The 105,283-nt window shown below is 29.1% G+C and overlaps 1 protein-coding gene across 1 annotated transcript; it reads left to right on the forward strand.

Moving 5' to 3' along the window:
• Nucleotides 1-3,378: 3,378 nt before the first annotated feature.
• Nucleotides 3,379-61,605, forward strand: LOC107453489 (glycine receptor subunit alpha-2-like). The gene is made up of 9 exons (XM_016070349.3): nucleotides 3,379-3,659; nucleotides 34,142-34,284; nucleotides 36,715-36,812; nucleotides 38,397-38,464; nucleotides 45,864-46,090; nucleotides 50,646-50,728; nucleotides 53,160-53,294; nucleotides 58,663-59,054; nucleotides 61,264-61,605. Exons 2-9 carry the CDS (start codon nucleotides 34,199-34,201, stop codon nucleotides 61,432-61,434), a joined length of 1,260 nt encoding a protein of 419 aa, XP_015925835.1. The 5' UTR covers nucleotides 3,379-3,659; nucleotides 34,142-34,198; the 3' UTR covers nucleotides 61,435-61,605.
• Nucleotides 61,606-105,283: the final 43,678 nt, after the last annotated feature.

Here is a 105,283-nt window from a genome sequence, read left to right on the forward strand (position 1 = left end):
TCATATTGTTTTACAACACATGGCTTTAGCCCTCTGGTGGGAAAGACTTTAAAACAAAACTTACAACAGTTACTTTTCTCAACAACTGAAATTTAGAATAGTGTGATTAAGAAAAACATGTGAACTGTTTGTAATTTCAAATTAATATTGAAATGTACATGTTTAGAATTTTCTACAGTGAAAAGTTTTCGGAACTTCAGTATTCAAAAAAGTATACAAAAACTAGACGTTAAGAACGTATCCAATGAGCGAGCAAAGCGAGCATTGGATTGCGAAGCAAATCCGAAATGAACTGTGAAAGCAGTTCCGGGGGTTGGTGAGCGCCAGCGAGCAGGGGGCGAAGCCTCCTAGTATATATATATTATATTATATTATATTTAACATTAATGTCTTTTTTAAAGTAAAAAATAGTTGTCTGAAATATATATATATTTTTTCTGATTATAAACTATAACAATTAGTTCAAGAATCATGTACTGAAATTGCGTAAATATATTTTTGAAATCAATCAATCAATTCAGTGATTTGAAAATAATAATTGAGCTATAGTATTTATTTTTATAAAATTCAAAATTTTAACAAGTGCTTTGCTAGAGTTTTTTTTTATATATATAACAGTCATTAAACAGCTGACTCTATTTTGAGTTTACGACAACTAATGTTCAACTTTGCCTTGTAATTTTGAACCAATCCAGAAAACAAGGAAAGGAGAACAAGGAGTTATGAGTATTTAAGCTATTTCTTTTATACTAAACACTCACTGAAAAATTTTAAAAAGCTTTCTTTTTAATATTTTGTAGTAAATCGTATATTTCAAGTTATAAAAAAATTTGATTTGAGTATCTCAGAAATTTAAAAATGTTTCAAGTAATTTTCAAAGTAGTTTCTGTACTTTTCCAATGAAAGCTCAAAACGATCAGGATTTTTTCACAATTTTATTTTGCATCGTAAGGCCGAATTTAATAACAAATGATAATACTTTATAAAAATCGTCCGGTAACTGAACTTTGATTGTATAGAGAAATAAAATATGCAAAACGAGACATACTTTTAATGGGGAGGGAGGGTATTCTGCAATGCCCTGACATAACTGGTTTCATTTTTAATAAATCTTGTTTAATAGTACAATATGAAACTTGTGGATAAAACTTTATCGGTTTTAGCTTTCCTTTAAAAAGTACAAAAACTACTTAGAAAAGTGCTTGAAACTTTTTTAAATTTCTAACATGCTCAAATAAAGTTTTTATCATTACTCGCCAAATAGGATTCCCTACAAAATTATGAAAAGCTTTTTTTTTAAATTTTGTCTGCGCCTGCGGAATATAGAAGAACTGGCTAAAATACTCTTCTCTACGAAATTTTTAACGATTTTTTTTTTAAATTTTTAATCAATGATTTTGTAATTAATCTTAAATTTTCCCAAACATTTTGTTAAATCCCATTGAATGTTTATGAAATTATAACAAGGAAACGAGAGACAAAAAATTATTTTTTTTTATAAAAATGTCCATATCTCCAAAAATATTAGCTCGTGGTTTACTTCATGCAGTTACTAAATATAACAACTAAAGTATTCGATACCAGTTACAAGATTTTTGCTTCATTTCTTGGCATAGGAAAAATACTTGTTTTCTTTCGTAGGTCTTTCAAACCTCTGAAAGCTTTAAAGCTCATTGCTAAGTATGAACAATCGCATGAACTAAACACCTTTCAAGTTACAAAATAATTCTTTAACTATTTTTTGAGAAATTTAAGAAATAAAGTCAAAATATCAAAGTGTTTCCTCCATTATTGCTGTGGCTATATTTTGCTTTGGCTAAACTAATGCAATATTTGAAAGCACTCTTTATATCGTGTGGATATTAACGTGTGAAGTTATGACGTGATTATATCTTTTCCTTATTTTGTTTTCCGACTTTTAATTTTTAATTTATTTTTATTTTTAAACAATTGTTTTAAAAAATATATTTTTGTTAATATTTTTTCTTCCTCTCTTTTAAAAATTTATACACATTTTTTACATGTTTTCTTTGTATTTTTATCTCATTTTATGGTTGTATGTTCTTGCAGTTTATGCGCATTAAATGAAACTGAGTAATCGCAAGTGCAACTCTTAAATATTTAAAAATAATAATAAACAAAACTTAACTTTATAATATTTTAAATAATATCTATTTTACTAATATTTTAAAATTGATTATTAATTTTTTTTTATATTTAATTATAATAGTAAGTTTACTAAGCATCTAAAACTTTTAAATACAGAGTTTTTTTCTATGATAATTTGAAAATAAACATGATATTCTTAATTAAAATATCTTAAATACTGATTATAGTTCTATTTAAGTGTTTAATTATGTCTTTAGCTTCGAAATATTGAAAAAAGTGTTTTTTGAACTTAAAAGAATTCCTAATTATGAGTAATCTGAATGATGTTTTGTACAAAAAAAATAAAGGAAGAAATAATCCTAAAATCCTCCTACATTAAAAGAAGAAGAAAAAAAATTATGATCAAAAGAGTAATTGCATTCTACTAATACGTAAATTAAATTACTCATATTTGATCTCTCTAGTTTTTTTAATGTACTATTCCATACAAATTCTAAATGAATTATTTGACTGTAATCTATATCTTAACACCAAACCCATTTCCCTATATATTTCCAGTTACACAAAATTCCAATGCTCTAACATTCATATTATCAATTTTTAAGCAAATAAAATATTCAAAACATTATAAAACCACTTTTTTCTTCTAATCAAAAAAATTTCAAACAAATATCAAATAATTTACGTCGCAAAATTAATTTCATTCTTAAAAGCCAAAAATAAAGTTCAATTGAAACGTAAATAATCAATAGTTATTGAATTTCAAATTTAAGTTACGTCGTAAAATTTTTGCAAAGATCATCTTTTCTTTATGAAAATTTATGATTTTTTTCTATTTATTTAATGAAACAACTAATATTGATTCTTCATGTGTAGAGTGAGTATGGTAATAAGTGAGACAGTAAATAAGAGTTTATTTCACTGTAAAAATATTTCAAATTCTAGGGTCGTGAACTTATAATTTTTTTCATTATTATTATAATTTAATTTTGAAAATATGATAATAAAACTTTTGTATCAACGATTTGTTAGCAGCAGTATTTATTCAATAAAACAGAAAAAAAATTGTGAATTATTTTTATTTCTAGTTTTTCAAGTCAAAACTTTAAATATTGCGGATGACTGTGATGGAATGCCATTGGATACAACACGGAAATAACACCAAAACAAGCAATAGCTGAGGTTCAGATTAATCTTTAAAACACGTGACTTTTGAAAGAGTTCTTCCATTCAGCTACATTAGCGCCATCTGCGTGAAAGTCGAACGAAGACTCTCATAGCAGACGATTCTACAATAAACTAGAAATGTGATTCTCTTCTCTTTGCTTTTTCTTATCCTAATAAACTGGAAAGACAAACGCAAGCGATTTTTGTTGCGATTTATTGGTTAAGACAAATTGAGACATATACTGAATATCGTCTACAGCAAGGAGATGTTACTGATCGAGTTCGACGTGTTTTTCCTAATCGAGACAAATGGAATACTTGAAAGACGTTGAAATAAAACCGAGAAAATTGTCTTAAAACTCAAGAGCAAATTATTCTTTTAAGTAAGTGTTCTATTGTTTGTTCTCACTTTTGTACGCATTGTAATGAAATAATTACATAATTTATGCATTTTATAAAACACATTAAATTGGCCTATTTGTTTTGCATGCATGCGTCAGTATTTATAATTTTCTTAAAATTTCTAATAAGTTTTTAATATTTCCGTTTAACAAACCTATTATAAACATATTATTAAAATTCCGAGAAACAAAACTTGTAATTTAACTACTTTACCTATTTCTAAATTTAAATGTGCTATTTTTTTACGTTCAAAATCTTTTGGTAAACGTGTTTAAAAAATTTTTAACATTTCATCTCAAAAATAATTTGTTATAGTGAAATATATATATATATATATATATATATATATCTCACAGTGCAGAAATGAGAANATATATATATTAAATATTTATTATCTGTTTAATGCTCACTTGATATTTAAAATAACAAAAAAATTCAACTTTCCCGAGAAAAAAAAGAAATTACTAAAAATATATCTTAAAAAAAGTAGATTAAAAGAATTTTAAATTTAAAATGAGTAACCAATGTTTAGTAAAATTTATTTATTACGTAATTAGTATTCAATTTAAAGGTATGAACTTTTAACTTACTCTTTGTAGACTTAGATGTCAACAAAGATCTCAATTAATGTTTTGAATTTTAAATATTTAGATGATTGAAGATGATAAAATTGACAGAATTGAAATTGTCTTTTTTATTAACACAAAATTCAGTTTACCTAAAGCTTGCAATGTCTTTGTTAATCAATATTTAAATAAATCTATTATTTCTGTATGGGAACTCGAAATGAAATGATAAAAAATTGGTCAATATTTAAAATAAAAATATTCGGAGAAAAATTAGGTATTTGAAACGTTTATTTGAATGGAGTTCTCGTCTAAACTTTCTATAGAAGTGCTATCAAAACTAATAAATGATATCATCTTATATATACCTTAGTGTAATTATAAACAGTTGCGTTTAAATTTAGATTAATTTGGATGTCAAATTTCAATCTATCAAATTGAGATCAAAATGAAGGTCAAAATGAATATGTAGTTGATCAAAATGAATATGTAGTAGAATGAATATGTCGATGATCAAAATGAATATGTAGTTGAAAAAAAATTTTCTCAGCATGTTAAATATACAGATTTTTTAACTACACTGGAAAATTATTGCACGAACAGTAATAATAAAGCCTGAAATTTTAAACATTTTAATTTCAACTAATATGTTATCGAAAAGCGTGATATTGTTTTAAACATACTTCGATGTAATTAAAAATATAATTTTCTTACAGTACTACTTATTCAGAAATAACAATTTATTTCATCTAATTTTCATAAAAAAATGGGAAAAAATAGTTCAAATTAGAAATAAATAGTATATAGTTGATGAGGAAAATGGTATCTTCTTCTTTCTAAACATTTTTATTATTAAAAGCAAAATTTATCTGTAAAATATACAATAGAGGATAAAGATGACGTTTTACATGAGTTTGGATGCTTACAGAGATAGAGAACATATTGATCTTCTCTCTGAGTTTGCAAGAATTGTTGCATAATGCAAGAATGAATATTTCAAAAAGAATTTTTCCTTATTATTATTTTCTAAAAATGTGTTTTTGGTTCTGTTTTCCTTAAATTTTGATAAAATCAACTATGTTTAAATTCATTTAAACATCTTTCAGTCATCCGATTGTGATAAACTAATTACATCTCAATGAAACAACGCAGCACGAAAAATTGTAAAATTTGAAAATAATACTTCTCATTCAAGCGAAAAATACGGAATATTTTATCTTAAAAGATAATCAGTAAAATATGCCGGTAAAATGAATATAATTGAGAAATAATGACATTTTAAATATGTTTCGATGTTTACCTTGTTTAGAAAATAATAATATTTAATCTGAATTTGTAATAATTGCGAGAAAATAAAACGACAGATTAAAAAGGCTTGATCAGACATATTATCTAAGAATATGACAATTTTCCTTCCGCGTTCAAATTTGTTAAACAATTATTAATGATAATTATATTTATTATTATTAACTTTATATAAACATTTTGTTTAATCCAATTCGAGTAAATATATGCAAATTACTAAAGAAATAGAAATCTTATTATGCGTATAGAGTTTAAAATTGTTCTATATATTTTTTTTAAAAATAAAACTAACAAAAAAATTTATTAAATATATAAGTTAGTATTTAAACAAATCCAAAGTTTAAACAAGACTATTATAATATTTAGAACATCGATTCCTAATATTATTTACGGGAAAAAAATACAAAATAGTTGCAGAAAAATTTATCTACATTCATGTTTTGAATTCTACTGAGTGATTAGAAGCTCATTGAAAAAAATTCAATTGAACATTTAAAAATTAGAATGATCATCAATTTAACTTAAAATAAGAGGATTGAAATTTAAAATCTAAACGATTTTTCAATTTCACCTCACGTTTTCTTTACATCATCATTGCAACCCTATCAAATAAATATTGGCCGTAATTTACAATCTATAAGAAACCTACCACAGAGAAATTTGAATATTCATCAGATACGCTTGCTTAACTTATATTTCTCGAAGCTAGTTTTGTTCATTGTACGAGATTTATCCTAATTATTTTTTTGAACTTGAAAATATGATAAAACATGAGAAACTAATCTGAGACATATTACGACTTTGTTTACTGGTCGTAAAATAGGGGAGAACGTAATTCTGTTGATAATTTAAATGTTACATAGAAGCAACAAAATTAGAGGAAAATTAATTTATATTATTTACAAACATTTTTTGTTAGATATTTCTNTTACTGGTCGTAAAATAGGGGAGAACGTAATTCTGTTGATAATTTAAATGTTACATAGAAGCAACAAAATTAGAGGAAAATTAATTTATATTATTTACAAATATTTTTAGTTAGATATTTCTAGAAACTGTTGATTTTTTGGCTATTTATGAAATTCATTGTCTGAAATACTTCGCATTTTCAATTAGTATGATTATGATTTATTAGTATTAGTTGAAAATTAGTTCTTGATGCAATTTCATATTTTACGTCCTTTTCTTTAAATCAGTTTTCGCAATGATCGCAATGTATTATCAAACGAGACGATAGTTTTACCTCCAACCTTAAAAGTTAGAAAATGCAAGAAGTATACACATACTCTGTACAACTTCCAATATTAAAATCGAAATTGATTTTATTTTCTATTTGGGGAACTAAACTTCGTAGAATAATAATAAAAAAATAACCACAAGATAATGTTGAATACGTCTTTAAACAAAAATCAAAACATTGTTTGTCTAGGATTAAAACCAACGGAATTAAAATTTATTAAAAATTTTGAAGAACAAAGTCTGTAGAAGCATTTCAATAAGTTTAGATGTTAGATAAGTTTAGACAGATTTTTAGACCCAACTAAACAATGAATCGAGAAGCGAATTAAAGTGTCTAATTCCGAATGTTCCAAATTAAAATATTTTCTTAATCTTAACTTCAATAGATCACTCTGTCTATTTTTTAATTCTTTGAAATAATTTCTATATTATCATAGTTTGGTGATAAAAAAAGATTTGATTGATTGATTGATTGTTTTGGCGATAAAAATTTGGCGATCTAAGGTAACTTGCCATTGCGATTCAGAAACATGCATCAAACAGGTTTGCTCTAATTTTTTCTTCCTAAGTGTGCCTTTCCTCAGACATGTTAAGCTTAACAGAGGCCAGTGGTAATGTAAAAGTGGAAGATGAATAATCCCCTGCTGGAATCGGCATACAACGTCTTTCAACTCATGGTAGTTAATTTTTCGGACCGTTATAATTAAAGTAAAATACTTTTCCGATAACCACAATATGTTCTTTAAACGTTTAATTAAATAGCAATCAATAATTCTTCTTCTAAAAAGACTTGCGTTCATGGTTTCATTTACGAATGTGAGTATAAAAATACTATGTATAGTAAACTTTTCTTTTAGTAACGTGAGTTTTTTCTCTCTCTGCACCAGAATTTAAAATACATAGATTTCCGTTAATTCAAAACAAGTTGAAATAAGCAATAATCAGACGATTTGAGCATTCATTATTCTTTGCCATATATGTGCCACGGAAATTATTGCTCAGGATTCTGCCCAAAAGTTAAACAAAAAGAATCTTTTTAGAAATACCAATTTTAATGCACCTCTGTTCTCAAACTTGATACATATAAAGAAGATCGAGTTTAAAAAAGCACATTTTCCTGCAGCTAAGCGTACGAAATTTGTAGAAAAAACTCGCAAAGCGAATACAAAAGCATTATGATTGAAATTGCATTCTGACTATTAGTGGATGAGGGATTAGTTGTCTACGTTTTTATGTAATAATTTTTAAAAAAAAATTAGGATTTCGCCCCATAAACTTTTAAAAAGCAGAAGTCTCAAACTTCAAAGGCACTGAAACATTATTCACTGACGAAAATCGTACAAGTTCAATTCCTTTAATAATTTCCCGGTTTGAGTTTTGTTCTCGTCATAATTCTTCATACGAAACAGCAATATGGTGCCTACAGTAAAGTAATTATTACTTAAGTTAGGTGCATTAAGTACTACATGTTGTTTTTTCATTTCCTTTTTTGGCAAAAAAATGGAATGCCTAAATATTTCTTTATTATTAACAAAATTTGTTTCCTCGAAGAAGTAACGATATTTATTTCACCACTTTGACGAAATGTTCTTTCGGAGCATTTACCATTCATTAAAAACGAAGAACGTCTTGCGAAATTTGAGTATCCTTTTTTTTACAGTGCAATTACAAACATCCATGAGTAGGTCATGCTCAAAGCGTTCGAAGTCCTTCTTTAATCTGAATTTTTATGTCAACTCTATTCAAAAAAAAGTTTTTATATAAAATAACACGAATTTAACTAAAATTATTGTTTTATGTAAATCTCCCAATTAATCAAATTTGTTCTCATACAAATCATCTTTGTTAAAAAAATAGTTAGAAAACTAAATCTTCAATAATATAAAATGAAACTCAGTGTTCTTCTCAGTGTGTCCAACCATTTTAATGAAATCAGCCTTTCCTCCATTACTCATAAAAGTACCAACAAATTAATTTAAAATTATATTGCAAATCCTTAACCGGACATCAACCTTATACTGCAAAATTATTAGTGGAATTTAAATTTAACATTAAAACCAAGGTATTTTAAACGGTATGATTCACAGAAAGCAATTACTTTGAGCAATCTGTTGGCCTTTAATTAAAATCCGACTTTCACATTGTAAGATATCATTGCTTCTTTTGTGTATCATCTTTTCTTTTGCTAATTCTAAAATAAATTTACTATATTTTTTCGCTACAACATGAATAATTTTCTTTTTGGCATTATAGTTTAAAGTTTTTGAGGTCTGTGGTTTATTCCACTTAAATGCTTCTGTAGGGATTCATAACAACTGCATTAGCAGGGATTATAATTACTTAAGTCACTGAACCGTTAAGGTAAAGGACAGGAGTTCGATCCCCAGTGGTGACTTAAAACTCACCCGGCTTCAGAACGATGGGAAACCATCTTGCCTGGTAAGTAAAATCGGCATGTAAGCAATGCTGCTCGTATTACCCCAATTATGTCGTTGATCGCGAAATTGTGGAGCCTAAACTTCCACGACCCCTTAACCTTAAATAAGCTATTGTGGGAATGTTTTACTGTTTTAATATTTCCTGCTCTCATGTTTTTTTTCTTTTAAGAAAAGGTTAAGAGGCTACAAACCGGTTTTCCATGCGCATATATTTTTGTCTAATTGGATATTATAATAACTACCAAACATTCCGGTTAAAGTAAAGTTTATGTTTATAAATATTTGTTTCATTGAATGATGAAAATGTTGTTTTCCATTGATGATCAATTTATTAATATTTTTGGAATCAGTGGAATATAATTTGTAATTGGTTATAATTTTTGGAATCAGTTTTTGGAATATAACAAAGCCATAGCTTTGTATGGAAGCTGTTTTTGTCACTTAGATCCGTCAATTAATGCTTATCATACTTTGCCCATAGTGCACCTATAATTGTTAAAACACTGCCTAGACAATATAAATTTTACTAGGTATGTATGCAATGCTTAAATGGCGGATATGCATTTTTTCAAATGTGTTTCTTTGCGTAAAAACATGAAGCATTGTATATGTTACTGTGAATGGTAAAAGTTCATCGAATTTTATCCATGAATGTGAACACATACCAAATACATCGGTGAAAAACCGAGACTATGGTTAATATCGATTTGTAGACATTTGCCGGCTTAATTGAAAAAAAATGATGTTAAGTAAAATTTTCGGGTATGTGATTATGTGATTGCGTGTAATTATGTGTGCCACGATTGTGTAATTGTTGACATCACAAGAGAAGGTCAGTATTCTCCTGATCTCTTAATTTCACTGTTAAACATATAATACTGAATTTTATATATATATACTTACATGAAAATATACGTCATATTATACAACAATTGATATTTTAAAATTATATTCAAGGGAATGCGCGGAAAATTATTTGCAACAAAATGTATGAAAACATCAACAAAAAACTTACATGCCGAGAAATACTTTCGATTCTCTTTATTTTACAAATCCTAAATATATTTTTAAAAAAATAAAGTTTTAAACTATAGTAGCTTCGTAATTCTTATTATCTCTTCCACAATCTGTATCATTGAACGGTAGAAACTGCGATTGAAACAATTCCCATTTCTATGGACTGTAAATGACTTCAGAACTATACACGAGATATTTGATGCAGAGAACAAGAATAGAATAATTCCCAAGTGAAAAAGAAAATTGTTTTGAAAAGTAGCAAAACTAAGAATGCAATTTAAGAGATAGTGGAAGTCAAGTTGTTAAATTTATTTCTGGAGTTCTTTTATAAATTGAATAAAAATTTAGTTTTTAAACTAAGAAGAAATGGGACAGATTAATTAGAATAGCAATATAAAGATAGTGGTTTAAAATCGTATAACTACTAAAACATTTTTTAGGATAATAAATAATTGCTTGTCTGATAAAAAAAGATCGTTTTTGAATTAGCTTTTGCTTATAACATGTAGCGATATCAGTGGTTACTTTAAGTCTCTCTTGAGATAGAAATTGAATAAAATTCTAAAGAGAAAAGAAACATGATGAATCGATGATTGATGAATCAATGCATCAAGAATTGAATGGTTTTAATATTTCACTGTATTAGTAAATCCTGGAATAAAAGTGAGGTTAATGAAAAGAAGGTTAGTGATTTAATTCAATGCAAATGAATTGTGAACATGAGAATTCGTAAATTTGTAAATAAAAGTATAAATGAAAAAGAAAATTTATAAACGTATGGTTTATGCATCGCCAATTCACGATCATGCGATTTTTAATGGGCTTGTATACTTACGTTTATGTAGGAAAGGGGACATGATCTTCTGAGTATTTATATGTATAACATATAGCTACATTGATAGTTACTTTAAGTAAATTTTTATATAGAGTATGTATAGCAAAAATCAAATGAATCAGAGAAACTGTTTATTCTGAAGACAATGGTTTTAGCGATTCGACACCTACGTGAATCAGAGAATCGGGTAATGAAAACGTCAGAGAGAGGACGGATGTGTCAATATGCAAATCAGTTAATCGGTGAATAAATTTGTGAATAAAAAATGAAGTTTATACACACATAGCTTATGGTGCGTAAATCTACAAACTATTAAGATGTTTTACTAGTTTATTTAGTTTTACCAGTTATAGTTATCATTTAACATTTCATGTACTATAATATTTTGTATAACGGGTACACTGTTAAAATTTTCCTTCTAAAATTACGGTAATATAACTGGCAGCTGTCTGTCCATCCGATTAACTGTAAAGTTTACGGAAATTTTTTTTTCTTCCTTTATGGTATTATAACCATTTACAAAAATATCGTTATAAAACCATGAATACAAAGCTATACAGTTTTTTTACCATTCACAACTAGCATTTTTTTTTTTAAAATTTTATATATTTTTAACTAGATGTAGAAGCTCGGCTTTTCGTAAGTCAATGGTCATTGGAGAGTGCCGGACATTGGGAATTCTTCACGTGTTGAACGGAATAGAGAAAATATTGTAGTGTCAACACTAGGACTCGAACTCCAGTTCTGATGGTCATGAGATTGACAGATAAACCCGCTCGGCCTTGCCATGTACGCAGTAGCGAAGAACTAAGTAGCTTCATAAGGTGGTTCTAGTTGGTGGGATAAAATTCTGGTTGTTTAACCGTATTAGGTGAAAGCAGTTAATAAACAGTTTTTCTTAAACTTAACAGTTTGATTACCATTTTATTTATGATTATTTGACTGTGTTGTTTAAATATGGTAAAATAGCCATGCAATCAATTGTTATTTAACCATTTTTTCCGAAAAATTTCTAACAGTGTAGCTATATCAATCACTATAAGCCATTCTTGATATAGAGAATGAATAAATATTCGATGGCAAAATGAATACAAATAAATAAAGCAGCGTATTCGGGGTCAATAAGTTTAGTGATTTGACGTATTGGTTAACCATTGAATCTTGGAATGAATAAGGCACGAAAAGTTATGTTTTTGAAAAGAAAATAAGAGACTTATCAACTTGGTAATTTAGTATGGAAATAAGTAAGAAATTTCATAAGCCCCAAGCTTGATTTATCAGTCTAGGAATATAATTTCAAGAAATTTTGAAAATTATCTGATAAAATAAAAGATCTGCTATTTGTGAGCGATTGTAAAAATATTACTTTTATATTGAAATGTAATAGCGGTTATTTAATTATTTTTTTAAGTATTCAACTGATTATTTAAAATGCTAAATTTGTCCAATATGAGTGTATTCGACACTTTGACAACCTCGATGTTGATACTTTTTATTATTTTATATTTATATAAATTTATTGTGTTTTCAACGCGTTTTGAATCGAATTATACTTTTATTTATTAAGTAATTGGTTTTGTCTAAAAATTAATTAATTAAAAAATTGAATTTTGATCTAGTATTATCTAATGACCCTTATGACTTATAAGGTGAAAGCAGTTGATGCTATGAAATTCTGGTTGTTAGCCGTATTAGATGAAAACAGTTGTTAAACAGTTTTTCTCATAGTTAACAGTTTAAAAACCATCTTATTTATGGTTATTTGACTGTTTTGTTTGAATATGGTATAATAACAATTAAATAAATTGTAATTTAACCGTTTTCTCTTAAAAATTGCTAACAAAATAATTCTAACAAGTTTCTAACAAAAATTAAGGCGAACATAAATTTTTTCTGTAAACTTTAATATAATGTTTATTTTTTACTGAAAAGTTTTATATTGGTAGTGTAATTAATTTGTTTTTAGAGAAGCAAAAGATATTATATCAAGCGAAATAAGTAACTGAAAATTGAAGTAGAAAAATAGATTTAAATGTTTACACCAGTTTCAACTGAACAACCACAAAAGTTTAAGCGCAGATTACTATTTCCTTAGAGATAATAATGTACAAAATTTTAGAAATTGGTTTGATAAACCATTTAATTTTAATAATTCGCCGTCTTTCATTGTGAGGACAGAATTTACTATGTTTTTTAGATAAGCACAGCGGAAGAAAAATTAGTCACCCTGAGAGAAATCATGAGAAACATCATTTAATAGCGTGTAACACCGCCTCTGAATTTGATAACCGCCTCGATTCGGCTAGGAAGTAAAACCACAAGATTGTGCAGGTACGTCAAATCCAGTTTAAGCCATTCGCTGGGGATTTGATCGCGCAAATCCGCCAAATTGCGAGGATGCTGATTTCGGCGTCTAACCGTTGTTCCAACATGTCCTCCAAATTTTCAATGGGGTTCAAGTCAGGGGATTTTGCAGGCCAATCGAGATGTAATTGAGCATCTGAGTGTTCATAAAACCAGTCACATATTCTTCCAGCCCGATGAACTTTGCTATTGTCATCTTGAAAAATAGTGATATCGATAGTATACTCTTCATGAAGATGTTGACTGAAATGAAGCATCTGATCATCCAGAATGTTCAAATAAACATGCTGGTTCATGTTAGTGGCCACCTCAGTGAGGGGGCTAAATGCATAATAAGGAAAACACCCCCAAAACATGACAGACCGGCTTGAACCACCTCCGGCTTGAATCCGACCATGCACATAGTCAGGATGAAATGCTGCACCTGGTCTTCGGTGCACTCGACGACGTGCGTCATTTGAATTGGGGCAAAAACGTGATTCGATAGACCATGCTACATTCCGCCAGTCAGCAACTGTCTACGTTTGGTAACTTCTAGCCCACTGAAGTCACACAGCTATTTATGCCCGTGTGAGCAATGGCCTCTTACGAGGTATTCAACTCCAAATGTTCATTGCTTGCAGTTCCCGTCTCAATGTTCTTTCACTAACAGGTTGGGTTGAATCTTCATTCACTAACTGAAGTAATTCCTGTCGAGTTTGGAACCGATTTTGATTGACAAGTCGTAAAACACGTCTCCGGTCAAATTCATGCCGGATCTTTTCCGACAACAATTCTGACATCGTCTTTCGTGACCACGTGTATTACACTACTGCTTGCAGTTACGTTGAACAGTCCGCATCGAAACACCAACAAATCCAACACCTTCATTCCCCGTATGACCATGGGGCCGGCCAAACACAATTGCATCTCTTTGCCACTCTGTAAAATCTTACAATTACCCATATTTACACACAATTTCCTCTTAAAACAAAAATATATCACTAATGGCTACTTGCCTTTGATCGCGTTGAGGTAGTGCGCAGGCAGCCGAGCTCGTCACTTGACCACTGCGTTATCTAACGAAACCTAACGATTCATCCGTGCTGGGGTGACTATCTTTTTGTCCGGTGAGCTTAGGCATTATTATGTTTTAATCTCTTTTTTGTAGCAGAACTGATAATCACAGCTAAACGGTTGACATATGCGGATCGTAACACGATCCCTTGAACATTATCTTTGGATTTAAACCAGGACTAAGAAGGGAGCAGTTTAAAACTCATCTGATGTACTTAGGCATTGCCTTGTTGGAAAACTTCAAATATTATACAGGGTGTTTATAAAGTCCCGGTCCCATTTTGATGTTTAATAACTCATAAAATAATAAAGATGGATTAAAATTAATAACATAAATGGTTAGATAGACTCAAAAAGTTTCATGACCCTTGTCAATGAATTTCCACATGTACCCCCTTCGTCATACGGAGAATATCAAGTCGATAGTCAATTTCACGCCAGGTAGCGGCAAGCATGTCGGCATCTACAGAGGCTATTGCGTTTGTAATTCTGGTTTTAGGTCATCAATGTTCGACACGATCCTCCTGTAAACATTGTCTTTATAAATCCCCAAAGAAAAAAGTCCAGCGGTGATACGGTACAAGCGATGATACCCACATATACCTTCATATTCGATGATACTTTCGTATTTCCACAACTAGAAGAGCTTCAGCCCAATGTCTTTTTGCAACAAGATGGTGCACCACCTCATTGGGGTATCATCTTTCGTAGTTCTTTGAATGACCATTTTCCAGGAAGATGGATTGGGCGAGGAGGTCCGATTCCTTGGCCACCCAGATCACCCGATCTAACGCCGCTGGACTTTTTTCTTTGGGGATTTATAAAGGACAATGTTTACAGGAGGATCGTGTCGAACATTGATGACCTAAAAGCCAAAATTACAACCGCAATAGCCTCTGTGGATGCCGACATCCTTGCCGCTTCCTGGCGTGAAATTGACTATCGACTTAATATTCTCCGTGCGACGAAGGGGACACACGTAGAGTTCATTGACAAGGGTCATGAAACTTTTTGAGTCTATCTAACCATTTATGTTATTAATTTTAATATATCTTTATTATTTTATGAGTTCTTAAACATCAAAATGGGTCCGGGACTTTATAAGCACCCCGTATTTCTTAAGGAGAGTAAATGGTTTCCTAGTATAATTTGATCGTCAACTGAATTTCCATGACCGCTAAAAATGCTTAACATGTTTCTCCAACAAACCATTTAATCCAATTTTCGATTTTAATTAACTATTTCTTTTACTTCGAATCTTCTCACACCTGTTACAGTAAAATGATCACCTATAGTTAGATGACTGGCGGAGAATCTGGATTATTTTGAAATATATCAAATAATTCTAAGCGTACCCAAACTTTTGTACCGCAATGCATCAATCCAACCTTTTGACCTGAATTTACAGACAAAATACATGACTTTAAGCCTTTGGTGGTGCTTGATTCTAATCATTGCTAAGGAAATATGAATAGCTTTGATCGAATGGTGGATTTCACGCTCGCGTAATACTGAACAATAGCAACTAGTATTGGCAACAACTATATTTCTTCAGGATTAAGAGATGGTCTAAGCGAAGCACCTTATTCTATTCAGCAAATAGCCAAAGTATATAGTCTGATATATAGTGTGTTTAGTATTGTTAATTAGTATATAGTCTACCAAGGGGAGTGCGTTGTGTGCCCTAGAATACTCATAAAAACTATTAAGATCTGTGCTAAATGCGATACTAGTGTTTTTAAATATGATATGAATATAATAAAAAAAGCAAGGTAGCATAAAAAAAACCATTTTATAAAATGACTGTAATAAACAAAATTATTGACTAAGTTCGATTGGAAATTTCGTAATCCTACTGTGAATTATACATTACTTTATAACTGTATTTTATCGCAAAGAAGCTCCATTGCATTTGTAATTTTTTCTACGAACGTTTGCATCTTATACATATTTCTTAAAATAATTTGAAAGCCAGAAGTGTGGTTTTGCTTAATATTGTAAGAAAATGCGTGTTTCGTAAAAAACGTCACTAAAGGACCTTATATAAAATTCCTGGCCAAACTATTGGATGCACTATAAGATTCTGTGTAAGATCTTCACTATCCGGTGATACTATACATCATTATTGTTTTTACGCGGCGGAAACCGGTTTGCACTTGCTTATGTTCGTACATCAACTAGTTAACATTGTAATGTTATACATTAAAAATAAATGCAAATAGGAAGTATATAAAAAATCCCCTGAATACAATCCATACCATGCATGTTTTAATATAAAAGCATTGCATATTAACTGGTGCAAAACATGCAATTATTAAAACACTACAGTGCTTCGAATCATTTGGTCTAATAATTATAATATATTATTGTAATACCTGGTATAATAAATATTCTATGTTTCTATAATATATCGTCTAATTCATCGAATCGTCGAATATATATTATCTATCGTCTAATTTAATTAATTGATACACAAACTTAAACAAGTTCAAAACAGTTTCCGTCACGAAAAAACAATAATGCTGTGTAGTATCCCCTGATAATTAAGATTTTTATCTAATAGAGTGTCTAATAATTTGGCCACAGACTGTAGTCACGTTTTTAAATTTGTACCTAGTTATCAGATGGTTAAAAAAATAGGAATGCATGAAATGAATATATATTTTTGAATATGCACGGACGATATAAACACCATGTAACATTGTTTATTATTAATCTGTGTAATTGTTTATTATTTATCTGTTTAATTGTTCATTATTCAAATGTTACATTATTTAATCTGATAATGACATTTAAGGAAGTGAGCACCCTAACAGTCTTGAATTCGGGAAATGCACGAAAAGATATAAATTTGTTTATTTAAAAACTGAAACTAAATTTGCGAGATACAAAAACTACTAAGATACACATAAACTACGGCACTATCTCAAAATATTAGTAAAGTCGTCTGAAAGCAAAAAAATGTGATAACCATGAAATGTCAAAATCTGAAATTTAATATCCCTTCTTCTAAAATTTAATCTAAATTAAGTTCTGAGAAAAACTCTATTCCGTTTAAGAGTTTAAAATTTTTGTTTCATTTTCATTCGCTTTTGATTAATTGCTCTTTAGTATAAATTAATTGAAACTCTAAGTTATACTGACACTGAAACAATTCTCACTTGTGTTTCCGACAAATAAATGATAAATTACTTTTCTTAATTAAGTTTGTTTAGAAAGAAAAATGGATGAAAAGAAATTTCTCAAACATGAATAAATAACTAATTAAATTTTCTAAAACATTATCAGGGTTTAAAACTGGGAAATAGATTTATTTTCTTTCCAAAAACTTTTAATGAATTTGATTAAATTTTTAGGCTTTTAAAATTAGAAAAAAAAATATGTTCTTTGGGAAAATAGCCTAAAGGATTTACCTAAGAAATATGAAGAAAAAAACTACTTTAATTTAAATTTACTGCATTATTATTTATTCAATGTTTTTTCCGAATATCTATGTCATACACTTCATTTTAAATCACTGTAAAAATAATATTTTTTAAAGCAAAATTAAAAGTACTAAAGCAATATGGAAGATACCAACTACTGGACAATGACAAAAGGAAATTTTTTTTTAAAAAATATTTGATTTATTACAATATTTTATACAATGTCCATTAACAGTCAATTATGAACAAATTAACTTTTAAAAAAAGAAAATATAGAAAAGTAAAATTAAAAAAATAAATAGCAAAATATTTACTTTTATAAACCTCTTTTTGATTGTAATTTGAAATATTATTTCATAGCATGGCGCATGAACAGTTTGTTGTCAATTATGAACAAATAAACTTTGAAAAAAAGAAAAATAATACAAAAACGAAATAACAATGTGTGGTAACAAATTTTAAAATAAAAATATTTAATTCTACAGAATTTTTTTATTGTAATTTAGAATATCTTTTCATATAGCGGTGCATGAGGTGTTGTTGTCAATTATGAAATAAATGAATTTAAAAAAAAAGAAAAGGAAAGGAATATAAAAGCAAAATTATAAAATATAACAGCAAATATTTAATTTAAAGCAAAATATTTAATTTTATTAACATTTTTGATTGCAATTTGAAATATTATTTCATAACATGGTGCATGCATGAATAGTTGTTGTCAATTATGAGCAAATAAATTTAAAAAAATGAAAGAAAAAAAATCTAAAAGCAAACTTGCAATGTTTGGTAGCAAAATTGAAAGCAAAATAGTCAGTTTCATAAACTTTTTCCATTGTAATTTAGAATATTATTTCATATAGCGATGTATGAACAGTTGTTGTCAATCATGAACAAATAAATTGAAAAGAAAGAAACGGAAAAAGAATATAAAAGCTAAATTACGAAACATAACAGCACAATTTAAAGAAAAATATTTACTTTTATAAATTTCTTCCATTGTAATTTAGAATATTATTTCATATAGCGATGTATGAACAGTTGTTGTCAATTACGAACAAATAAATTGAAAAGAAAGAAACGAAAAAAGAATATAAAATCTAAATTGCAAAATATAACAGCGCAATTTAACGAAAAATCTTTACTTTTATAAACTTTTTTGATTGTAATTTAGAATATTAATTAATGGAATATATGTTCATAGAGATGCATGAACAGTTGCTGTCAATCATAAGCAATTAAATTTTTAAAAAAAGAAAACCATATAGAAGCAAAATTATAAAATATAATAGCGAAATTTGAAGCGAAATATTTACTTTTATAAACTTTTTTGATGATAATTTCGAGTACTTATTACAGATATAAAATATGAAGGAGAAGAATTTTTCATTTTGAGAAAAGAATTCTGAGGGGGAAAATATTTTAGGTTTTACATTTCAAACAGCTTATTTTTTCAGTTCGCTTTCAACTGAATTCTTTAAAATATTAATTTTTCTTAAGTAATGTCTTATAGAAGAAAAGTTAAATTTTAGGTGGACAACCGAGTTATTAAATTAATCTTTATATAACATTTATATATATTTTTTTTCATAAATAATTCTTTATTCAGAGGGTAATGATAAATCGAGTTATTGATGATGAAGTAGGTGGAATCGTATTTGAGGAATTTGGTCGAGAGAAAAGTTTGATATGCATTGAAAAAGTTTGCGAAAGAAATTTACTTTCAATTGCTTGACAAAAAATTTCGAGTTATAATGCTAATGAAGGAAGGCATAATTTGCGCTCCAATTATCTCATGAATAAATTATGAACTTGTTTAGGTGTATATTATCGGTACAATTAGAATTCTGGAATCGAATACAAAAAGGAAAAATCGACCAATAATGTATGGAATTCTAAAGCACTTAATCTATAGTAATTTATATTTTTCTGGGAAAAGTAGTTATCGACCATGTCAACCTTCATCTATAAAAAGGTACCAACTCATTGAATCGAGTTAACATGTCTTATATACTAGTGAATTGGAATTATATTTTTGTAGTGGTAGATACACTAAAGTACCCCCCTCCCCACCAGAATTATATCTGTGATAGAAATCGATGACCTGATACCACTAGTTCATTCATTGCTGTTCTGCGAGAAGCCGGGAGAGCTGTTTTAAGATCACCGCACTTTTTGCGTGCTGATTGAGGGAGCTGTATTAAGTTCACGATCGTGGTCGCTCATGCGTTGCCTTTCTCAGTCGAGTGTATATACGTTATACGTTGTGTGTGATCGAGACTGAGAAGCAACAGCGCGAGGAGGTGAATAATGTTGCTGTCACAAGTAGCAAGTCACTTGTTCAATGTGGACTTTCCATCGAAGTAGGCGTGTTCTTATTGAAGTGGGCGTTACTGTCAAGGTAGGCATTTTCTCATCACGCCCGAAGGTCACCAATATGGAGATGATAGCTACTTAATTACCTCACAATTCATAAGATATAGCGTAAAATATTGCTCTTCACCATAAATGGTGTATCTCGCACCAGGCATGCAAGAGAAAGTTCAATTAACTGAGTTAACACTTGCAAAATTAAAGGCTATCATATAGAATAGTTAAATAGTGACGGAGAGAAATTTACGCAAACTTTTGTCCTAAGCACTAATTTTTTTTACACACATAAAATACTGATACACCATTTCTGCTGATTACCTCATGAACTCTAATCACCATCACTATTTACCTCATCATTCACTGTTATATGAGTGTCCCCTCCATTTCACTTTTTTAAACAATTTTAAGACCATGAATTTGATTTGACTAAACCTTAGACACAGAATTTTTACAAACCTTAGACACAGAATTTTTCAAAGTAAGTAAAAAATATTATAATTAGTACATAATCGTATGGCCCTGAAGAATCCGGAAAAGAATTTTTTTAAGCATTTTTTTAACTATGTCAGCCTTTATCTATGAAAATGTACTCCGTCATAGACTCGAGTTAACATGTCTTATATACTAATTACGTTTTTGTAGTGGTAGATACACTACACTTTCAATTAGCGTGATTATGTTTTGTTATTATCATTTGAAAGCCATTTTTCAGTGTAAGAAATATATTTATATTTTATATTTTTTTAAGGAAATACATACATTTAAGTAATGACTGTGCATTTTTATTAATATCCAGATTACCCAGGATATTTTTATTGTATTTTATTTTATAACCGTTGCAGAACAGCCGAACCATTTTTTCCCGGTTTACGACTAGTAATATTCAACTCCATTACCTAGTAATTTTGAAACCAATCTTGAAGACAAGGGAACTTCTGGATCAAGCAGCGGGGGAAATTTGCCTTCTTGATGAATTCTTTTTGATGGAACTCATCGGCATTTGCTTTAAACGGAGAAGAAAACCACGAAAATATCCCCCTGTTAGCCTGACAACAAGGAGACTCTAACCCATGATCCGTCTATCACTGAAGATATTCCAAATTACCACTGGTCGGTGCAACCTGGATGCGGAATTCGCATCGAACAGGCCTCGCTGAGATTCGAACCCGGTTTCCCTCTTTGATAAAATATTGCTCAGTAAAGCAAAAATATTATTTTTTAATCTCCAACTTAGTATTTATCCACCAACAAACTACATTATTATACCTCACCTAAACAGTATACTTTGCAAGTATATATATATATATATATATATATACTGTAAGAAAAGCACACTGTAAAAAAATTTAGAATATCTTAACACTCACTTATTACGTATACTCACTTATTTATTGTATCTGGAGTCTTCTGTCTTCAACTATATCTCTTCTAAAAAAAATACAATTACAATTTACCTTTCTTTCTTAAAATTTACAAAGCACTCGAAAACGACTACAACACATAATCAGGATAGTTGTCTATCATGAATGAAGCCTATCATAGCTCAGTAAAGCATAATCGGGATAGTTGCTTCTCATGAATGAAGCATTAACTTCTGAGCTTCTGTTGTAAATTTTATCACTTATTGGTGCTTAGATTCAGCTACACACTTTCAATGGTATATATTTTAGTTACAACCTGACATATTTTTAAAGATTTTCAATGCAAAATTCGGATTGGCATTTACATTGTTTACAAGGCTTAGGTAATGAATATAATAATACGCAGTTTTTACCGGGCATAAAATGTTTAGGTTAATAGTATTATCATTTTCATGCTTCCTATTTTGCCTGAAAAATGTCAGACATTTTATGTATTTCCGAATTTTCTGACATTGTTGGTGCCATGCACTAAATCAGGGATGACTTTTTTAGTCGAGGGCCAAAAATCAAGAAAAATTTTTTTTGGTGGGCCAAGTAAATTTTTTTTTAAAAAAAAGCGATATACAAGTTTTAATTTAAATATTTAATGAGATGACGGAAATTGCGATTTCATTTTTTAAAGTTCCTTATATTAAGATTCGAAGTGAGATGTGCTTATTTTAAGGAACAAGGCTTTTCTGTTAGTCTACTTCTGAAATGATTTTTTCTAAGGTTCATAGTTGAAAACTCTTGCTCACGTATATAAGATTAAGCAAACATAGCACTGATTTTCTGGGCATGAAATATTAAATTTTGGAAGCTAGTTTTTGGTAATGATTTGTAAAACTTTGGCATATTTAGAAACAACTGCTTCAGATGATTGTTAGATTGTCCACTCGTTGCAGGGTAAAATGCGCAGTCTGCCAAATGTGAAGTACAATTTACCTATATTANTATCATTTTATGCTTCCTATTTTGCCTGAAAAATGTCAGACATTTTATGTATTTCCGGAGTTTCTGACATTGTTGGTGCCATGCACTAAATCGTCCTTATAACTGATTTTAATTCATTTCCAAATTATATTGGAAAATACATATATTTTTTAAATTCAGGGAAAATTCTATAATTATACGTGGGATTGTTTGTCTTAAATTACATGCAGCTTAAAAAAAATTTAAATGAAAAATAATTTTAATTATTTTTCTAATGAAAAATGGAACACCTATCTTTGGGAGCTATATTTGAATAGAAATATATCTTCGTGCTTATTCTAGTAAAAATAAATTTCTCTAGCTAAAATGATTTTTCTTTATTCCTTCAAAAGTTTTTCGCTCTTATTTTGGATAAAATATAAGCAGCCTATTCTAAATAGGCTCCAAAATATCCGAGTTATATACTTAGCAAATTGTTTATAATTTCATAGGTTTCAAAAATATTTCACAACTGTGTAGAATGTCTGATAGCAGTAGTATGCTTCATCGTAAGTTAAGAAAAAATCGTTTCTCTTATAGGATTTAAGTAATCATGCAGTTCTGTTTAATTTCGTTATCAAATTATACAAATATGCTTGTCAAAACAAAAGCTTTTAAAAATTAAACACGGCATACAGAAATTTAATTCGTGATATCATATTATGATATATATTATAGTTATAGTTTCATATTCATACTGGAATAACAGACTTACGACATATTTCGATAAATAAGAACTTGAAAAAGAAACAACTACATGATACTGCAAGATCATAGTATTTGATTCGACCACAAAAGGAGTGTAGTATTCTGAAATGCCTTTAACAAGCCAAGTACGAGATAAATAATTTTTACTTTTGTTTCGCTGTAGAAGAAAATCGTCTGCAATGAATAATTTTTATTATTCTTTCGTCATTTTCCTTCAATAAGAGTTTATGTACGTTCGCGTTGGAAGCTTGGCATCTATTTGGCATGCATTAATAAGCAAACAGAAGCTCTCCATAGAGATATTTTTTTAACTTGCAACAGAGTATAGAATCGATTCCAACCGATCCTACTATTGTTATCAACCGTGACATAGAATGTGAAAATAGAAGTATTATTCGTTAAGCTATATTTTTAAGATCGTAAAAATATTTCAGTCAAATTTGCTATAAGAATTAGAATTTATAATGCAATTTGCTATAAGAATTAGAATTTATAATGTAATTTGCTATAAGAGTTAGAATTTATAATGCAATTTGCTATAAGAATTAGAATTTATAATGCAATTTGCTATAATAATTAGAATTTACAATAATGCATTAGAATTTATAATGTAATTATAAATTAAATATCATTTTTTTAAAAATAGTTTATTATAAGTAGAACATTCTGTCCCCTGTTCACTTCGCTTGCCAATCCCTTAAAACGGTTTTCATTCATCATTGTTTTTTTTTTTGTTGTTTTTTTTTGATTTTCATTAAACGTCAAAATTTTCAGCAAAGACGCTGAAAATCTTGTTTTTAAAATATACAATTATTGTAGCTTTGTGCAACAGCAATTTATTAATATGTTAACTATAATGAAATAAGCGATAACCTTTGAAAAACATTATGCGAATTTGAAAAAAATAGACGAAGAAATACAGTTTATTGGACTCAAAAAGAAGAATTTAGTGAAAAATAACTTCTAGACATTAGTGACACTAACAATTCAATTGGTTTTAATCACTATATTGCCCCTTTTTCGTTCCTTTTCTTTTTTCTCTTTTCTTTTCTTCTTTCTTTTTTTTCTTTTTTTTTGAAAACAAAAAACATTAATATAAATGTTAAGATTTATATAGGTCAGCATTTCATCACTCAAATTCTTTCTCTCTCTTTATTTTTTTCAACGCTCGAATGACATCCACTCGAGGGGAAGCTCTTATAAATTAAAGAAAAAAATATAACTCGAGGAAGAAAAATAAATTCTCCACAACTATTTAAAAATAGACAATACCTAAAACAAAAAAAGCTGAAATCAGTTACGAAAAAACACTTAAATTTGCTATAACTTTCGAAAAATATTGAATTTCGAAAGAAAAAATACTCATATAAAAATTCCTCTTCCGGTGCATCAAATTTTAATTACTTAATTGCAAATAATTGGGATATAGATCAACTAAACAGGGTATATCTTCCGACAAGTTTAATAACTTATAATTCTTGACTAATTGTCAAATCTAAAGTTTTCTGTATTTATTTTGCCGTATTCCCTATGCATTTTTCCACAATCATTTGTAATTTCGAATTTCTTAGTGATCTAGGTTTTGCGCAGAAAAGCATAATATAACGTAAATTGTGAGAAATTATTGTGAGAAATTATTCCCACAAAAAGCCTTTAAAATTGCTATAACTTTCGAAAAGAAGTTTATTTTCGAAAAGAAAGAAACTCTGTGTTAAGTTCAATAAGAAATATAGCCCTTTTCTTTTGTTGCTTTAAATGTTATCTACTTGAGCGTGAGCTCTTAAAATAGAGAAAAAAATATACACCGATGAGCCATTATGACCACTCTCCATCTATAACAATGGGCTCGCCCTGGTTTTCATGGTTTCTCTCCCTGGAACAATGTTTTCATGGGGCACATTAGGACCCATAATCCTCATAGAACAATCCCTGACGTCTATAAGCTACTTTCACATAGTTGCAGAGCAGGTTCACCCATTCATGGCAACAGTTTTTCCTGCGGGGTATGGTGTTTACCAACAAGATAATGCTCCATGTCATAAGGGTTGAATCGTCATGGATTGGTTCGAGGAACATTCCAGTGACTTTCAAGTCATATTCACCTGACCTTAGTCCAATAGAGAATTTTGGTCCTACTTGGAAAACCAAATTCGTGCTGCCACGCTACCCCCTCCCAATGTGAGGGAATTGCAGGACCAGTTGGTGAGCGCTTGGTACCGGATACCTCAGCACCTTGTAATCAATGCCACTGCGGGTGCTAGCAGTTCTGAGGGCTAAAGGTGGTCCTACATGTTATTAGCAGGATGGTCATAATGCAATGGCTCTTCGGTGCATATCTTGTGGGGTAAAAATAAATTTTCTACAACTATGGAGAAATAGACTTTGCTTAAAGTAAAAAAAATCTGAAAAAAATCGTGATAATGCACTGAAAGTTTCAATAACTTTCGAACTAATTTGAATATCGAGGAAGAAATTCACATATGAAATTACTTTTGCCGTCCGTCAAATTTTAACTCCGTAGTTGCAATTCATTTTGATTCAGATCGACCAAACAGTGTATTTTTTCTTACAAGTTTAATAACTTATAAGTCTTGAACTAATTGTCGAGTTTTAAATTTTTTTCATTCCGTATACATTTTCCTGCATTCTTTCATACTTTCAAGTTTCTAAATGTTCTAGATTTCTTTGTAGCAAAGCAAAATGTAACACGTAAAACAAAGCAAAAAAGTGAGAAAGTATTCGAAAAAAAAAACGTTTAAAATCTTAATAACTTTCAAGCAAATTTGAATTTTTCAAAAAAAAAAAAAAAAAAAAAANAAAAAAAAGAAAAACAACTCTGCATTAAATTATTAACAAATATGGTTCATTGAACAAACTAAATTTGAAAAATTTAGTTTACTTCATGCGGGCTGTAGAGTGCCCTGTATGGTATTTTTTCTTACAAGTTTAACAGCTAATAATTTTCGAATTAATTTTTTAATGTTAATTTTTTATAAAATTTTTCTCTCTACGCATTTATCGACACGCCTTCAAAATTTCAGGTTTCTAATTGTAATAGTTTTTGTGCACCAAAGCAAAATGTAACATTAGGTTAAGTACCCAAAACAGTGATAGTTGTATCAGCCCTTTATTATTTTTATTATATAGAACATTATAATTAATTATTATAGTTGGTTTAAATTAATTATAATAAAGAAGAAAATCGTCTGCAANACTAAATTTGAAAAATTTAGTTTACTTCATGCGGGCTGTAGAGTGCCCTGTATGGTATTTTTTCTTACAAGTTTAACAGCTAATAATTTTCGAACTAATTTTTAAATGTTAATTTTTTATAAAATTTTTCTCATAATAATAATATAATTATAATAACTAATTATAATATTATTATAATCACCACCCACTTTAAAGCAAAAGCATTTTAAACTCGATGCATCCCATAGTTTTATTTAAAAATACATTACCTTTTAAGACAAATTCAATTCAAATACTAGATATAGTTTTATTGCTTATATACTTTACATATTTTTATTTTGCGATTACAAATTACACTTTAAAATCTTTTTCCTTAAATAACTTACCCCTATAAATATAATTTAACATGATATGCACCATTAATTAAAATCTCTTCAAATTCGTAATTCATAAAACAAGCATTTTATTTTACATTTCAATCCACGTACTTAAGATTAATATATGCAGAATTTTGAAAATAATAAAACGCTTGCACTTAACGTTTTAACACCGATTTATATTCTGGAGTACCCACTGAAGATAGAAGACAAGAGTTAATGAATATTGCAAAATCTCGTAAAACTCTTTTTCCAAAGATATACTCTATTTTATAGATATTTAATAAGTTTTTGTTCGTCATTTTTTGTTGACCAATAACTCTTTAATGCTGTAAGATGACACACATTAAAATACACTCACTAATGCTTTTTAATATTTTTTCAGAAACACATTCTTTTTCGCAGATTATAGCAGTGAATAATTTATTCATACTGTTCTTAACCATATCAGATTATGTTTTAATTAGTTAATTATTATTTTCTCTATTTTAATCACGAAGAGTATTTATTTATTACTCGACAATCTAATTAACAGGTATTAACTATTAATATATATAAGTATAATGGCATTATGCCTAGTTTGATCTGCAAAGAGGGAATAAACTTTAAAAACAATGATATTAAAAACAGTAATAAGAACTTTTATTTATAAAATTTTAAAAATTTTAGCTGAGATGAAAATAAAGTTGTAAGTAAGGGACTACTCGCTTAATGTTAAATAAAATACATAAATTGTCTTCATTTCACTGCGCATAATTTATGTTAAGTGTATTGCTTTTATAAATGATTTCAATATTATCCAAATTTATTTCATTGTCAACGTTATATCATTTGAACAATTTAAATGCTTTTAATATTAAAATTTCTCACCTTCTGGTACGAATTACTTTTAGTATTAGCAGAAAAAAATACTTTTACAAAATTGATCGTGGTTTGATCATCAAAGGCAATATTTTTGTTAAATATGTCCTCTGCTAGATTTTGTGCTTTGACCGTGGAAAAGTGAAGTTTGTTTATTTTCTATATGGTGTATGTTAAATTTAATTTTCTGTATTTTCTCAACCTTATAATCATTAGTTACCTTTTTTAATTGGTATGCTACGTCTGTTGATGAATTAAACAGAGAAAAACACATACACAATTACTTAAACAACGTTTCATAAAAGAGAATAAAAAAAGGTGTAGAGGAAAAATAGCTGCAAAAATTTAACATCAGGATTCAACATTAAGTTTAGAATGCTAAATTAATGTAAAATTACACTATGATATAATGTTAGAATGCATATTAAGTAAGTGCTAAATTTGAAAGAAAACTTTTACCTATTTCATAGGGAAATTAGAAATAAAGAATATTTTTATGTTTCACATCAGAAGTGCTGCTTCCAGGAGTTTAATGGCGGGAATGCTATAATATATGTTGTTAAAATACACCATCTTAGGAAACTATTGAGCATCACTTCATAACAAAATTGCGTGATTTATGACGAAAAGCAAATTTTCAAATAACTGACGAAAATGTTTCCTACACTCGAAACTTCACCCTAGTGTATTGTAGGAGATTTTTGACTTGAACGACGAAACTACTATTTGTCTAAGATAGGTACTCTTCCAGACATTCGTCTGGAGCTGTGGCGGTGACTATGGTAACGAGGTATGATTATTTCAAGTAGGGGTGAGGGGTCCCTCTTTAGGATTGGTCTCGGCGAGAGAAAAGGAGACCTCTTCATCGAAGCTACCCTCCCTAAAATGCCCTCTTCTTGTTTCCATGGCACCAGACTGCCGCAGACTTTATGGCAGGAAGAGTACCTATTTTAGACATTTGAGTCTTGCTTCGGGTATGTGTTTAATATATCTTTCTGTTCTATCTGTCCTTGTTATGGCGAGGTGATCAGGAGATAAAAGAATTGTTTGAAAAGTTCGATACATTAAGCACTACAACCGTTTTTTTTTTCTTTCTTTTATTTTTTTTTTTAACAAAATGGCGAAATATCTCTATAATCTTACCGGAACTTGTTTTCTCGAAGAAGAGACGATAGTTATTTCGTTCTGGTAGGTAATACATGGCATTGGCTTCACTTAAAATATCTCATTCATTTGACTCATCTGATTTATTTGGTTCTTTAATTGATGATTCGTGAAGATATAGTCGGATGATTCACAGGGAGTTTCGTTTCGATGGTCGCTGAACTTTATTACGAAACGGATTATTTTCCACCGTGTTTTAAAAGAGAGGAAAAGTTGAATAAATGGATATTTCAAATCCATTTCATAAATACAACTAATTTTCAAAGGAAACAGCATATCAATATCTTCCTTTATAATTAGAATGAAACACATGACACACTATTCGAAAAATAAATCAGTAAAAATAGGTAAGTGACAATTTATTTAATTTCTATTTTACAATATCTAACAAATACAGTGAAACTACAGCAAAATAGATGATATTCGCACTGTAAGTTATGTGAAAAATTGTTAATTGGCTGACACCTAATACGGTTAACCAATCATAATTTCATCCGCATTTAATTATGTATCGAAGTACTTCTATTCTAATGCATTTTTATATATTTCTCAAACAATACTTAGAGAATCCCTTTATTACATTTAAGCTAAGTATGCGAAATTTTGTGTAATTATTGCGTTTTATAATCAAAATAATTGTTACAAGTTACTTATTTATTAATTCATTTTTTGACATAGGGTGTTCAAAAATACTTGTTTCCTTTCGTAATTTATTGACTATTTTCCGTTGACTAACACAACGAATTCGTTTACAAAAACGCTATTTTCCGTTTGTAATTTACTGTCGGTCCCTCAAACTTCTAAAAGCTTTTAACTTCATTGATATGTATGAGAAATAGCATGATCTAAACTCTTCTGTAGTTATAAAATGGGTTTTTAAGCATTTCTTGAGAAATTGGGGAAAAAAATGTGTTCGTTTGGAAGAGTTTCCATTATTTTCTACACACAATAACAGTGTACTTATCTAGAAAGTTATTTAGACGGCATTAACTGCATGTTATAAATGCTCGCCAAGTTTCAGTCTTATATTTTTCATAGTTTATAATACTCTGGCCAACACCAGAACGTAAAAATTGTTTTCTCCCTGTCAAAATATTTCACCCACCCGAAATAATAATATAACTTCTTGTATTTGCAGAAAGGTATGTCTTTTTATAGACACCGCTTTCCTTTCGCAGAAGAACATAAAACAACTTATGCGGAAGTAAAAATATGATATTACCTCAGTCTGTAAAATCAATTCTAGAAGTCTATATTTTCAAGTATTGAAGATATATGATGTCTGAAATTACTGTTATAATATTTTTATTATGGAATAAAGTAATAAAACCCTGCAATAAATAGTACTTTTGCTACGTATAAGCTTTTTTAAAATATATTTTTTAATATTTTGTTTGTTTATTTACTTTTTTTGAAAGTAAAAATCGTTGCATATAGTAAAATAATGAATTTATTTTACAGTTAGTGTGTCTGCCCATATTTCGATATTAAGGTTTTTCACTGTTTGTAGCTACATAGCTATGTCATTGTAACGTTTGCAGTATGGTGCACTTCGATGCACAAAGTTCTTTTTATCAGATCTCTGTATATGAATAATTTTATTCAAAATTGTTGCCTAACTGTTAACGTTAGCTTATACCGATACTGTAGGGAGTTGCACCCATGTTCATGAAGTCGTGAGTTCGATTCACGTCTGCTGAGGAATCCCGATATAGTAAAAGTCGACTGGTGCAATTTAAATCTGTCGGGTCACAAAGTGCTTCCCGTTCCCGTAACAAATCAATACCTCTGGGGGTACTGAATTGGAGATTAATCGTTCTCTGGTTCAGGTCACAATTACGATATGTGGATTAATGGATGTATGAATGGGTTTACCCTATAAACGGGATATGACGTGTGCGTGTGGCTGAATTCGTGTTCTTGACCAGAAAAAGGGCTACTGAAAAACAAGATACGCACCCTAAGCCTTGTTAGTATTGGCGAGTGCCATTGGAAACAACAACAACAATTATCTTGAATCTTTATGTAAGTAGTTAAATTAGTAATAAATTAAATAAATTAATAAATACAAAAAATAAATTAATTATTTTGATATTAAAATTAGCAATAAAATAATAAATTAGATAGATTATAAAGAAAGAATATATGTGTTTTCTGAATAAGTGTTTTCTGAGAAAAAAAAATAGATTAGAATATATTTGTATGATTAAAAAAGAAAATTTGATTCCACAGCTAATTGTTACTGAAAAAAAGATAACAAGGATGTTTTTACTGAGAAAAATATATTAGAGCAGCAAATTTGCACTTGAGTATCACTAAACAGGCTAGGAAATATGTGGAGCATATCAATGGCATGACAGACGCAGCGAGTTCATAAATCAATTTATAAATAAGCTGATTGTCGTGCAAGTTTTATATTTTTCTTTTTAAAAACTTCATGTGTTAAAACAATGTAAAAATTAAAAATAACAATTTTTTAACATTAATAATAAAAATAATAAATCATTTAAAAAATTAAATTTTACATGAAATTATCTTCGGATAAATGAATTTTCGTGAAAAAAATATAATCACTGAAAAAGTCCCCGATTTATAGCAAAATACGTAAAATGTAAAATTAATAAAAGGAGAACAAAACTTTCAACTACTCTCTTGTCTAAACTTTTGGTACCATAATTTTCAGACAGTGCCCCCCCTCGTCCAATATTTTGAGGGTCAAGAATCAGCATCAGTCGGAAAAAGGTATGTTTATTCAGATAAAGTACGTTTTTGCACCTGATTTCGAAACATGAAATAACGTTTCTTTTAATTAAATAACATATTCAAAGCTAGGCTCTCGCATTATTAAGATTATATTCCAGTAATTAAAGATCCAATCATTAGATCAAAAGTCGGTTAGGATGTGCAACTTCTAATTGTACGTACTTGACATAAGATACAACAATATCATAGGTTTTAAATTAAAATTATTTTGTGAATGAATATTGCATGGATGAAACTATATTGAATGGGTGTTATGATATTCGATTATCTTAATTTCGATCTTATAATTTCGATGTCAAATAGATGCCAAAGTCATCCAAAAAGCGGCGCTTCCTTTGTAAAGTTCCTGTTCCGCGTATTTCTCGTGCTTTACACTCATCAAACCTTCTCAATCCAATAGACAGATAGTTAAGTTTCTCATTTGCTGCGATGAATTTTGCAAGTTTAGGGCGATAAAATTATTCAAATACGTTCGTATAGCAGCTGATCTGGTATGCTAATAAACTCGGACTAGACAGAGAAGCTGGACTAGGTAAGGAGAAGCTGTACTGGATCTAATTAATAAATCCATGCCCTATTGGGATTAGGTTCGGTCTAAATTGCAGCTGAGACATGCCAATTCTTGCCCTTGCGCATTTATTAAACATGCCGGCACAGCAGATTAAAACGGAATTTCAAACAGACTAATCATTCTGCGAAATATGCTGTGTAAGGTTTATGATCATTTAATTCCTACGAAGGTTATCCTTGAGATGATTATGCTTCAAGAATTGACCATCTTGTTAAGTTTTCTGTCGCTCAAATCATGATACCTCTTGAATTAATAAGCTTTGAAGTAAATGTACTTAGAATGATTACTACGTGTTGATTTCTTTGAACACAGTAAGTAATTACGCATATTTTACTACACAAGAAAATAAATTACATTGGAAATATAAACCCGAGATTTATATAATGGAAAAAATTAAAATATTTACTTAGAAATAAGTAGCGTAAAGCAAAGTGAAATCATAAAGGCAATAAAATATTTTTTTATTTGAGAAAACAATTCATAAAAGTTAACTAACTGCTTACAGTTACTTTTAGTTATAACATAAAAATGATTTTGCATATCGTAATGCATTTTTCATATTGTATTTAATATTTCGACGTGAAAAAAAAAGAATCCACTGAATTCAAATAGTTATTCATTTGACATAAGGCTGTCAAAAAGTTTCTTGAGTCAAAAACACCCGACGAAAAAAGGGTAAATCTTATTAAAGTTTTAAATAGGCAATCGCTTTTTGAAGACAAGGAAACATAAAAAATAGTCTTAAGATGTTATTTAAGAGATAAAAATGTAGTAAACTTTGACAATATTTTGGGTGTTTTGTTTTAATGGATTAAATAATGTAAAACTTTTCATTGCAGCGTTATAAAGATACCAAGACACTCAAATTTGAAACGTCATGAGGTTTTTTACAGCCTAAAAAACATCGATTAATTATGTTTCGGTTTCGGATAGTAAAATAAATCATTTCAATTAGGGCGCAGATTAAGCTTACACTGCAAAGAACTCTAGATTAAATAACAGTGTATTGGCTCGTTAAAGGCATTTTCCGTAAAATCCATTATATCGTAAAATGTTATACAGTGATTTTTACAGAGATTCAGTGATTTTACGGTAATTATTACTGCAAAGTTTGAGGTAGATCAGATTGGTTGTTTTGTGTCATGTTCCGGTAAAACTAGTTTCTATGATAAAGAGTATCGGCACCCTAAGTGTCCGTGCATTTTACAATAATTAAAATCGGAATGTTTTACAGTATAGGTTTTGCTTTTCCCTACTATTTGCCACCAAATTATACAGCTACTATTTTTTTTTTCATTCTAATATTTTGCATGCTTTTTCCAACTTTAAAAAAATAGATCACTGAACCCAATAAAGAATAACGCATGAGATTTAGATTATATATTCCATTGGTTCTTATAAAATTTGTGAACCATTTTTAAATTTTATGATACATACTTTGTTATATTATCAAAGAATATGAATTTTTGATCTTAGAATTTATTTTTTACACTGACAATTAAAGAACGCAACTAAAATGCAGATACTCGCTTATTTTCTTTAAAATACTGACTAAAAATTCTAATTCTATGTCATCAGATATTTTAAACAACATTTTCTTATTAAATTATATTTTCGTATTTAAAACAAATAATTCATATTAAATGTTAAAACATTTTTATATACGTTTCTTAGAGTTCAGTAGTTTTACAAAATCTCAAAACTGCATGCATTTAAAAAAATATATATGTGTTCCAGACCTTATAAAGTAAACAGAATTAAATGTTTAATAGTTTTAACAAATCTTTTGATCCTAATATACATCCACTTGCTCATTCTAATATCCATTTAATTACTTTAGTTTCAAGATGGAGGTCGATGGAAAGTGCTAAGCCTTAAAGAGACGTAGAGAAGAACTATGCTTTTTAAAGTCTGTATAATTGGAAAAGTGCTAGATTCATCATTTGGTTTTCTCAGTGTTTTCCTTGTTCTAATATTTCACAAGTAAGTAATTGCAACACTTAAAATAAATTACTTTTCAACAATCTTTAAATTTTCGAGTTCATGTTTTCATTATTGTTTACCTGGGATTTCAAAGTAACTGTTTCGTTTACACTGAAATCTCTAACATGTTTATTTTAATTTTTGAAACATATTTCAAATAATAAGTAAAAACTATGAAACGTTATAGCCGAAGAGTAAGAACTGATAAAGTTTACTCTGCAATCCCTGAAGCGTAATTCAGATTTAGTTTAATTTTTCAAACATATTTTAAATAAATAATTAAAATTATGAAATTGGCGTTTAGTGATAGAATAGTACACTATGGTAAAAATAGGCAACCGAAGGGTAAAAGTTTAAACTGCAATCCCAGAAGCGTAATTCACTTTTATTTTAATTCTTGAAACATACTTTAAAAACATAATAATAACTTTTTATTTTACTTCCTATGAGCTGCACAATCACTCTTCCCGATGAGCAGACCTAGTGCGTTCTCCAGAAGTGGTATCCACTCTTTCAGGACCACCACAATGAGTGAGATACTGTTGTCCATGTTAATTTGGACGTCTAGTTTCTGCCACACTAGATGGCAGCACCGCAACTCTATTTGGATGCTAAAGTTCACTCGGAATTTAATTTTTCCAGAAATGCCAAGAGCCAATAAGGCATTCGAGGGATCTTTCAAATGCCGCATAATCATACGACATGGTCGCTGAGGAATTTTTGCATCCCGAAAATCCGGTGTCTGGTCGGGGGATCGAATCCGCAGATTTAAGTTCAGAAGGCCGACGACAAACCAACTGCTCCACCCAGCCACATAATTAAAACTATGAAACTGGAGTTTAGAGGTAGAATATTATACTATGATACAAATATGCAACTGAAGAGTAAAATTGATTAAAAAAATTAATGAAACACATAAAAATATCTCCGACTATTTTTTAAAATTTTAACCAATTACAATTAATTTTTCCTAACATTACGATAAGCGTTGCATTTTCATTTTTGTTTGGTTGACCGAAAAAGGTTGACAAAATAATCCTTTTTTTAGATATCGGTTTAAAATGGTTGTTTCTAAAAGCTTAATGCAAACCTCATAGCGCATAAACTAGCTTAGTTGCATTTAACATTATTTCAAGCTTGCATGGTTCATTTGCCAATCATTTGTAAGCCATGTTGGACATTGGGATAAATGTTGTTGTTGACATTAAAATTACTTTACTTTGCTATATGGGTATAATTTTTTATTTATATTTGAATATCTCTGAATCGTACTTCCTTTGGCAAATGATATATAGATATTTTAAATTTAAATATGTATAATGTTTAACATTATACATATTTAAATTAAATTTATTTGTTATATATATTATATATTATATATTTTATTATATCAACAATTTTACATATTTTTTTACATTTCTTTTAAATTTCTTCCAAGCAATTCAAAACATTTTAAAACCAAACCGACTAACGCCCAAAATATACTTTTGAAGTGATAATTGAAAGACACATCATTTGAAATAATGGATTGATGGCGAATTAAATCGCTGAAAGTTTAAGTCATCAATCATTGTAACTTAGGGGCTTATTTTATGTACGTTTCTACAAAAGGGATATCTTCATCAACGCAATGACTCTTGATATCGATTGACATCAAACATGGTTTAAGAGTTTATATAATTATATCAATTAAGTCACGTAATAAATCAAATAAGTCACGTAATAAATCAAATAAGTCAAGTTTTAAATTGAAACACTTAACAAACACTGCTACTTGAATTATTAACCCTTTGTTTACGATGCATCATCTGTACCGTAACAAGTGGTCCACATGTTAATAAGGGGTGTTATCAGTAGTTAATAAATATAATGCTATAATAGAAATACAGGTAGATTGAAACATATATCAATTTAAATCAGCACAAAGTTGAGAGCAGTGAAAGAAAAATACAAAGGAAGGTTAAACAAAATAAAAATGAATTTGTTTCTTTATAAATAATATCAAATGTGAATGTCATTGCTTGATTTCATAGGGATTTTGCTAGATTTCATATGGATCGTTATTTAGACAATATCAAACACTGACCTGCTATCTTTTGAATTGTTTCTCTATTCTCGTTTCTGATTTGCTTAGAGCTTGATTAGGTTTTTCTTATTTTTTATTCCTAGTTTGGCATTTTTTTATCCAGTTTTTAATAATATTTTAAATTTCTATGCTAAGAGCGAATAATACCCAGTATTGACAGTTCTAAATATCGAAAATCCTTAATAAGATATGCATTTAAAAAAAATAAATTAGGATAGAGCATCGGTGACACATTTTCTTTTTCCTAGTTGATTATGTACTTTTTATTTTATCAAATATCTTTGAAAGATTTTAAAGACAACCAATTTAGTTTGAATATAAATTATATTTTCTTTTTTTTTCAGAAGTTTTTCCTTAAGTGATGATAGAGTTCTTCGTTTTATTGACATTTTACCATCTGATTCTAGATCGTATGACAAGATGAGACCACCAAAGGCTGACGGTTTGTACTATAAACTTAATCAATATTTATGGAAGATATTTTATATAAGATATATTATTTAGAGCCGGTATCAGAAAATTTACTCGTTATTTGTCATAAATTATTAGCGATTTAAAAAATCCTCTATAGAAATAAAAAAAAAAAGTTAAGACTGTTGAAGGTGGGACTGAAAACTTCAAATTCTAATTAAATTGCTTAGGAGAAAGGCTTGAGGTAAGATCAATTAACTAGAACTTCTTATCACGCAATTTAGTTGGTTTTAAAATTTCCATTTCGTCTTACTCACCGGTGATTAGATAAGGTAGATTATTTCAAAAGCACATTTACTTGTTCTCCTTTAAATGTTAAGACTTTAAATATGCTGAACTTTTTATACTTCACTTTTATAAGTAGGGGAGAGTGGGGTCAATTGTAACAGGGTATGATTGTAACAGAGCAAAAATTTCGAGTGTCTGGTTCTAGATTTGGTTCCTAGGTGGAGCACAAGGCGTATTTAATAAATCTACATGTACAACCCTGCTGGCAACCATTTTTATGTACTTTTGAAAGAGTTACGTCAAAAAAGATATTTTCACGCTACGTAAGTACTTTTTTTGGTATTAGAATATTATATTGTAACAAACAAATTTTGTTTAAACAAATAAAAATTATTCACCGAGTATGTAAGTGGACACTTTAATTAACATTTAAGAAAAAAAAAGATAAGTTTTGTTAATTAACTAACATTGTTCTTAACAAATGAAGCTGAATTGGTGTCTTGGGGACGAGTGTAACAATAAGTAAAGGGACGATTGTAACAGCTGAAAATAAATAATTTTATGTTTACAAACCATTATTTAACTCTTTAAGAACTACCATTAGTTTCCTATATCACTTATATTATGTTGCATGTGCATTATTTTGTTTGTCCCCTTTCACAGCATAAATTAAAATTTTAAATCCCTTAAAGTTAAAAGTTTAACCCTTTAAGTCTCTGCTCATTATCATTTTTACTCCTAAAATATCACTACTATTTTGATCAATAAAAAAATATATCACAACTATGATAATATGTATAATTAACTATGTTTTAGTTGAATTTATGAACTGTTACAATTGACCCCGTAAGTGGGGACAATTGTAACAAGTGCACGACTGTCAAAAATTGTTAATAACTAATATAATAATATTTAAAATCAGGTATTTATTTTTTTTCTAGTAGAGGATAGTCTACTTTACTCGTCTGTCAATTAATACTAATAATATATTGGATTTTTTGTTAGTTAAAAATAGTTAAGTAAAAAATGTTACAATTGACCACACTCTCCCCTAACATTTAAAAATACATTTTAAATGCTGTCATCATGCAATTTTCCCGTATAGTTTTTTATATAGGAGGAAATTTTTGTTTTTGAATTTAAAGTTGCTAAATTAAAAATTGCGAATGGCCTGAAACAATTGAATATTTTAGATGGATTTTCCAAATTGTCAAAAATTAGCTTCTTAAAACTCACCGTTCATCAGTACAAAACATAAGATTAAGAACCACTAGAGTAAATGTATTTTCTCATCACTATCATACAATTATTTATTTTTGTTTTCCAGGTCTTCCAACTACTGTTCAATATCACGTGACTGTAATGGGATTAGATTCTATAAACGAAGAGTCCATGGTAAATATTGTCATTTATAATTATAACAGCGCTTGAAAAATCTGACATTTTTACATGTTCTTTTGGGTATGTTGAACTTCAGAATGCATGCCGAATGAAATTTTTAAGACGTTCAAGCAAAATTTTTAATGGAGGGTAACATAGGAAATTTACTATAATTAATCTGTCGAAAAAAAATCTTAACAACATTACATCAGCACTTCATAACGACAACATCAATTGTTGATGTTGTCATTATGGAGTAAGGGACTCATTATGAAGTAAGGGAAGGGGGCAGCTCAACCGCCGACTTAGAAACCCGGACCATGCCTTGGTCTTTCGATCAGAGTTAATTGCCATAAATGAGGCCTTGAGCCTAGCCACGGATTCTGGCGTACCTGACATATGGGCATTAACGGATAGCAAGAGTTCAATTCAGTATTTGAAGAACTGCCCAAGTATCTGGGAAAATTTGGCGTTTTTATTTCATAAAGCAATTTAGGAAATTAAGTACAAACTGCACATGCTGGGCAATTTCCCTCTTTATCTTCTCCATTGCAGCTTTCGTAGACTCAAAAAAATCATGTATCACTATTTAACGCAGAATTTTCCATATTTTGATACTTAGGAAATTGCAATGACATAGAACTAAATTACCAGGACTAATTTTTGTCAGAAAATCCCATATCTTTCATGTAAGGAAATTACAACTGCAATGAAATGAATTACAGAGATTCATTTCTGTCAATAACCCCCATGTATTTTGCTTTATGGAAGTACAGTAATGTAGAAAAAAATAACAAGTATTCATTCCTTTCAGTAATTCCCATGTCTTCCGAGAAATGTAATTGCATCGATACGGAAAGTGGTTAAATGGTTTCATTTTTATCAAAATTCCAGATGTACTTTGAATAAAGAAATTACAATGATACAGATGCAAATAGAAAGAGAAATAATCATTTCCATCTGAACCCCCATGACTACTAGAAAATTACAATGCTACTGAAATGAACTAAGATTCCTTCATGATAGTAATCTCTATGCATTCAGAGTAAGGTCACTGCAAAAACGGAAAGGAATTATTTAATTTAATTTTTGTCAGGAGTCCCATGTTTTCTGAGTAGGAAAATTACAACTGTACCGAAAAGAAATGTAAGGATACAGAAATGCACGGACATGAATTTGCAATATTTCCAAATTAAATTTGTGTAAAAGTGAAAATTACCGCCTAAAACATACAACCATAAATGGCTTGTTTCTGTCAATAAGGAGAGATTGAAACGAATGCGTTAAATTATCTACTTAATGACATAGTTAGCATCTAATTTTTATTTAACATCAACTGTCTTTTCATGCTGTAACCCTTAAATCTTCAATAATATCAAAGTTTTGAATTCAAACCTCTGAATGAGTGCTGTAATTATTATTTTCAGTAGTTAAAAATAAATAACTTAAAGAGGAAATTTAGCAAAATGAAAAGTAAGAAATATTTCCTATTTTCTATTACATAAGTTACCTTAACAAAAATTATTTTCCAATTCTAAAACTCTATTTGAGACTATATAAAACTAAATGCATGCATTTGTCATTTTTATGACATAAATAAGACAAACATTTCTTAACACAAGCACTTTTTTTTATATATTATCTAATACTATCTTTCCACATTGAATTATATAAAGCTTTTTACTGTTTCGTTTTCTTTGTCCGATTGAATATTTTGTGAACAGACTTTTTAAGAAAATTCTTTCGGCAAATATAAATTCCCGACAAACGCAATCTTATTTTTAAAGTAAACTTTTCCAAGTTTTCTTTTTCTTTGCGTGACTAATAAAATCTTGAAAGCTCAACATTTGTTCGTTCTTTTTAAATCTGAATATACGATAAACGTTAATAACGTCTTTTAAATCAATGCAAGTGAATAAAAATGATGTTAACTAGTCGGGAAAAATGGTATCAAGTATTATAGATTTTTTTAGTACTTCCAAAATTGCATAAAATCTAATAGGCATAGTGTGCAAAAAATAAATGAACCACCCTGAATAACTTTAAATCCAATGATCAGATCTTCACATTCTAGATCTTAATGATTCGAGGGGGTGACTTTAAATATGCTAATTAATTAGCGCAGACAATATTTTAAGTTGCAAAATCAGCCAAAAAAACGCACTTTTTCTGAATAAACATTTTTTTTTCCGAAGGATTCTGGTTTTTTACCCAGGAAATAAAGGGATTAGCCGAAATCGGGGAAATATTGTCCCAATAGTCTGACGGCGGACACCTTATTATGAATTTTACTTTTTACGTATTTCGTTATTATTTTGAAACTTTTTAAGCGAACTGAAACATTTTTACACGCAAATATAGAATTCGTCTAACCAAAGTTAATTCTAAGTAAAATAACTTTTCCTAAACATTTTTATTTTTTTTTTTTATTATTTAGTTAATAATAGTGTATAAAATTTGAAATACAACTTATGCAATTTTTTTTAATATTATTTTAAAGATTTAATTTTATCCGGCAAAATTTAAAATTTGAGTGCAATCTGTCAAATGTTTCCTGAGAGATTGAATTTTAATGACGTTGTATATTTTAAATTCGATTAACATTACGATTGAGTCCTAAAACGTGAAGCTCCAATTATTAGGATCGTTTTCCGACTCTCATTAGATCAAAAGATATTCATGTTGGTCAGTTTTATAATTTTCGCTCTGTACACAAAATAGAGAAGGAGATTGAAAATCTATCAATGCTAGTGATATAAAAATAATTGGGGATATTGTGGTGTGAACGTTGGAAATCGAATCCCCGTTCAGGCGACCACAGGATTGACAAATTATCCCTCTTAGCTAAAATATGTATACAATTGCAGGGAACTACGCGGTTTAACAAGTTGTTCATAAAACAATTATTTCATTTCACCTTTGCATTTGGCATCTGATGATGATAAATTTAAAAAAAAAATATATACATACACTCGCTTTTTTTTATGAAATCTTTTTATTATGGCTCAGTTTCCAACTTTCAAAGAATTAAGGAGCTCGACTTTTATTGGTTGTAGGCCTAGTTGAAAATTTTGCTTGCGTATCAAGTGAAAACAATCAATAAACAAATTTTTTTGAATTTGAATACTATTTGGCTGTACTAGTTGAATATTGGTTGTAGGCCTAGTTAAAAATTTTGCTTGCGTATCAAGTGAAAACAATCAATAAACAAATTTTTTTGAATTTCAATACTATTTGGCTGTACTAGTTGAATATTGGTTGTAGGCCTAGTTGAAGACTTTGCTTGCGTATCAAGTGAAAACAATCAATAAACAAATTTTTTGGAATTTGAATACTATTTGGCTGTACTAGTTGAATATTTGGCTGCTTTGCAAACAGTTTGATTACTATCTTTATTATGGTAATTTGACTGTTTTTTTAGTATGGTAGAATAAAAATTGGATAAATTGTTATTAAAAATTTTTTACCCAGAAATTTCTAATTGTGTCTCTCAGAAAAGTTGAATTCGTAAAATGAATAAGTATTATATGCCATCGTTCTGATACCAGTATGTACATAAGAGAAGGAACTCATAAGAAATTGATTAATATTCGATCCGTTATGCTCTGTTTAATAATTAATATTAATAATAGTTCTTAATTAAGTTCTTAATTAATAATAATTAAGAACTCTTCAAGAATCGCTATAATTCATACTGCAGAAAATGAGTCTAAGTAATGAATATCTTCTAAAAGTGGTCAGTGCGAGCTGAGTACATGATTCGAATCAACCAGCCATTTCTGGAATTCGATCCCGGTCCACCTCATCGACAAGCGAACGCTCTATCCCCTGAGCCACCACGGCTTATGAACACAGCATTTAAAATAGCGGCAAACTCTCTTCAGATTGCAAAAATAAACTTTCTTGAGATTTTTACTTTTAAATCATGCCGGTATTGGCACTTTTGGAAGTGAAATAATTCTTCATTGGTGAGATATCGCGAGAATTCGGTATAACTTTTTTTAAAGAGTTTAGATTTAAATTACACCCTTTAAGTCGAATATGAATGCTCGATTCCCGGAATTAAATGTTTCTTTACACAATTTTCTGGGTTTTTCAACATATTTTTGGATTCTGAGAGATATTACACCACAGTTTTTACAGTGCATAGACTTAAACCCTCCAAACGCTAAGGCTTTAGATAAAAGTGTGCAGATGTTTTCCTGTTGCACATTATTTTTGTATTTAATAACAGGGAGAAATCGAGTTTTTGACTCAAGAAAGTCTGCATCTCAATGTTCAGTAAAAGCCGGGACTAACACTCAGACAATTAAGAGATGTAGTGAAGCCTAATCTCTAATAAATGATAAGCCTTATACCATACACTCAAACTAAAAAAACTTTTACTCCATTAAGGAATTATTTTCTCAAATCTTGGCGTTAATTTTTTAAGAAGTCAAACGATCACTATATTCTGTTTATAATCGAGATGGTTCTAGTTTGATTTCGTCTGACACGATGCTCAAAATTACACAGAAGTGAATTTTTGAAATAAGTCATGTATGATTTTAGTTGTATAAAAAAGATAATTTTGCTCTAGTATGAAGATATACATAAATCTGTCAATTACATTAAATGATTTTACGATATTTAATTTCTATCCACTTTTGTTAAGTCTTGTTCGAATTCATATTAATATTCTTTTTATGCAGTGCGTATGTTTGATTAACAAACTAATTTTATTTTAAGAAATAATAAATACTTATACCCTAAATTGATAACTCTTGCTTTATATTGTAATGCAAAAATAATTTTACTGACTCTTATGTGCATCATATCTAATTGCAATTAGAAATGATAGTGTTACTGAGCAATAAAAATGGTGGATGCCACTTAGCACCAAAATGGAAGAAAAAAAACATTCTTGATGTAGTGAGACAGTTAAATACAAAAGTTACGTATGCCATTTCAGTACACTACCTTTGTTTAAAGTTGTTGGTTCCATTTTTAATGTAGAGTAACGCTATCATTTTTAACAGTGTAATAATACAAAACATCCAATTGAGCCATAGTGTCAGATGCAAAGGGGATATAGAGTTTACCTGCTAATGAGGCGTCTCAGGTTCAAATCATATCCGTGATTGGTTAATACGAACTCTGCTCCCACGGTGCTGACGTAAAATATACTCTGCGTTAGACGAATCATGAGTTTAAATCCCCTTGTCGTCGTGCTAATTACGGAAGGTTTTCGCTAGTTTTTTCTTCATGTAACGCAAATGCGGGTTAGTCTCTGATGATCCAATACTTGGGTTAGTACCACTGATTGATCAAAGAGCTCTTTTGTCTTCTGAATTGGGTTCAAAATTACTAGGTAACGGAGTTGAACATTGTCGTTTCTAACTCAAAATCGGATCAACTGCTCAACGCCGGTTATGAAATAAAACAAAACGTCCAGGTGAAAAACAACGTGAACTTCTGGCTATGCATTATAAAAATAAACAACATTATGAATTTATAAATAAACATGCTATAGTTTTGATTCGTTTATAAATATCCTTCATCAATGTATAAACGCAAAATGACAAAAATGAAGGGGAAAGGAATATTACGAACTCAATTTCGAGCAGGTGAATGATGGTTGACCAATAGGGACGTGAGAACAGTCTTGAACATTAATCATTTTTTTAACATAAAACTTATCCCGTTCGAGCTTGTTCCAAATTATCTATTAATCAGCAACCCATTTTTGTAGCATATTTGTATTATGATTTTCTTTTGCACTTTTGTGTATCTGTCATTTTAAGAACTTAGAGGGGAAAAAAAGTACAGTATGCTTGTTTCCTAGTTATTAATTATTGAGATATAATCATGTTCTTAGATTTATGCAAAAGAGCAAAACGCTTAACTTGCACCACAGATTACACCGGGGAACAAATAATTTGTCTCATATGCATACATAAATGCATAATACAATGTTACATAAATCAACTGTATATCTGTCATTCTGAGTTGGATTACCGTTACAGGTTCTTTATCCAGGAAAAAAAAAGCATAGTATATTTTGTATGAGCTATTATTTGGGATATCATCGTATTCTTAACTTTATGCAAAAGAGCAAAACGTTGAGCTTACACCTCAAAATGACACTGGAGAACCAATAATTTGCTGCATATCTAATCATGTTGCATGCATAAATGCATAATGTAATGTTGTATATATAATCTCCTTATCTGTCATTTTGAGTTGGATTACCGATGCAGGTTCTTCATCCCAGAAAAAAAAAGAGTACAGTACGTTTCAGTGTGAATTATTATTTAGGATATAATCATCGTTCTTAACTTTATGCAAAGGAGCAAAATTTTTAACTTGCAATTCAAATAGCACTGGAGAACAAATAATTTATTGAATACATAATGTTGAATGCATAAATGCATTGTTGCATAAATAATCTGTATATCTGTTATTTTGAGTTGGGTTACCGATCCAGGTTCTTCGTCCCAGAAAAAAAATTACAGTTTGTTTGTTTGTGAGTTATAACTTGAACTAAAATCACTTTCTTAACTTTCTACTAAGGATCAAGGCGCTTAACCTGCACTGGAGAACGAATAATTTGCTGTATTTGTGCAGGTGCATGATTGTGTCGATTTGATTGCATGATTGCGTCATGTTGTCGATTTCGAGTGTGGGGTTTTCAAATATGAATTCAGTTTTGCTCAGAAAGCTAAACTTTCAAATAACATATTTAGACTATATTTAAGAACGTTATAAATGACAAGGGACTGGGAGCTGTTGCGACTAACTTCTATAGTAATTAGGTCACATCATCAGGATCAAAATTGCTCAGAAACTCATCATGCCCGTAAATGTCGACGTACGCTTCCCTATTGTGACCTGTTCAGAAGCACCCGAAAAAACTGCTCATAACAGAGAAGCACCTCTAGCGGCGTATGACAACAATTCCAGGCACGGATTTCGATGCAGTTTTAACTCTATTTATGTGCCCTAACTCTTCTAGAAGTTTATCACAACATTTATGCAATTCCTTGTTATAAATAACGTTTTTAAACTATTTCATTTTGACAAAAAAAAAAGATTAAAAACGTCCTTTTAAAAACCTGTGTAGCCAAGAGGTAGAAGTCGAATACAGATTTGAAATCATTGATACAAGAGTATCTATGGTCTGTTAAAAAATCTAATACAACAGGAAACAAAAATAAAATATGCTCCAAAGTTAAATCTTATACTCTTTGAATATTTTTCTATTCTGTTCTATTTTATTCTATTCTATTCTACGTAGAATAATATTCTATTCTACGCTTTGAATAGTATTCTATTTTAACCCCCAATGAAGAGTAGGAAGGAAACTCTGCTCTACATTACTTTTAAAATTTTATTTCGGTCTCAAAAGTGTTTTTTTTTCTTTACTTTTTTTTAGACGTATGCTGCAGATATATTTTTTGCTCAATCGTGGAAAGACCCCCGCCTTCGTTTACCAGAAAACATGACTTCAGATTACAGGCTGTTAGAAGTCACCTGGTTGCACCATATATGGAAACCAGATTCTTTTTTCAAGAATGCTAAAGCAGTGAATTTTCAAACAATGACTATCCCTAACCATTATGTCTGGCTATATAAAGACAAAACTATACTCTACATGGTTAAGTAAGTAATTTTATTTGTTAAAAAGGAAAGATAATTCAATTTAAATTATGGTTATAAATGTCGAAGAGTTTTTAAATAGTTTTTATTCCTGAATTATATCAATGGAAGCATAAAGTAATAGTCTGCATGTTCAAATTGCTTTAATTTATGAAAGCAAGTAGACTATACTTTTACAGCACAAAACTGTTTATCATGAAAACAAGTCATTGATTATACCCATACTGTAAAAATAAAATAAAAATAAGAAACTGTATCAAAACACTGTAAAAATTACTGGCACTCGGGGCGCTGGTACTTTTTATCGCAAAATTAAATTTTACCTAAGCATGCTACAGAGCAAAAATGCGGATATACCGTACTTTTTACAGTAATAATTGACGTAAAATCACTGAACTACTCAAATTAAATAACGTTTAAAGTAAAATTTACGATATATTTCACGGTAAAAATGGATTTTTTTTCTGATGATGCACCCAAAAGGCCGGTACTTTAAAATGTATATTTGATCCGGAATTCTTACAGCGTGCGGTTTATATTATAATGCAAAAAAAATAATAACTTTGATAAAACTAAATATTATACGTTAAAGTGTGTTATCGATAGTTAGTGTATTCATTCAATCAGGAGCATATTTCTTGTAATTTAGATTACGTAGATTAAAATGTTCCAAAGGCTAAATTTAACAAAATAAAGAAAGAATCTTTTGAAGTATTCTAAAAAATAAATATTAAAAAAAAAATAATTTTTGACAGATTAAAAATTTATGGGAAAACCGATATCAAATTTAGTTCTTTTTTAATTAAATTTAGTGGTAGTAACATTTTTTTAATTTTTTAAGTGTTATTCCCAATGCACTCAATATACTTATCAATTAAATATTGTAAATGATCTTGTATTAAATATTTAAAATTATCTTCACAATTAATAAGAAGATACTTAAAATGATGCACAGCGTACCTGTATAAGAGAGGGGATTAGGTGCAAGTACTATCCAACATTTCATTAGAGCTTCTTAAGCATAGAATGTAATTAATCGCTGTACCTGAAATCTGGAATGTGATTTGTTAAGCATATCAAGATCGAGTTCTTAGTAGCATTCCTCAAAGACTGAGGATCAGAAACCATCTGTAATTAACTAAATTCATTTATACAAAATAACAACTAAACTATATGTTTACAGCTAATATATATTTGTATTAAAGTAAAAAAATGGCTATAAGACAATGTGGAATTAGAAAATGTAGTATATTCGATGAAAAATACTGACTTTGTATTGTGCATTTGCTACGATCTGCATTATGCATTAAATGAAAGTTTTTTACTTTGCTCAGTTTGAAATAAAAAGTATTTATAATTCGTTCGCAAATAATTTGAGAATAAATTGATCTGTATGATTTGTGAGATCTGTGTGGAGATTAAATTTCAAAAATAACCAAAGATTAAAGTAGAGAACAATGCGTACATAATTGTGCTGATTTTGAGTTATTTTTGAAAGCGAATGGGTGTCACTATGATTTAGAATTTTATACGATTTGCTCTACTGCAAAAACACTGTTCCTGGGCGAGTTTGAAATGTGGAATATATATATTTCCACATTTTAAACTTTGGTACTATACCTTCGTGTTTACTTTCTTTGTCACATTATTTTTTTTAAATAATTTTCCAACATTTATTTGATTTTCAAACATTTTACGAGTGTCCAAACACGGAAAGTAGGGAAGTAGTAGGGAAACTTATGAATGTTTTCCATGTAATATTGGAATGCATTTAAATCATTTAATGCATTTAATTTATCATATAAAGAGCTTGAATGAATTGATTATAAATCAAAGGTTTCACAGGATGTATGAACTACATATTTAAATAAATTTACTACAAAAAGAATTCCTGCTTACAACAAAACTAGATAAAAAAAAAATAATAGTCATGGAATGATCGAGTGAAATGAATTGCGAAGCAATGCGAAATAAGCAGCAAAAGCACTTTTGGAGATTGGCAAGCGCAGCGAGTAGGACGTGCTTTTCTTTTCTTCAATACAATTATTATTATTTATAATTAGAAAACGCATAGTAAAACTAATTTATAAACACACTACCATTGAACAAAGTTTCAGATAATTGTTCCGCCTTTCAAAAAGTTTTAAATGACTAGTGATGTTAGACAAATATTTCTCTCCGCTGAATAACACTTAATGGCTTTTGAAATATAGTTGGAGAAACTTCCGTTTAAATGTTCTTTTAGAATTTGCAGAAGGAGACGCTAGAATTTTTAAGATCAAATCTCTCAGTGAAATTTACTACCTCCTCTGCAGCGCACCAGTACTTACACCAGAGCGAAGAATTCTGATTTATGCCTCACCCAGATTTCAAAAGTGATATTTCATGTTCTTTAAAATAAGCGTATAAAGGTAATTTTGCTTTGTGGGATGATAGTATACTCAATTGTGGACTCGAGATAGATTTCACAGACAGGTTAGTAAAAATGATGAGTAATGCCTTTAATTTATTTATTTATCATTAGTTCTTGTTTAAGTTTATCTCTCATTTAAATTAATTATTAGGCATTAGAATGATTTAAAAATTAGACTCTGAAAATGAAAGGGCAAAATAGTTAGACAAAAGGAATAAAAAAACATGTAGTTACATGTCATCATAAACGCTATAGGAGGCCGTTATCGGAAAGAGTATCAAATTACATGGTAATAAGCATGCGATAATATTACATACAAGGACAATTAACAAATATCTTACTTTTTTGTCATCACAAGGGATATTTTCCGGCAGCATTTTCGTCGCATAAAATAAAGCTTTTCTGTAAATAATATGCTGTTTTCATAATTGATAGAAAATAGCTCTGCTGATGCTATTTTCATAATGAAGAACCTACAAGCGTAGGGCAATCGCGTAATCTTGATTATTTTGAATAGTCTATAACAGGGGTGGCCAACCTGCGGCTCGCGAGCCACATGGGGCGTTTTGAAGGATTATTTGTGGCTCTTGATAAATGTACCCGAGTTTCTTTTTCATTTTTGTGCTATTATATTTGAAAAAAAATATTACCATTCCGTATGTGTTTCAAAATGTCTTTTAAATTACGGAGAACAAATATGAAAGACTAAGTGCAACGTTGTTCAATTCATGGTGAGTTTTCCATTTCTAATATAATTAAGACACAAAAGCATCTGGAGAATTAGAATTAATAGAGATGCAAGAAGATCAAGCTCTACAATGAAAATATAAGTCGGCGTCGATTACTGAATTTCGGAAATTTGTACCAGAATCGAAATATCTTGAATTAAAAAAGGCTGCCTGTCGAATTAATTCAATATTCGGAACAACGTACTTATGTGAATCATTTTATTCCACTTTAAAATTCATGAAATACAAACGCCGATCAGTATAAACTAACCAGCATCTCAAATAATTACTGAGAAGTGCTGTCACCAATTATTCACCAAATTTTAAAGAATTATCAAGAGAAGTAAAATAAATGTGTTTAATTTTTAATATTTAAATTCAATACACATATTTTGTACTTTTACTTATATGTTTCCAATAAATATAATTTATGTGGAAAAAAAATTAATACCTTTTTGCATATCTATTAAATACGTATTTAATTGCAGCTCGCGAAAAATTTCAAATTTTGAAAAATGACTCGACTAACAAGGAGCTTGGCCACCCCTGGGCTATAATTTACAACTCTCGTAAATCAATTCAGGATTTTCAAAATGGTCCTGAATTTTTTTAAAAATCATAACTTATAATTACCTTAAAATAGAACTAACTTCACGTGCCTGAAAAAAGTGGGAATTGCTTATGACGTTCACATCCTGGGTAAGCGGAATTAGCCCAACCAAAACTTATCTTAGGGCGAAGTGATGTTGTTTAAAAAGGAGTTTAGTTTTAATCTCAGTTTTTACAAAATTATGTTTATTTTTGTTATATAGCAAACAGAGACAGATACATGGTTTGAGTATTGATATTTTTTTGTTCGGAAATATACATTTTGCCATTAGAAAGTGTTATAAATAAACAGGTCTATGCATAGAGTTAAGAACTGCTTAAAAAATTTTCCCGTAATTGTTTGATCCCAGATAGAAAATGAAAATATTTAGGATTTAGATCACAAAAATTATTCATGGCTGTTAAGTCAAGTTTAGTCTCTCTTTAGCGATCAATTAGCGTACCAATTAGAGAAATGTTCCTAATTGATACGGCTAAAAGTGGAGTTTTTTTTTTCAAATTTCCTTCACTTAATGTTTTTTATAAAATTATAGTAACTGTTTCCTTCTTTAAAAAAGTATTAATTATTGTGTGTTTAAATATTAATTATTTAAAAGACAATATTAGTTATGCATTCAAATAAATAAAAAAATTAATTAAATGTAAGCTGCCAGATACTTTTCTGCTTTTCCCAAAACTGAAATGTTTTTTAAAATGTTTTATTATAATAACACGTTTAACAATTTTTTTTCAGGTGGTAAGACTTGTTTTGAATTTTAATTTTAAAAAGTATGTTTGTGTGTTGATTGATTGTTTGTATATGCACTAGATTGACTTTAATTCTCTCCTGTGCAATGAACTTTGTAACATATCCTCACGACACGCAACACTGTTCCCTAGAAATGGAAAGCTGTAAGTATGCATATTTATGGATATCATAAAAGTTGCATTATTGTACAAGCAGCCTGTTTATGAACACTAAAATGTATCATATTCATACAAATGCAAGCATTAGCATATGCAGGGTTATAAAGCAAATGGAATATTTTAGAATATTAGCAAATATGAATAACAAAAATATAAACGAACATTTGGTATGCAACATTTTTGCAAATATTTAACGAGGTCACCTTTTTTTAATTTTAGAAATGATATAAGTATATGAATTAATTTAAGCATATAAATAAATATCGAATTTTTTAAATATACAGATGCGCTTTGTCAATTTTATAGAGCAATAGTTTTTAAAAAAAGGTTTTTTATGAAAATTGAAATACGTCAATTCATAGATTTTGTTCAGTTTGTTAAAGGCTCAAAAACATCAGATCATATTTTATTATGTTTTAATACTTCAAGTAGATACACTTTAAAAAATTTCACTTTTCTCGTGAATCTATTTAGCTAAATAATATACATTCTGATATATTTTATAGTTGTTATGCATTGCATTAACTAAATTTCAGTACTAATGGCAAAATTTTCATGAAAGATATTTTTCCATATTTTTTCTTCATTAATTTGCATTATTTTAGGCCAAAATAAGAGAAAAGAATTTGATTTAGCATGCAGCATAGATATTAAATACATAAAATACAGCATAGTCACCCTTTTCGAGGGAAAGACAAAATTTTCTAAGCATGGTTCAGTTCTATTTTTTTTTTTAATTTGCATTTATTCGCAGTTGATTAAACTTAAGAGACAAAATAATTAATCATTAATTTTTTTTATTTACATAATCAATTATTGATAAAATTGTGAATATGAATGAATAAAAAAAAATTAGCTACATTTCTTTCGGATTTAAAACAAATATAATTCCAAGATTCTATTAGATTTCGTCGAAATTAGACTATCTTTTATAATTGAAAAAAGTACAAAAATATATATTTACATCTAATTAGAGTATCAGTAATAAAAATTATAAAAGGGACGCGGGTTTCCCATCTGCGCCACGGATTAATTGAACAAACGTTTTGTTTTCCTATACCTAAGATTTAAATATCATTTCAAATTCAAATGCAAAACAGAAATTTTTTAAAAATCAGTTATGAAAGATTGATTGAGGCAAATATACATAAGTTCTAGTAATGTTGATGAGTAGTTAACTAATGGATCATATTCAAACTTAAATGAATGTGTATTATACGAGGGATGTAAATTAAATAGTGGCAGCTTAACCTTGAAACTCCTAGAAGGGTGGGCATGCGCAAATAGGATATGGGAGCGGTGAGGTGGCACTGTTGTCGATGTGTAGAGTGCAAAAAACAGTCGATCTGCTTAGAAGGATAGTTGTTGTTCGGCGTTAAAGTGAGGAGTTTCGCTTCCATAGCTCTAAAGCATGTTTTCAAAAGGCTTAATGACGAAAAAAGATGAGATGCTTGAACCCATCGTCCTATACGGTAAAGCATTTGCGCCACAGGCTTCCACTAATCCTCGATAGCATTCTGTTGCATTTTTGCCTAGGGCAACCTCGATTTTAAGCCACGACCGCTGATCACCTTTTGAAAACATGCTTTAGAGCGATAGAAACGAAATTCCTCACTTTAACGACACACAACAACCGCCTTTCTAAGCAGATCGACTGTTTTTTGCATTCTACACATCGACAACAGCGTCACCTCACCGCTCCCATATCCTATTTGCGCATACCCACATTTCTGTGAGTTTCAAGGTTAAGTTGCCACTATTTAATTCACAACCCTCTTATAACTCACGTAAAATGTGACTTTAAGGAGGAATTTAAAGCCAAAAGGGATCTCATTAGAAAACACAAAAACATTTTATTTTGAAAAATGAAAACTCCAAACTTATTAACTTCAAAAAATTAAAGTTAAACATGCATTCCCAATTTTTTTTTTTTCATTTCGAAAATAAAGGTTGTAGAATTGAATATTAGCTCTAAATTTTAAAATATGTATTCAAAAATTATTCGATTAAGTCTACTGTAATTTAATTTAAATTAAAACACATTAAACTTGCTTTCAATTCAAATAAATCTATCCTAATTATTAAAAAATTGAAGCAATTAGTTTATTGCTTCATTTTACAGCTGCACATTTTTTTTAACAATTATTAATGCACTAAAAGTTCAATTTCTTCTATATTCCATATTGCAAATGATTTATAATCTTTTTATTATTCAATGTTTCTTACTAAAAATACAATGCATTGTATTGATATGTTATTCCTTATTCTTGCTTACTTCTTAATTTTTCAATCAATAATTTACCATTGAGCTTTAAATTTTATAATAAATGATAATTGCTTGTTTATTACATTTTCACACAACACAGTTTCCTCATTTAACAACTATTAATGAAGACATAATTGTTTTTTTTTCTAGTATCCCATACCACCGATGATTTGATTTTTGATTGGGCAGAACACGTTCCGTTGGAAGTCAGTGAAGAAATTGAACTTCCACAATTGGATCTTATCAAAACTGAACGGAAAGACTGTACGCAAGTTTATTCAACTGGTAAAATGTCTTGCTTTAAATATAATTTAAAAACCCTGCTTTTAAAACCAGCTCAAATATTTCTTTCTCAAAAACAATTTTTTTTCCAGCATTCCAAACTTCCAAGATAAAAAATGACATCGTTATTTTTGTGTTGTTATATATTTTTCCATGATCAAACTGTTTTTTGAGATTAAAAATACAAAGCTAAAATTTACGAGATGTTTTGAAATCCCGTCCCCACAATTTTTGTCAGAATCTTTGCGAAAAAAAAGGAATAAAAAAAGCACGTATTTCAAAAGCGGCAAAAATCAATACTTCAGAGCTGAAAAAACGAAAATGCTATCAAATTTTGTAAATAATTGGTGAAGAAATTGAAAACCTAAAATCATAAAAGCCAGTTTTTTTGCCTAATAATCCGATAAAACTTGAAGGAGGCTCACAGTAATCTCATAATCAAATTCAATACCTTTCTGTCTTAGGCAACATGCAAATTGGTTAGGAGTGGTTTGCTAGATTTTGACAGTATTTTTTCGACATTTTAAGCGCATATTTTTTATTTGGTATTTTTATTTTTATTTTGGAGAGAATTCTTAAAATGTATATTAAAAGATTTAACCAGAAATAAAATCTGTAAATATATATAAAAAAATATCTTACATCCTATAAATATTCTTATAGTTATTGTTATTAATTATTATTTTCTTTAATAAATACAGTTCTATCGTAAAATAAATGAGTTATGCTATTTTTTTTCTATTCAAACTTACAAATTCTTTATCGTAATTAGTTCAGACTAAGTTATTATTAATATAAAAACCTCCTAATTCATACAATATACTTAAATAAATTATTGCTGTCCCACCCTTTGACCAACAATGAATAATTACTAATTTCCCTCTGACAGAAAATGCATATTGATCCCACTGACACCTTACAGGTGCATCATCTGCCTGGGTTGGAAACATTTGCTTAGTTTGTTTGGGGATGGGAAAATGAGATAAAAGAAGCAAGCAAGAAAAAATGCTTATAGCTACATCCCCCTCTTTAGATGGTTTCAAAAATCGGTATATGTATTTATTTTGAAGTATAAATTTCAAAATTATTTTTAAAAAAATCACACAAAAAAAATCAGCCGAAGGCAGAAAAAAGTTCATTATATCCAACTTCCTCACTTTTTTGATTCACTATATCCACAAAAAATAACATCATACGTGTATAGCAAGGCACGGGACCGAAAATTTCGTTCACTATATCCAGGAGTTCACTATAAACTGCGTTCACTATAGCGGTGTTTGACTGTATATACAAATAATTTTCATTTTCCCATATAATTGTCTCTTTAGAATATAGATATTGCTTTTTCCAATTCGTGATGACACTCAAGAAGGAAGAAAAGAAAAAAATTTCAATCGATGAATAACGGAAAGCTTCTTTTTAAACGGCTTTTGACAAAGTTTTGTTTTCCATCAAGAAAACCTGCCAAATGAAACAATTTTAATGTGAGATTAGGTTATTGAATGAAGATGGAAAACTAGAATAATAAAAACTGCACTTGTTTCAATAAAAAAAAAGATTCAGCTAAAATTTAAATTAAATACCCGAGAAATAAAAGTTAGCAGAAAAATAGTTAAGAAATTATTACTGATAAAAAACTGGTTTAAAATTATTATTTTTAAAAACCGAAAATAGCAAATTTTTTTAAAAGAGAAAATAAAATATAATAAAACCGAATAATATAGCAAAATTTAAAGAAATTATTTCTAAAAACTGAAGCGGTAAGTTAATAATTGATTATAAACTCCATTTTAATTCAAAATTATACAAACTGGAAGTAACAGTCGACAAGTTTCAAGCGCTCAAAAATAGGCGTCCATTTTCAAGATTTGTCAGNTATTTGCACTAATTTTATGAGTTCTATTTACTTGCAGCTTATGCGCTATAAATAAAACTTAGTGTTTTCTTAATTTTCTTCGAGTTTTTTTGTATTTATTTATTATGCTATATACATATACTTATATATACTGAGCTGTTTTTTTTCATCTTATTGAATAGAGATAAGGAAAAAATAACAATAAAAAGTAAAATGGAAAAATATTATATTTCCACAAAAATTCCTTTTATACTATAATTTTTGTTTTGATGGAGGAAAAATTGCATTAACTTCGATTTAATTTTACTCTGTTTATTTTGAATAAATTTCCGTTTCAAATAAAGTTTTATTTCGTAAAAATTTTTGCTATACTTTTTATTTCATAACAATAATAAGATTTTTTTAAAGCAAGAACAAAATATTTGATTTAGATAACAACTGGGAACGGAGAATATAGACACAGTTTAATCATTACGTTAATGAGAAGCATTTCCTAAGCTTTGAACATTCTCTACAACGCCTAGAAAATAGGTTATTTAGCATCTTCATTTATTACAAAGAAAATTCAAAGCTTTAAATTAGGCTAAAGTAAAAACAAAAAAGAAATGACACAGATAAATACGTTAGGTAAAGTTTAAATATTTGTTTAAGGAAATAGAGTTTTTTATACCTGATAACAAGTGGCAAATTTACAATAAATCTTATATTTTTGCTGTATTTAAAAATATTAACATTGAACAAATAAATATGCTATACAAGGGCAGTATACAATCTAATTTTCTTTTCATATTTTTTACTTTTTAAGTTTAAATTATTAGACAAATGAAACTTATTAGTAGTAATAATCATTTAGAAAAAAAAACTATTTTTATTTGGCAACGGGCATGTTCACTGCTCTTTAATACTGCAAATTTTTTTATCTATATTGGAGAATTATGAGAGAAATATATACAAATAATTTTGATTCTCCTATATAATTGTATCTTTAGAATATAGATATTGCTTTTTCCAATTCATGATGACACTCAAGAAAGAAAAATAGAAAAAAAATTCAATCAATGAATAACAGAAAGCATCCTTTTAAACAGCTTTTGACAAGTCCATCAAGAAAATCGGCCAAACGAAACAAATGTGAGATTTTATTATTGGATGAAGATGGGAAACTAGAATAACAAAAACTGCACTTGTTTCAATAAAAAAAAAAAAAGATTCAGGTAAAATTTAAATTAAATACGCGAGAAATAAAAGTTAGCAGAAAAATTAGGACTGATAAGAAACTGGTTTAGAATTATTATTTTTTAAAACAGAAAATAGCAAATTTTTTTAAAAGAGAAAATAAAATATAATAAAACCGAATAATGTAGCAAAATTTAAAGAAATTATTTCTAAAAACTGAAGCGGTAAGTTAATAATTGATTATAAACTCCATTTTAATTCAAAATTATACAAACTGGAAGTAACAGTCGACAAGTTTCAAGCGCTCAAAAATAGGCGTCCATTTTCAAGATTTGTCAGACGTGAATGAAAGGAAACAAAACTGAGTTGAAATGTGAAACGTTAAGTCGCCAATGAGAAATGGAAAAATAAAGATGAGAAACAAAACTAGAAAGAAAAGAGTAGCCGAGAGAGGAAAAAAAAAAGTTTAAAAAAAAGTCTGTTAAAGCAGAACCAAATTTACCCTGATTTGCCCCTGTGTTTTATCTTGTTCTTTTTTTATCATTTTCCTTTTGAGCTGCATTCTTTTTTCTAATTTTGTTTTCCACCTTTATTTTTCCATTTTTCATTGGAAATTTTACATTTTATACTTCAAATCACTTTTGTTTCTTCTCATTTTACGCCTGGTACATGTTAAAAACGAACGTTTATTTTTGAGAGCTTGAAGCATCTAGACTGTTATTTACAATTTTATAACTTTGAAGTGAATGAAGTTTTTAATCAATGGATATTGCAACATGACATTCGTTGTGTGATTCGAAAGGAGGAGAAAGCATAGACAGCTTGACATTTACTAAAATGAAAAGGGAATGAAAAAAAATACTGAAAACTGGCTTAAATCTAATATCTCCCCCAAAAGTTTCTTTTTTAGTAGCTATTAAAAGTACAGAACCGTGTTTAGTGTATATATATATACACTCTATAACCAAAAAATTGACGCTCCAAGAAGCAATCATGCGATTGCTTTGAAATTTCGTATGCATGAATGTTTTGAACAGATTTGGTTGGACTGATGCCGACTGGGGACGTATAGTCTTTAGCGACGAATCCCGTTTCCAACTGTGTCCTGACGATTGTCGAAGAAGTGTTTGGAGACGCACAGGGCAGAGGGGGGATCCTGCCTCCACTATTGCACGCCACACCGGCCCTCAACAAAGCATTATGGTCTGGTGTGCCATATATATATATATGAAAAAAGGGGGGTGAAAATAATAATGAAAAAAATAACAAACAACAGATTTAAAAAAAAAGGATGAAATTTTTTAAAGAAACCGGATAATAAAAGATACAATCTTTTCATCAACCCACACGATTATATCCGCAAAAAGAGTGCTTTCTGGTATTGTATCAATATAACCAAAGCAAAATATATTAATACAATAGTGTGAGGAGCATTAAACTTTTTTTTTTTTTACAAAAATTACAACAAATAAAGCAGAACACAATAAGTAAAAATAACACGTAAAAGCAGAAAATAGAACAAAAGAAAAAGAAAAACAGTTTAAAACAAAATCTATAAAGCGAGTAGCAAAATCAGATGTTTTATTTATTGTTTTTCTTAACTTTCTTCTCGTATTTATTTATTTTGTTGTATATATATATATATATATATATATATATTATGCACATATATTATGCACATATTGGACGAGGATATTCTTTTTAATATATATTAAAATATATTGAGCTGGTATATTTATGATCTAATCATTCTTGTCCAGACAAATACATACGTACCAGATGGTACGTATGTGATCCTCGATGACTGGGTTCTCAACAATGAGCATCTGTGACGTGTAAAATATATAGTCAATTTAATAGTAATATAAGAAAATATTCCTTCTGTGTACCAACAGGTAGAAGTCCAACCTTTCAAGACAATTGTAACTATTTTCTGTGGATAGCTCAATATTTTATACTTCATTCAGATCTTAATTGTCCTAGAAACCTCTCCTCTGCAATAGCAAGACTCCGTATGGGCCATTTGCAAGGACATGATGATTTCTTCAGACAAGAACAGATTATACCCCTTATACAGAAATTGTCCCTATATCCAATTAAAGTCATAACCCATTCTCAGCTGTCAGGTCAGCCTGACTGCACTTTTTGAACTCGACTCACCACCAGAGGACATGACAGTCTCCAGGCGTCAGAACTCGCAAAACTCATTCTCCAAACTTCTGGAAATATTTAGCACTGCCATATACAAGACAACAACAATAGTATTCATCCAGCATTAACAATACTTGTGCATTTCAGTGCCAAAACCTCTTATTTTAAAACTAAATTACTTTTTTTCAGGTAACTTTACTTGTTTGCAAATCACATTTACTCTGAAGAGACGTCTAGGATACTATCTATTTCACACATATATACCAACATGCCTCATAGTTATAATGTCCTGGGTGTCCTTTTGGATTAGACCAGAGGCTGTCCCAGCGAGGGTGACACTTGGAGTGACCAGCCTCCTCACTTTATCTACACAACACGCGAAGAGTTTGGACTCTTTGCCTCCCGTTTCCTATATAAAAGCTATAGACATTTTCATGGCCTCTTGCACTATATTCGTATTCTTATCGCTTATGGAGTTTGCCATGGTGAATGCTATATTAGAAGATTGCCTTACTATAAAACTTAAGCATAAGCTGTTTAAAAGGAAATTTGAAGAAAGCATGAAAGAAGAGAAAATTGAGGTAAAATATGCATATTTTTTTATTAGATATATTAATTATATTTAATTAGTTATTTATCTTTATTTAGTTATCTGTAGTTAGAGAATGTTGTTTCCTTGGACATTTTTTCAACTCTTTATTTTCTGTACAAAAAGTGATTATTCAATCAATTAAGCAATTTTTGTAAGAAATGCAGTGTACGTTTGTCTATTATGTAATATAATTTTACTTTGCGAACGAATTCTCTCATGCATTAAAAAAAGCATTTAAAGTAAATAACATTAATCCGCGTAACAACAGTATATTTTTATTCTTAAGGGGATTTTAATTTTAAATTCTCTTTTCCTAAACGTTTTAATATCCTTGTTATTAAAACGTAATTGTCAAGTAGATTTCAAAAGCAAAAATAAATCAAATTAACTATAAATGTAATATTAAAAAATATTTCATTTGAATATCGCAAAAATTTATAGTTTGGCCTGTGGCCGCCTTGGGCTTGTTCGAAATACAATAAGCATACATATTATATATTTTTTAAAATTTTTTCTGTATCTGGTAAATCAGGAACCGTCAGCAACACAGAAAATACTCTCTGTTGTTACAGATGACAAATACTCAACGCGAAATTCTTCCACTAGGTGGCGTTAATGTTAAAGCAAGTCCAAGGTATAAAAATGTCCCCTACTTACTGAAAATTTTAGCAAACCTAAACTGTCTTTGGTAAATAGGCGATTTTAGCGTTGCAGAATTTAATATTCGTTAAAGAAATCACTTTTTGTTAATACCTACTTTTCATTCGTATAGAAGAAAAAGCTTTTTGTAAGAGGTTTGACTATTTTAGGATTTTGGTAAAATCGCTTTTCTTAATTTTTTCTTATCTCTTATAATTAACCTCTAATAATTAATAGGCTCTTATAATTAACCTCTAAATGTATTCCTTACACCTAAAATAAAAGTAATCAATGATTGATGAGAAGGGAAAATATTAACACTCAGAAAAATTGTGTGTTAAAAATACCACACTGAATAAATTTACAGTGTTTCTGGCGTTATGGGAACATTTAAAATCCAGTAATTTATATCGAAACGCTTTTGCAATCATTTCGGTAAAATTAACTATAAAATATGGTTTTGTAATGTTTCATAAAATGTTTTTAAATGTGGTAATTTTATTATGAAACCTTAGGGCATTGCATAAAAATAATTTATTTGTTGAAATTTACTATTTTAGTTTTGCATTTCTTACCAAATGATAATAATAAGATAATTTTGTAATCCAGAATTTCTGATGAACGTTTACCTTATGAGCAGAAATATTACCAAATGAAAGGTTTAAATACAGTATATTTTGGTTTAATTTTCCCGAATTATGGTTTTTACATCCAAAAAATGTCGATAGAATATAATACAGTAATCTAACCTTTTTTTTTTTCACCAAGTAAATACTCTAATTTAATGGTGCTACATTTGCGGCAACAAATAAAGAGCAATCTTCAGATAATGAATATTTAAAACTACTTTGTTTACTGAAGCATGAGGTTATGTTTCAATCTTTATTGTTTGAAACGACTTTCTGTGCATTGTTCCGAAATTTGTTTTCATCTTATAATACATCATTTTCCGTGAGCAACTTTAAATTTTTTATTTCAAATTGCGTTTGTTTATTCTCGTCTGGCCAGTCTTGAAATTAGGTGCCTATTTCCAAAGCACTTGAAGCACATCGACTGTAATTTGCTATTTATAAATTTGTGAAGCTTTTAATCAGGTAATGTATTATCGCCTCATGCTCTTAGAATTGCTTTTTAACACCAGATGAAAGTTTTAAATACAGTATATTTTGATTTTATTATGTTATTAATATAAACAAAATTATGTTTTTTTCTTCCTCTTTTTCTATACCAAAAATATCTTTACATGTAGTACGTACCAAAAGTTTCTTTCTCTGCGTGTAAAAGGGATTGATCCCAATTTAAAGAACTTAACAATTTAAATTTTGCACCGGATTAAAAAAAATTTCCTTATTTTTTATCCAATAGGATAGAAAAAATGTCCTCCATTTTTTTAATTTTTCTCCTCTTTTTAAGCAAATAAGGAAATTTTTTGGCTGTTTCACCCCTCTCTCCCAATTCTGAGCTGAAGTAGGAAGTTTTCTCTTACCTTGCTTATCTGTATATTTCTTGTCTCTTATTCATTGAATATTTCAACAATATGTAATTTGAATTATTTTTAGGATTGTGCTAACTGTAGTACAATGGAGCGTAAATCAACAAGATTGTCACGGAGAGTGCAAAAACGCAGAAACTACGCTGCAAAAATAGACATGATATCACGAATAGCGTTTCCATTAAGTTTTGGAATATTGACTGTCACCTATTGGTTCTATTTTGTCGTCAGTCAATGAAAATTCATTTTTTGTCTCAAACCAATGTGCTTGCTCAGTGGTGATTCTATATTGACTTTCAAATACTTCATTATATATATAATGAGCAATAATTTTATACTTTATTAAATGTAACATGAATTTAGAATTACTTTATATATTTTTAAATAAATTCCTAACGTATGTTTTTAACACATTTGTAACTGCTAACGTCACATGATGTTCTATTTCTGGCTGCTATAAACTTGATTAGATATCTTTCTTATGGACTAGTCCTAGTTATTAAGGACATCATTTGAAATTCTTATTCTACTGGTTCTTCTGACTCCCTTTTAGAATTTAAATTAATCGACTGCGGATAATTTAAGCAAATATATATGTTCAAAACTAATTCAACCTGTTTTTTTTGTCAAAATGTCTCAATTGATATAGATATATATCAATTGAGACGTTTGAGATTAGAAATACTGAGCATTATTAATAAGAATTGACAAGTATTTATGTATTTAAAGGATTGAAGTTTTTCTTTTTTTTAAATTTTCCAGTGAGGAATATATAATTAAGTATGGTGAAACTTCCAGCTATGGGCACCCCTGCACAACGGATGCCTCTCAATACGGACATATTTTTAATTTCCCCTTGAATCTTCTATGAATAAACCATTGTACACATTCTCCGCAAAGTGAAAATTCCAGTAACATGACGCGGACAGTCATTTTTTTCCCTGAAACGTTATTTCCTATCTCTTCAAACCAGTAGTATAAAGCGTAATTTATGAAAATACTATAATTATTCAATTAAAAAATAGTTAAGTGGTCAAAACTATCGTTAACACTCTTATCAAATGCGCCTTTTTGCAGACTTGTTTCGTTATTCTGCGTTTCTTAGGCGAGCCACACACTGATGAGGGAAGCGGTTAGGAAGAAGCATACAAGAGGCGAATTTCTGTACTTTTGCGTTAGGATGCGCAGAGATGATGTGCGCATGCTAATACTAAAGTATAGAAATCTGCCTCAAACATGTCTTAGATGGACAGAAAGTACAATTCTGCTATTTTATGTCACTTTTAAGTGCGTCTTCAGTTGGATTTTAAACATTCAAATTATCTTCAATGTTTATTTTGATGTAACTTAATGTTCGACTGTTTGACAACAATTCGCTCGAATACGCCACTTCGGGTAAACACCGGGAAAGAGGAAAGGGTCAAGTCATGGAAAATGACTTGACCCTTTCCTCTTTCTCTCTCCTCCTCTTCCTCTTTCTTAGCATTTTTCGTATTTACTTGTCGAAATATTTTTTTAAAAATTTCCACGGTGCTTTCTTTTAGAGCTGTGTTTAATATAGTTCTCAGTTCCAAATAGTTTTCCAACTTAAATTTTTTTAATCTGCTTAAAAAGCATGAGAGAAGTTAATATACTTCGTTCTCCCATGACTCTCCACACGCTAATGATGAAAGTATGTGAAGGATTGCCATAGGTAGAGAATCTAGCTCTACGCCACCTGTAGCCCATTTTGATTTCCAATTACAGCGAATCTCGAAAAGAAACAAGTGTACATCAGTGCTTATAACTCATTACAACCTTAAATAACTAATTTTACTAGTTATAAAGATACTGTGATTGAGGTAGTGTGAGCGCAACGTGGCAGGGATCGGTAGTCTGCGAAACGAATGTTTAGTTATCTAGGTTAAAATAAAAACTCAGCAGTTTTTGGTAGTCAGAGATAACGATTCCTTTTAAAAACGAACAAAAAAAACAGATATCTAAACAATATTTTAACTCCGGAACTTGTTACAATGAAATTAGTTTTGTACTTATGATAAATTAACATTGAAGTAAGTATTATTTTCTGATGTTAGTGTATCATATCTGAGTACAGATAATGTTAAATTCGTTTTTTTTTCTTATACTCCCATATCATTTGTCAATCCTGTTAAATACATTGTGCTAAAAATTTTAGATTCCGTTTTAAAATTATTTAGAATTTAACTATGTGATCTGAAAACATGCAAGATATATATTATACTTAAAATTTTTGAATCCAATGCAAAAGTACTTAGAATTTAAGTAAATGTTATAAGCATACAGCAATTTAAAATGTTTTTAATCATATGTTTGAGATTGATTAACCTGCATTTTATCTGAAATTAAGTATTCTTGCATTATTACTACAAAATCTTTAAAGTAGGTTTCTTTAATTTACTTTACCTATTCTAAAGAGACCACCTTATATGTATTTTTTTTTATTTTCATCTTGTTTAGAAATTCTGACACTCTCTCAGTTTGAAGTTAAAAATTCGTCGTTCGCAAATGTGTTAATAACATCACACGTCAAGACATCCATATGGAACTACTGTAGTTAATTAAGTCCTGCGAAAAAATAACTTTTGAAGCTAAACAATTTATCACTTTTCACGATGCAAGATGTTTTTTAAAAGTTACTTAAAAGTAGCAATATTTAATATCCGCTAACTTAAAAATATACGAGAGTAGCAACACCATGAATTTTAAATTACATTCACTCGCACCTTTCTACTACATCAAGTTTTCTCTTGCTAACAATCTGTAACTTTAGTAATTTTTTAGAATATTTTATAGGCTACGCTAAGAAAATTTATTGAGTTCTGAAATAATCGGAAATATAAATAATTAACTAGTTTGAAATTGCAAAACATTTTTAAAAATCAGATTAAAAATAATTCATTTGAAAGCTCTTAATAGTGGTTTAATAAGTTTGGTTTAATAAGTGGTTTAATAAGTTTAGCGTACAAGAAAGACCAAAGTTTAAATACAGTCGAACCTCGAACCATCGTTCCCTTATCTCACACACAATACCTTGTATTAATGCTCACGTCACTAAGGCTATTTTAATAATGAAATTCATTTAGATTAATTTTGAAAATTTAAAATTCAAAATATGATAATTTTTTTGAAGTAACTTAAAAATAGCTGTATTTAATATCGGCTAACTTAAAAATATACGAGAGTAGCTACAACATGAATTTAAATTACATTTATTTACTCCTCTCTACTTCATCAAGCTTTTTCTTGCTAATAATCTGTAACTTTGATAATTTTCTAGAATATTTTATAGGGTACGCTGAGAAAATTTCATGAGTTCTGAAATAATCGGAAATACTTGAATCTGATAATCTCAAATAATCCAAAATCGGTGAAAATTGAATTTAATTAGTTTTTTAAAAGGAAAACAGTAAATCTCTCTCTTTCTCTTTTAACTCTTCATACGAATGCTGATGCAAAAAATCATGATTCATTAATGCTTGGTGAAAGTGCCTAAAATATCACGTTTAATGTTTGTGCAGCAGTTAATAAAAATATTGAAATCTGTGGTTGATTTGATAAAAGGTTGTAGAAACTAACGAAGTTCTTAGTGTTACCGATGTAGATGGCGAAAGAGAGCCACAGCCAGTACTACCAACATCAGTGACCAGTACTATCAACTTTGATACCTTTGGAACAATAATGAACTTTCTGTATTTGTACGAACTTACGGATCTTAATCACATATAGCAAAAATGTCAGAAATTAATTATTCACACTGAGAAAAAAATTATTCAAACAAAAACTAAGTTAAAATAAATACATATTTTCGTCTGCATTTCGAATTGTAAATAGTTTTGGATATTTTATATCAATTCAAACTTTTTATACTTATTGTACATATATTAATTTTTACGTTAAGTATTATTTCTTTAATACTTACCATACATTTATAAGCAATTATTATCCATTTTATGTTGATTCACATCCGTTATTTTCCCTCATCTATCATTCATAACGAATGGTTTCATGAGAAGCGATTGATCGAGGTTCTATTGCATTTATATTTACGAAACTATAACACATATTGCAATAAATAAAACACGAAGCTAAAGAAAAATATACCAAGTTATTTTTCCTCAATTGCTATTATGAGATGAATAGTTCTTTTGTTGTACATATGTGGAACTTTTAACCTGCCATCAACTATGTGCGTTACATTTTTCAGTATCAGACTACGGTTAATATGTTACTGGAGTGCGTTCTTTAACCCTTTGAAGCAGAATTTTTATTAAACATATTTTTCATCCTTTTTCATTATTTTATATTGATTTAGGTCAAAATAAATGAAAAATATTATATTTAGCATTATAATAATTTCTGGTTATGAAATACAGCATTGAAAACCGATGTCTTTTTCAGCGTTAAAGGTAAAATCTTCCAAACATGATTTCCAACAAGCGAAACAGTAATTCATCAATGAAATTTTTTGTGATTATTTTTTGCTCATATTCAATCATAAATGATTGAATATGAATAATTTTTAAACTATTTTTTTTCGATTTTATAGTACAAGCTTAATTCTGGTAATTCCCCGAAGTTTAGCGCATGTTTAATTCCGATAATTCAAAAGTTTAGCTCATGTTTAATTCCGATAATCTAACAAAAACTTTTAGTAAGTATTAGACGGTTTTTATGGTTAAAAAGCATAAAAAAATATTTTTGATTGTAATGAAAGCATCAGAAAAAATAGATATAATAGACACCGGTTTCTCTACTTCTTCAGAGGGTTGCGCTTGCGTAGTATTTTCAGTATCAGTGATTCATAAACAGTATATTTGTCGCAACATTTTATTTATAAAAAAAAAATGGATCATATGGGGTGAATTGTAGAATCACATGATGTAAATTTCAATTCAATCAAAAGCAAAAGGGAAATTAAAAAATTAAAATTTCCTTTTTTGCAACTTTAAATTAAATACAAGCATAAAAAGGCTTCTTAGTAAATAAAATTTGCATTCTTTTAAATAAGTATGAAAATAAAAACTTTTTGGCAGCCTGATACGCCATAGAAAGTGATAAATAACTAATAAAACATTCAAGTTAAAATCAAGATTGATAAAATGAAAAATATATATATATATTGTTAAAACAAATGCTTTAATAGAGAGCTTTATGGACCAAACTTTGAAAAATCGTTACATTTAATAGATGTAGAATATATATAAACATTTTCTCTTGCAAAATATTAAAAACATGTTCTCTTGTAAAATATGAAAAACATTCTCTTTGACTTACACTTTTAAACTCATGTTTTATTTCGTTGTCTTTAATTCGAATTCAAATAAACTTCTTTATTATAACTATTTCTCAATTTCAATTTCATTTTGTTTTAAACTAATGTAGCTTATTAGAATAAAATCAACCCATTTTTAATGTATTTGAAATCAAAATAAATAATATGTTTAGTTTTTATATGTCTTTGATTTAAAACAATTTTCATATTATGATATTTAATGCATGGCTCTTTGTTCGTTAGCTTTTTTTTCTTTCTTAATACATATTGACATATTGAATACTGTACATCTGTATATCCTGCAATTATTTTTTCGTAATCTCACATAAGATATATATATATATTTGCTTTTCATACAAAAATGCAAACATATTGAAATCTCAATTTTGAATTTTTTTTGTCGCTTTGGTTAATTTTTTTATTCTATCATTACGATGGTTCCCGAAGAGATTGTCTCTGGTTTTAATCATTGACAGTTACATTGAATACTGTATGTGATCAGATTATTGTTTCTTTCCATTAGAGTTTTACATTCTAAACAAATATATATCCTATTGAATCCATACATTATCTTATCGACTCAGGGGCATTTTTTCTCACTGTTTTATCTGTCGTTTAGAGGAAATTTATTTACCTTACATGGTGCCTACGATAAAGTGATTGTTAGAAAAGTTATATACATTAGGTGCCACGAGTGTTTTCTTTTTTCGTAAAAAAATGATGGACAAAATGTTTCTCTAAGTTGACTAAATTTGCATCTCACGAAGAAGGGAAGACAGTTATTTCGCCACTTAGATAAAATTTTTGCTTCAAGCACATGCAAGGAAACGGTTTCGAAAAAAATAAGTTTCTTTTTCTTTAATTTTAGAAAGAAAAAACTATCAGTGAAACTGCATGTTCATCTCGAACTAAAACATGCTAAAAGCTGATTGATCCTTATACATTAAAAATAATTGGTTCAATTGTGAACTACAAGTATAATATCAGCATTTAATAAACCACTCATCTTTATTGAAGTTAAACAATAGTGCAATGTGATTGAGTGTAAATTTGTCACCTTACTGCAGTTCAATATGTTTATAAAATGCCACCTATATAGTTCATAAGGTACCGATCCTGTTAATAATCCACACATTTCAGAGGGGAACAAGAAAATTCTGGGTAAATTCCACAAATTGTAAGGAAATAATTGAAAGAATATCAAATTGCTGCTCAAATGTTTTTTCAGCAGTTTATGCAGGTTTGAACAAATTGGATGTGTACCTAGGCAATTATTTCAAAAATATCGGACTGAATTTCATTCCGAAAATTTTCTAACTGTGTTGGAATAGTTTAATTTTCTTAATAAAATTGAGGTTATTTTCGAACATGTCCTTTTTCATTCTTTCTCATTCTCCTCCGAACTTGAAGTTCTTGAAGATCTAAATCATCAATACATTTAAATTAAAGAATCTCTTCGGGATTTACCATCATTTAAATTCAGAGAGACGGGAATATTTCATTAATTTTTTAAACATCTAATTATAAATTAAGCTTTAAGCCTTTTTCAAAATAATTTTATTAATTATGAAATGCGATTAAATGTGTACATTTGCTCATGTATGCGTTCTACTCTAAATAATATGTGTATATTTTTTCTTTTTACGTAAATTTGTAATTGAAATATCTCATATTCATTAAATGTTAACCATTGTATTTTGTCTCTTGTTAAATTATGAAAAAGTTTAAGATATATATAGTTATATAATTATATTTGTACCTTGATTTTAATAAAAATATTTATACACAGTTGTTTCTCAGAAAATTATTAAGGGTTTGTGCATAAACTATATACACCGAAGAGCTGTTACATTATGACCACCCTGCTAATAACATGCAGGACCACCTTTAGCCTTCAGAACTGCTAGCATCCGCCGTGGCATTGATTCCACAAGGTGCTGATAGGTAGTCTGAGGTATCTGGTACCAAGCGCTCACCAACTGGTCCTGCAATTCCCTCACATTGCGAGGGGGTAGCGTGGCAGCACGAATTTGGTTTTCCAAGTAGGACCGCAAATGCTCTATTGGATTAAGGTCAGATGAATTTGGGGACCAAGACATGACTTGAAAGTCACTTGAATGTTCCTCGAACCAATCCATGATGATTCGACCTTTATGACATGGTGCATTATCCTGTTGGCAAACACCATCCCCCGCAGGAAAAACTGTTGCCCTGAATGGGTGAACCTGGTCTGCGACTATGTTCAAGTAACTTACAGACGTCAGGGATTGTTCTATGTGAATTATGGGTCCTAATATGAACCAAGAAAACATTGTTCCTGGGCGAGAACCATGAAATCCTGTGCGAGCCCATTGTTATAGATGGACGGTGGTCATAATGTATTGGCTCTTCGGTGTATAAACTAAATGCAGAGTGTGCCAAGTACTTCATTATTTCCTCTACTCCTCTCCCGTTTCCTGGTAAAGTAATTTATTTTTGAACACGAGTCAGAAGACAAATCATCTGAATCAAGTAGTCCAACTCTCATGGAGAACTTTACTGGAATTAACTCTCATTTTGCGTTACTTGGAGGAAAAAAACATGGTCTTCTCAAAACTAAGGGAATTCTAAACAATCTTTCACTTTGCGCTAATAATATAGTAAGCCAGCACTGCACTCGGTATTAGTTGAGAGTAACATTTGTATCAAACATCGCTGTCATCCAGGCATACGAGCAAATAAATTCAGAGGTAGCCGGATCACGTTTTTGGTCAAAAATTTTATCGTTTTTTTTTTTGGTTCGCGTCCCACTGGAACTGAACTGCACAATGGACTATTTTATTTTAAAACCGTCGTTGAACAGTCAACTGAATTTTCAGTTTACCACTACCAATGTTCAACTCTGTGTCCTTGTAATTTTGAACTCAATTCAGATCGAAGTGGACTCCTGGATACAAGCAGTAGGAGAAATTTGCTTTCGTGGAGGATTTTTTGACGAAATTAACCCGCATTTGCGTTACATGGAGAGGAAAACCACGAATTCTTCCCACGGTCAGCCTGACAGCAAGGGCACTTTAACCCATGATCCGTCTACCATTGAGGATATTTTACGTCAGCACTGTGGTCGGGGCAAGCCGGATTTAGAATTCGAATCAGTCAGTCATAGCCGGCAGTCGAACCTGAGCCACCTCATTGGGAGGCAAGCCCTCTATCCTCTAAGCCACCACGGCTCACGCAATGGGGTATTGGCGATGATCTGGGTAACATCCCTGATGATAATTCGGGGAAATGTCATAACAATTTTGATCCCGGATGGCTTCCCTGCTCGGTAGCACGATGACTTGCGCATGAAGTCGAGAACTTCACGGTGGAACGGATTAACGAGGGCCGATACCACACACCCTCGGTAACTTTGCAAGTTGATCAAAGCGGTCGCCCACCCGCATACTTTCCGTAGTCAGTGACGCTTGGTTTCAGGGTTCAACTGGGAACCATGGTGACCTCAAAGATCAGTAGAAATTTCGGAGGACTGCGGGACTTTGAACGAAAATGACATAACTATCTGTGGGAAGGGAGATAATGTATATTGTTATGGTGTGTATTGGAGTTTGTATGACTTTGGCGACAGATTCTGTTTTCACTTATGCTCCAGAATTCTTTCATTTGTGTAAGCGTCATATCAATATTAAGTATAATTTCCATGACTTTGATTCTATTAGAATTTATCAGAAAACTGTACGAAATGTGAACAATATTTTTATTATTTTTCACAATTTTAATTATTTACTCAACAATTAGTTTAGTCGTATGCCTTATATATTATAATCATTTGTAACATAAACAGAACAAAATATTTCTTACAGTTCAAGTATTTGTATTAATTATCCATCATGACTAATTAAAACATCACTACAGTAGTACTATTACTATTTTTCTTACCATCTCAATGCAGTTTTTAAAATTCAGTAAACTATGTTAATACTTCCTATTAAACTGCCATTTCTTGCATTTGAGTTTTAAAATAATAAGCAAATATGCACTTTTGACGATTTATCTAATTATAAATCTTGAAAATAATGAAATTTTATAATAAAATAATATAATAAATTTTTTAAGTAGATGTAAAAAAATTAACTTGCTAAGTGTGAAAGTCAAATCTGTCGCCGATATCAAGCAAATACCTGCCACTACAAACCATCTTTTTTAACACATATAGTGATGTCATTTTCAACCAATAGCGTGATTGTTAAAAAGGACATAGCGTGATTTTGCCATCTCTGAGTTTCGAGCATTTTATCCCAACCATCGCTGAGTTTCGAGCATTTTATCCCAACCATCGCTGAGTTTCGAGCATTTTATACTAATCATCGCTGAGTTTCGAGTGCTTTATCTCATAAGTCATCGCGGCCTATTCTGGTTTCGAAAATTCATATTTTCGATTGTTATTCTTATTTCAATTTTAAGTTTTTTTAATGTCAGTAACCCCCTTCCTTCTGGGTGTTCCGTAAATATCACCTTTAATATGTAGTTTAAGAGCTCCTGCAAAAACAAAATTAAAAATATTTAAATATTAGCTTATTATATTAAGAGGCATATTCAGGATTTTGAAAATAAAAAGTTAATTTTAAAAATTAAAATTTTAAAAAAGTAACTTGGGTTAGTTTTGAAATCAAATACATCAAATACAAATTTCACATATATTTTTTAATGTATGAGTGGAATAAAATGCTTATAAGTATTATAGTGCCGCTACTTTTTCCAATAAATAAAAAAGTGTCAAATACCAAATACAAATTTTAAAAATTTTCAATTACATGTAATGATTTAAATTCTCATACTCTGAAAAAATAAATATATAAATAAAAAAATAATACTTTTTTCTATCTGAAAGGAAATACCATATGTTCTCTCTCATTTCTTAAATGCATTTAGAATTCGATACTCATGCTTCAAATTAGCGCATTGAGAAAAATTCTAATCTTATTTCAAACAAAACTACTTGAATTTCGATCAATGCTTCGCTTAGAAATGTCATCAATCTAAATTAAAAATAAATTTCTCTAACAGTTGAAATTTATATTAATTTCCCTTAACCCTAAACATTTGCTTCGATGCTATATCAAACCATTTTAATAAAACTTAATATAAATTTATTGAAAATAAATATCGTATAGATAAATTTTGACACTAAATAAAATGTATTACAAGTACTATTAATACTTTCTAAATAAACCAGGCATATTATGTTTGCAACATACATGCATGTATTAGCAAAGAATGCACTTTTAGAATTTAAATTCTATAACTAGGTAAAATACATGGCAGCAGTGTATTCATCCATTTAACAGTAAAGCTTACGGATTGAAACATTTCTTTACCTTTCCGGGTGTGAAACCGTTTACAACAGGTATGGTTGAAAAACCATGAAAACAAAACTTTACGATTTTTAACCATTCCATCAGCATGGATTCAAGGCAATAAAATTGAAACTTAATTCGACATCGAAGTTAGGTTATGTTAGCCTTTACGTAAGGTAATCTAGATAAGAATTAAGACTAGATTAATTAAGTCGTGATATGCCAAGGGAAAAGTGGAATGTGACTTAATTAGTTTATGAGGCGGAGCCATCTATCCGCAGAGAGAGAAAATTCTATACTTTTTTTGAGTTAAACAGCTTGGCGATGCTGCCCTCTATACGTGAAAGGGAGTTTAATATTCCAGAAGTTCAGGATCACTAATTGAAGGATAAAGGACACTTGGAACTCTTCATGTGTTCAAGGAATGGGGAAAATATTGTGGTGTCAATGTTGGGATTCGAACCCGTTTTAACCGGTCATGAGATTAAAAGATTTGCCATCTCTGTCGAAGTACGTACAAGTGAGAGAGAACAAAAAGTGTTTACCAAACGCTTTTTATTATGAGATTATTAGGTATACCGCCCACCGGTCTGTGTAGGGGGTAGGGAACTTTCCTTGCGTCAGAAAGGTCCTGGGTTCGAATCCCGGTCAAGGCATGGATGTTTCTTTCTCTCTCTGTGTGCTCTATGTCCTTTCTCCTTTGCGTGTGTGAATGTGACCCGTCCTATAAACAGGATTGTGGTTGTGTGAATGGTGTGGCATAAGTCGAATTCTTGGTCATAGATGGCGCCTCTGAAAAACAAGAACAATCGCACCCCGTCTGCCTAAACAGGCATACGACAAAAAAAATAGGTAGACCCGCTTTTGTTAAGCATCCGCTGATGAGAAATAAAAATATGAATTCGTAATTATTTTCACATGGCGTAGCTTACGGCTTTCGAGGAACGATTCTCATTGGTTGCGAGTCTAGTTGGTGAGTATAAAAGTCTAGTTGTTTAATCGTATTGGGTGAAAGCAGTCAATAATTACTAAAAAAGAATTAAAGCTACAGCTTATTTTGTTGAAAAAGATTATACATATTAATGTAATTATAGCATGACACTATTATATAGAGTAAAAATATTAATTATTGACTTAAAATGAATATTTGTATTAGATATACAAATTACCACAATTAATCTGATATAACAATTATTATCATGTTTACTTAAAGTATTTCAAACCTTTGGTAAGTAGGAACTTATATTTACTTACTTATACAGTTTTTTAAATGCATACTAGAAATGAAACGAGGAAATAGGATTGAATTAGATGATAAACACAGTTAATTTTCTATTAATTACTATGAGCCGCCATCAATTCTATTAATTACAATTAGTTGTTCAGTGGCATGAAGAGAGGTGTCGGGACCCCAGGCGAAGGGAGCATATATTTGATTTCCACCCTAAAACTTTAAACTGATTACTCTTATTTTCTTATGAAATTATATGTCTTAGATAAATATTTGGATAAACAAAAATAGCTTTGCAAAGAACAAACTATGATTTATACATATATTTACAAATAAAGCTTTGTTTTGATCTTTAATTATTCTTTAGATTTAAGAAAACAAATTAATAATTTTTTTTTTAATTTTCCAAAATAAGAGTTTGCACTTTATAACATAAGAATTTATTTAGAATTTTATAAATATATACATTTCATCTGTCTTTACATCAATTAAACTATGTAATAAAGGCATACAATTACATAAAAATGAGTGAGAAACATTGATTTTGATTTTCATAAATATATACCTTTCCAATGTTTTCACATCATTTTAAACCATGCAATAAATTTTAAGTAACAAGATCCTAAATTTGAGCGTAATCAGTCAAATAAATGACAATTTAAAAACAAGAAAAAACGTGAATTTAGCATTGATGTGGGACCAGACACTCGACCGCATTTTTCCTGATTGCGGCTCCCCCAATTGTTGAGAATCCAATTTTAGGGTCAGGAATCTCCAAATTCCCTTTTGTGTTTCATTTCGCGGAGGAAAAAAAATATAGTACAATTACCAAACAGAATGGCAAAAATATTTCTAGTAAAAAAANAAAGTGCTAAAGAACAGTTTTTACGGGGAAGAGTATTTTATTACCAAAAACGACTGCAAATGACCTGGGATACTGTATGAATCATTTGGTTTCCGAGGACTTTCACGTGGCACATACTCAAAACAAAACATAGAAAACTTTAATTGCTCCTAATGTTGTTCTAATCTTATCTAATATTGTGATTTTGTGATATTGACGATATTTTAAGTTACGAACATTGAGAGAAAATGTTTGGTTATATATATATATATATATATATATATAACCAAACATTTTCTCTCAATGTTCGTAACTTAAAATATCGTCAATATCACAAAATCACAATATTAGATAAGATTAGAACAACATTAGGAGCAATTAAAGTTTTCTATGTTTTGTTTTGAGTATGTGCCACGTGAAAGTCCTCGGAAACCAAATGATTCATACAGTATCCCAGGTCATTTGCAGTCGTTTTTGGTAATAAAATACTCTTCCCCGTAAAAACTGTTCTTTAGCACTTTTCGCCACGCATTTAATTAAAATATAATTCTGTAGATTTTGTCAACGTACTTTCGTCTCTACCTTAAAAAATCATTGCGTAGCTCCTAGTTATTTCTTCTTTTGAGAAGATTCGAAAATTTTATTTTAAGCGAAATAATTTAAGGAACACCACAAATACATTTACTTGTATCAAAAATACCAATAGCATTATGACTAGAATTTGCTATATTTTGGCAGAAGTAAAGCTAAAGGAGCAACTGAACACTCAATAAAACTTCATGCATATCATAGTTTGGATAATCTTCAATATAATGCTTGTAACACTATTATACATTCAATACATTCAATGTGGACACTGAATTGGAGTTGCCATAAACTGAGAATTGATAGACACGTTGCTTAAATATATCTATAGATATAAAGGATATTGTATAATATAACCCCGATATTAGTCCATGGTATATCTATTAAACCTATCATTATTCTGTCGACTATCTTTCTATAATTGTTTACTCAGTGTTCAAAGCTAGATCACCCTGATAAGGAAATGTAAACTAAAAATATTTAGAAGATTAGACATTTCAAATTTATAAAGCTTTCCCAGTCATACTTTTATGCATAGCAATATCAGTTATTGGGACAAATGTTTTAATTTTCTTGCTTCTCCATCATTTTTTCAAATATTTCACGAGTTTCTGAAAATTATGATGTCTGTTCTTTCACATAAACTTCCATTAAATTGCAGCGTGATTCAAAGATCTAATTGATTCCACTAAATGTCTACCACGTGTCATAAAATAAGATATCGTTGAACAATTAGCATAAGAAGCAAATAAATACTAAACATAATTTATTTATGTCGACCAATTGGCCGAGTGGTTAGCGCGCATGACTGCGGAGCTGATGGTCGCGGGTTCGAATCCTGCTCAGGGCATTAATGTTTATTTTTCTCTATTTCTGTGTTCTATGTCCTTTCTCCTTTGTGATTGTATGATTGTGTGAATGTGACCCGCCCTATAAACGGGTTTGCGGTTGTGTGACGTGGGCAAAGGTGCTCCATCGCCGTGGCTTCTCCACAGGTGCCCACTGCGTAAAGAGAAGAGAGTAGCAGTTCTGGCATTCCTGAGGCCAATGGATCTACGTCCCAAGTGCTCACCATTAAAAACCAAGCCAAAAAAAAAATAATTTAATTGAAAATATATTTTTAAAGTAACGAAGTACTCCTTGTACTTTTTACTTTCTTTATTACTTGAAATTAAAAATTATGTACACAATAATGTAAATAATTATATATATATATATATCTTTGCGTGTGTGAATGNTATATATATAATATCCCGGATTCATACTTGCTGTGGGAGAGTTTTTCAATTATTACTAAAATTCAACGTATGCAGAGCTTCGAAAATTTCTGTGGGACATCTCTTGAAAATAGTCAGAATTGAAACCAAAGTTCTTACATACGGGAGAAACTACGGGTGAACAGCAACGGTGAAAAAATTGGCTAATTTGTTGTTTAAACTAATGATGTTGCTAGGATTGGAAGATGGGTTGAAAAATTAGGATATTTAAATACAATTATGATGTGCATTCGCTGTGCTTAGTTACTATTAAAGTTTATATGTTGCATAAGTATTTTTTAATTATTAATAATAAAGTTTTATAACTGTTTCTCGGCATGCATGAATATTTTCATAAGAAATGTGATGCAGATTTTTTTTAAGAAATGTGTTAGCATTAATTTTCGAATAAATAAAAGATATATTTCGTTCTAAAATCTAAATATTTCAATCAAAATATGAAAATTACAGTATAAATTTCGTTTTTATATTTAATTACTATTTTATTCGCTTAATCACTAAATAACCCGGTAATTAATAAATCAATTCACTGATTAACCAAGTTGTAAATTTATTTTTGAGTCCTCTTATTCTAGTACTTAACTAAGCGCTTTTTTTATTTATTTATTTATTTTATAAAGCATGTCGTATATTTTATCATTAAGTTTTTCCACACAACATATTTTTTTTTGAAAAAAAAAAAGCTTTTTCAAGTGTTTTTTCTTAAAATATTGCAGATTTTAATTAAATTTGTGCTTTTTAAAATTTTTTTCCTGTTCTATCAAAAAGCAAATAATAAATAAATAAGAAAATAAAATAGAAAAAAAATAAAAACGAAAACTGCCAAGAAACTTGTGCAAGATTTTTATCAACAATTTGCGCTAGAGAAATTTTTTTCTTACCACTTAAGATTTACTTTAAATGAAAACTACTTTATTAACAAATATTTCTCAAATTTTATAGCCTAGGTTAACTATCATATAGGTTCCATAATTTAAATTTTATATTTAATGAGCAGAAATAAATTATATCAAGAGCACTTTCATGCGAGATTCTTTATAAAGTTATACATGACTGAACAAATTAGAAGCTGGATATCACCTTTTAATATTTCATGTGCACCGTCTGGATTGATTTAATAAATCTTAATTATATACATGAATGGTCCGTGCCTCGTGAAATTAATTGCATCATTTTTATTTCAAAATTAGGTTTTAATTAATATGATTATTTTTACAGCCGAGTGCTTGTATAACTTAATTAATCTTTTTTTTCACTTGCGAATTAAAATCAGGAAAAAAATGAAACATTAGTTTATCAAACAATGATTTTGTGAAATACAAATTTAATAATCAGATAATAAAAAAAGTTTTATTATAAATTTGTATAACTATTTTAAAATCTAGGCTAAGAAAATTATGATATTCATTATAGTTGAGAATGAAAATAAAATTGTTTTAAGTATAAGAGATTTTCCTTTAAACTTCATTAGATTAATATTTATTATATTTTACTCGAATAGTTTTCCTTATTCTATTCATAAGATGAAAACATTGCCTAATGATCCATCGAAAAATAAAAACCACATTGATAAGAGAACTGATAATAATCAAAACTCCGACTCCCTTTTGATCATGTTTAAATATTCATACATTTAAAAGCAGGGTGGGAGTTGAATTTTCATGTACTGATAAAATATACTGATTTGAACGACTTTCCAGATGTCCTAAGAAGTCCAACGATGTGAAAAAGGATTTAAAGAAAAGAGGAAGGAAATATAAAGTTACTTAGTTTCCTGATTCTAATCAAATTTTAAAGTTAATTATAAAGTAAGTCAGTAGATGGCACTATTGTCTGAAAAAACTGTTTGACAGTGTATCTGGCTGCATGGTACTTCCCTTCCAACTGAGATATTTATAACCGTTTCTGTTATTTTCATTCTTAAAGCGTACCACATTGTTGCTGCTAAGAGTGGTTAATTTTAATATATATATGATTTAATATGATTGGGATGATGATTTAATATGATATATATATATCTATGATTATATATGATTTATGATGATTTATTATGATTGGGTGCTCCAATATAGCTCCGTAGGGTGTTGAATTTGTTTTGCGAAACTCAGTTTGTTGTTGCAATAATTAAGTGCAAACTAGCAAAATAGACATCAAGACATCATTCGAATGCTTACGATTTTGGGTAAGCAATTGGACAACTGAAAGCAGATTGAAGTGCCACCACTGGGGCCATATCAATGGAGTGTCAAAAAGTGTCTTCTCGCGATCCCAAAAAGCCGCTGATGCTGTGCGAAATTTTATCAGTGGTCGTGGTAGGTAAAGTAAAATAAATAAATAAATAGGTAAAGTAAAAAAAATAGTAAATAGGTAACGCAAAGTAAAAAGAAAATGAGGAATAAAATTTTAAAATTCTTCTTCCTTTACTTTTTAATGTAAAAAGAACTGAAAGATTAAATAAAAATTAATTACAAACAATACAAGTAAAAAGGGTCCAAAAAGAAGATAATTTTATACGATATTTTATCAAGATATATACCATATTAAAAAAGAGTCCTATTAGAATTTTAAATTGTTACTTAGAAACTGTTTCTTCTACTGAAGCATTTTCTCCTGATTGTAAATTTAATTTCTCATGTACAGAGTATTTCTCATGTTCTCATGCAAAAAAACGGACTTTCCTGAATGACTCTTAAACTAATGATCGGATCATTACGTTCTAGGACTCAATCTTAATGGCTTGAGGAAAGCGTACTTTCTCAGACGGGTTCAAAACCCTGAATATAGGGGGTAGCTTCAATTTGATGTTTCTCTGTTTAGTGATAACTCATAAAATTCTCCTTGACTGTTTATGAGAACTTATGTTACTTGGTAGTCACAAATATACTTTACCGAGACTAAAGTCTCTGAGAAACTTCGTTGTAACTTTAATCCTTTGAAAGTCACATAAAAACCATTTCATGACATTTCTTCTTAATGTTAGAGAGGTGTTTTTTGCGACTTGTATCAGTAAAGTTACTTGAACGTCTTGTTTTTTGCAATCTCTTAAAATTAAATATGTGAATCCCAATAGATTCATGAGTGTCCACAACAATTTCATTTAAGTGCGATCATTTTTAAATAACTCCAAAAGCTATTCATTATGATTTTGAAAGAAAAAAAATTGGTGCCTTGAACGTGTTTGTTAAAAAATATTGTTTCCATACATTTTATCTTTACATCTAAACACCATCATTTACAATTCATATTCATATATTATGCTCCAAATTTTATTGTTCTGGCCTATTGGGCATGTAACAGCCGTAATGTATATTGCGGAACATTCGTTGTGACTTGGAGCTCTGTAAACAGCACATCTTTACACCTGAACGTTTACATCCGTGCAATCCAGAGCCACTCTCGGGATTGTTTCATTTGAAAGCCTCCTTTGTTCATCTTAATTTATTCGTTTTCTTGTACTGATAAGACACAGACGTGCATTTCGAGATTTCAGAATTCCCCGAATGCCCCCTATGGGGGCGGGCTGGGTAAAATTAAATTAAATTTCCATGCATTCCCTATCATCTAACGCTCACAGTGTCAGGAAAAAGATTTTAAATGTAACCAAATATACCCTTTGCCCAAATTACAGAACAAACTCTATATCAATATTACCTTTTACTTCTGTTTTAAAAATAGATTAATAAAAATAGATTAAAGATTCATGCTAAAAATTTCAAATTTTAAGCAACTGTTATAGCTATAAGGCTTGATAAGATTTATTTTATTCAAAATATTATTGCAGAGGTAGAAAAATAAAGTTTTTGAGCGTACAAAACCACATACTAAGCATTTTTGTCATCATTTAATTCTATTTTGCATATGCATTTGTATTTCTTTATTCTATTTTGCATAGTTCCATTTTCCTTACATGTAGACTATAATTGATAATGTTTGCAACTCAAAGATTTATTTTCAGGAAAAAAGGAAGTCAAATATTAAATAGAACATGAAGCGCTTTGCATTTAAGTATTTATAGAACAATGTTTAGGCACTTATTGGTTTCTTAAATAGGCCACAATTTACAATGTAAATAATAATTAATGTAAAATCATGCATTTATTTTACAACTTAAAAATGTAAAGGGAGAGATTTTCAATGGGTGAAAATTATTCAACAGAATTAAAATTTAATTGATATTTGTTCGAAAAAAGCAAACGATTTTAAATAAAATGTGAACTTCAGCTGCCGTCATTATTATTATTATTTATTTTTATTAGTATTATTAGTATTTATTTATTTTTAATTTTTGTTAATGATAGGCTCGAATTGAGAAAGTCGATGCTATCACCTAAAATTCAATCTTTAATAGTCCATTAAAGATATGCCATCCCTTATCTTTAAAAGATATCCCTTTGCCGTCAGGCTAGCCGTAGGAGGTTTTACTGGTTTTTCTCTCCATCTAAGGTAAATGTAGGTTAGTTCCATCAAAAATCTTCCGCGAAGACAAATTTCTTCCGATACTTGATGAAGGAGTTTCTTTGTCTTCTGGATTGGGTTTAAAATTACAAGACTGCGGAGTTCAACAATAGTAGCCGTGAACTCAATAACTTAGGTCGACATCAGTTCAAGCATGATTATAAAATGAAATAAAATGGTAGTTATGATAGCAGCAAACTCATTAGAATGTTTTTTGTTATAGTTCCAGCGAAGCGAAGTAAGTGAGAGCGAAGTAATCATAGAAATAATAAATAACTTTATAGTATACACCATTTCAATCTAAAAATGCGCATTGTGTAAAAAGAAAGCGTAACACTTTAATAACTTATGACATATTAATTTTACTCACGTCCTGAAAAAAATTAATATCTCATAAGCTCATAAAAGAGCTTCACAAATTTTTATGAATTTTGAGCATCATAAGGCTCTATATTTAGAATAGTAAATATGTTGAAAAACATTTTTCATTATTGAAAAATAAGTAAAAATACAATTTTTTTAAAATGTTAAAAGTTTATTTCTTGTTTTGGATAGAGGACTTTATTGAAGCTTTGAGTGAGAAACTTTAATAAAAGTGTAATTGTTATTGCTGCAAATTTATATTGTGAAAAACAAATATATTTCGAACGCTTCTAATTGTTGCAATGCTACTGTTATAAAAACTTTTTTCTTCATAATATGTATTTTATATGTGTAAAATGATTTATTTTTTTCACTTATTATTTCATGAATATCTGATTTTATACTATTTATATTCCTTGAATAAAATTAGCCCCTACGCAGTTAATAATTTTCTTCAAACCTGCACAGTTAGAACTTTTGTTCTAAAATTAAGGTTGTGCTATTTTGGGTTCAGAAGCTCTGTTGTTCTGAATTCTATGTAAGAATGAGGGTATCGTATTCTAATTGTCCATTGACACCAATTAAGGCTACTGGAAACTCTTCATATGTTGTAGGAATTGAAGAAATGATGCTGTATTCCAATACCGGTTTAGCCAGTCATGAGATCAGCATATTAGTTCTCTCAGCTGTAATAGGTATCAAGCTGCAAGGAACTAGTTGTTTTTATAAGGCAGGTGTTGTTGGAGCGGATAAAATTTGGGTTATGTAACCGTATTATTTGAAAACAGTTAACAAATGATTTTTCTCACATTTAACAGTTTGAATACCATTTTTTGTGAAGATTTGACTGTTTCGATTGAATATAATTTTAATAACAATTAAATATGTAATTTAAAAATTTTTCTGAGAAATTTCTAACAGTGTAAAATATGTTTTTCGAAGTAATTTTGTCAAATGCTTTTGAAATCGTAATTTCTTAGGAATGCGCCACGTGTTATTCTCAAACACTTCAGGTATGAGTACTAAAAGTATACTATTAGGAGAATTTATAAAACATAAAACATAACTCTGCATTCAGGTTCATTTTGAATAAAAAAGAACTACATTTTAAAAACTAAAGAAAGATTACCATTTTCATAACCGCAAAATAGGTTTGATAATCTAAACATTTTTCTTTGAAATAGTTTAGTCAAGAGGCTATAACAGAGTAGGTGAATTAAATTCTAATTGAAACGAAATGTAATTAAAATTATTATATACAGAAATTTTGCTTACTTTTCTCTTTGAAATAAGAGTATTTTTGGCACTTAATATGGTAAATGGTAATGGTTTTTTGGAAAAATAAAATTCAGTAAATCAAGAGACGATTTTCGAATCGAGCTACTATATTGATTGAAAACTTAATTTTACACAACTATAGTCAAAGTTTGATAAATGAAAATATAACATACATATGAAGTTGCTTTTAAATGCATCAGAGAATTTTCCTGGCTTACAAGGGCGTTTCCTCTAGAGCCCGTGTATTAGAGAGGCTGAGTCGTCCTCCATTTCGGAGCAAAAATATTAAACAATGCTGACGAGTTACAAGATTTGGCAACTTATCGCTATAAACGAAGTTAAACTCAACTAGAATAATTTGTTAATAAAAGCGTGTTCGCGTCCATCGATTTACTTTGTTTCACGAAAACATTTTTTTGTTACTTGAACAATCACTTAAAGATTTATTATTATTTTTATTTAAAAAAAATTCACTACTTGATAGAAACAGTTAATCCATATTTTTTATTCATTAATTTGGTTTTGGTTCTTTAGTTATACTTTTTATACTAAGTTATGTTTTTGTTACTAAGAGAGTGCATTCAATTCAAACTTATTTTTAATTTACGCTAATTTAAAATGAATATTATGTTATCCCTCAACAGTTTAGAAATTTGGGATCATCTGAAAATAATTTTCAATGTTTTAATGAGATACTAACTTTATTGATATACTCTGCCTCATCTGAATTAAAATCTACAACATAACTAAATTACTTTTTTGCAAACATAGTTTACAACTTGATAAAAATATTAAATTTTTACACAGTTTGGAAAAAAAATATTGTAGTTTTTTTCACAAATTAGTAAATGATGGTGAGTATTTAAGCCAATACTTTTATTACATATTCATTATTATAAAATTTTCTGGTGCTATTACATTAACTATATCACATTTTTTAGTTGATTGTAAAAAACACAACAATATTTAAAAAGATTACACACAAATAAAACTTTGGAGCTTATTCACAAAATAATAATTGTTTTTCCAAGCACAGCTTCTTCATTCTCAATACTTGAAACTATACACATTCCTTGCTTGTAAGCTGTTCTTGAAACTAGTACTTTTTAAATGTGAAAAACTGTTTTTAACCTTCCGGAATTCTGGTAATTTCGGCAAAATAAATATTTTTATCAATTGGTTCGGCACTGCTTATAACAATATTTTTTCCCAAGTCTCTTTCTTCACTGCAAGCCTTGAAGTTGTTGGTGCCTTTGTCTCAAGGAGAGAAGATAAAAAATAATGTAATTTATCCTAATAAAATGTACAGAAGAAACAAAGTTTGAATCCTTACTTTTTTAAAACGTAGAAAGATCAATTAAAGCAAGTCATACTTTAATTACTATTTTTAAAATAAAATATTAAAAAAAAATGAGAAATTGTAGTTCTCATTTTAAAGAAAATTTAAAACATTTCACTACCTAAAATTTTTTTTTCGAGACCAACTATTTATACGAAGGGGGATTTTCAGCTTAGACCCACAAAGATCCCGGAAAGGAAAGAAAGATATTTATATTTCAAAATATTATTATTAGTAGTATTGTTGTTGTTTGAATGCATTAAAGCACCCAAATAAGATTTCTCCACATGAGAAATTGTGATTAGAAATTTATGCAGAGCGTCCCCGTAAAAAATTTGCTGAAGGAACTGTTAACTGTTAAAATAATAAATGAACAAATTGATCATTACTTGGATAGATCAAAGAATTCGTGTTGGGACTAAGAGGGTGGAATCTGGTAGCTGATAAACACACAAGCAGTATTCATGTGGATGGTATTAAAACTCTTCATGTATACAGTTTTTGAGAATTGTTTTTTAACCTAAGGGTCTTTTGTTTCATAGAAGCAGATATATTTCAGAGTTAAAAAAATACTTTTATAATTAAAATGAAACTTTTAAAAGAATTATATTTAAAAAAAAAGAAAAAAAAACTGCAAATATTACAAAGAATACATATGACATTTTTGATGATCAATGAAAACGTTCGATTCCATGCTTATGTTGTCTTTTCTCTCCCTCACATATCACAAAACTTAATTAATATACATAAATTTACAAAAAAATCATAGAAAAATAAGTATCTAAAGCGAAGTATATAAGACCATCAAAGTATTTTTTTATTTGTATTTAATAACAAAAATATTTATTAACTTTTTAAATACGATATTTTGTTTCATTTAAAAATTTTTTCACTTAGTTAAAAATAATAATAATAAAATCTATTTTTTTAAAAAGCTTAATTATAAGAAATCAGCTTATTTCTAAATTTTCTAAAACAAATCTTGTTCTTTCTGGTGTTTTGTTCGAAATTTCAGTACGATATTATTGGAGAATAAGATAAAAAATATCGCATTGTTTTCTTTAACGTCAATATTACCCACTTTGCTTTTCTCTTACCTTGTGCGCCCAACGAACTTAAAGAGAAACCTATTTTCCATGACAATGGCTGGTGCTAATTTGAGGTGAATAATTCGCATTGAAAATTTTACAGCAAAAACATTCTAGAATGTATAGACCGAAATTCGTGTAATTATGTGACATTACGAGCGAAAATGAACAAAATGGAACATGAAAATCAAAACAAAAGCGTAGATATTGGTAAAAAGTTTTAATCCGAACAGAAAGTACATACGATTTTTTTGCTCAGTATAATGAAATTAAAACACGAACCTAGAAAATTTTCATCGGCAGTAAATTTGGCGGAAAGCTATGCTGCTGAAGATTGCCGTATTTACCGTGAGCATAAAATGGATGTATCTCCTTTTTTACTCTAAAAGAGCTAATATAGATTTTAATATATTTAATCATTTATTCAACGAATATAGTTTCCTAGAAGAAATTTGAATCATTCAGAACAGAATTTTTTTTTAAAGTTGACATGAACGAAATGAACTGCAATTAATGCAAATAAATAAGAAAAGATTACTTACCAGCAAATGAAATAGACAATTTCAAAGACAACTCGCATGAGATGATAGCAAGCTTCAACACCAACATCGTCCATCAGTCAACAACTACAAAATAAGTTATCGGTTAAGATTAAAACTCGTGTCTGTCATAGCACGAAAATTTGGTGCAATCGATTTCTTGATCATACTTACCAATTTATGGAGCAACTTAAATAAAATAATTTTTCATTTATCCAATTTATGGTACAATTGGAAACTTTGCACCAAGTATTGGTTAAACATTTACCGAGGTTTTTTACAGTGTATTTACTTAAAACTCAGGTTCTTCAAAATGAACCAGCAAGAAAATTTGAAATAATGACTTATATTTTCATACTTAAATTAAAGCACATTAAAAGATTCAGATTTTAAATTTTGTAAACATACTTCCATTAACTTTTCTATAACAGGAATTAATTATTCCATCAATTTAGCACAATATTTTAAGCAAACTAAAACAACATTGATAGATCCAAAAGCATATTCAAGATCGAATTTTAAATAGATTTCTTATTATAAAATGTAGACAAATTGTTTGAACTTGAAGCGAGATGTTACCATAAGTAACTAAAGAAATTAAATGAGCTAGGATTAAAAGGCTAACAATCTGACATAATCAAAATGAATCAAAATGAAATACAATTAGAAGCAGGTAAATATTTATTTTTTATCAAAACAAACAGGAATACTTAAAAGTGGAAACAAAACTTGGCATTTCTGAAATACGTTTGGCGAGTACTTATTCAGCCAATCTCTCGCCTTTTATTTACTTGGGTTTCAGCACGAGAACACTCAAAATTTTTAAATATTGAATGTTATTTAAAGGTCATATTATAAATTAATATTTATTTAATAAACTTGAATATTATTTATTAACTGAACTATTCTTGTAACCCCGAAAAGTTATTTGCTTATTTATTTTCAGCAAAACAGACAAAAAGAAGCATTCAGAAACTAATTCTAGAAACTTAAGGTCATTTATATACTACATATGTATGTAAATAAATTGAATTAATCATGTATATAAACGTAATAAATTATATATAATAAGTATTTACCTCACATAAGCGAGCTCCACTCCCAGGCTGCCAGTTATATCTTAACATTAGAAAGCCTTTTTTGTTTTAACTGTTTGCCCAATTCATCACTGCACCCATATTAATAATTTTAAGTATCTAAATGGGCTTTAAACTCTCATGGTAATGTTAACACTACGAAACTAGCAAACTCGTTTGCTCCATAATGGCAGGCAGTTCAGCTCCCACTATAAAGGAGTCGTAGTCTCCTCCACAAGGACTAAAATCTCCTATCCTTTCAAAGTTGTTTAGTACTAAGTTTTCTCAATTTATTAAGGCCAGCGTACATGGTATTTTTTTCAAACTCCTGTTTTTACTGCAGCACCTTAAATATGAGTTTAGCAAGGTAAAGGTAGATATCGTTTTTTTTCTTCTTTTTTGTTCTTGAGTGTTTCATCTGCTTTCTTAAATATTTTGTAACGATGCTGTTTCTAAGACAGCGCACGTTAAAACACGAAAAAAACACGTTCACGAAAACCAAGAGGAATAAAAAATACAGCATTATGATAAAAAGAAAACCATAAGCAATTTGTAACAAATATCAGTGAAAGCATTCCAAAAATATTAAGAACTGTACAGTTTACAAAACACCTCATTAAAATTTCCAAGTTGCAGAGAAAACATAATCAAATCAGTTCTTCCTTTCTCGAGTTGTTAGCAAACATCCCAACAGACAAACTTTCGAAAGACCATACCAACAGACGGACATAATGTGATTATTAAGCGATTTTATAAAAATAATTTTACGCTGAAGAACATCATTTTCACAATAAACAATATTTTCATGCAGTGTCAGAAATAAAACTTTTGCTTGACATTTCAGCAATTTTTAAGTATTCGAAGAAGAACAAATCTGGTTAAAATACTGTACTTGTACGGTAATGACATTTCTTGTAAAAAAAACACAATTCTGGTTATTAAACCAAAATATACTGAATTAAACCAACAATTTTGAAACTTTTCCTTTCGTTTGATAACGGTTTTCTGGAAATTCTTGTTTTCAAATTTCTTTGAACCACATATTTAAAAATACAAAAAAGCAAATTTATCCGAATAATGATTTTTATTTCATGATTTAAGGCAGGGATGGGCAAACTTTTTTGGTCGTGGACCAAAAATCTAGAAAAAAAAGTTTGGTGGGCCGAGTAAAAACTTCTGAAATAAAATAAAGTCAATTCATCATTGAGTGCATGTCACTCTACATCAACTTTGCGATTTTTAGTTGCCATTTTGGGATAAAAAATGTTTACAAATAACTCAAAAAGGCAGTAGCCATTTTATACATTTAATAATTTCACCATTATTTACAATGACATTGTATGTGTGCAACTTTTCCATAAGCAGTAAATTACGTTAGAGCTCGAGCCGACAGAAAAATCCGTTCGTTGGAACTTAAAACGCGTAGTCAGCCTCATGTGAAGTACAATTCACCTACATTAGATTCCATATGTCTGCTCCTCGAGAAAGACAAATACTAGTTGGAGCTAATCTACAGCTATTCTATAAAGAACTTTTGCTTTCAACATTTTACCAGTTAAAGCTGTTTGTGATAACTATTTTAATTAATTTATGTTTTGTAGAACAAAAATAGAGAAAGTGGAAAGGTCATCAGTACTTTGTTAAAAAAGAAAGAACAAAAATAGCTTTAAACAAAGTAGATATATTCGCCACTGATCAGCTAGTTAAAATTCTGTCCGCGAGCCGGATAAAATCTTCCGGTGGGCCACAGTTGGCCCGCGGGCCGTAGTTTCCCCATCCCTGATTTAAGGTATAATTAAAATTACCAAATTTTACCACAGTTACAACCAAACAGCATAATGATAAAAACATATTTCATCGTTAATTGTACCAAAAATCATTACTAATGCGCTTCGATTAATAACTGTGCTTTTCGGTGTTCTAATGGAGCCAGAAGTACGGTAAGTTTTACCGTATTCTGGTAGTTTTTGACATAATTTTTTTCGCGGTATTTCTTTATTTCAGTCAAACATTTCGTCATGGATTCACATGCTTCTTACGTTTAAAAATAATAATTTTAAATATTCGTCTAAAATACTTTTTCACCCGTGGGACTTTGAAGTGCATTCTAGAAACTCTCTAACAACTTTCATTTAATTTTAAAATCATTTGTTACCTTGCTTCAAGGATTTGTGCTTTTATTTGTAAAAATTTCCTGTGTAAAAATTTCTCGTGCCTAAGTATCTGCTCTCTTTTAATTATATGTTGGATTTTTATCCATATTTAGCTTAGTACTATTTACAGAATTAATATCCTCGAGAAATGAAGATTGTAATTTCTACAAATTGGAAAAAATACCCGCTCAGAGCATTTTGGAGCAAATAGTTAAATCAAAAGCAAAGAAAAAATGTTCTTTAATTTAAGGCATCACATTTTTCCTGCTTGAAATCTAGTTTGTAGGGATGAATAATGTATTAAATATATAATTAAGTATTTTCACTCAAAAGAAAACAATTAAACACGCAATTAAAATCCTATTCGTTAAATATAATCACTACACTATAAAACAGAAAGTTCAACTCATATTCATCACAAAAGCTAAAATAAAGAAATACATTTAAACTGACGACACTCATTTAATTTACATTCAAGAGATTCATTAATTGTTTCTTAATTACTTTTGTTAATATTGTTGTTTCTATTAATATATGTTTTGGAAATTTGTCGTTCGTAATATTTAAAATGGAAGCAGGACGAAAGACAATAGTTTTTAACTCATTAATTCAGGTCTTAGGGCAAAGAGATTATACTATTAAGAACTTCCAGCTATTAGTGAGAAAATGACTTTTCCACCAAAGGGATTGAAGGAAAAAAATAATTGCATTTCGGTTAAGTTAAATCACTTAAGAAACTCGTGAAAACTTCATTTGAAATGCTAATGGTGTAAAACTTTCATTAAACTAGGTCTCATTTAGTAAATTTGAAGTAGACAACTTCTTCATTTCGTTGAAGATAAATGAAGACTGATAAGTTTTTTCAAGTCTATGTTTTAAGGACTATAACAAGATAAAATAAAACGGACTCAAATGAATTTATTTTTCCATCCTTAGTTACACAAAACATAATTTATTTATTATCTTTTTGTTTACGTAAGAATATTTAAACGAAATTGCTTCTTCAATAATTGAATGTGTTAGTTTTGAAAGTTTATTTTTTTAAAGATGTCACAATTAGAATATTAGTTTAAATATTAATAATAACAGCAAAACGCTAAAAATAAGACAAGAAATTTCCCTATTTATTAAAATTGAAGTTAAATGTGCATTTTCAATAAATTTGGAATTTTAAATTTAGTAAATTTGAAGTTGACAACTTCTTCATTTTATTGGAGATAAATGAAGAGTGATTATTTCTTATGTCTACGTTTTAAGGACCATGACAAGATTAAATGAGACCAATTTAAATAACCTTTTTTTATCCATACTTTCATGGAACACAATTTTAGCGTTTACTAATGCAATTACTAATACTATACCTTACAATTTAGCGTTAACATAAAACATACTTTCGTCGTTAGAAATGGCGTTTACTTAAACAAAATAAACAAGAATAAGAATATTATCAAAAAATATTATTTCTTAAAGTTAAAACAAAGAAAAAATAGTAATAGAATAGTAATAGTGCCGCAGCCCCTGTTTTAGGTATTCAGGTTTGATAATTTGTTTTCTGTGCAAAAACTATGAGATTTAGGAACTTGATACACTGTTCTCTGAAAAATGGTTAAATAACAATTTGTTTAACTGTTATTTTTACATTTTTAAACAAAACCGTCAAAGAGCCTTAAATAAAATGGTAAAACTGTTAACTGAGAGAAAAATTGTTCATTTACTGTTTTTGCCTAATGCGGTTGAACGGGTGAACAACCAGAATTTTATATCACCAACTAGGCCCACTTAATGAAACCAATTAGTTCCTTGTAGATGGTAGATACTATAGAGAGGGCTAATATGTAAATCTCACGAAAAAACGGGGGCTCCAGTCTCAGCGTTTACACCGCAGAATTTCATCCATTCCCTTCTATTCAAGAATAGTTTTCAGTATCCTATTCTCCCTAACTTATGACCCAAGGCTGTTAGAATACAATGCTCCAATCCTTGCAATCCTTGCATTTGAAACCCAACTAGTAGTAAATGGTAGTTTTGTATTCATGGTTTTTTAATCATGAAAGTTGCAAACGATTTCAAAACCATAAAGGTAACAAATGTTCTTTGTCGTAAAACTTTAAGTTAAGTTTGATGGACGGACTGTTGCCAGTTATTTTACCCATAATTTTAGAATGAAAATTCTAACCTTGCATTGTAATAGTATGAAGAAAATTTGCAGGGAGTGCGATAAAATAAAATAACAACTTTTGATAATTTGCTCGGGAAATTATTAGCTTGTGAACTTCGTGTAAAAATTACTATCTGCTGGCTGAACGTAATGAAATTAATTTGCACAGAACTTAATTTTGACAATAAAACTGTAGAACTAAAATTTGGCTCGCTGAAAGTGCCGTTTTAAATTTAAATCTAGTTTTTATTCAAAATTTTAAATCATTTGAAAGTTATCGCAATTTTATTGGTTTTTATCGACATTGTTTCTCACATTTTTTGCTCTAAATAATGGAATAATGGCTACAGGAGAAATATTTATCTCCCACGAGATCTTTTTTTATTTATAAGCTCATGCTTGTTGACAGAAAACAGAGAAGGGGAACAATGCAAATTTCAACGTTTTTATTGACATTTCTTAAAAGTATAAAATATTTTTAAAAAAATTGAAATAAAAACCCTATATCACAATGATTTAAGTAACGTTAGGGAATAAAATTACTTCTTCGTTCTATCATTGAGTCACAAAATCGATATTCTTAAGTTGAAATACTTTTAAATATAAGAAACTATTTTTTAAATCCAAGTATTTTTTCATTTTGTCATAATAAACATTAAAAAGAATGTTCTTACATAAAATTATTTAAAATATGTTTAGATTCCGAATAAAATTTTCCTTGACTTTATTGTAAATATCAATTTAAGAAGACAGTCAGGTATGAGAAACAGTAACTGAATTGGGGAAAAGAACGGGTGGTAGAACCTCCAGATCTCCTAAAGAATAAACTATTCGTATCTGAAATGTAAATATTTAAAAAAAAAGTCATTAAATGCTAAGACACCTTGCATGGAGAAAAGAAAAGTATGGTATTCTTTGGTAATAACATTTCTGATAAAAAAAAAATATATAAAAATAAACATAATTCTAGTAATTAGAAAACCAAAACATATGGTTAACGAACCATTCATTTGCAAATTTTTTCCTTCAAGTGGTAACAGTTCACCAAGAAATCTAGCTTTCAAAATCAAGGATCTTACAGCGAAATAAAAAACTGACAAATAAATTTAACCAAGTAAATACTATGCTCTAAGGTATTATGAGAAAATTACCACATTTACCAAATATTATCACACGTTATAAAAGCTATACTTTAATGTTCATTTTTCAAAACACGTTACAAAAGCTCTCTGTTCAAGTTTTCCTCCGTAAAGCCCTAACTACGTTAAATTTTACCTTAGTCTCGTAGATTCAACACTCGGTTATAAGCCTTTCCAATAAATGACTAAGGACAAGTTTTAAATTTGATATCAAAATAAACAGTTGATATTCATTTAAAATATTCGACAGTAAAGGATTTTTTATTTCAATTTCAATTGAAAGTACTACTATTCAAACTATAATCAAAGCCAAATATTTATAATCAAAGCCTTTTTCGCGAAAAAGAGCACGATTAATAAGTATTCAAGTCAAAACATCTTTTTTTATTGTGGACCAACATAACCAAAACCTGCTTGATTTCATAGATTATTTTATCTTAATTATCAGGTGAAACCATACAGCTTTATTGTTTTTATGTGACTGAAACCGGTTTGCACTTGCTTACGGTCGTGTATCAATTGGTTAAATTAGATGATATATAATATAAATTAGGTGATATATTATATAAATATAGAATGTTTTTTAAATCAAGCATTATATTAGTATATAATAATAATTAGATCGCATTATTAGACGTACTGTAGTCTTTTTATAATTACGTGATTTGTTCGAGTTTATATGCAATACTTTTATATTTAAACATACATGTAATGGGTTTTTAATCAGGAGATTTTTTACATACTTATATACTTCCTATTTGTATTTATTTTAAACGTATTGCATTACAATGTTAACTAATTGATACAGGAGCGGAAATAAAGGCAAAATGGTTTCAACCGAGTAAAAACAATACAGCTGTATTGTATTACCTGATAATTATAATTTTGCATAGAATCTTATAGTGTGCCTAATAATATGGCCGGGGTGCATGGTGCATACTACGTGCACGTTAGTATGTGTTTCACTGCATCGGGTGGAAGTTTAAATCTGGGAGATATTAAATAAAACAATTTAATAGGAAAATATCACATATGGAAAATAGCGTAGATTACCCTTCAATTGCTCAGATATCTTTGAGTGGAATAAACATACTTCGTTTATAGAAGCTTACACATAAAATGAGCAAAAAAAACTACATTTACATCCATATCTTTCGGAATGCTATATAATAAATGCTTTTGTTTTAATAATTATTTATTTAAATTACAATATCTAGATATGTATTTAAACACTCATACTTTTAAAATGTCAAAGTTTAATTAAACCGAATTTTAATATTTGCTGAAAAAAACTGAAAGGAAACTATGTAGCTTATTTAAAGCAGGGAAGCCTTAATTAGCATCGCTAATGAGGCACCACTGTCATTTAAAGTTTTCTTATATAAATATTCCTAAAAATAAAGGAACAAGTATTTTTTTTTAAATATAAATCATACTTTTCATATTTAATTTGCAATATGGATATTAGAAACTAATGATCCTCAACTAGTATTGCTTACTTTGAAAGGTAGTTGTTAATTAAGAGTTTTCTTTGCATAATGTATCCATGGTTCATAAAAATATTAAAAGATCATTAAAAATACTTTCCAAGAAAGTGCAGGAAAATTTAATTCCCTAATTTTCATCTTTGTAACCATGCTTTTGTCAGAAAGGCTAAAATAGATATTCTACTAATTAAGTAAATAATTACTTTAAAAGCAGGTTGATTTTTTTAATTTAGAAAGCAATGCATTTATCTAATTATTTTTCTACAAAAATATCAAGGCATACAGCTCCATAAAATGCATATCAGTTTTTATCTATGTTTTCATTGTCAGTTTAAAATCGCAATCTTATTTTATAAACGATGACAGGATTGAGGATTTTAAATTTAACTTAGAATTTAAAAAAATTTATTTTTAAAAAAAGAAAAAGAAAAGAAATTAAAAGAAAAATGTTAGCAACTTTTTATTACATTTCCTCACAAAGTATCTGGGATTAGTTCAACAATTTTAAACTCCGATAGCACTTCAGGTAATATAACTTAGAAATCAATGATTCTCAAAGAAAAATATTTCAAGATCTCATAAATGTTTTAAAACCTTTTATTAGTTAAAATCATGCTGCAGAGGTTTTAAAATGTTCAGCGTCAGCCCTAATGACATGCGTCATGTTAAAATCGATGGTTAGAATGGTACAAGAAACCTGCAGCGCCTTCTGTTAGAATTTTTTTTAACAAAAACGAGAAACTCGGGAAAAAATAGTTCATACCCAGTAACATGAATTTGCTGCTTGGAAAACCATCAGTCTTATTGAACTTTTCATCTTACGTTTATTTTGAGTTTAATTACTAAATTCTCCCCAATATAAAAACGTTTAATATTTTTTTAAAGTAATGACATGCAATGCCTTTACGACCGCAATGCAAACTAAAAAAAAAAGATAAAGAAGCTTATGCGGAGATTGCTGTAATTCATTTCAAATTGGTTGCAAAAAGTTTGCAATGGGCTCTAAGAAATTTAAATTAAGCTATTTGTATATTCGGTTGCTGCAGTTTGTCCGACTTAAATAAATCCATATTTATCATTTGATATAGAATTCACATAAAATACTCCATAGATATACCAAATACAATAATGTCACTAAATCACCGGCAAGCAATTCTTTTCATCCGTTTTTTTCAATGACAGAATGTCCGACATTCAAACATAGTGCCTATTTTTCCAACAACAAAAAAATGTTAGTGTTGCCAACGAAGTCAATGAAATATAGTTCATTCATAATACCGCATAAGAGAAATATGATTCTTTTACAATGCCAATATTTCCTACGTTGGTGGTAGCATATACAGTAGAATTACAACACCAGTAAGAAAAATATATCAGTACACATATAGATATTTTCTCAAGAGTAATTATAGATAAAATGATCTATCATTTCCTTAGAAAAAAAAATTATGGGTAATCTTTCAAGATCAATATTGATTATCTGTAAATGTAATTGGATAGGGTATAACCTTGAGCAAGTAAATGGAATAAAAATATCAATTTCGATTTGTAATACGAGTATCCAGATTATAAAGAGAATTTTCTTCGAAGAAATCTACGCAAATTTAAGTAAAAACAAAAATTAGAGATTATTAACTAATTCCGTTGTGTATAAAATTTATGAAGTAAATACTTAATCATGCTTAAATGAACATCAAAGGACATCCAGTTTTGTGCAATTTGCGCTTTTATAACTTTTTTTGTACGGAGTACGCCTTTCTTTATTTGATATTGTTTTATATTTTCTTTTGAATGTTTAACTAATTATTTAAATCTATATGCCAAACTTTTAAAGGACTCAATAATTAAGGGGAGTAATAATAAGCTTTATTTACTTCGCATAAGCTTCAAGTGGGTAGAATTCATAAAATAAGCTAAAATTATGGAGAAAGCATGAAAAAAAAAACATTTCTTCAAAAAAGAAGAAGAAAAAATGCTGTAATTAAATAATTTTAAAAAAATATTTAAAATTTGAAGAAAAAAAATTAAAAGCAGGAAAACGAAATACGGAAAAGATATAATCACGACATCAGCTCACAAAACTATATCTGGAAAAAAGAGTGCTTTTTTATATTGTAATAATATAGTAAACGAAAATATATCAATGCAATAGCATCACTATAATATTCACACTATTGTAATGATACATTTTGCCTTGGTCAAAAGAATACAATATTAGAAAGCACGCATTTTTTCGGATATAATCGTGCGAGCTGATGATAAGATTGCATGTCTTCCTTATTATGTTTTCCAGCTTTTTAGTTTTTTTTAAAATTATTAAATATTTATTAGCTAGTATGACTTTTTAATTGATATTGTTTTATATACTTTTTTCATGCTTAACCAATCCTTTAAATCCATAGGCCAAACTTTGAAGGTCTCAATAATTAAGGGAAGTCAGTATGGCATATACCAATAGCGCTATACCTTTTTGTACCTTTTCTTTGCAGCTAAAAAGATATTGCTTCAGTTTTTTTAACAGAGTATTTACATATATATATTTTCACTGTAAAAACTGTTAATACATATCTTTAGGAGAATTTTTTTTCAAAAATTATGAGCTGAGAACTTTAAATTTTTTCAAAAGTTTCACCAAAAATCTTTCGTAACTCATGCAGTATTCGTACTAACACTAAAACATTACCACAGCATAGAATTGATATGATATCAAATATCTCCAAAATATTTCAAAGCTATATCATAAGTAGTTTCTTAGAAAAAGTCAATCAAAAAAGGTCAGTTCCAGTATTATTGATATATGCCCTGCTGACTCCCTTAACGATATCGATTCGTATAAAATATAATTTCAAACTAAACGGTTTGTACCAGATAGAAGGCTAAAGATACGATTTCTTTAAAAAGGAAAAGAAAGGAAAATCTAAATGAATTAAATAAAATTTCCCAGGTAAAAACTTTCTACTTGAAAAAATAGAGTCATTAGAGAAAAAATTAACATCTAGCATTCGTAATTAGCCTTAAATTAGCATTTTGAGCTATCGCTTCATAGTGGGCATAAAGAACTTTTAGAGAGACGTTGAGACTTTATAAAGGATACGTAAAAATTTAATAATTTAACTCATGAAAAAATTTTAAAATTAGGAATTTTATATTGTATGGAAATACCGATACGTATAGATTCGTGGACACGGCACTGAACTTCCTTTGTGAAGAAATCGAGTTCGATCCCCAGTGGCGGCTGGAAGCCCACTAACCTTTAGATCGATTTAGACCAGCGTGTCTGGGAAGTAAAGGTGGCTTGCGTGCGGTGCTAACCACATTGCCACAAACATACCGCAAGTCACGATATTGTGTAGATTTAGCTTTTATGAACCCCTGGCCTACAACGGGCAGTTGCAGGAGGGATTTACTTTTACCAATACATCTAAACTTCTAAATAAATTATGTGCAATTAAAGCAATTAATAAATTGGCTGTTGAGAAACGATAAATATATGCTTTGCTTGCCGTTCTAAATAAAAAAAAATTTTCTATATAAACGTTAAATTTTTTTCTTTCTAAGAATATTTTACATTTATACGTATCTCTTCTAGCTGTAAAATTATTAAAAAAAATCCTTATTTGAAAATAAAATAATTGATTTGGTAAAGTTTAAAAAAGTTCAGAAAACACTTCGTGCTTGGAACCTTAATATTAAAAAAATAGCTTCGTCACTATTTGTTTTGTACACATAAATTAGAATATTTTAAATATTTAATAAAAAGAACAATTGTGTTTTTAGATGCAAAAACTTTTAAGTCAATAAAAAAAAATAAACTAATCATACAATAAAAGTTGCCATAATCTTAAGCGTTCCACTTTTTTTTTCTCTCAGAAAAATTCTTCGGTTGGATTTGACATCAAAATGACAGCTGGTTTTTATTGTACCATAAATATTCATAAGAATTGGATTTCTTTTTAAGTTTTTATGTCTTAAATCTTTGTGTTCGACATGTGTTTTTAACATGTTTGCTTGTTTTTACTCCTCTTTGTAAGCGGTTGAAAAACTGACTTTCTGATTTATTGATTTATATTTTAGAACAGCATTTATTTTTAAAACATATTTTGTTAACATCAGGTAAAATAAAAATTGTATTGCATTGCATATTTTTAACATTTAACGAAGCATTTCTCAAAAAACAGAGGAAAACCTGCAAATATACGTCCAAAACTTCCCTCAATAATCCCATTTTTAAAGATAGTGGGTCTTCTATGAAACCGACACAAATAAAAACATTTAACGACACACTGCAGAGACATAAGAAAATTTAGTAGATACACAATGCGCAAAATGAATAAAAAAGTGATACACCCTGAATAACTTTTGATGCTCAAAATATGGGGGGTAGCCTCAGTTTGGAAAATATGGTCCCAATAGCTTAGGCAAGAGAGCAGTCGGATCCTTTAAATTATTTTTTGCCTATTTAGTTATATCTCGAAATTTTGCAAGCAATTCGAAAAATGAGTAATCTTCTATTGACGTAAAAAATATTTTTTTAATAAATCCTCATGTTTATTTTCTTTGAATTAATTTAATATTTGAAAATTTCTTGAATGGTAATGTATACAAATGTTTAATCATTTTAAAGAATCTTATTTTAAATGACGAAATTTCAACGGAATTGGTCGAATAGTGCTTGAGATATCAAATTTTATTAAATATACGACTTTTTAAAATTTTTGTTGCTCAAAAACTTTTCCACCCATTTAGTTATTTCTCGAAATTTTTCAAGCAATTCGAAAAATAAGTAAGCTTCTATTGACGTAAAAAATATTTTTTAAATAAATCTTCATCTTTATTTTTTTAAATTTATTTAATATTTGAAAATGTATACAAATGTTTAATCATTTTAAAGAACATTATTTTAAATGGCGAAATTTCAACGGAATAGGTCGAATATATAGTAAACGAAAATANTGACGAAATTTCAACGGAATAGATCGAATAGTGCTTGAGATATCAAATTTTATTAAATATACGACTTTTTAAAATTTTTGTTGCTCAAAAACTATTCGACCCATTTAGTTATATCTCGACACTTTTCAAGCAATTCGAAAAATAAGTAAGTTTCTATTAACGTAAAAAATATTTTTTTTAATTAATCTTCATCTTTATTTTTTTTAATTTACTTAATATTTGAAAATTTCTTGAATGGTAATGTATACAAATGTTTAATCATTTTAAAGAATATTATTTTAAATGACGAAATTTCAACGGAATAGATCGAATAGTGCTTGAGATATCAAATTTTATTAAATATACGACTTTTTAAAATTTTTGTTGCTCAAAAACTATTCGACCCATTTAGTTATATCTCGACACTTTTCAAGCAATTCGAAAAATAAGTAAGTTTCTATTAACGTAAAAAATATTTTTTTTAATTAATCTTCATCTTTATTTTTTTTAATTTACTTAATATTTGAAAATTTCTTGAATGGTAATGTATACAAATGTTTAATCATTTTAAAGAATATTATTTTAAATGACGAAATTTCAACGGAATAGATCGAATAGTGCTTGAGATATCAAATTTTATTAAATATACGACTTTTTAAAATTTTTGTTGCTCAAAAACTATTCGACCCATTTAGTTATATCTCGACACTTTTCAAGCAATTCGAAAAATAAGTAAGTTTCTATTAACGTAAAAAATATTTTTTTTAATTAATCTTCATCTTTATTTTTTTTAATTTACTTAATATTTGAAAATTTCTTGAATGGTAATGTATACAAATGTTTAATCATTTTAAAGAATATTATTTTAAATGACGAAATTTCAACGGAATAGATCGAATAGTGCTTGAGATATCAAATTTTATTAAATATACGACTTTTTAAAATTTTTGTTGCTCAAAAACTATTCGACCCATTTAGTTATATCTCGACACTTTTCAAGCAATTCGAAAAATAAGTAAGTTTCTATTAACGTAAAAAATATTTTTTTTAATTAATCTTCATCTTTATTTTTTTTAATTTACTTAATATTTGAAAATTTCTTGAATGGTAATGTATACAAATGTTTAATCATTTTAAAGAATATTATTTAAAATGACGAAATTTCAACGGAATAGATCGAATAGTGCTTGAGAAATCAAATTTTATTAAATATACGACTTTTGAAAATTTTTATTGCTCAAAAACTATTCGACCCATTTCGTTCAAATTTTGTCTTTTGCCATTTGAAATTTCATTGTTTAAAATAGTTTTTGTTAAAAAAATGCGAATCTTATAATGCGAAGTTTTTTATAATTTTATTAAATAATCTCCTAAAAAAATTAAATACTTCATAAATATTATTTAAATTATTTGATAGAAATATCTTTGGATGAGTGAATTATGTATTGACCTGCAAGAATGCTTCGATTAACTTAAAAACTTCTCAAACTAGCGAAATACGCAGAAAGTGATTTTAACGAGCGTAGCCTCCCTAAGACTTGATGCCGGTTCGAAACCCAGCGATGGCTTTTATATATGAATTCTGCTAGCGGCACGCATTGGCAACACTTTGTTGGCGCAAAATAATCTCAGTGGTAATTTAGATCTCGGGTAAGAATCCTCTTGCTGTCGGGCTAACGGTTGGAGGTTTTCGGGATTTTCCTCTCCATTTAACGTAAATGATGGTTAGTTCCAATTATAAAAACATTAGAAAGAATGTCACCAAACTTCTAGCTTCATTATACATTTAAAAGTTCGAGATTTCTAGAAAGCAAATAAAGCTTTTGTCTCCAAAAATATAGTTAAGTTAAACGTTCCCACTGTAAATGAAAATGCTTTATATTTGCCTGTAACTTGTTACTGGGTGATAAAAGACATAAAAGTTAAATGAAGGGAAAATCACTGTCTTCTGTTTATCACACGGAAAAATCCCGTGTGATAAACAGAAGACAATTACAGATTCGTTATTTTCAGTTAAATAATATAAGAATCACGTAATTTTTTTTTGTCTCAAGGACATTTTTCACGGACATTTTTTAAACTCTGGCTGACGCTTGTTATTTACATAAGAAAATGAGTATCTCAACATAAAATAGCTATTATTTTTATCTCCCATGCAATTCTATTAAAGAAAAGACCACGAGCAAAATACCAGATGAAGTATGCTAAGATGTAGCTAGATCATGGTGGGCCATGCATTTTTCTGCCCAAGTCCAAGTAAAAAATCTCTGGACACAGTAAATAAACCTGAAATAGAAAGAAAACTAGCAAAGTACTCGTACCCGTATTCTTTTGATTAGTATTCGAATTTCTTCAGAGATGTTTATAAGGGTATATTTTAATATATGAATACTCAGCTACACAAAACTTTCTTCGTTTTTGATGAAACTATTTATTGATATTTGTTCCTAGCGAACATTTACCCAAGTAACGAAATAACTATAGTAATTGTTTCGAGGAAATCAATTTCGTCAAAAGTAAAGTAATATTTCGTTATTCTAGTTTCGATGGTCCAATCTTCATTCCAGTTTCATCGTTCTACACTCTAAGAATTTTCATTCTAAAATTATGGTAAAATAACGGGTAGTAGTATAACCATCCAATTAACTAATTTTAATGTAAGGAACACTTTTTTTACATTTACGGTTTTAAAACGTTTACACTTAGTATAGTTGAAAAAAACATGAGAACAAAAGTATATTGTTTTTTAACGAATTGTAACTAGCATAGTTTCAAAATCATAAAAAATAAATGTAGGATACAGGAAGGGAACAGAAGGATATCGAAGGGAGTAGAAGAACTGTTGTGGTATCAATGCTGCGACATGAACCCCCGTTTTATGAGTTATGAAATTTAGACAGGTAAGCCCTATCGGCTATCATACGTACCAAGCTGCAAGAATGCGATAAAATTCCACACAATTGTTAGTTTAAATACCATCTTATTTGTAGTTATTAGATGGTTTTGTTTGAATATTGTAAAATAAAAACTGCATAAATTGTTATTTAATTATTTTACTGAGAAATTTGTAACAGTATAGTTAACTATCTCCTTTTATGCACTGCGATGAAGTTTCAAGTTGAGGTACAAGTTGCTTATCTTCATAATTCACGAAATAAAAGAAATTAATGAAATACATCTCAAAGATTTCTGAATAGTCAAAAGTGCGAGCTTTAATTTTGAGAGTATAGGGGCAGACAGAGCACTTACTCATAACCCCAATGGATGATAATCAATTAATTTTATACTAAAATCGTAATAGTTCTTTCGTCAAAAAAAGTATTTATGTTATTGAAACTAGCAAATCGTCGTTTTTATTTTATCATATAAATTTCAGAGAATACAGAAATTTCTACTTTTAGTCAGAGTTAAAAATGTTCTCATTCACTAAAAAACATTAATACAGTATCTAGTACTAGTACAGGTTAAAAAAATGTACAAGAAAATTCATCTTTGCAAGAAAAAAAATAGTGTGATGTTTTTCCTGCAAACAAGTATTCCTTCATAAGAATTAGCTGAATTTTGATAATGTTTCTCGTCTTTGCTTCAATAATATTATTTAACACAACCTAATATATGCATTTTTCTCTCATGCTTGAAAAAAAATATGCTGAAAATAATTATTAAAAACGTTGGTTAAAGAACAACTTGAGCAGTATGTTCGAGACAATTTTGAAAATAAATCCAATGTTACTTATAAAAATTTTTAATTTCTATATATAATATCCTATTTCTAAGCACTACGCAATTTCATTCTAACAAAATATATATTTAATAACTTTAAAGATGGTTTATAATATTATTTAACACAACCTAATATATACATTTTCCTTACATGTTTGAAAAAAATATTCTGAAAATAATTATTTAAAAGGTTAGTTAAGGAACAACTTGAACAGTATGTTCGAGACAATTTTGAAAATAAATCCAATGTTACTTATAAAAAATTTTAATTTCTACATATAATATCTTATTTCTAAGCACTACGTAATTTCACTCTAACAAAATATATATTTAATAACTTAAGATATGGTTTAAATAGAGATAATTTTTGTACCAAATAAAAATAAATGTTATTATAATAATTATTTCTATTAAACTTTTAGTAACTTTGCAGTCGCTATTACCACTTAAGAAAACTGTATTAAAATTATTCTTGTACATTTAAGAATAACAATTACTGCTATGAAAGCAGAAATTATTATAACGATGGTTCTTTATCCCCTTGGTTTTATTACATCACTTAATTTAATTTTTGTTACAGTTGTGTGTAGAAACAAGTTAAACTTGTATCCAAAAGCTATTTATGATTAAGATTGCTTCAAAGCTCTTTCCATTGCGTTATTACGGTTGCATTAATAAATGCTCATAAACAGTGATCAGTATACTTCAACTGGTATCAGGGGACAATTCCGCCAAACATAATTCTCGAAGATTCACGCTCATTAATGGGATCTAATCAGAATTCCGAATCCCTAACTAGCTTAAAGTAATAAACATATGTAACTATGCAACGAGCATTCCAACGTATCTGCATTATTTTATAACAAACAGTTTGTAAATTGATGTTAACATGTGAATGGTCAACAGTAGAATCACCATCACATTCTAGCTTAGGGCTCATAAGTGGTTGGATTGTTATAATGCTGAAACGCCATTTAGTAATATTTTAGAGAAATATTGTGATAATTCCTGTTCAATAACTATTGATAATTCTGATAATTTTACTGTATAACAATTTAAGATTATTTTTAATGTGATTATTTTTATTATTATAAGGTTCTGCTCATCATATCCCGTGATTGCTTCTCCTTCATCGTTGTTTTTTTTACAGCATAATAATTTAAAATTGTTTTATTGTGATTATTTTTATTATTATAAGGTTCTGCTCATCGTATCCCGTGATTTCTTCTCCTTCATACTAATTTTTTTTTTTACAGCATAATAATTTAAGATTGCTTATTTTTATTATAATAGGTTTCTGCTCACCGAATCCTATGATTGCTTGTCCTTCATCGTTGTTTTTCTTTCAGCACAATAATTTAAGAATGTTTTATTGTGATTATTTTTATTATTTTAAGGTTCTGCTCACCGAATCCCGTGATTGCTTCTCATTCATCGCTGTTTTTTTTTCTCTTTTTTCAGAGAAGACATTTTTTAATAGAAAAAATACCATTTTGTAAATAAAATTTGTTTTCATTATAGTTCTAAGTACAATGCCATGAAAAAACAACCTGAATAACTTTTGATCTAATGTTCGGATTTTCACGTGCCAGGGAAAACACTCTTAACGGATCGAGGAGGATAATCTTAAATACCCTCATTAATTAGTGCATCAAATTAATGAAAACAAAGATGCTAATTAGCTAAAAATCGAATTTTTCAAATCGAATTGTAAATCGTACTTTCTCAGGAACTATTAGAATAATTTTGATCAGATTTTGTATTTTACCTTATGGAATTACATTATTTAAAACAAATTAAAGATTTGTATGCCTTCCGATTTAAATTTTTTTCGATTATTACTAAGTAATATAAAAAATATATAAATATTTTTTGCATGGTATTATCTTTGGATAAACTAATTTTATAATGGTATGTAAACTTTTTTCTATTTGTTTGAAACATTTCCGAGAAATGGCGAAATACGCAAGAAGTAAAAGTCACATCGAAGTAAGTTCCAACCTTTGGATCCCTCTCTTTACCAAAATATTGGGACCATATTTTCCAGACAGCGTTGACTACCTCTGAGTATGAGGGTCATAACTCCAAATCCGTTTTTAAAAAAAAGGCATATTTATTCAGTGAAAGTAATTTTTTGCGTCAATTTTCTGAACTTAAAATATAGTTTGCACTAAGTAATTATCATACTTAAAGGTTACCCTATTGGAGGATTAGAACGTGAGAGAAAGCTTAGTGTCAAAGAACTTGCCGATCATTGGTGCAATAGTTAAGGAGTTTTTTTTTTTTTTTTTTTTTGCAGTGTACATACATTTTGTTTATATGATAATCAAGGCAAATTTAAGTGAGTAAATGCCTTATATTTGAAAAAAAAGGAAAAATTGAATTTTTTTAAAAATAACCTGAAACTATGAAAACAGACGTGACACAATAAAAAGAGGCTCAAAAAATAAATTTATTGTTAAATATAAGTACCGATATCCTTGAGATATTATATCATTCACTGAAATAGGAAATGGTTCTCAACACTTGTATTAAGTAGATATCTTTTAAAAAAAATTATGCAAATTCTAAAATGTTTCTTGTGAAAAAATCTTCTTGATCTCAAAATTTTTGGCACTTTTGGCATCAACCCAACTTCGATTAAATAAATGAAAGATATCGAATGAAGCAAAGGAAATGTTCTACTACAATTCATAGACGTAAAAATCAAACGTCAATTTTTTAAAATATGTAGACGTAAAAGAGTGAGAAAATTTTCTCAGAAGAAGCACTTAAAAATGAAATAACATTCGAACAAATTAGAATTCTGAAAAAAACGAAACTCGTGTTATGTTAATAGTTAAAAATATCTCGTTAAGTATGTCACATTTCAACTCTTTTGTTGCATTACTGTCAGTCGTAACCTTTTACAAAAGAAATAACGCAAAATTCTACAAAAACTAATTCACCATTTTTATTATTCTTTTTCATCCATTGTTTTAAAAAACCAAAACAAGAAAAAAAAATGATCATATCTATAATATCAAGCTTTTAGCTCGCAACATCAGAAAATGCGTGTTATTACATCACGTGACCCTGACAATTACTATAGGCATTAAGTGACCCGAAGTAAGGTTTTTTTACTACATGTGTAACTCTAATTTTGCAGTGCTGATTTTTTTTTATTTCATCGTACTTCCTGTGAATTTTTCTACAATTTTTATTTCTAGTTTAAATTTTCAAGTTAAATTTCCTGTTTCAAGTTTCTAGTTTAAATTTTCAAGTTACGTTTGATTCAGTAAAATAATGTGTAAAGTAAAGTAGAAAACCCTAAAAAAACGACCACGGTGGATTCTCTTACTAATTTCGAGAAATAGAGAATTTGAAGTCATATTTCATTTTAATTGCGTAACTTTGTTTAAAAAATGCTTTGTGATTAAACAAACAATCATTTAAATAAACAAAAGTAACTATAATAATGAAGCTAGTCAGAATAAAAATGAGAGGGATCAAGGTTTTTCCGGTCTACACATTTAGTAGCTAAAAACGCCAACTTTGTTACTCCAACTTTTCAAAAAATGAGAGTTCAGGTTTCAAAATAAAGGTATGTAATTATTATGATACTCAAGTTTGAGAAAAAAAAATTTCTGCGATTATTTCTCTTTTAATTTAGTATCCGCAAGTATCAGTATTATCAAATAGTAGAATAAAATTCAAAGAGGACTAACTTAGTCACAAGAGATTAACACAAACATGAAATAGACGGCATTAAAATTTGCGTTCTGTTGGTGTCAAAAATTTCATTATATAAA

This window comes from Parasteatoda tepidariorum, chromosome 10 (assembly GCF_043381705.1).
Source record: "Parasteatoda tepidariorum isolate YZ-2023 chromosome 10, CAS_Ptep_4.0, whole genome shotgun sequence".
Classification (NCBI taxonomy): Eukaryota; Metazoa; Arthropoda; class Arachnida; order Araneae; family Theridiidae; genus Parasteatoda; species Parasteatoda tepidariorum.

Bases quoted from the DNA above. Each gene is read 5' to 3' on its own strand.
- LOC107453489 (XM_016070349.3), top strand. From the start codon at position 34,199: ATGCTTTTTAAAGTCTGTATAATTGGAAAAGTGCTAGATTCATCATTT. The intron at 36,813-38,396 runs GTTTGTACTATA...TTTGTTTTCCAG, and splicing joins GAGACCACCAAAGGCTGACG to GTCTTCCAACTACTGTTCAA. The intron at 59,055-61,263 runs GTAAAATATGCA...AATTATTTTTAG, and splicing joins TGAAAGAAGAGAAAATTGAG to GATTGTGCTAACTGTAGTAC.